This window comes from Mustela putorius, unplaced genomic scaffold (assembly GCF_011764305.1).
Source record: "Mustela putorius furo isolate JIRA1106 unplaced genomic scaffold, ASM1176430v1.1 tig00000682_pilon_pilon_pilon, whole genome shotgun sequence".
NCBI lineage: Eukaryota > Metazoa > Chordata > Mammalia > Carnivora > Mustelidae > Mustela > Mustela putorius.
This window is the reverse complement of record NW_025421443.1, coordinates 3,347,957-3,492,135: the sequence shown is the minus strand read 5'-3', so window position 1 is coordinate 3,492,135 and position 144,179 is coordinate 3,347,957. Positions and strand designations below refer to the sequence as shown.

The 144,179-nt window shown below is 36.1% G+C and overlaps 1 protein-coding gene and 1 non-coding gene across 2 annotated transcripts; both read right to left on the bottom strand.

Moving 5' to 3' along the window:
* Nucleotides 1–7,747: 7,747 nt before the first annotated feature.
* On the bottom strand, nucleotides 7,748–7,851 carry LOC123392899. The gene has a single exon (XR_006607595.1). It is a non-coding gene; the product is annotated as a U6 spliceosomal RNA (small nuclear RNA).
* A 62,569-nt stretch (nucleotides 7,852–70,420) lies between these two features.
* On the bottom strand, nucleotides 70,421–142,438 carry ADAM29 (ADAM metallopeptidase domain 29). The gene is given in 4 exon segments (XM_045083045.1): nucleotides 70,421–72,489; nucleotides 72,492–73,613; nucleotides 126,657–126,760; nucleotides 142,395–142,438. Coding segments are annotated over 2 exon segments (2,676 nt in total). The 5' UTR covers nucleotides 73,422–73,613; nucleotides 126,657–126,760; nucleotides 142,395–142,438; the 3' UTR covers nucleotides 70,421–70,743.
* Nucleotides 142,439–144,179: the final 1,741 nt, after the last annotated feature.

Sequence of the window (144,179 nt, the reverse complement as noted above, 5' to 3'; positions counted from 1 at the left end):
GCGAAAGCAATATTCATTCAATAGAAACTTTACACTGAAATTTGGTCTTTCCCTGGGCTAGCCATATGTGGTATATCATTTTCATGTGATGCTGTCTTATGGCAGTGAGCTGCAATTCCTTCTCAACCATGTGATTTCAGGGGTAAACAGCTGATATGCTTACAACCGTTCTGCACCCCTATAACCATTCTGTTTTTCAGTTTCAGTGCAGTATTCAGTAGATATTCAACACTTATCAAATAGTCTCTGTGGAAGATGATTTTTCCCAACTGCTGTCTAATCTAAGAGTTCTGGAAACATTTCAGATAGGCTTGGCTAAGTTACGGTGTTCTATCGGGGAGGTATATCGGTTACATTTCAATTCATGATATTTTTAACTTATGATGGATTTATTATTATGCAACCTCGTCAGTAAGATTTATGTGTAGTTAAAACTTCCAAAAGTCTAATAACAAATTTATTCTCTTAAATATTTTAACACTCAAAATTACATACATTATGACATAAAGGAAATGAAAAGTTCAGTTTATTTAAAGGATGAATTCTGTGAATAACCAATGATTTCCCATTTCCAGCTGGAAAGAAAAAAACAAAAAAGAAACACAAAACCAAACTAAACTATATTACACTTTCCTCTCTCCTTCCCTCTTTCTCACCCTCCGTCCCTCCCTCCTTCAGTCCTTACTTCAATTCCTTTCCTTTCTTTCTTCTTGTTGACACAAAATATAATTTTGGCTTTGTACATTTATATTCTGAAGAGTACTACTGATTTAACAAAGAAACGATGACTGTGTTTACTAACATGAAATACATGCTCTGGGATGACATAGAAAGGGAAGATAGAGCAACTGCTGCCACTCCCAGGACTAAGGGCAGTTCCCAGAAAGAGGAAGACAGAAGCAGAAAGCACAGGAAGCAGTAGGCACTTTCTGTAGTCATCGCATGTAAAGAGCTCTGGAGCATCCCCTATTGGAAAGAAGCCACCTGGCGAAGAAGAGGTATTATTTGCAAACTACTCATAAAGGCAACACGGAGCGAAATAAAAGTGCAACTTTAGAACTTGAGTCTATAGTTCAGTAACCATGTCATGGTTTTCTATAATTTCAACCCAATAAAGTACTTGAAAATGTGAAAGCCTCAGTACCCCTTTAAATATTTTTACATTTAACACTTTGATATGCATTCAATTGGATGAGTAGAGAAAAAGTCTGTCATAAAGCCAAATGAAATATAACAACTCAGATGTTTTATTAGAAATCTAGCTGGGCACAGGAAGAAATATGATAAGTCAGTTGATAAACTACTTCAAATGTTCTACTAAAGGCTGAGGTAATAGGAAATAATGCTGAGACAAGGAGCCCAATTACCTAAATACTAGCATGTTTAATTGGGCTGTTATCACATTTTCAGGACTCATATGGCACTTCCCTTCTTTTTTCCCATACTTTTGTTTCCTCTGTAAAAATGCCCAAGCATACCAGGAATACATGTCAGTTTATCCAGTGCAGGAGACACTATTGGTGCTCTATCCCAGCTTCCTTTAGTAGGCTGGTGCACCCCTTCCCCACCAGCTGGCTACCCCTCCTCACCTAAACTGACATGATGATAGGCTGCTACTGGTACCCAGCTATATTCTCTTGAGAATTGTCCCTGAATCAACTTGAATAAGCATCTGAGGCTGGATGGTTTTAAAATCTTTTTCTTCCTTCTCTCCAACACTTGCTCACCTACGTAGCCTGTAGCCTATGGCTGATTGATACTGAGCTGCTGAGCTGGGTGAACAAAAGGCCAATCCTCCAGCCTCAACATAAAATGTACTCAGCGATAAAACACATGTTCTAGAAATACCTGTGTGGATGAGCTCACACTGCATTCTAAAAAACCTCATTCTTCCTTAGAACTGTCTCCTTCCCTATCTTTTTTCCTCTTCTTCCTAAAAATTTTCTGTCAGAGCATGATCATTCTTAAATCCTTGAAGCTGATTCCCCATCGCAGGATATAATTCTAGGGAACATGACTAAGGTGCTAGGGATCCGGAAATCCACCAGAAGAATTTCCAATCAAAGTTCTTCCTTATTTTGAGGAGCGAGTGACAACCTGCATAGTCCAGAGGTTTCTGTTACTACTCTGGGACCATTTATCTTCCAGTTATCCTCAGAAGTTTAGAAGTTTAGGCTTTGCAATAAATAGCTTGTTGAAGTGTCCATGAAAATTGTAATTTCAGTGTCTGTTACCCTCTGAAGGGCTTGCCCTTCTCTTGAGCTTTCTAGTTATATAACCAAGGCTCTCACCCTAAATGAGACATTGCCAAAAGCTGGCAGATTGACTAAAATGTTTTGAACAAGAATGTTAAGGGATCAGCTAATTAAATGACTGTTACTATTTAGACAAGAAATAAATCAAATATGCTAATTAAAAAATAATAAAAGAACCCCTAACCACTGAAAACACACATACAGAATGTCTAGTTAGATAAGAAGAAAGCAACACTTCTGAGAACAAATTACTGCATCTGAGATGCAGGCATTAAGCTAAGCAGAAATAGAATTATTTTATTGCATTTTATTATTATTTTACTTTTTGTTTTGTTTTACTTTATTTTATTTTTCAGGAACAGAATTTTAAAAGGATGCCTGTCATCTTGAATTGATGGTAGAAGGCTAATCATTTTATAGCTGACTCAAAGAACATTAGCCATCTGAGTTGGACTTTAATTGAGGCAGAAAGTAATCTGTATGCAGATTTTCAGATAGATGGTTTTGGATATATTTTAAGTCTCTGCATGAGTACCTTTGATGAAAGGATTCCAAAGAACGACTGCAATTATGAGCTTCCATACCAATTAAGAGGTAATCCACAGAAGAAGAGCTCTGATCTAAAAACAATGAAGAGTTAGAGTCAAAAGTTCATAAATTCAGTTCCAGAAACAATCGTCAGGACCAAACCTCTTGCATTTTAAATCATACCAGCTGAAACTCATGTTGACCTGGCTATATGCATTTAATGCAAGATCTATAAATACAGAACAAAATAGCTGAGAAAATCCAAGAATGATTCTGAAAAATTGTGAATAAAGACATCTGGTGGACACCCCAAATAGCCTTCAACCCATTAAGTAGTAATGGGTTGCCTGAATCTTCAGCATAGTCATTTCCTTTTTTTTCCTTCCTTCCTCTCTTTCTTCCTTCCTCTTTCTTTCTTTCTTTCTTTCTTTCTTTTTTTTTTTCTTTCTTTCTTTCCTTCTTTCTCTCTTTCTTTCTTTCTTTCTTTCTTTCTCTCTTTCTTTCTTTCTTCTTTCTTTCTTTTCAAGATTTTATTTCTAAGTAACCTCTCTACCCAGGGAGGGGCTCAAACTCACAATCCTGAGATAAAGAGTCACATACTCTATGGACTGAGCCAACCAGGTGCCCCTCCTTTTAGATAGAGAAGAGAACAAAGAGAAAGACCTGAATACTGGTGCTTTGTATTTTACTCCTAGATAGACAGAAACTGTTGAAACAGCTAAATATTTATTGATGAAAGTTTCTAAAGAGCTTAGCTTTACAGTCTCTGAAAGCAAAATATCAGAAAGCAGAAGTAGGAATCATATAGGGCATGAAAATCTGTGGAGTATTACATCCAACTGGATGCAGTTCAGTAGTTGAATAGATGTAAATCATAGTCGAAGATACCCAGATAAAACTAACAGGAGGCTGTATTGAACTATATTGCTTAGTCTTATGCTGACTACAGAATGGATACTCAATAGATTTTCATTAACAACATACCTATTAAGGATATTTACAGCATAAATGGAAAAAATTGTGGGTAAAGTACTTTCCCTTGACTTATTTAGAAGATTTGGGAAAGATGGTCTTTCCTGTCCTGATAGTGCAATTAACTTTCATATTTGTACAAAATCAATTATTATATATGAAGCCCTTATAATTGATCTAAAGAGCAAACAGCTTAAACATTATTTGTACGTGTCTATCTCTAAGGGGTGTATGTGTGAAGAAAGGAGAAATATATTTATTGAACAAGGAAAGATAGATTAGTCTTCCATATTTCACATTACTGATTTGTAAAGCATTTAAAGATACAGAAAATTTTTTTTATCAATTTTTATTTGTTAAAAAGCTTTCCTTTTTTTTTAGAGGGAAGTGGAGCAGAAGGGGAGATTAGAGGGGGAATCTTAAGCAGGCACCATGAGAGCCCAACTTGAGGGTCATTCTCATGACCCCAAGATCATGATCTGAGCTGAAATCAAGAGTTGGATGCTTAACTTACTGAGCCACCCAAGGATCCCAATAAAAATTACATAAATTTTCAAATACAAAGGGAACTATTCAAATATATGTTAGAAAAATGGTCTTTTTAATAAGCAGGTGTAACAAGAAAATAATGACATCCTATACAAACCCACTAATTCATATATTTAACTGTGAAACCTACTGATAGTAGATGATCATCACAATATTTAGAAACAAACCACACCCTTCTGAGCAACCACACGGTTCAAAAACAAAACACACATGGAGGTTCCTCAAAATGTTGAAAATAGAACTACCCTATGACCCAGCAATAGCACTACTGGGTATTTACCCTAAAGATACAAACGTAGTGATCTGAAGGGGCATGTGCACCCAAATGTTTATAGCAGCAATGTCTACAATAGCCAAACTATGGAAAGAACCTAGATGTCCATCAACAGATGAATGGATAAAGAAGATGTGGTATATATATACACAATGAAATACTATGCAGCCATCAAAAGAAATGAAATCTTGCCATTTGTGATGACGTGGATGGAACTAGAGGGTATCATGCTTAGTGAAATAAGTCAAGCAGAGAAAGACAACTATCATATGATCTCCCTGATATGAGGAAGTGGAGATGCAACATGGGAGGTTAAGGGGGTAGGAGAAGAATAAATGAAACAAGATGGGATTGGGAGGGAGACAAACCACAAGTGACTCTTAATCTCACAAAACAAACTGAGGGTTGCTGGGGGGAGGGGGGTTGGGAGAAGAGGGGTGGGGTTATGGACATTGGGGAGGGTATGTGCTATGGTGGGTGCTGTGAAGTGTGTAAACCTGGCGATTCACAGACCTGTACCCCTGGGGATAAAAATATATTATACGTTTATAAAAAATTAAAAATAAGACTATGGACTTTGAAAAACAATCTGAGGGGTTTTAACTGGTGGGAGAGTGGGAGGTTGGGAGAACCAGGTGGTAGGTGTTAGGGCACAGACTGCATGGAGCACTGGGTGTGGTACAAAAACTATGAATACTGTTATGCTGAAAATTAAAACAAACAAACAAACAAACACAAAGGGGTATCAGAAAAGATTTTGAACTGGGTGAAGTTGAATTAAAAAACAAACCCATAAATTTATAAGTTTTATGAAATGCACCTAAATTAATGTTTAGTGGAAAATAGATTGTGTCAATAACCTATATTTTAAAAAAAGCAAAGGAAGAACAAGCTAAGCATAAACCAAGCTGAAGAAAGAAGATAGTTAAGATGAAAACATAATTCAATGAAGTAAAAGACAGAAAACATAGAAAAATCAATGAAATTAGAAGTTAGGAATTTGAACAGATTAACAAAAATGACAAACTTTAGCCAAATGATCAGAATAAGAGAGAAAAGATGGATGTAGGCTCATTTAGATAGACTGGAGGATAAATTAATTAATCCTTACATGAATGTTCAATTACTTTTCCAACAATATGCCCAGATAATTCTAGGGGACATAGATATGTCTTTCCTACAATTTTTGTTTGGACAACTGGCTAGCTATGTGCATGGGAAAAAAAAAAAAAAAAAACTGAAACTCTTACCTCATGCCATCTGACAACTAATTCAACATGAGATGGTAGGGGCACCTGGGTGGCTCAGTGGGTTAAGCCACTGCCTTCAGCTCAGGTCATGATCTCAGAGTCCTGGGATCAAGTCCTGCATCGGGCTCTCTACTCAGCAGGGAGCCTGCTTCCCTTTCTCTCTCTGCCTGCCTCTCTGCCTACTTGTGATCTGTCTCTGTCAAATAAAGAAATAAAATCTTTTTAAAAAATGAGATTGTAGAAATAAATGTAAGAAAATACACCTATTTTTAACTTCTAAGAGAAAACAGGGGAGAAATTCTGTGTGGCCTTCGTTTGGGCAAATGGTTTTAGATATGAAGTCAGAAATGTGTCTCACAGAAGGAAAAAAAATAGGGTTCATCAAAATGAAAAGGTATATGTTTTTAAAAGAAAACACAGACTACAAGAAAGTGTGCTAATCATGCATCTCTAAAAGAATGCATTCAAAATATATGAAGAATTCTTAAGACTCATTAATAAGAGAAAAATCCCACAACAGCAACAGAAAACTAGAAAATGCACCTAAAAATGTATTTTTTTTTACAATACATTTTTACAATGTATTTTACAAGACATTTTTACAATGTATTGAAGAAAGTATATGGATGACTCACAAGAAATTGGAAAGGTTCTTAGCATTGTTATTCATGAGGGGAATTCAGGTGAGAACCATAAAGAAGTATCACTCAATCCACTAGAAATGCTGTAATAAAAAAGAAAATATTTAGTGTGGTTAAGGATGTGAAGTACTGGAACTACCCCACATTACTTGTGGGAATGGAATGTGTTACAGACACTTAGAGAAATTAGTGTGATAATTTTCTTAAAAGTTACACGTAAATTTACCATAGGGATTAAGAAAAATAAAAACATGTTCACACAAAGACATGTACTTGAAATTCTTGGAGGAATTATAATACTAGCCAAAACCTGGAAACAAAGTATTGTTTATGAACCAGTGAATGATAACCAAAATATGGTACATCCGTACAGTGGAATGCATTTGAGAGCTTTTTGGGAGGAATATTCTAAAATCATATTGTACTCATAATTGCACAACTCCATAAACTTAACAAAAATAAAATATATGTAGACCTACAATGAGGGTATTTTATGATATGTAAGTTTGACTCGATAAGAAGTTAAAATTTATTTTTTAATCTATTTTTTTTTTTAAAGATTTTATTTATTTTACAGGTAGACACAGCGAGAGAGGAAACACAAGCAGGGAGAGTGGGAGATGGAGATGCAGGTTTCTCACTAAGCAGAGCAGGGAGCCAGGTGCCATGCAGGGCTTGATCCCAGGACCCTGGGATCATGACCTGAGCTGAAGGCAGCCGTTTAATGACTGAGCCACCCAGGTGCCCCCAAAAGCTAAATTTTAAAATACTTTAATAAAATAAATATTTCACTAGTGCCAGGGAATACTGAAATAGGGTATCTGGTGTAGATTTAGGATGCTAGTCCTCGGTTGGGTTTTACATTTTTTTTAATGGTCTGGCTCTGTCTTTTCAAGCACATCCCTCTTGTTTAAATATAATGCTAATGGAGACAAGAGGGTGATTTTTGTTGTTGTTGTTGTTGTTGCTAATGGCAAGTACTTTGGCAGTATTATTTTGTTAGTCCTTGGTGGATTTCTGTAGGAAAGGGCAGAAATGCAGCAATAGTTGCTTGTTAGAAGATACTTTCAAGAATTGATGAGTAAGTTCCAAATGTTCCCAGTATTTGTCTAATTATTTTTCTGGAAATTGTCCCAGTATATTAGATTTAAAAATTCAATTTTAAATGTTCATTTCTTAAGTCATTTGATTTCACTTCAGGGTAGCTGAAGTTTGGATATTGCCCTCGTACATCATTTAAATAGGAAGAAGCAGAAGAATCATCAACACTTTTATTTGTTTAATATGGAATGCTTCATGAATTTGTGTGTCATTCTTGCAAATGAGCCATGCTCATCTTCTCAATATTCTTCCAGTTTTAGCCATGTGTTGCTGAAGTGAACCTCAACTATCAACTTTTGAGATTATGTCTTTAATGCTTTGAGTAAATCAATTTACAGTGTTGATTTTAATTTACCGTTGTTGATTTAAAAGGGAAAATGAAATACTTGGAAAATATTTCAAAATAAAATACTTTTATGAAAATTCTTTTCCAATAATATTTAACTTTCCAGGTTTTGAAATTTCCAACTTAAGTTAACCAATTTTTAAAGATACCAAAAAAATTAATTTAATTACAAAGTTTTGAATTCATTAACTTACTGAGTATTGATGGAAATATATAAATACATATGTATTAATATGCAATATTAGTAATACGACATATATATAATTGACTGCCTACAATGTTTAGTTGATATCCAAGATATAAAAAAGAGAAAGGAAGTAAATAATGAGTGTAGAAATAAACTATGCCATCATTTAATGCACTGGATTTTTTTTTTTTAATATAAGTTTGAAATCTTAAGGTATAATCCGTAATCAAATACTAAATAAGAAAAATCCTCATATTACCTCACAACTATTATTGGTTGGATTAAAAACATTTTGAAGAGTGATATTTAAAAAAAATAAGCATATTTGGTGATGCCTTATTTAAATATATTGAAGCAAGGATGAAAAAAGTTACTTCTTAAAATAAAACTTGTATTTTTTCACACTACATTCATAATATAAGGCTTTATTTAGTAATAGTATTCTAAGATTTAGAAAGCTGTAATAAAAGAAGTAGTGATAACTCAGTTTAGTACTAATAGAGCAATATCCTGTTAAATGTAAAAGCTCTGTTCAGATCAGTAGGATTTATAACCTGTTTCATCTAGCAACAGCAACAAATTAGCCTCTTATGAGAATCTAACATATTACTTTGTTGTTACTTATCTTTCTCCATTTACTTCCAAATAATAAACATCCTTATTATAATTTCTGGAAAATGATTTCTGATTCAGATATGAAAAGTTGTAATTAATTACTCCAGTGATTTTATTTTGTTTTTTATAAATATTTAGAGATTTAGTTTTGATTTAAGAAATTTTATAAATTTGTAGAGATTTCCTAATTTTAGGTAGAGAAGAATAAAAGGAAAAACTCAAGTTTTAGTCAATATCTTTTGGCCTTTGCCTATGTTCTATTATAAATATAGCATATCTGAATACTGTGGACATGAGTTTGAGAGAAAAATTAATTGTGCTATCTGTATGAATCTGCATATACTTTATTATTAAATATCAAAATGTAGGTTTAGTAAATGGAATCAATTCCCTAATTTCCCTTTTTGTATTTTCACTGTTAGTGGATAAGAAAGCCACTGATTTCTATACATTGACTTTGTATCCTGCCACATTACTGAATTGCTGTATGAGTTCTAGTAGTTTGGAGGTGGAGTCTTTTGGGTTTTTCATATAAAGAATCATGTCATCTGCGAAGAGAGAGAATTTGACTTCTTCATTGCCAATTTGGATACCTTTTATTTCTCTTTGTTGTCTGATTGCTGTTGCTAGGACTTCTAATACTATGTTGAACAAGAGTGGTGAGAGTGGACATCCTTGTCTTGTTCCTGATCTCAACGGGAAGGCTGCCAGCTTTTTCCCATTGAGGATGAAATTTGCTGTGGGTCTTTCATAGATAGATTTGATGAAGTTCAGGAATGTTCCCTCTATCCCTATACTTTGAAGTGTTTTAATCAGGAACGGATGCTGGATTTTGTCAAATGTTTTTTCTGCATCAATTGAGAGGACCATGTGGTTCTTCTCTTTTCTCTTATTGATTTGTTCTATCACCTTGTTGAACCATCCTTGTAGCCCAGGGATGAATTCCACCTGGTTATGGTGGATAATCTTTTTAATGTACTGTTGGATCCTGTTTGCTAGGATCTTGTTGAGAATCTTAGCATCCATATTCATCAGTGATATTGTTCTGAAATTCTCCTTTTTGGTAGGGTCTTTGCCTGGTTTGGGGATCAGGGTAATGCTGGCTTCATAGAAAGAGTCTGGAAGTTTTCCTTCTGCTTCAATTCTTTGAAACAGCTTCAGGAGAATAGGTGTTATTTCTCCTGTGAATGTTTGATAGAATTCCCCTGGGAATTTGCCGGGTCCTGGGCTCTTGTTTTTTGGGAGATATTTGATCACTGCTTCAATCTCTCCCTATCAGTCTATTCAGGTTGTCAATTTCTTCCTGGTTCAGTTTCAGGAGTTTATAGTTTTCCAGGAATGCATCCATTTCATCTAGGTTATTTAGCATATTGGCATATATCTGTTCCCAAGAACCATAAGATACTTGGGAATAAACCTAACCAAAGACATAAAGGATCTGTACTCGACGAACTACAGAACACTCATGAAAGAAGTTGAAGAAGACACAAAAAGATGGAAGACCATTCCATGCTCTTGGATCAGAAGAATAAACATTCTTAAAATATCTATACTGCCTAGAGCAATCTATAATTTTAATACCATTCTGGTCAAAATTCCACTGGTATTTTTCAAAGACCTGGAGCAAATAATCCTAAAATTTGTATGGAATCAGAAGAGGCCCCAAATTGCTAAAGAAATGTTGAAAAACAAAAATAAAAATTGGCAGCATCACGTTACCTGATTTCAAGCTTTACTACAAAAGCTGTGATCACCAAGACAGCATGGTACTGGCATAAAAGCAGACACATAGACCAGTGGAACAGAACAGAGAGCCCAGATATGGTCCCTCAACTCTATGTCACATAATCTTTGACAAAACAGGAAAAAATATACAGTGGAAAAAAGACAATCTCTTCAATAAATGGTGCTGGGAAAACTGGACAGCTATATGTAGAAGAATGAAACTTGACCTTCTCTTACACTGTACACAAAGATAAACTCAAAATGGATAAAAGACATCAACATGAGACAGGAATCCATCAGAATCCTAGAGGAGAATATAGGCAGTAACCTCTTCGATATCAGCCACATTAACTTCTTTCAAGATATGTCTCCAAAGGCAAAGGAAACAAAAGTGAAGATGAACTTTTAGGACTTCATCAAGATCAAAAGCTTCTGCTCAGCAAAAAAAAAAAAAAAAAAAAAAAAGAGTCAACAAAACAAAGAGGCAACCCACGGAATGGGAGAAGACATTTGCAAATGACAGTATAGACAAAAGGTTGATATCCAGGATCTATAAAGAACTCCTCAAACTCAACATACACAAAACAGATAATCATATCAAAAAATGAGCAGAAGATACTTCTCCCCATCCACTTCTCCAATGAAGATATACAAATGGCTATCAGACACATGAAAATTTGTTCATTATCATTAGCCATCAGGGAGATTCAAATTAAAACCACATTGAGATACCACCTTACACCAGTTAGAATGGCCAAAATTAGCAAGACAGGAAACAACGTGGGTTGGAGAGGATGTGGAGAAACGGGAACCCTCTTACACTGTTGGTGGGAATGCAAGTTGGTACAGCCACTTTGAAGAACAGTGTGGAGATTCCTCAAGAAATTAAAAATAGAGCTTCCCTATGACCCTGCAATTGCACTATCTTTGGGGTATTTACCCCAAAGATACAGATGTAGTGAAAAGAAGGGCCATCTGTACCCCGGTGTTTATAGCAGCAATGGCCACAGTTGTCAAACTGTGGAAAGAACTTCTTCAACGGACAAATGGATAAGGAAGATGTGGTCCATATACACTATGGAGTATTATGCCTCCATCAGAAAGGATGAATACCCAATTTTTGTATCAACATGGACAGGACTGGAAGAGATTATGCTGAGTGAAATAAGTCAAGCAGAGAGAGTCAATTATCATATGGTTTTACTTATTTGTGGAGCATAACAAATAACATGGAGGACATGGGGAGATGGAGAGGAGAAGGGAGTTGAGGGAAATTGGAAGGGGAGATGAACCATGAGAGACTATGGACTCTGAAAAACAATCTGAGGGTTTTGAAGGGACAGGGGGTGGGAGGTTGGGGGAACCAGGTGGTGGGTATTATGGAGGGCATGTATTGCATGGAGCACTGGGCGTGGTGCATAAACAATGAATTCTGTTACACTAAAAAGAAATAAATTTAAAAAAATTTAAACAGAATCTTGAGCTGAAGCAAATAATATAAAAAAATTAGTATAAGAGATCAGCAGAAGTTTTCAGTAGGTGGTAGTAAAGATCAACACTCTGAAGGTTGATGAGTCGCACAAAATTAAAAAAAGGGGAAAGAAGAAAGAAAAATCAACCACGCTTCTCAGACATAAGTGACTCACTATGAAATAATGTCTTCATTTTTTAAAAAATTGCCAACAGACATCTGTTGAATATTATTTCTATTCACGTCCCTCTTTCTACTTTTTCTAGGATTCCAGTATTAGGATGTTAGAAATCTTTATGTATTGCATATATTTCTTAGGCTCTTATATTTGCTTTTATTCTGCATACAGTAGTGTTCAGATTTTTTCTCTGACCTTTCCGAGATGAGTAATTCCATAATTGGATATGTCCAAACTACTTTTCAAATCATCCACTGAGTTATATATCATGTATTGTACTTTTTAGTTCTATAATATCCACTTGAAATTTTTATGTAGATTCCAGTTTATTGAGGATATTCTATATTCATTCTTATATTCCATGTATTTTTCTTCCATTTTAAAAGTATTAATCATAGTTGTTTTTTCTTTTTCTTTTTTTTTCCCCACATGTTCTTGCTTCAGTATCTGGGCACTACTTATAGTTCCTCCCTCTTTTCTTTCCTTCCTTTTTTTCTTCTCCTAGTAATAAGTCATAAATTGTGATTCATGACAATTTTTATTGTGTGCAGGAATTGTGTATAAAACGACCATAGCAGCCTTATGTGACTCCTCCAGGGTTCTCTCTCATTCCTCTGTTAGAAGATAGTCTAATTGCAGATTATGCCAGGTCAGAAGTGATTGGTTCTTAGTAAATCTTGGGCTAATTCTCCTTCCCTCACATTGTTCAGGTTTGGGTTTGCTGGGCTTTCAACTGTGAGTTTATATGACTCTATTCTCCCTGCTCTGAAGTTTATAGGTGATTGGGCTGTTTCACTGAGAGGTTCTCAACCCAGCCTCCAACGTTTTGCCACATGCAACAACAAAATCAGATAAGTGTGTTATGGGGATTGAGAAAGTGTGCTTGAGATAAGCCTCCTTTCACTATGCCTTATGTTCAAAATATAACATGATTTGGGGGATCTAATGAAGCAATACTGACATGTAAATTAATCAAAAAATTTTCCAGATTTCCAAAGTCATTCCAGTTCCCCTAGTCCACATATAGGGAGAGGTCTGTCAAAGAATATATACAACTTATGGGTTCCTATTCCCTGTGTGGCAAAGTAGAGCTTAAAAAGGAAGGACATTTATAAATGAGAGACAGCAAATTTTGTATCTTGTTCTTCTTTCTGTGAGGGGATGCCACTATCTATACTCCTTCTAAAGCCTTGAGGTGTGTCTTTGCTTAGGAATAAAAAGAGATTAATTTCATAAAAAATTAACCATTGAAATTACTTAAATAATTAGAAACATGGTGTAAATTATATATTTTACTAATTTTTAAAAAGACTTTATTTATTTGACAGACAGAGAGTACAAGTAGGCAGAGAGGCAGGCAGAGAGAGAGAGAGAAGTAGGCTCCCTGCTAAGCAGAGACCCCAATGTGGGGCTTGATCCCAGGACCCTGGGGTTGTGACCTGAGCCAAAGGCAGAGACTTTAACCCCCTGAGCCACCCAGGTGCCCCTATTTTACTAATTTTTAATGGTTTATATTTATGATCCCCTATGATAAAAAATCATGAAGATTTTGTTGGTGCAGGTGGAGCTTGCTGTTTCCCTAGTAGAGATGGAGCAAGTGGAACATTCTGCTCTTTTTTCTCATCCTTTTCTTCATGTCTTAGAAAAAGCAAGGGTAATAAACCACATAAGAAGGAAAATGGAATTATCCCAAGTAGTACCATGTAAAACTTCTTTTGTATCTTGTTCTTCTTTCTGTGAGGGGATGCCACTATCTATACTCCTTCTAAAGCCTTCTACCACACAGGCAGCAGGGTTCCACTTATGCTTGCAATGGCAGTGATGTCTGTTGTTATGAACCCTGATCATATTGAAGAGCTGAGGTGAATAAGCTCTTGCAAGATGTGACATAGGGTTACACTTCCTTTGGATGCAAATCTCTGCACCACACACTCTACCATCTATCACTGCACCAATATCAGGTATCAGTATCCCAGCGTGTAGTCCATACCCCAGCAGGTGATGCCATTAAGGCGAGTAGAATGTACAGTAGAATGATTGCTCAGAAAGGCCCCCTAGGTGGCTCAGTCAGTGGAGCTTCTGACTCTTGATTTCAGCTCAGGTCATGATCTCAGGGTTCTGGGATTGAGCCCCACTTAGTGCTCCCTGCTCAGCAGGAGGTCTGCTTGTCTCCGTCACTCTCCATGTCTTTCCTCCGTTTTCTCTCTCTGAAATAAATGAATAATTCTTTTAAAAAATGATTACTTAGAAGAGGAATTTTTGTTATATTCTGACACTGAACATTCCCACACAGGATATCTGATATCTGGTATGTTACATTGTACAGATGTAGAACCATTTATACCACAGTTACTCCAATGGTCACCTTGAATGCTCATTAGTTATGGCAACTCTGATTTCTATGCTTGGCCTCTTTGCCAAGCATTCTCCTCACTGTTCATCATGAATATTGCATCTATTTTCATAGCAGTAGCTATTTCCTGTGCATTCCACCTTGTACACACACATCTTCTGGACACTGATAGATTTCCCATCACACCACTCAGGAAGGTCACGTTCATTTGCCTGTTCTCTACACAGGTCACCTGAAGGCATGCTCTTGAGATCTTTGCAACAAAGCCTCAAAGCACAAGTAGCTCCAGGACTCAGAGTGGCTTTGACTGACAGCATGGAACTTTCGTACACATGTTTAAGGAGCCAAGGTCACACTCTTCTCCCTCTTTATCCACACAGTTCCCACAGAATGTAAACTTAGAGATTCTGTCTGGTGTTATTAAAGTGTACAAACACTTTTTTTTCTATGGGGGGGCACCTGGGTGGATCAGTGGGTTAAAGCCTGGGCCTTCGGCTCAGGTCATGATCCCAGGGTCCTGGAATTGAGTCCTGCATCAGGCTCTTTGCTCAGCAGGGAGCATGTTTCCCCCTCTCTCTCTCTGCCTGCCTCTCTGCCTACTTGTAATCTCTGCCTCTCAAACAAATAAATAAAATCTTAAAAAAAATCAAATGGTTCACATTCAAGCCCTTTTTTCTGCCACAGTGTTCAATACTTAGCATAACTGTGGTTGCTGAGTTTAGTTGTTGTCATTCTCTGTGAAAACATTATGCATCTCTCATTCCCACATTTATGTGTCATCACCATGTAGCATACCCAGAGAATAACCCACTTCATGTGACACTGTAAATGCAAAATCATACATCTTTTCTTGTATAAAACTAATGACTCCATAATTCAGAGCATATTACATATTATTTCAATGTAGGTTATGTCAATGTCAATACCATAAGCTTTCTTTACAAAAGTAGGTGCAAGATTATGAGGCAAATGGGTGCCAAAGTCACCATTCTTCCATTTGCAAAATATGACTAGGACAGGTATAATGTTTTCAGTCAAAGTGGGTTTTGTCAGGAGGAGGAGGCAATGTGGGGAAAGAATAGGGGACCTTATTTCATCTGGTCTCTTGATTTTAGCTGGATATCTATCAAATCATTTTGAACACCCACAAATTCAGCTGAGATGTAAGGAAATATATCTGGAAATCTACAAACAGAAAATTGACTGCTTTTCGCAAGGTAGGGAGTTCAGAGTTGTGAATCTATGGGAAAATATGAGAAGATAAACCAAGGTGGGAGGGACCCTCCATAAACTGGCTACCGGAAAGTGATACATCACCAGAACACAATATTGGAACCCTTAGATATCTGCTCCAGTGAAAGACACCCCTTTCTGAAAGGTGCTCAGGGGTTGGAAAAGGCAGAATTCTAGGTGGGTCATTGTGGTATTAGGATCCCAGGAGACACAGAAAGAACAGGGTGCCTGAAATGTTGGTATGTCAAAGCAGTGGAGCAGAAAAATGCTTTATGATAAGCGAGCCCAGGAGGGACTCTCAGTTCTAGTCGCCATAAACCTCCAGCCAGTCTGGTAGGGAGAGCACTTTTTGTGGGAGCACTAGAAAACAAGGGGGCTGGTTACCATCCACTGGGAAGGACAAAACATCTCTGCCCATAATAAGCAGCAGCTCTCAGGGTGGCAGTGACCCCAGAAAGGACACTAAGGCAGCACCCAGCCATGCCTGAGAGCAGTAGAGCAGGGTGCAGTCACAAACTCACAAATGCTCACAGTCCCAAAAACACAAAGCACATAAAGGCGCAGATCTTGGGGACTCCCCTGGGGATAACTGTCTAGGGCATGAACCATAGGAGTCTGTGAAGGTTGGTGCTCACAGATGTGGAGATGCTTTGACCTGGAGAGTTTATTGAAGAGGAGGGAACCGCAGTCTTTTGGCTCTGGGCTGGAGATCCAGTCACAGCCATTTTTGCTTTGACCCTCTGAAGAAGCACAGAAAGCCACCATGGGGAAAAGACCACATAGAGGACCAGCTTACATTAAGCCCATACCCCTGACAAGGGGAGGTAAATGACAAGCATATAGATCCTGGGAGACTGTAAAACTCCAGCTCATAATAGTATAGTATATTGAGCTAGATGTGTTTCCTTAGGACTCATTTATTCTTCAGTCTAAAACTTTCCATTTCCTTTTCCTTTGTTTTTTTTTTTTTTTCCTTTTCAACCAGATACTTATTTTACCAGTTTGTGTTTTTAAGTCTCTTTTTAACTTTTTTTTTTACATCTACATTTTAAAGATACTTGCTTCACTCTAGACCTTTTTTCTCTATATTCAATTCTATTTTTCATATCAATATGAATTTTGCTCTCTTTACAATTTTGGGATGTAGTGTCTTCTAACACAGAGATCAAAATTTAATCAGGAGCAAGCATACCACTCTGTGTTGTTCATTCTGTGAAATTATAGTGTCTCACCACTCCCCCCCCCCATTTTTTATATATAGTTATGTTGCAATTGGCTACGTGTGCTTTTATATAATGGCTTCTGACCACTTCGGATTTTTTCCAGGGTGCATTTAGCTTGGGTTGTGGTCGATATTTTGGATTCAGTTCATTTACTTACCTATCCTTCCCTACGCAGAATGACTAGAAGGAAGAACTCACAACAAAGAAAAGAACCAGAGGCAATCTTCTCTGCCACAGAGCTAATCTATATGGATATAAGTAAGATATCAGAGATGGAATTCAGTATAGCAATTATAAAGTTGATAACTAGATTTGAAAAAAGCATAAATGACAATACACACAACTAGACTTGAAAAAAGCATAAATAAAAATACAGAAAATACAGAATCTCTAAGGGAGATCTAATCATGATGAACTTAAAAATATTATGAATGAGATGCAGTCTAAATTGCATGCTGTAACAGCAAGTGTCAATGAGGCAGAAGAGAGAATAAGTCCTCTAGAGGACAAGCTGATGGAAAGGAAGGAAATGGAGGAAAAGAGAGAAAGAAAACAAATATCCCATGAAGAAAGGCTTTGAGAATTTTACGATGCCTTGAAATGAACCAGCGTCCATATTATCAGGATCCAAGAGGGGGTGGAAAGAGGGAGAGAGCGAACTAGAAGGTATATTTGTGGAAATCATGGCTAAGAACTTCCCTAATCTGTCAAAGGAACAAGCATTCATGTCCAAGAGGTAGAAAGGACCCTTTCTGAAATCTCTTAAAATAGGTTGACACCCTGACATATAATAGTGAAGTTTGCAAATATTAGAGCCAAAGAAGTTATCCTGAGAGGAGCTAGGGAGAGGAGGTTCCTTATGTATGGAGGGAGGCACATCAGAATAACATCAAACCTATCCACAGAAACCTGAGAAGCCAGAAAAGGCTGTCAAGTAATATTCAGGAAACTAAATGAGAAGAACATGCAGCTGTGAATACTTTATCCAGCAAGGCTGTCATTCAGAATGGAAGGAGCGATAAGAAGCTTCCAGGAAAGACAGAAACTGAAAGAATATGTGACCTCCAAGCCATCCCTGCAAGAAATATTAATATTACAGAGGGATTCTGTAAGTGAGGAGAGACCCCAAGAGTAACATAGACCAGAAAGTTACAGAAACAATCTATAGCAATGGGAACCTTACAGTCAATACAATGTCACTAAATTTATATCTTTCAATAGTTACTTTGAATGTAAATTACTTTGAATGCTCCAGCAAAGAAACACAGGGTATCAGATTGGATAAAAAAGCAAAAGCCATCCATATGCTCTCTACAGGAGACTCATTTTAGACCTGAAGACACATCCAGACTGAAAGTGATGGAGTAGAGAACAATTTACCACACTAACAGATCTCAAAAAAAATCTAAGGCAGCAATTCTCATACCAGACAAATTAGATTTTAAACCAAAGATCGTAGTAACAGACGAAGAGGGACAGTTTATCATATTTAAAGTGTCTATCCAACAAAAACATCTAATAATTGCCAATATCTATGTCCCCAACTTGGGTGCAGCCAATTATATAAACCAATTAATAACCAAGGCAAAGAAACACATTGATGATAATACATTAATGGTAGGGAACTTTAACACCCCACTCACAGCAATGGACAGATCATCTAAGAAGAAGATAAAAAAAAAAAAAGAGCTTTAAATGACACACTGGATCAGATGGACTTCATTCCATCCTAAATCAACAGAATACTCATACTTCTTGAATGTACAGGGAACTTTCTCCAGAGTAGATCACATACTGTGTCACAAATCAGGTCTCAAACGATAACAAAAAACTTAAGATTATTCCCTCTATTTTTTCAGATGACAATGCTTTGAAGCTTGAACTCAATCACAAGTGGAAGTTTTGAAGCAACTCAAATACTTGGAGGTTAAAGAGCATCCTACTAAAGAATGAATGGGTCAACCAGGAAATTAAAGAAGAGCTTAAAAAGTTCATGGAAACAAATGCAAATGAAAACACCTCAGTTCAAAACCTCTGGAATAGAACAAAGGCAGTCCTAAGAGGGAAGTCCATAGCAATACAAGCCTTTCTCAAAAAATTAGAAAAGTCTCAAATATACAAGCTAACCTTACACCTAAAGGACTTGGAGGAATAACACCAAATAAAGCCTAAACCAAGCAGGGGAAAAGAAATAATAAAGATTAGAGCAGAAATCAATGAAATAGAAACCAGAAGAACAGTAGAACAGATCAAAGATGTACAGGCTGGTTCCTTGAAAGAATTAACAAGATCCATAAACCTCTGGCCGTATTTATCCAAAAGAAAAGAGAAAGAATCCAAATAAATGAGTGAAAAAGGAGAGATCACAACCAACACCAAAGAAATGAAAACAATTATAAGAACATAGTATGAGAAACAATATGTGAGCAAATTAGACATTCTGAAAGAAATGAATGCATTCTTAGCAATGTGCAAACTACCATACTGAACCAGGAAGAAATAGAAAAGCTGAACAGAATCATAACCATCAAGGAAATTGAAGCAGTCATCAAAAAAATCTCACAACAAACAAGAACCCAGGACCAGATAGCTTCCCAGGGGAATTCTACAAAACATTTATTTAAAAAAATTTTTTTTTAAAGATTTTGTTTATTTATTTGACAGACAGAGATCACAAGCAGGCAGAGAGGCAGGCAGAGAGTGAAAGAGGAGGACGCAGGCTCCCTGCTGGGCAGAGAGCCCGATGTGGGGCTTGATCCCAGGACTCTGAAACCATGACCTGAGCCGAAGGCAGAGGCTTTAACCCACTGAGCCACCCAGGTGCGCCCCTACCAAACATTTAAAAAAAAAATTAATTCCTATTCTCCTGAAACTGTTCCAAAAAAGTAGAAATGGAAGGAAAACTACCCTAACCAGACAAAGACCCCATAAAAAAGAAGAATAACAGACCAATATCCCTGATAAACATGGATGCAAAAAATTATCACCAAAATACTAGACAATGGGATCCAACAGTATATTAAAAGGATTATTCACCATGACAAAGTGGGATTTATTCCTGGACTGCAAAGTTGGTTTAACATCCACAAATCAATCAATGTGATAGAATACATTAATCAAAGAAAGAACAAGAACCATATGATACTGTCAATAGAGGCAGAAAAAGCATTTGACAAAGCACAGCATCTTTTTTTGATTAAAACCCTTCACAGTGCAGAGATTGAGAGTACATACCTCAATATCATCAAAGCCATCTATGAAAAAAAACATAACAAATATCATTCTCCATGGGGAAAAATGGACAGCTTTTTCCTGAATGTCAGAAACACAGCAGGGATGTCCACTATCTCCACTGCTAGTAAACATAGTACTAGAAGTCCTAGCCTCAGCAATCAGACAACAAAAAGAAATAAAAGCATCTGAATTGGCAAAGAAGAGCCAAATTCTCACTCTTTGCTGACTGACATGATACTTTATGTGGAAAACCCAAAGACTCCACCTCAAAACTGCTAGAATTCACACAGGAATTCAGTAGTGTCAGGATATAAAATCAATGCACAGAAATCAGTTGCATTTCTATACATCAACAATAAAACAGAAGAAAAAGAAATTAAGGAGTCAATCCCATTCATAATTGTACCCCAAACTATAAGATACATTGGAATAAATCTAACCAAAAGGCAAAGAATCTGTGCTCAGGAAAGTATATAATACTCATGAAAGAAATTGAGGAAAATGCAAAGAAATGGAAAAATGTTCCATGCTAATGGACTGGAAAAACAAATATTATGAAAATGTCCATGCCACCTAGAGCAATCTACACATTTAATACAATCCCTATCAAAATGCCATCAACTTTTTTCACAGAGCTAGAACAAATAATCCTAAAATTAGTATGGAATCAGAAAAGACCCCAAAGAGTTTGGGTTTCTTTTGACATCTATTTGAATGATAGATGTTTCTCATCTACTCACTTTCAATTTGCAGCTAACTTTAGGTCTGAAAGGAATCTCTTGTGGGCAGCATATATATGGGTCTTGTTTTTTTATACATTCCATCACCCTATATCTTTTGATTGGAAAATTTAGTCCATTTATGTTCAAAGTAATTACTGTTAGATATACATTTATTGTATTTTGTTACTTGTTTTGTGGTCATTTTTGTAGTTTCTCTGATTCCTTTTTCTCTCGCTCTTGTTCATGTTTTATTTTTATTTTTATTTTTTGGATCTCTTCAGTGATAGACTTGGATTCCTTTCTCTTTATTATTTGCCTGTTACTGATTTTTGATTTGTGGTTACCATTAGGTTTGTATATAACATTTTCTTCATGTGTAGTCTATACGAAGTTGATGGTCACTTAATTTTTAGCTCATTTTTTATTCCCCCTCTCCACCCCCAACACATGTTTTAGGTCTATAGTATCAATTTTACATTCTTTTTTGCTGTGAATTCCTTGACTGACAATTACAGAAATACTTATTATTATTATTTTTTTAATGTTTCCTACTTGTCATACCTTCGCTTTCAGTCTTTCTATTCCACTCAAAGAGTCCCCTTTAATATTTTTTGTAGGGTTCATTTAGTGGTCATGAACTTTGGTTTTTATTTGTCTGAGAAACTCTATCTTTTCTATTCTGAATAATAGTTCCTCTGGATAGAGTATTATTGGCTCCCTATTTTTCCCTTTTAGCACTTTGAATATATCAAGCCACTTTCTTCTGGGCTGCAACATTTCTGATGAAAAATCTGCTGTTAGCTTAATGGATTTCCCTTGTATGTAACTGTTTTCTTTTCTTTTGCTGCTTTTATTTATTTATTTATTTTCTATAGTGTTACTTCTTGCCATTTTCATTACTATGTGTCTTGGTGAAGATCTTTTTGAATTGATTTTATTAGGGGATCCCTGTGATATTCTGAATCTGGATATCTGTTTCCTTCCTCAAATTATGGAAGTTTTCTGCTGTTGTTTCTTCAAATAAATTTTCTACCCCATTTTTTCTCTCTTCTCCTTCTGGGATCCATATAATGCAAATTTTATTATGCCTGATAGAGTCACTGAGTTCCCTAAGCCTATCCTCATTTTTCACAATTCTTTTTTCTTTCACTTGCTCAGCTTGATTACTTTTTATTACTCTATCTTCTGTGTCATTAATTCATTCCTCTATCCTATTATTTAGTCCATCTAATATATTTTTAATTTCAATTATTTTGTTCTTCATCTATGATCGGTTCTTTTATTACCTCTGTGTTAAGGATCTCACTGATATCTTGCACTCTTTTTGTAAATCCATTGTGTATCTTTATAGTTATTCCTTTAATTCTCTGTCAGGCATATTATTGTTTCTCTTAGGTCTCTTGCTGTGATTTTGTCCTATTCTTTCATTTGGGATATATTCCTCTGTCTCCTCATTTTGCCTAACTCTCTGTTTCTCTGTGTTAAAAATTTCAGCTATGTCTGTTGCTCTTGAAAGTAGTGGGTGGGTGCATACTTTTAATAAGATGTCCCTGGCCCTCTTCCCAAAGGATGTACAGCTGTTGCCACCAAACCCAGGTTGGCTTGGGCCACTCCACTTAAAGCATGTGAGTGAGGGTGTGGTACCAAAAGTTGTGCATGCAGTCCCTCTCCCACTAGGCTGTACGGTAACTGGGGAGACCAGGCCATCCAGGGCCAGTCTATGAACTGTAGGCAAACAAGTCATGGTTGCCATTTTAACAAGGTACATGCATTCTTTCACAGGAGGTCAGGAGATGCAGTGTTGGCAAGGTTTGCATGGGTCTTCTGGGGAAAAGGACATGCAGGCCAGAACTGAAGCAGGCCTTCTGAAGGTGGGTGGGGGGTAGTGTAAGCAAGTAAGGTAGGCAGCTCCCTACAGGCAGCTGTGTGTTCATATTGGGAGATGGGGGGCATAAATGGCATCATCAGCCAACTTCTTTTTCCTGGAGAAGTCCATGAAAAAACAATGAGATTAGTAACTGTACCTTTTGTGTACCTTAGGCATTTTTCAAAATGCTCCTTCTAAACTGTATCTCCTTGGGCTGTTTGTTATGCCGTCTCGTAATGGTGGGGACTCAGCTTTTCATCAGACTTTGGGATCTCTCAGAGCCAAGCCCACTGATTTTTAAAGTTCCAGGCTTTAAGTCCAGTTGCTATAAGAACTCATGATTTTAGCCCCTTTGATTTTCAAAGCCAAATGCTGTGGGGATCTGTCTTATCTGTCCAGGTTCCTTGGTGTGATAATTTTTCTTATCCCTCCCCACACCCACAACTCCCTTTCTTCAGTGGCCAGGCCCAGGGGGTTAAGATCCCCACCATGTCTCTGCCCTTCCTGCTCTCCTCAATGTAGTCCCTTCTCTACATTTATCTGTGGAGTTTGTTCTGTTGTTTGTTCATAAGAAGCAACTCCTCATCTGCTAAAATATTATCCTAAGATTGCAGCAATTCAGTATCTCTTCATGGTCCATTTATAATTTTATTTTTATTTCTATTTCCACCACGTCTGTAATTACTTCCTCCACTGAAGTCTTGAACTCCTCAAAGTCATCACCAAGGGTTGATTAACTTCCTCCATAATCCTGTTAATGTTGATGTTTTGACCTTTTTCCATCATTATAAATGTTCTTAATGGTAATCAGATGTGAATCCTTTCCAGAAGATTTTCAATTTACTTTCTCTCAATCCATCACATGAATCACTATCTATGGTAGCTAGAAGTACATTATATGTATTTCTTAAATAATAAGACTTGAAAGTCAAAATTACTCTTTGGTTTATGGGCTGCAGCATGGGTGCTGAGTTAGCTGGCATAAAAACATTATTCTCCTTGTATATCCTCATCAGAGCTCTTGGATAATCAAGTGCTTTGTGAATGAGTGTTCTTATTTTGAAAGGAATCTTTTTTTCTGAGTAGTAAGTCTCAACAGTGGGCTTAAAATATTCAGTTAACGGTGTTGTAAAGGGATGTGCAGCCTCTAGACTTTGTTATTCCCATTATAGAGCACAGGTCAAGTAGATTTAGCACAATCCTTAAAAGACTTTTATGGTTTTCAGGATGACGAATGAATACTGGTTTCAACTTAGCTTCATGTCCCTTCTGCAGTTTTGAAACCAGGCATTGACTTGTTTCTGTGAAAGTCCTAGATGACATCTTTTTCCAATAGAAGACTGTTTGATATACATTTAAAATCTGTTGTTTAATGCAGTCACCTCCATTTACTATCCGAGCTTGAACTTCTGGATAACTTGCAGGTTCTACATTAGCACTTGCTGTTTCATCGTGTATTTTTATGTTATGGAGAAGACTTCTTTCCTTAAACTTCATGCAACCTCTGCTAGCTTCATACTTATTTTGCAGCTTCCTCACTTTTCTCAGCCTTCAAAGAATTGAAAAGAGTCTGGGCTTTGCTCTGGATTAGGCTTCGTCTTAAGGGAATATTGTGTCTAGTTTCATTTTTTATCCAGACCACTAAAACTGTCTCCACATCAGCAGTAAGACTCTTTCACTTTCCTTTTTTTTTTTTTTTTAAAGATTTTATTTATTTGACATAGAGAGAAGAGGTCACAAGTAGGCAGAGAGGCAGACAGAGAGAGAAGGAGAAGCAGGCTCCCCGTGAGCAGAGAGCCTGATGTGGGGCTCAATCTCAGAACCCTGAGATCATGACCTGAGCCAAAGACAGAGGCTTAACCCACTAAGCCACCCAGGAGCCCACTCTTTCACTTTCTTATTTGCATTCATTGGAATAGAACTTTTCATTTCCTTCAAGAACTTTTCTTTGCATTCACAGCTTGGCTAAATGTTTGGTCCAGAGGCCTATCTTTCAACATATTTTGGCTTTTGAATGGCTTCCTCACTAAGCTCTAACAATTATTTATAGTTTTTGATTTGAGTGAGAAATGTTGGACTCTTTCTCTTAGTTGAACATTTGTAAGCTATTATAAGATTTTAATTGTCCTTATTTCAGCATTGTTATATAGAGATGCCCAAGGAAAATGAGAAAGATGGGGGAATAGCTCATCAATGGAGCAGTCAGAAGACGTACAACATTTATTGATTAACTGTTTTACATAGCTACAAATTATGGTAATCCAAAACAAAAACAATAGTAAAAATCAAGGACCATTAATCAGGGATCACTATAATTAATATAATAATAATGAAAATTTTGAATTATTGCAAATAATGTGATACAGAAAAACAAAGTGAGCAATGCTGTTGAAAAAAAAATGATGCCAATAGATTTGCTTAACACAAGGTTGCCACAAAACTTTAATTTGCAAAAAAAAAAAAAAAAAGTAGTATCTGTGAAGAAGGAAAAAAAGGTAATAAAATGAGATGTGCTCTATTATATTCAAATTGCAGGAAAATAAAGACAAATAGAAAATCTTGAAAGAAGCTGGTATATAGAGACACCTTACAGAGGAATTAGGTTAAGAAGGACACCCAGTTTCTCTCCTAAAATAGTGTAAACAAAAAGATAGTGAAGTCAAATATTTAATATATTGAAAGAAAAAAATAAATGCTGTCAACCTAGAACTCAACACACAGCAGAATTATCCTTCAAAAATGAAAGAGAAATATCTTCTTACGAAAAAAGATATACAGATGGCAAATAAGCACATGAAAAGATGCTTTGTATCGTATGTCATCAGAGAAATACAAATTAAAATGACAATGAGATACTACTGCACATCTATTAGAATGGCCCAAATCCATACCACTAACAATACCAAATGCTGGTGAGGATGTGAAACAATAGGAACTCTCACTGAGTGTTGATAAAAATGCAAACTGATATAGCCACTTCGGAAGACATTTTGGCAATTTCTTACAAAACTTAACATACATTCATTCACCAAACAATTCAGGAATTACGCTCATTGATATTTACCCTAATATCTGAAAATTCATGTATGCAAAGTCTAACATATAGATATTTATAGCAGTTTCATTCATAATTGCCAAAACTCAGAAGCAATCAAGATGTCCTTCAGTAGGTGAATGGATAAATAAACTGCAGTAAATTCCAACAAAGGAATATTATTCATTGTTAAAGGAAATGAGCTATCAAGCCATGGAAAAAACATGGAGGGACCTTCAAGATTAATTACAAAGAAGCTAGTCTGAAAAGTCTATATACTTTAAAATTCCAACTATATGGCATTTTGGAAAACACAAAACCATAGAGTAAAAAATTTAGTGGTTGCCAGGTATTGTGGGGCAGGAAGAGATGAGCTGGCAGATCACAGAGGAATTTAAGCCCAGTAAAAGAAACTATTGTGTATGATACCATCATAGTGCATACATGTCATTTTATATCTTTCAAAACCCATATAAAGTATTACTCCAAGGGCAGATCCTAATGTCAACCTTGGACTTTGCATGATAATGCTGCGTCAATATAGCTTCATCAGTTGTAACAAATGTAGCACTCTGTTGGGGGGTGTTAATAATGGGGGAGGTTATGCATGTGTAGAGGCAGGGGCATAGGGGATATCTGTATAGTTTCCTCTTAATCTTGTTGTGAACCCCAAATTTCTTTTTTAAAAAATTCTATGAATTATAAAATACCATTTACAAAACACCAAAAAAAAGTATTTGTGCATAAATCTAACAAAATATGTGTAGGAATTATTTGCAGAAGTCTACAAAAAGTTGATGACATAAATCAGAGAATATATAAATATATGGAAATATATTTCACATTCACATATCAAAAGACCCAATATTATTAAGCTTTCAGTTTTTTTCAAAAATATGATCTATAGATTTAGTGCAATCCTCATCAAAATCACAGCAGGGTTTTTAGAAGAAAGGTACAAAATAAATCTAATATACAAAAAACAAAAGATCAAAAATAGCCAAAACAATCCAGAAAAGGAAAAACAAAGGTGCAGAGCTCACATTAGTTGATTTTAAGAGTTAGTATTTTAATTAAGACAGTGATTCTGACAAAGAAATAAATAGATAAAAAGACTCATTGAACAATGGAACATAATATAGAATTTAGAAGTAGACATACACAAATATTGTCAACTAAGTCTAGCAAAACCACAAAGACAAGTTGATGAAGGAAAATAATGCTGGACCAATTGGACATCCATATGCAATAATAATAATAATAATAATCCAGAGACTTCTACCTTATACCAAATCTCAAAATGGATCATATACCTATATGTAAAATAGAAAGCTGAAAAACTTCTAGGAGAAAATCTGTGGTTTTCCTGGGTTTGGTGATAAATATTTAGGTGCAACACACACACACAAAAAAAAAAACACAATGCATGAAAGAAAAATTGATAAATAAAGCTATTTAAATTAAAAACTGTTATCAAATGAAGACAATGTTAACAAAAGTTTAAGAGTGAGGGGGAAAAAACCACTTGTATATCATATACCTGATAAAAGATACACTGAATTTATACAAAGACCTCTTGCAATTCAACAACAAGAAAACAAACAACTAAAGATCTGAGAAGACACTACACCAAAAAAGAAATACACATTGCAAATAAGAATGGAAAAAGATGCACACATTAGTTGTATCGGGAATATGTGCATTAAATATACTTTAAATATAGTTTTAACATCTGACCACCAATTATCCTTCTAGATATTTAGCAAACTAAAAACATATGTCCACACAAAGTGTAAAGGCATGTTTATCACAGCTTTGGTCATAATTGCCAAAATTTAGAAGTATCAAGACTGTCTTTCAATAGGTGCCTGGTTAAGCAAACTATGACCATACATACAATGCAATCCTTCTCCGTGATAAAAGTAATAAACTATCAATCCATGCAACAATGATGAAACTTAAATTCATAATACTAAGAAATGGAAGTCTCAAAGGGAACACATCATATGGTAGTCTAGTCTAGTTTATGATATTTTGGTAAGTTGAAACCATGCAGATGGAAAACAGGAGTGGCTTAAGAACCCAACCTATGGCTTGGGTTGGGTGGGTGATATTAAAACATGAAAAATAAGGGATTTTTTTTTTAACACAATGAAACTATTCTGTATGATATTGTAATGGAGGATACATGATACTTGAATATATCTCACACTCATGGAACTTTAATGCATAAAGAATAAAATTTAAACAACTTTCAAAAATCAGTACTAAGTTATGGAATTCTGCAATGGGATACAGAGAGTAGCAAAAAATAATTGTATTACAAATATGACATAATTTCATTGAAGTGAGAAGGAAAAAAATGATGATAACTTAAATAACTTTTGAAAAAGGTAGAGAAATTGTAAGACAAACTCTGTGTGGTAAACTGTTTCTCATGAGGATAAATGTTATTAATTCTGTAACCGTTGCATATAGAGTGATACTGAGCAAATAAGTAAATAAACAGTGAATGCTGTGAGTGAAATCCCTCATCAAGAGGTAAAGACTAGAATAAACCACATGGTAGTAGAGTAGAATGAAACACATCAGCCCATCAGAATGAACTCATTTGTAGCTTAATATAGATTAAGTTAAAATATCTTTATATGTGTGGGTGTGGGGGAAGAATGAGTGCATTCTATAATATCTGAGTAAGGAAATGCTCATATAAAAAATGACTTTCCTATGACAAAGGGACACAGCAACTAACTGAAAATCTTTCAATGGCCAAAGCCAGAATAATTTGAGTGACAAAATGTAAAGCAAATATCCTTAAGTCCATACTGATATGGATAAATTACTGAAGAAATAAATAAAGGGGGAAGGACCAATCTCCTATACACAATAATTCTGAATTACTTATATAGATATTACCCCAAGGAGTTGGAACATGTCTCTTCACCCCACAACTGTAGTCTACATATAGTGATTACTTTTCAAAGGGTACAGTGCAGAAATAAGTTTAAAGGAAGTAACATCTATAGAAACCAAAGGCTAATAAAGCAAGATGACGAAGGTTAACATCATCACTGATAAGTCATGTTGATAGTAGATACTCTTAATAACATTGTGATGAAAATGAAAGTTTACCTCTGTGATCCTGCTCCTTAAAATATAATCCCAGTTGAATAGGAAAAAAAAAATCAGACTCAAACCCAAATTGACAGACTTTCTTTTTTTTGATTTTTAAATTTTTTAAATTATGTTAACCACTGCATAGGACATCATTAGTTTTTGAGGTAGTGTTCAGTGATTCATATAACACCTAGAGTTACATATAACACCCAGTGCTCATCACAACATGTGCCCTCCTTGATACCCATCACCCTATTACCCCCTCTCTCCACCCCCCTCCCCTCTGAAACCCTCAGTTTGTTTCTTAGAGTCCATAGTCTTAATGGTTCATCTCCCTCTCTGATTTCTTCCTCTCAGATTTCCCTCCCTTCCCCTATGCTCCTCCATCTATTGGTTATGTTCCACATATGAGTGAAACCATATGATAATTGCTATTATCTGTTTGATTTACTTCACTTAGCATAATCCCCTCCAGCTCCATGTATGTCAGTACAAATAGTGGGTATTCGTTCTTTCTGATGGCTGAGGAATATTCCATTGTATATATGGACCACATCTTTATTCATTCATCTGCTGAAGGGCATCTTGGCTCCTTCTACAGTTGGGCTATTGTGGACATTGCTGCTATAAACATTGGGGTGCATGTACAGATATTACGTCTGTATCTTTGGGGTAAATACCTAGTAGTACAATTGCTGGTTTGTAGGGTAACTATTTTTAACATCTTGAGGAATCTCCATACTGTTTTCCAGAGTGACTGTATCACCTCACATTCCTACCAACCATGTAAGATGGTTCCCTTTCTCCACATCCTCTTCAACACATGTTGTTTACTGTCTTGTTAATTTTGGCCATTCTAATTGGTGTAAACTGGTAGTTTATTGTGGTTTTGATTTGTATTTCTCCGATACCAAGTGATGTTGAGCATTTTCTTCATGTGCCTGTTAACCATTTGTACGTCTTCTTGGAGAAATGTCTGTTCGTGTCTTCTGCCCATTCTGTGACTGAGTTATTTATTTTTTGGGTGTTGAGTTTGAGAAGTTCTTTATATATCTTGGATACCAGTTTTTTATCTGTAATGTCATTTGCAAATATCTTCTCCCATTCAGTGGGCTGCCTCTTAGTTTTGTTGACTGTTTTCTTTGCTGTGCAGAAGATTTTATCTTGATGAAGCCCCAAAATTCATTTTTGCTTTTGTTTCACTTGCCCTTGGAGATGTGTCTTAAAAGAAGTTACTGTGGCCAATGTCAAAGAGGTTACTGATTATGTTTTCTTCTAGAATTTTGATTGATTCCTGTCTCACACTGAGGTTTTTCATCCATTTTGAGATTATCTTTGTGTATGGTTTAAGGGAATGGTCCAGTTTCATTCTTCTATATGTAGCTGTCCAATTTTCCCAACACCACTTATTGAAGAGATTTTTTCCATTGGATAATTTTTCCTGATTTGTCAAAGATAGTTGATCTGTCCCATTGGTATATGTGTCTGTTTCTGTGCCAATACCATGCTTTCTTGGTGATTACAGCTTTGTAATAGAGCTTGAAGTCAGGCAGCATGGTGCCCCAAGATTTTTCTTTTTCATCATTCCCTTGGCGATTTGAGGTCTTTTCTGGTTCCATACAAATTTTAGGATTATTTGTTCCAGCTCTTAGAAAAAGGGCAGTGGTATTTTAAGAGCACTGGTAATCAAAGTGTAAATTGCTCTGGGCAGCATAGACATTATAGCAATGTTTATTCTTCCAATCCATGAGCATGGAATGTTTTTCCATCTTTTTGTGTCTTCCTCAATTTCTTTCATAAGTGTTCTATAGTTTCTAGAGTATAGATCCTTTACCACTTTGGCTAGGCTTATTCCAAGGTATCTTATGGTTTTTGTTGCTATTGTGAATGGAATTGATTTCTTAATTTCTCTTTCTACAGTTACGTTGTTACTGTATAGAAAAGCAACTTATTTCTGTGCATTGATTTTGTATCATGCTACATTGCTGAATTGCTGTATGAGTTCTAGTAATTTAGGGACAGTCTTTTGGGTTTTCCACATAAAGTATCATGTCATCTGCAAAGAGGGAGGGTTTAACTTCTTTACCAGTTTAGATGCCTTTTATTTCTTTTTGTTGTCTGGTTGCTGAAGCTAGGACTTCTAGCACTATGTTGAACAATAGTGGTGAGAGTGGACATCCTAGTTGTGTTCCTGAACTTAAGAGAAAAACTCTCAGCTTTTCCCCATTGATAATGACATTCACTGTGGGTTTTTCATACATGGTTTTTATATTGAGAAATATTCTTTCTATTGCCATACTGTGAAGAGTTTGAATCAAGAACAGATATTGTATTTTGTCAAATGCTTTTTCTGCATCAGTTCAGAGGATTGTATGGCTCTTGTCTTTTCTTTTATTGATGTGCTCTATCACGTTGATTGATTTGCAAATGTTGCAAATTCTTACATCCCAGGAATAAAACACATTTGGTCATGGTGAATAATCCTTTTAATGTACTGTTGGATCCTATTAGCTAGGATATTGTTGAGTATTTTGGTATCCATGTTCATCAGGGATATTGGTCTGTAATTCTTCTTTTTGATAGGGTCTTTGCCTGGTTTTGAGACCAGGGTATTTCTGGCCTCATAGAAGGAATTTGGAAGTTTTCCTTTTAATTCTATTTTTTGGAACATCTTCAGTAGAATAGGAATTATTTCTTCTTTAAATGTTTGGTAGAATTCCCCTGTGAAGCCATCTGGCTCTGGACATTTGTTTTTGTAGAGGTTTCTGATTATTGCTTTAATTTTCTTACTGATTATTGGTCTATTCAGATTGTCTATTTCTTCCTGTTTCAGTCTTGATAGTTTGTAAGTTTCCAGGAAGACATCCATTTCTTCCAAGTTGCTTAATTTATTGGCATATAGTTGCTGGTAATAATTTCTAATAATTGTTTCTATTGCCTTGGTATTAGTCATGCTCTCTCCCCTTTCATTCATAATTTTATTAATGTGGGCCCTCTCACTCTCTCTCTCTTTTTGGATAAGTTTGGCCTGTGGTTTATCGATTGTATTAATTCAAAGAACAAGCTTCTAGTCTTATTGATCTGCTCTACAGTTTTTCTGGTTTCTATTTCACTGACCTATGTTCTAATCATTATTATTTCTCTTCTCCTGCTTGGTTTAGGTTTTATTTTCTGTTCTTTCTACAGGTCCTTTAGGTATAAGGTTAGGTTGTGCATTTGGGATTTTTCTAATTTTCTGAGAGAGCTTGGATGGCTATGTATTCCCCTCTCAGGACCATGTTTGCAGTATCCCATAGGTTTTGGACTGAAGTGTTTTTGTTTTCATTAGTTTCCATGAATTGTTTAAGTTCTTTAATTTCCCAGTTGACTCAATCATTTTTTTAGCAGGATTCTCTTTAACTTCCAAGTATTTGAGTTCCTTCCAAGTTTTTCCTTGTGATTGAGTTCCAGTTTCAAGGCACTGTGGTCTGATAACATGCAGGGAATAAACTCTGTCTTTTTGTATTAACTGAGACCAAATTTGTGACCCAGTATATGCTCTATTTGGGGGAAAGTTCCCTGTGCATTTGAGAAGAATGAGTATTCTGTTGTTTTAGCATGAAATGTTCTGTAAGTATCTCTGAAGTGCATCTGGTCCAATGTGTCTTTTTTTTTCTTTCTTTCTTTTTAAAGATTTATTTATTTATTTGACAGAGAGAGAGAGATCACCAGTAGGCAAAGAAGCAGGCAGAGGGAGAGAGAAGCAGACTCCCTGCTGAGCAGAGAGCCCGATGCGGGGCTTGATCCCAGGACTCTGAGATCATGACCTGAGCTGAAGGCAGAGGCTTCACTGAGCCATTCAGGTGCCCCCAATGTGTCTTTCAAAGCTCTTTTTTCTTTGTTGATCTTCTGTTTAGATGTTCTGTCCAGTGCTGAGAACGCAGTGTTAAAATTTCCTACCATTAATGTGTTATTGTCGATCTGATTCTTTATTTTGGTTAACAGCTGGCTTATGTAATTGGCTGCTTCCATGTTGGGGGCATAGATATTTACATGTGTTAGATTTTCTTTTTGGTAGACCCTTTAAGAATGATACAGCATTCCTCTGGAACTCTTATTACTGTCTTTGGTTTAAATTATAATTTTTTTGATATAAGAATTGCTACCCCAGCTTTCTTTTGATGTCTGTTAGCATGAAAAATGGTTCTCCATCCCCTTACTTTCAGTCTGGATGTGTCTTTAAGTTCAAAATGACTCTCTTGTAGACAACATATGGATGAGTCTTGCACTTGCATCCAATCTGCAATGCTGTGCCATTTCATGGGAGTATTTAAGGTGATTCACATTGAGGATTACTGTTGGAAGATATGCATTTATTGCTATCCTATTGTCTGTACAGTGTCTGTTCCTTTGGATTGTCTCTGTAAATTTCTAGTCTATATTACTCTTGTGGTCTTCTTTTATAGACTCTCCCTTAGTATTTCTTGCAGGGCTGGCTTGGTGATCACCTATTCTTTCAGTTTCTGTCAATCTTAGATGCTCTTTATTTCTCCATCTGTTCTGAATGACAGCCTTGATGGAAAAAGTATTCTTGACTGCATGTTCTTCTCATTTAGTACCCTGAATATGTCTTGCCAGTTATTTTTGGCTTGCCAGATCTCTTTAAACAAGGTCTGACATTATTCTGATGTCCTCTCTCTATACATAAGGAATATCTTCCTCCTAGCTGCCCTTTGAATGCCTTCTTTGGTTCTAAGATTTGCAAGTTTTACTATTACATGCCAGATCATTGGTCTGTTCTACTTGATCTTGGGAGGGGTTCTTTCTGCTTCCAGGACACAAATGCTTATTTCATTCCCCAGATTAAGGATCTTCTCAGCTATGATTTACTTAAATATACCTTCTAATCCTCTCTCTCTCCCCACCAGCTCAGGGATCCCAATAATTCTGACACTGGAACATTTCATGGCATTGTAAGTCTCTCTAAGTCTGTTTTCATGGATTTTAAGCTGATTGTCCCAGGCCTTCTTCTGTTCCTTCCTTTCTATCAATTTATCTTCTGAATCACTAATTCATTCTTCTGCCTCATTTACTCTAGCTGTTAGAGTATCCAGGTTAGACTACATTTCATTCATAACATTTTTACATTTGGCCTGATTGGCTTTCATTTCTGTCCTTAGAGGTTCTATATTGCCACTAATCATTTTATCAAGTCTAGCTATTGACTTCATAATTGCTACCCTGAAGTCTACAGGTAGGGGTTTCATTTTTTTCATGGGTGTATTTTGCTCTCTTTGTTAGAGAACACTACTTCCCAGCACTACAGGGAAAATAAAACTGGTGTATATATAAAGGTAATATTGAATAGGTAAAAAAGGACTTCACTGAAGCTTATATCTATATATAATATAGATATGTGAAAAAGTGTAAGTTAAACAGCTACTATGAAATATGTTATATTAAACATCTAGTTAAAATGAGAAATAGGTAAAAAGAAAAAGCAGGAAAGAAACATGAGAAAGAATAGGAAAAAAAAAGAAGTTATCTCTGAGAAACACACAAGCTGGAAGCAACAACCTGGAGCTCAATATACTATTTTCCCCTATTGGGGTTTTTTATGTAAAACTGTAAAACCCCAATAGGGGAAAATATGATTTTTGTACTCTTGTTCTTCCTATGGTTTTTGTCCTCTTGTTCTTCCAGCTTGTCTTCAAGGGGAGGGGGCTGCCAGGCTGTTTTTCAGGCAATCCTGCTTGGGCATCATTTCTTGTCCCCATCAGAGGACTGGACCTGTGGAAACCAGTATTTTGGACTTTTGTTCTCTGGCAGCTTTTGTGTCTCTGGAGGCTTTTCTTGCTTATTCAGAGGATCAGAACAAAGGAAAATGTCCACACACAGGCCTCTGCCCCAGGGCAGAGAAGTCATATTCTGCTCTTCTCTGAACCCTCCAGAACATGCAGTCTCCTTTTCTGCAAGTGCCATTGAAAACTGCTGCCTCCCATGGGTTGTGCATGCCCCCAGTGACCCTCTCAGCAGTCCATGCAGGCCCCTGCTTATCTCTAACCTCTGCACTTTTAAAACCTGGGTCCTCATGGCAGCTGAGGCTGGCCCCAGTGTTGTGCTCCTCATCAACTCTTGGATCAACTCTTATCAGGCCAATCCCACCCAGCCATTGCCCTCTGCAAGTTATCACTGGTATATACACTCCAGTGTAGGATGTTTTTGTGCTCAGGTGTTATATCACTTTCCAGGGGCCAGCTTATGGGGGGTGGGGAAATTGTCTCCCCCTTTTGTTGTTTTTCCAATATCGGCCTGGAGAATCACAACTCCCTATAAAGTTGCTCCCACCGGTGATGGTAAGAAAAGACGCTACAAGGCAAATGGATCCGAGAAATGAACTTTATTGCAAACACCCTCGGTTGGGGTTCTGCGACTCACAGAGAGAGAGAGGGGGATAGTGAGTCGGGGAAGTCACACTGGGAGGGAGTTGGTGGACGTCTTTTATTGGGTTGAGGTAGGGCATAGCCTTGCGCCCATTTGGTATATGGTGATCAGAAGGTATGGGGTGAGGGTGGTCTGTGATGGGCAGTTCTCAATTTGGAAGTCTCCTGATGATGACGTGGAGGCTGCAGTGAGGGCGGTGGGAAAGTCCACCATCTTGGAGAGGGTTGGCGGGAAGATCTGTCATTTTGGAGCCCCAGTTTCCCAGCCGGCCCATCCTTCTGACCTCTTTATATTTATATTGGTATCAGGGACGTCGACTTTGCTCTGGCTGCTTCCTGCTGGCAGTGGGACATCGTCGTAGAGGACATTGGATGTGGGCAGGTGGGAATAGGGCTGTAGGAGGAGTTGGTTGACTGATACCCTGGTCATTTCCTGCAGGCGCTCCTGTAGGCAACGTATAAGGCAGAGGGCAATAGAGATTAACAGGAGGAGTACACAGAGGGTCCCTGCCAAAGGGAGGAGCCAGGTTACCCAGGCTTGGGGGTTTAAGCCCCAACTAGTGTCATCAAGATGATGCCTTGCTTGCATCCGGTCCCTGAGTTCCTTGACTTTGAAGGTGTCTATGCCTGACTGGTTGACTAAGTAGCAGCACTCCTCGTTCAAGTAGAGGCATGTTCTCCATTTATCGGCAGTGAGGAGATCCAGGCCCATAGGTTTTGCAGGGTGACAGCCACTAAGCTGGTGACTTGAGTCTGTAGGGTGGTGAGGGAGTCTCCTATTCGTTCCATGTCCTCCTTGAGTGCCTGGGAGAGCTTATAATAGAAGTTAATGGAGGTTCCCAGCCCTGCTGCCCCAGTTGTTAGTCCTGCCCCTATTAAGAAGGGGAGGAAGGCATTCCTCCTCTTCCGGGAGGTAGGGAACAGCTGAGATGAGTTGTTGAGATGAATAGATGTTGGTGGTTGGAGACAGAAGGATGGGAGTACAATCCAAGGAATCATTGGCAGGCAGAGATAGATCCCTTTTGGGCAGAAGAGAAAGATTCCTGAGGGGGTGCAGTAGGGGAAAGTGGAGATGTTGTGGGTGGTGTGAGGTGTGGAGGAGGTGAGGTTCAGGATCGGTATGGAAGTGCCGATCGGTCTGATGTGGACCATCTTAGTGAAGGAACTGGGTATAGGCCAGGAGTCAGGAATCGGTATCCTGATGATGTTAGTGAGAGAGGAAAAAGGAAAACAGATCCAGCAGTCTTGCCCCCCCCCCCCACCGGAGACATTTTTTCAGAGGATGTAGCTGGAATTTAGGAGGGTTAGGGTGAGTGGTTTGATGGAGGGTGTCCCCCATAAGGAGTCAAGATTGATCCCTTTATATTCGGGTTGTGCTTGTACCTGATTTAGAAGTTGTTGTACTTTTTTGAGGGAGTTGTTGCCTGTGGCCTGGTCCTGGAAGCCACCCCCCGCTCCAAATCAGAGAGTCCTATTTGGGCCAAATAGGTCCAGCAGACTTTTCCAAATTTGGGGTTATTAGTACGGGGAGGGGGGCGGGAGATCTGAGAGAGTTCAGAGGTTCAAAAGGTCTTTCCCGGGGCATGGGTCAACATTCAGAAGGTTGGTGTTTTTCCCTGGTAGCAGGACTTGGGCATAGAGGTATAGGCTGAGAAATAGCGTGAGGTAGCTGAGCCCCTCATGCAGTCACATGACTCCGCCTGGATCTGGTGACTCAGGAGGAGTACGAGAAGGAGTCCTAGCCAAGTGGAGTGTGGTGCACACCATCTGGGAGGCCCACTTACTGTCAGTGGGGGCCCGTTTAAGGTTGTTGATGTGCACCCATGGCTGGTAGACCAGTAATTTTGCCATAGTTGGGGTGGTGAGGATGACAGTGCTGGGTCCCATCCACTGTGTCTATAAGGGTCCGGGGTTGCGACTCCTAAGGAGAACCTGGTCACCCGGGAGTAGTTTCTGGGGAGGAGTCTCATCATCCTCGGAGTCGTTCAGGGCCGGGGTGACTGAGTCAGCATGAGCTCTCAGGAGGGCCCGAAGGAGAGTGAGGTAAGGCAGATACAAGAGAAGGGGTGGAGGAACAGCCAGGAGATTGTGATCTATGAGGAAGGGACGACCGTAGAGGAGTTCGAATTGGCTTAGTCCCGAGAGTCCATGGGGGGCCGCCCTAAGCCTGGTGAGGGCTAGGGGCAAGAGGGTAGGCCAAGAAAGATGGGTTTCCAGGGCGGGTTTGGTGAGTTGGGCATTAAGTAGGCCGTTGGCCTTTTTTACTTTACCCGATGACTGAGGATGGTAAGGAGGAATGTGTCATCTCCAGGAGATGTTGAGACTTTCAGCCACTTGCTGGGCTATGCTGGATATGAAGGCTGGCCTGTTGTCCGACTGGAGGGTTCAGGGCAGTCCAAAATGGGGAATGATGTGTTCAATAAGGACCACAGCCACAACGTCTGCCATCTCGTGGGCCAAGGGATAGGCCTCTATCCAGCCTGTAAATGTGTCAGCCAGGGTTAGTAGGTAGCGGAGGGTTTTATGACGGGGCATGTGGGTGAAGTCCAGTTGCCAGTCTTCTCCCAGCTTGTGGCCCTGCAATTGGTGGTTAGGTCCTGGCCTGAGGATCCCACCTTGTGCACTGCCAGCTGAACAGACAGACAGTACATGCCCTGTGAATGGTTTCAATGACCTTGGACAGGGAAGGGTGATAGAAGAGAGTCTGTAAGAACTGAAACAACGCCTTGGGACCAATATGGAGCAACTGGTGAATTTCTGTGACCAAGGTGTGAGCCAGGTTTTCAGGTACGGCAATGCAATTTTGGATGTGGATCCACCCTTTGTCCCCAAGTGCTAGTTGCCCCCCAACTTTTGGAGTGCTAGCGTCTCCTCCTCAGTGTAACAAGGTTGGTGCGCAGTGTTGAGGAAGAGTACAGGGGCAGCAGTGGTGCTAAGGGATGTCTGCCTGGCCACCGTATCAGCCTTGCTGTTGCCTAGGGAGATCGGGTCAGGGGTAGTTTGGTGTCCCCGGCAGTGGACAATGGCGACCTTGGTGGGTAGGTGTAGGGCCTTGAGGAGCCTGGCGATGAGCAGCCCATTTAAGATAGCAGTGCCTTTGATAGTCAGGAATCCCCTTTCTTGCCAAATAACCAAGTGAGTGTGGGATATGAGGTAAGCATATTTGGAATCAATGTAAATAGTGACTTGCTGTCCCTTGGAGAGGTGGAGCACCAGGGTTAGAACTATTAGCTCCACCTTCTGGGAGGTAGTCCCAAGAGGAAGAGGGGCTGCTCCGACAACCACTTCAGAAATAACTATGGTGTAGGCGATGTGGCATTGGTCATCTAGGATCAGAAGGGAGCTGCCATCCAAACAGGATGCGGTCAGGGTTAGTCAGAGGCTGATTGGAGAGTCCAGGGTAAGAGGGGGTAAAGTCCTCCAAAAGTTGAGGACAAGAACGAGAAGGGTCAGAGGTAGGTGAGGGTGCAGGCAGTAAAGTCTCAGGGTTTAAGCGGGGGGGGGGGGGAGACAGACAAAGATATCTGAGGGTTTTCAACGAATAGCAAATGGAACAACTGCACCCAGGAGGGAGTCAACTGGCCAGAGACTGATGGCCAAGGAGGTCTGTGAGTTGGTGAGGGGAGTAGATTGTAAGAGGCTGTCCTAGGGTCAGTTTTAGGGACTCCTTAGTGAGGGAGGCCGTGGCAACAAGTGCCCTGAGACAGGGTTGCCAACCCCGGGTGGTGGGATCTAACTATTTGGACAGGTAGGCCACTGTCTTATATGTAGGCCCAGTGGGCTGGGCCAGAAGGCTGGTGGCCGACCCAGAATGTTCATCTGTGAAGAGATGGAACGGTTTAGTAGGGTCTGGGAGGGCCAGAACTGGCCCCTTGATGAGGCAGTCTTGGAGCTTTGAAAATCCATGCTGGATTGAGGTAGGATCAGTTAAGGGACCCTGGGGGGTTTCCTTGGCTACTTGGTATAAAGGCCGGGCTAGGATAGAGAAGTTCAAAATCCAGTGTCTAAAAAACCCCACAAATTCCAGGAAGGAGAGGATCTCATCTGCACCCTGGGGGGTTGCAGTTCTCAGAGGAGGCGAATATGGTCCCCAGTAAGGGATTTAGAGATAGGGGTCAGAGAGATCCCTAGATATGTGACTGATGGGGTACATAGCTGGGCCTTAGATGGGTTGACTCTATACCCCCTAGCTCCCAGGAAGTTTAGTAGGGTAGAGGTATCTTCCTGGGAGGTGAGGAGGGAAGGGCTACAGAGAAGCAGTTCATCTACATACTGCAGCAGGGTACTGGTCTCCAGGAGACATTCCTGGAGGTCGACCACCAGGACCTGGTCGAAAATGTGGAGGCTGTCTCAAAACCCTTGTGGTAGAACCGTCCAGGTAAGTTGCCCAGAAACATGGGTGTCAGGGTCTTCCCAGGTGAAGGGAACAGGAAATAGGAGTCAGGATGCAGGGGAATAGTAAAGAATGCATCCTTCAGGTCGAGTACAGTGAAATGGGAGGTGCCGGGAGGGATGTGAGACAGCAGGGTATAGGGGTTGGGACGTGGGGTGGAGTGGGACGATGGCTTCATTAATGAGCCGCAGGTCCTGTACCAGCCGATAAGCCCCTGATGGCTTTTGTACAGGCAGGATGGGGATATTGCAGGGGGAGTTGGTAGGAATGAGAAGGCCTTGTTGCTTTAAGCTTGGGCCAGATATTGGAACTCTTTTATGAAATTGTCCGGGTTGGCCGAGAAGGAACCCAGGCATTTCTCAATTTGGGAGAGGTCCTGTAGGGAGAAGGGCGCATGCACTCAGATGACCCCTTTGGCTCCAGCCACCTCCCTTAAGGGGCAGATTAAGCTGAACGGAGGATCTCGGCAGAAATGGGAGGGGAGGATGGGAAGTCCGGCAGAGACTGAGCCCGTGCTGGGGTGGAGGCTCGACTTCGGAAAAGGGGCTTGCGGGGGTGCTGGGGTCGCCGATTCCCTGGAGGGCTCAGAGGGTGCCGAAGGTTGAGGAGGGGGCTATAAGGAGGAGAAGAGGGTAAGGTGGGAGCTCGAGTGGGGGGTACAGAAAGGTCTTGGGGCGGTTCAGAGAGGACTGAAGAGGAGGGTCTGGTTCCACGGGTGCGGTAGGGGACATGCGTGGAGTGCGGGGAGGGGCGCGAGCAGGAGGACTTGAGAGGTCGAACACTGGGAGCACAAGGATGGCCAAGACCGTAGGGTCCAGAAAGCTTGGACATAGGGAATTTCGGACCATTTGCCCTGACGCCTGCGTAGATTGTTGAGATCTGTGAGCACCTGATAGTCAAATGTGCCCTTGGGAGGCCATTGCGATTGGTTGTCCAATTTGTATTGAGGCCAGGCAACGGTACAATAAAGTATAAGGCGTCGCCTGCGTAAGTCCTGGTCTAACTCCAATGTTGGGAGTTGGCCAGGAGGCAGCCCAGGGGCGTCTGGGGGTCGAATTTGGATTGGGAGGCTCCCATGGTCCCCTTCACCGACCAACTCAGATTACGGAGGAGAGCGTCCCTTCGTCCGTGCCCTGGGTCACCAGAGGGACAGCAGTTCCCGCGGAATGAGGACGTCTCCCGATTCCTTGGGACTGGCGGGGCCCCCAGGTGGCTGGAGGTCTGCTCAGATGCGGCCACAGCTAGGACAGGGCGACCTGGAAGTGGATCAGGGGCCAGGGAACACTCACCACAGCAGGCTCCGAAGTAAGCCTTCTTGAGGTGGGCGGCGGGAGGTTGGGGTCTGTATGTGAGCAGGAGGGAGCCTCTGTGCCGGGCAAGGGCTCAACCTCTCTCCCCGGTTCCAACTTCCCCGACTCACTATCCTCCCCTGCCTCCTTTCTGTGAGTCGCGGAACCTCACCCGAGGATGCTTGCAATAAAGTTCATCTCTAGGATCCATTTGCCTTGTACCCTCTTTTCTTACCATCGCCGCCGGGAGCAACTTTACACTCCCTAGTTCATATTTGTGACTGCGGATTTTCTGCTTGTAGGGATCCAGCTATATATCCTTACATCTCAGGCTGATTTCGTCGGTGTTCAGAATGGTTTAGTAGGCGTGGGGGTATAGCTCAGTAGTAGAGCATTTGACTGCAGAATGGTTTAGTAGGTATCCAGCTAAATTCAGGGGCTCAGTTGAAACGGAGTCCGCTATTCCTCTGCCATCTTGCCCCCTTCCCCCCAAGGGACTTTCTATAAGATACCAGAGACAATGTACCTCAAAAATATCAAGGTCATAAAAAATAAGGGAAGTCTCAGAGAGTCAGAGCCAAGGGGAGTCTAAGGAGATAGGACCCTAAATTGAAGGTGATATCTCTTATAGGAAGCTGGAACAGAAAAAATAGATAAAATTAGACTTTCTTTTAATATGGACTTTAATAAATAATATTGTATCAGCATTTTTAATTAGTTTTAAAGAATGTACCAAAGTAATGTAAATGATTAGCAATAGGATAAACTTAGCATAAGATTTGGTTTCCAGGAACTCTGAACTATCTTCGCAACATCTTTTGTATATGAAATTATTTTTGAATAATTTATTTAAATAAAGAAACAGAAAATAAAAACAAAGTTTACCTGATTACTGTCGCATAGAAGTAGGGAATCAGATCAGTTTTATTCTCAAGACTGCCTCGGGGGAAATAACTGGTAACTTTTGATTTATCACTTACTGCCATGCATGTTCAGAAATGACACTGCCTTTTAATCTTTCTTTTATATACCCTCCGTGTATGATTTTTGTAGTTTTTAAAAAATCTCTGTGATTATTTTAATTAATTAATTAATTAATGATTATTTTAAACTAGATTATAATTGTTTTTAAAAATTCAAACTCTACTGTATGCTTTTTTGAAATCATAACTATTATAGTTGTTATTAAATTTTAGGATTAAAGAGAAATAATGAAAGTCATGAGATTGATGCTTGCAAAAATAATTAAAATTTATTAATGAAGTTATTAAATCATATACCAATGTTGCATTATTAAAGGAAATACATGTATCATTTTTACAGACACTGAATCTATATGACAAAAAGTAAAATACATATTCACAATTATTTTTCATTCATTGTTATTAGTATAACAAACCAATGAAAAAGCTAGATTGATATTTAGGCAGCTGTTATATGAGGTAAGCATATTCAGAGGTCAAAGAGTGATATTATTTTTTTTCACATTTTGTTTGGTGGTCATGTGTTTGGTACAATTATTCCAAGTACAGTTGACCTTTGAACAACGTGGGAGTTAGGGACACTAACCTCTTGTGCAGTAGAAAATACACATATAACTTCTGTTTTTCCAAAAACTTAACTATTAATAGCCTACTGATGACTGAAAGTTTTACCCATAACATAACTAGTCAATTAGCACATATTTTGTATGTTATGTGTACTATATGCTGTATTCTCACAGAAAGAAAGCTAAAGAAAAGAGATAGTTATTGAGAAAACCTTAGGGGCACCTGGGTGGCTTAGTTCGTTAAGTGTCTGCCTTTGTCTCAGTTCATGAGACAGAGCTTCTGGGATGGAGCCCCACGTTAGCTACCCCCCACCAAGGAGCCTGCTTCTTCCTCTCTCCCTGCTTGTGTGTTCTCTCTTTTTTTCCTCTCTCAAATTAATAAGTAAAATCTTAAAAAAAAAAAAAAAGAAAAAGAAAATCTTTTTTTTTTTTAAGATTTTATTTATTTATTTGACAGAGAGAAATTACAAGTACACTGAGAGGCAGACAGAGAGAGAGAGAGAGAGAGAAGGAAGCAGGCTCCCTGCTGAGCAGAGAGCCCGATGCGGGACTCGATCCCAGGATCCTGAGATCATGACCTGAGCCGAAGGCAGCGGCTTAACCCACTGAGCCACCCAGGCTCCCCAGAAAAAGAAAATCTTAAGAAAGAAAATCATAAGTACTATATTTATCAAAAAAATCTCTAAGTGAACCCATGTAGTTCAAATCCATGTTGTCCAAAGGTCAGCTGTACTATATCCTCTTCTAACTTCTAATTTTCCCGATGAAATTCCCATTATATAACTACATTGCTAAGTTCTTGAATTTATTTATTTATTTAAAAGATTTTATTTATTTATTTGACAGAGAGAGAGAGAGATCACAAGTAGGCAGAAAGGCAGGCAGAGAGAGAGAGAGAGGAGGAAGCAGGCTTCCCGCTGAGCAGAAAGCCCAACCAGGGGCTCGATCCCAGGACCCTTGGGATCACGACCTAAGCCGAAGGCAGAGGCTTAACTCACTGAGTCACCCAGGCGCCCCAAGTTCTTGAATTTAATCATACTGATTAATAGTACAAAGAATCCCTTCTGTAAAATTATTGAATTTAGAACAAATAGGATTTATTAATTGCTGGAATAATTTGCAATGATTAATTCCCTTATTTAGACAAAACAAAAATGATTTTAAAATAATTAGAAAACTTTTATTTTATAAAGAGTTCCTTTCCCAAGTCAATCTTTATTTTATTTCAAAATATCAGTGGTATTTAATAAATGAATCCTGCTAACTAAAATCTTTTGTTCTTAATATTCAAAAGTTCTCCCCTCTGAACTCTCTAATACAATCTCTATTATATGTTTAAAATTAAATTCACTTTCATTCTATAAAAGGACTTTCCTAATTGATTTTTACCATTTTTCCTTAGTTCTTCCATTTGTTTCTTACATTTTTATTTTAATATTTAAAATGATATACTTTATACACACATATACAATGAAATAAATGAGGCAAAAATTCCTGCCTACCGTACTGTGATATATGTTTTTTATTGAAATCACATAAAAAAAAAGAAATCACATATTTAGGGTAAAATTTTGACTTTCATTTGTTTTTAAACTAAACAAAGGAAAGAGGTTAGAGCCATTAAGTTTGGCCTTGAAGCAAATAGGAGAAGGTTTTCAGGAGATTTTGATTAATACTTAAAAAAAAATCTAAAATATCAAGTGCATTGAATTATTGTTTTAATTTTGATTAAAGTGTAATATGCACTAAAGAATGACTGTATCACAAAGATATAGATCAAAGTATTTTCAGGGTGAAACATGCCTATTTAAGCAATATTGAGCTCCAGAAATTAGTACCACACCGAAGACATCCTTCATATTTCCTCTACTTTTTATCTCTCTTGAAGAGTAGGTCCTGTCTGATTTTTAAGAGCATAGAACAGTTTCACTTATTTTGTGACTCATATAAATGGAATCATACAATACGCATTCTCTTGTGGCTGGTTATTTCACTCACCGTTTTGTTTGTAAAATTCATCCGTATCTTTATATTTTATATCATTCTTTCTCATTCTTGTATATTAATTATCCCAGCATTTGTATATATAGCACAAGTTATTTATCCAGGCTACTGTTGATGTACTTTTGATAGGTTCTAGTTTTTTGACCACCATACTTAGCATTTCTATGACCATTTTATTATGTGTCATTCAATAAAAATACGGAGACATTTCCACTGGGCCTATAAACTTGGATTGAAATTGCTCAATCGGAGTGTGTACAATCAAGCTTAGTAAATACTTCAAAAGCAGGTTTCTAAGTGGAGACATGTTTACATATCTAACATCAATATATGAGCATTCCAATTAGTCCATATCTTTATTAAACCAAACTATATTTTGGAGAGGACCACTCCAAAATTTATTTTAGTCATATTGATGTAGGTAATATGGTATCAATTGAAGTTTTAATTTTCATTTCTTTAACTATAAAAGTTAAACACCTTTTCATGTCTATTGGCTATCAAGAAGTGGCTGAGTTATTTGCCCAGTATTGGCCAATATTGTATATTATGGATATAGACCCTTTATAATACATGTTTTGCAAATATATACTCTAAATATCCTAATGGCTTGTATTTTCATTGTTTTGATGAAAGTTTTTGATAAAGAGAATCTCTTAACTGCAAAGTGTGATTAAGTTTTTCTTTCAAATTTATAGATTTTCTTTTTATTTGAATAATCTTTGCCATTATGAAGATTATAAAGTTGATCTGTTTTTTTCCAATAAATTTAATTTACCTCTAGAATTTAATATGAAATTCATTTGGAGTATACAGTGTGAACAGAGAAAAATACACATCATTTTCATGTGGATATTCAATTGACCCAGAACAAGTTATTGAAAAGACTATTTGGTGTCTCCATTCTCTTTCTTCGACCATTGCCACATTCTCTTAATTTCTATAGTTTTATCATAGTTCAGGATATCTGGTAGTATAATCCTCTGTTTTCTTCTTCTTTACATTGCCATAGGAGTGAAAGTTTGGATTGATTGTGTCAGAAGCTCAGTGTACCCTATCACCAACACACCAACCATGCATCTAGAAAGTTTTTTTTTTTTAATAAATTATCTGGAATTAGCCTAGGGAAATATAATAACTGGAGAAAGATTTACCCATAAAACATACTAAATCTTACGAAGAACAGCAATAATTTGTGGCTTTTTAGCTACAATCCCCCACCCTTTTCTCTCAGATTTTGCTTTGTAAATTCTATCCTGAACGTGTGTGACCAAGATGATGGTGCCTACTTTAACTCTCAACTGAAAATATGGAACTCTGGTTTCATCCATACAAATGCAAGCTACTTATGAAGTATTGTGGAAGCTCTACTCTGGGTGGCCATGGCCCAGCCCAAACATCCAGCTCCCATTCATAGGTTGAGGTTTCTGCTCCAGGTAGGCAGACCTAGGATATAGAAGATGTGATTTTCCCTGTCTCAGATTGCTCATGCCAAAATTTCACGCCAGGACTAGCAAGTCGAGAAGACCAGAGTATACTAGGCCCTCTTGTAGAGTGTAAAAGTCACATCAGAAGAAGTAGGCCATTATCCCAAACATCCAAACATCAAGGAATACATGTACTATCCATACTATCCAGGGGAAATTTGGCAATGAGAATAGCTATTATTGAAGAGACTGACTTAATTTAGGACAAAATGTTTGTGAGTATGGACATTGTCAAAAACGATGGAGACCTGAGGCCACGCTGACCCCGCGTGGGCTGGGATTTCATCAAGATCAAAAGCTTTTGCACAGCAAAGGAAACAGTTAACAAAATCAAAAGACAACTGACAGAATGGGAGAAGATATTTGCAAACGACATATCAGATAAAGGACTAGTGTCCAGAATCTATAAAGAACTTAGCAAACTCAACACCCAAAGAACAAATAATCCAATCAAGAAATGGGCAGAGGACAAGAACAGACATTTCTGCAAAGAAGACATCCAGATGGCCAACAGACACATGAAAAAGTGCTCCATATCACTCGGCATCAGGGAAATACAAATCAAAACCACAATGAGATATCACCTCACACCAGTCAGAATGGCTAAAATCAACAAGTCAGGAAATGACAGATGCTGGCGAGGATGCGGAGAAAGGGGAACCCTCCTACACTGTTGGTGGGAATGCAAGCTGGTGCAGCCACTCTGGAAAACAGCATGGAGGTTCCTCAAAATGTTGAAAATAGAACTGCCCTATGACCCAGCAATTGCACTATTGGGTATTTACCCTAAAGATACAAATGTAGTGGTCCAAAGGGACACATGCACCCGAATGTTTATAGCAGCAATGTCCACAATAGCCAAACTATGGAAAGAACCTAGATGTCCATCAACAGATGAATGGATCAAGAAGATGTGGTATATATACACAATGGAATACTATGCAGCCATCAAAAGAAATGAAATCTTGCCATTTGCAACAACATGGATGGAACTAGAGCGTATCATGCTTAGCGAAATAAGTCAAGCAGAGAAAGACATATGATCTCCCTGATATGAGGAAGTGGTGATGCAACATGGAGGCTTAAGTGGGTAGAAGAAGAATAAATGAAACAAGATGGGATTGGGAGGGAGACAAACCATAAGTGACTCTTAATCTCACAAAACAAACTGAGGTTGCCGGGGGGAGGGGGTTTGGGAGAAGGGGGTGGGATTATGGACATTGGGGAGGGTATGTGATTTGGTGAGTGCTGTGAAGTGTGTAAGCCTGGTGATTCACAGACCTGTACCCCAGGGGATAAAAATATATGTTTATAAAAAATAAAAAATTAAAAAAAAAAAAAAACGATGGAGATTTGGGTAGCAAGAAATTAAGAGGGAGCTAATAGTTCAGTGAACTGGGTAGCTATAAGCAATGACAGACCAGCCAGAACTTTAGCATAAAGAACCAGAGAAAGAGATAGCAAACAGACTCACCTTGAGAGCACGTTCATCCTTAAGAGTCTAAAAGAGTGCATTTATGTAAGGCTTCACCTATTTAGTAGGAATCAGATAACGGTAGAATGGTAGATCTGAAGCCTTTTTAAAGCCACGTATGTTTCCATGGATGAGTGTGGCAATGTTTTCACCATCTGAGGAGCAACCAAGAAAAGAACTTTAGTGGTACTGGTCCCTAGAGGAATACAGGACAAAATCATAATTTCCCTGAATTGTGAAAGCAGTTTTCAAATCTCTCTCTCTCTCTCACACACACACACCCAATAGTGAGTGAAAATCTGAATCAAAGGTCTTGAATATAAGCTATTTTATTTTATTCATTATTATTATTATTAATTCCAGTATAATTAACATGCAGTGTTTTATTACTTTCAGGTATACAATATAGTGGTTCAACAATGCTATACAGTGCTCATTACAGTAAGTATACTCTTGGTCCCCTTCACTTATTTCACCCAACCCCCTCCCACCTCCCCTCTGGCAACCACCAGTTGTTTGTTCTCTATATTTAGGAGTCTGTTTTTCTAGTTTGTGTTTTTTTTTCCCCTTTTGTTCATTTGTTTTGTTTCTTAATATCCACATATGAATGAAATCATAGAAGACACACAAATAGGCAGCAAACACATGGAAACATGTTCAACATTACTAATCATCAGGGAAATGCAAATCAAACCCAAAATGAGATATCATCTCACACCTGTCAGAATAGTTAAATTAAAAACACAACACAGCATGTGTTGGTGAAGATGTGGAGAAAAAGTAACCCTTGTGCTTTGATGGTAGAAATGCAAACTGGTGTAACCACTGTGAAAATAGTATGGAGACTCCTCAAAAAAATTTAAAAGAGAATTTCCTTATTATCCAGTAATTTTGCTACTGGGTATTGTTCAAAGAAAACAAAAAACACTAGTTTAAAAAGATATATGCAGCCCTATTTTGTAATGCAACATTATTTACAGTAGCTAAGATGTCCATCTTAACCTAAGTTAGATGAATGGATAAAGAAGATGTGGCATATATATATATATATTCAGCAATAACAAAGAATGGCATTTTGCTATTTGCAACAACATGGATAGGTCTAGAGAGTTTAATGTTATGTGAAAAAAGTCAGCCAGAGAAAGGCACAAACTATTTTAACTTAATGGCTTATGCTGACTTAGATGCCATAATTAGCAAAGAATTCAAAACAACTATTATAAATCTGTTTCAAGAACTAAAAGAAACTACTTTTATGAATAGATAAAAATGTAATAAGAACTCATCAAACAGAGAATAGTGATTAAAGATAAGTATTATCAAAAAGAGCTACATGTAAATTCCAGAATTAAAAAGTCAATAAACCCAGTGAAAAATCCCTAGAAGAATGCAACAGTAGATTTGAGTTTGTACAAAAATTTAAGTGAACTTTAATATGTATCGATACAGGGTATATAATATGAACAAAAGAAATAATCAAAAATGAAGAAAAATAAATAATGCAACTAAAAAATGTAGGGCACCATGAAATGCCCCAACATACTATGGTGAGAGCTTCAGAAGCAGAAGAGAAAAAGAAAGTTGGGAAAAACAGATATTCAAAGTAATAATGATTGAAAACTCTCCAAATTTTAAGAAAAACATTAATCTACATATACAAGAAATTTAGTGAACACCACATTAGATAAACACAAAAGATCCATCTGTAGAAACATCATACTAAATGAAAAGTGTATAAAAAAGAGTATCAAAGTCATACTAAATGATAGTTAAAGATAATAGAGAAAATCTTGAAAATAACAAGAAAAAAATGATTTATCAGATATAAGGAAAGCGCAAGTTTGACAGCAGATTTCTCATCAGAAAAAAATAAAATTCAGAAGGCAGTGAAATGACATATTGAGCATGCTGACAGAAAATAAAAATCAAATAAAAATACTACATCCAGCTAAGATACCCCCTCAAAACCCAAGGATAAACAATGATGTCTCAGATTTAAAAACACCAGACAGCAATTCATTTCCACATGAAAAAAAAAAAAAAACAAACCCACAAAGAATACCACTAAAGGTAGTTATTTAGATAATAAAAGATGGTCTAGCTACATATTTTTTCCTCCTTTATATTTTGATTTAAAAATAATTTGCATAAAACATTAATTATAAAGTCCTATTTTTGAACCAATAACATAGAAATGTAATATTTATGACAATAACAAAAGAAAAAAGGAAGGTAGGACTGAAGCTGTATTAGAATGAGGATAGACATTATTTCAAATACACAGGAAAAAAAATGAAGAAATCCAGAAATGGAAATAATATTTATCAATCACCTTTGGCATGTGCACTAACATTTTTATGGCCACCAAACTAAAACTTAAGATGTGGAAGGATTTACTGGGTTTGGGCAACTGCCTTTGGCTCAGGTCATGATCCTGGAATTTCGGGATCAAGTCCTGCATCAGGCTCCCAGCTCCATGAGGAGCCCACTTCTCCCTCTAACCTTTTCAGCTCTCATGCTCTCTCTCACTCTCCCTCTCTCAAATAAATAAATAAAATCTTAAAAAAAAAAAAAAGGATTTACTGGGTTTATTTTCTGAACTTATAAATTTGTTCTCTTCTTCCTTATAGTATATATGAACTTGTTTGCTTTTCTTCCTCAGGTTATTTTGTTCACTTTTTTAAAATGGAAAATAAACATAAAAATATAAGAATCAACCAAAATGGCAGCAAGTTTGCTTTTTTTTCGGGGGTTGGTGGTGGGGAAAGACAGCTGTCAGCCCTAATTCCATTTCCTTTCTTGTCAGTTTAAATAATTACTTGACATTACAGCAGCATTGACATTTATTGTTTTAGATCCCCCTTGTGTTATAGGTCTGACAATCACTTTTCTAAAAAGGACAAATGGACCTACATCATATGAATGTAGATGTATTTTGAACCACATTCTGTGTCATCTTTCACTTCATCAGTATCAGATATGATCATCCCAAAATGGTAGTCTGTATCCCAGCATTGAAGTGAGTCTAATGAATAGTAGAATGTTCTCTTAAAAAGTGAATTCCTTTTTTTTTTTAAATTTCATTCTGAACTTTTTTATATAGGATATCTTAGTGAATACATTTTACCATATGTACAACCATGCATACCACAGTTACTAAAACAATAATTTTGGATATTTATTTCCTTGTTGCAACTTTGAGTTGTATTTTTTGTCCCTTGACCAAAAATCTCCCTATGTTGTTCATCATGGTTATTACATCTCTTTTCATAACAGTAGTCCAACCCATTCATGGGATCCTGTCCTGCAAAAACACTTCTTCTGGACACTGATAATATGTCCCACTGCACCACTCCGGAAAGTCACATCCTTTGTCTTTTCTACGATTTCATCTGATGGCATGAACTTGCAGTCTTTGCAACAAAACTCCAAAGCATAATCAGCCTCAGGACTCAGAGTCCAGTTTGGAAGAATTATCTTTAACACAGTGCTTTGAGGATCTGATCTCTCCTTAGAGAGATCTCTTCAATCTCCTTCCCTTCAACCACACCATTCCCACTGTGCTGTAGAAAGATGTCCCCTGGATTTTAAGAGTTGTACATACACCCTTTTTATCCAATGGTGTTATAAAATAAACATAACTGTATTTGCTGAATCTACTGGACTTTAACTTTGTTTGATACATTATACACACTTTTTACTCATATGTATGCGTTTTTTCAACATGCTTCATACCCAAATTATGACTGAGTTCATGAATTACAATGAATGCAAAATCTCTCAAATTGACCCCTCTGATTTTCAAACACACAATCAACTTGATGCTTATATATCCCTGCACACAAGTGATACTCAAAGTAACACCAAAATTTTTATTTATAAAAAGATGAGAAACATCAAGATGTAAGAGAGAATTAAAGCTTATTATCTTTGAAGTGCAAAAATCCTTCAGTAGCTACTCTTTGTCATCTGTTTACAGGGGGTTTTCTTAATTCTAGATCGCAACCCCCAATAAAACCACATCAGTTGCCAGTGAATCAAAATAAGAATCAGCTATACTGATTACAATGCAGATTTCCTCTTGTACCTTTGAAATATTACTTTCTGAATAAAAGAATCAATTGTGGTCCTCCACCACTGTCAGTTTAATAAAATACGTGTGGTTCTACCATCCCTCATAAGAACTGTCTCAGAGGGGAATTACCACCCTCATAAAACTTCAATTGTTGTTCTGCTTCTTCTGTTAAGGTATATTTTGGGGGTGGAAAATTTGTCTCCTTACTGTCAATCTTATACTCCAGATGTTTATATGTAGTAAAAAAGCCTTTTGGGCTTGATTTCAAAAGCAATATCATTTATCTATAACATTTCTCAAAAGTCACCAATACAGGAGCCAAGGGCAACCAAGGATTTCAGGTCCATCTTCACATAGCAACAATAGTAGCATTCATATTGGACCAAAGGCTGGGTATTGAGACAACCTTGGTCTGTGTAAGTGAGCATGGGGAGGTGTCTAGACAGCAAAATCTTCTTGACTTTCATATGCAGAATATGTTTCAGGCCCCCAAAACACAGACTATAAGAATGCCATCCTGGAGACTTCATGCCTCTACCATTTCCGATTATCTTCAAGGGAATTATGACTTCTGACTTCTGGAAGGCAGAGGAGGAGGACAACTTAGAACTTAGTTCTGTCTGACCCCTGGATAGATACCAAGTCATTCTGAACACCTGTGAACTCAACCAGAGATCTAAGAAAATAATTGATGCAATTCTACAAGTAGAAAAAAGAGGAAAGTTTCACTGAAAGTTACCACTTTCAGAAAGGTAGGAAGTGTGAAGAAGTGAATCTGAGGCAATATACTGGAAGATAAACTGTGGGAGGGAGGAAGCCTCCATAAGCCAGCTACCAGAAAGTGATGTAGTAGCAGAGCATAAAATTGGAACTTTGAGAATTCTGCTCTCATGAGGGACATCTCTGCCTAAACGGTATTCAGGTGGTGAAACAGGGTGGAATCCTAGGTGGGACAGTGTAGTCTCAGGATCCCTGCAGTCATGGAAAGAACAGGGGTGTCTGAGGGCAGCATAATTCCCAGGCATCAGAGTGGGGAAGCTGACTGCAATCAGCAAGACCAGGAGTGGGCTCTTAGCTTGGTGTTGCTATAAACCATAAACCGTGGCATGGTCAGGCAAATGCTCACCAAGCACAGGCCCAGCAATTGGCAGAACCATAGTGAGACTCCCCTTCCTCCATACCCTGGGGGAGTGTGTGAGTGCACACTGCAGGAGTCTGTACGACTTGAAGACTTGAAATGGGGTCATGTTTCTGAGATAGAAATACTCTGTCATAGGCTGGGTGAGCACGGAGTGTGGACAGAGATCAGCCAGAGAGGAGTGATAGACTGCTTTACCCTGAGGGCCCACTGAGGAGTGGGGGACATGAACCTTTGATTCTGGGGCTGGAGATTTTCATTCTCCTCCTCAAAAGCAGAATGGAAAGTCTTCACGGAACAAAAGCCACATAGAGCAATCTGGAGCCTGGACCCTGTCAAAAATGGTGTAGTTCTACTTGGGGTAAAGACACTTAAAATAACACAACAGGCCCCTCCCCTGAAGATCAGCAAGAACATCTTGCTAAGAACAAGTTTACACAGAACCATAATTTCCAGTGCTATGCAAAAATTTATATAGAATTCGTATTTGTTTTTCTCATGAATCTATAGTCTTTCAATTTTAATTTTTTTAATTTTTCAACCAATTTATTATTTTATCAATTCTTTTTTAAGACTTTTTAAATTTTCATTTTTACAGTTATATTCTATCCTTTCATTGTATTTGATCTTAGTTTTGTACATTTCTAAGTTTTTCTTTCTTTACAATTTGGATCCAGTTTTCTAGCAAGTAGACCAAAATAACACAGGATCCACTGTATTGCTCTGTTCTGTTCATGTGTCTGACTATAGTCTCTCTCTCTCTTTTTAAGAATTTTTACTTATTTATTTTGGTTTTAGGTCTCTTCTGGTTTGCTTAGTGTATATTTCTTTGGGGTTGTTGTTGTCATTTTAACATTTTGTTCTCTTGTTCATTTATTCTTCTGTGAACAGAATGAAAGATGGAAAAACTCCTCAAAAAGAAGAGCCAGTACTGACTGCCAGGGCCCTAATCAGTATGGATATAAGTAAGATGCTGGAGCTAGAGTTCAGGATAATGATTATAAAGATACTTCTCCCTTTCTGGAGAAATAAAAGAGCTAAACTCTAATCAAGTCAAAATTTAAAAGGCCATTAATGAGATGCAATAAAAAATGGAGGCTCTAACTTCTAGGGTAAATGAGGTAGAAGAGAGAATTAATGATATAGAAGACAAAATGATAGAGTATAAAGAAGCTGAAGAAAAGATAAACAGCTATTGGATCATGTGGAGAGAATTAGAGAGATAAGTGATACTATAAAGCCAAACAACACTAGAATACCTGAGATCCCAGAACAAAAGAAGAGAGGGGAGCAGAAGGTATAGTGGAGAACATTATAGCAGAGAAGTTCCCTATCTGGGAAAGGAAAGAAGCATTAAAATCCAGCATACACAGAGAACCCCACTCAAAATCAATAAAAACAGGTCAATACCTTGACATATAATAGTGAAGCTTGCAAATCTTAGAGAGAAAGAGAAAATTCTGAAAGCAGCTTGGGAAAAGAGGTCCATGATACACAAGAAAGGGGATATTAGACTGGCAGCACACCTACCCACAGAGACCTGGAAGGCCAGAAAGGACTAGAATGATGTATTCAGGGTGCAACAAGAGAGAAGTATGTGGCCAAGAATACTTTATCATCAAGGCTGTCATTCAAAGATAAAATGCTTCCAAGACAAACAGAACTAAAAGAATTTGTGATCACAAACTAGCCTTGTAAGAAAGCCAATCCGTTAAGTGAAGAGAGAGCCCCAAAGTAACATAGACCAGAGAGGAATAGAGACAATATACAGAAACACTGACTTCACAAGTAATACAATGGCACTAAATTCTTATCTTTCAGTAGTTACTCAGAAAGTAAATGGGCTGAATGCTCCAATCCAAAGACACAGAGTATCAAATCGGCTAAAAAGAGCAAGACCTATCCATATACTGCCTGCAAGAGACTCATTTTATACTCAAAACACCTCCAGATTCAAACTGAGGTGTAAGAAATCCATTTACCATGGGAATGGACGCACACACACACACACACACACATACAAAAACTGAGGTAACAATCCTCATTACAAAGAGAATGGTAATTAACTATAGGTTGATAATTATTAAACCTAGAGAATGGACATATATGGTTTCATTATACTGCTATACTGCTCTCTAAATATATAAATATCTGTGAACATTTCCACAACCAATATTTATAACAAAAAGATCTTGGGGAAAAAAATGAACATAAATGTTGGTTTTCTGGGGGGTATTTAAATTTGTATGTTGACTTGACATAAATATTCATAATTTTCCATTGAATTTCAAGTGATAAGTTATTTGGTCCCACTCCTCAAGAGATGTATATATGAGAAATAGTCATAAATTATATCACAAACTCTTTTATGGTAGGTCACATATACTACCCCGCAGCACAATTATTTCTTTACTGTTTTTTTCCCCCATGTTTTTCTCTCTAATTCTGTCAAACTGCAAAGCATTAATTGCAAGGTCTCAATTATTAGTATCCACTGTAATGCTTAGTTAGTTCAATTAACAATAAACAATGATAGAGTCTGAATGGGAAATATTTTGAGGTGAGAGATATTACCAAACTGTGTTTACAATTGATTTCATTCTTAAGAAAAATAAAGTATGAAGTCCTGTGGTCATATAAAATATAAAATAAATTAAATGTATTAGGAAATAGTTGAAGATTGAGGGACAAAAAGACGTGGCTTTAGTACTTAGGAGGAAATTAATAAATTCAAAAAGGAAAGAGAAAAACTGGGAAAGGTGAGATTATTTTTGTGAGACAAAAGCATTAAACTCTCTACATTTTTAAAGAGATCAACCTTCAAATATATTTACCTCAGATTTGTGAAAATGAAATACCTGTAGTAACTAGCATATTAGCTAGAATACTCTTTTGTTACATTCTTTCTTCATTAAAGAATTAATAAAACCACATAATGGTGCAGACAGTACTAAACACTTGGTGAAAGTAAATGAATTATGTAGGCCTAAATAAGTTAATGGCCAACAGCCAAATTTGGGTAGAGTAGTTGGGGTATGAATAGACCTGAAGGGCTTATAAAATTTCATTCCATATTTTACATATAATGTGCCTGTTTTATTTTTGTAGAGAGGATCCAATCTCTATTAGGTTATAAAAATATGAGATTATTTAAGGTAATGACAGTAAGCACCTCTGGTACAGTTAAAAAAAAAGAAACAGAGGAAAGAGAAGTCTGTTATGAGAGATCTAAAACACACTGATCAAATATCCCTTCTCATAGAAGGTAATATAAAAATGAAAATGTCTGATTCAGACCCTATAACCTCCTGAATGCTTTATTAATGTCTGCTTACTTTTTCTACCTTGATTCAGTATGCCTTGACCTCTTTTCTCTCTGGAATAATTGTCCTGTCTCTTTCATAAAAAGCACCACCAACTGCCTTTCTACTCACACTTCTTAATGAAGAACTATTTGTTCTTAATTCTACTTAATTCTACTAAAACTTATATCTCAACAATTTTGAAGACGTGCAGAGGGGAAGATTCTCATTGTCAGAATCCCCAAGTGCCAAACAGACTAAATATTTGGTCATAGTTTCCTTTGATTACCAAATTTGCTTCCAAAAGTCTAAACTTGGTAGCCATCTCATTAAATCACTATTTCCCTTTTTAATATACTTTTACGCCCCTAAGAATTTCATCTCTGATTTATAAATTTCTTTTCCACAATCTTATCCATATTCTATGTTTAGCAAGCAAGTGGACAACCTATATAACATTCAGGGTGTGGGGTTTTTTTTTGTTTTGTTTTGTTTTGTTTTGTTTTTACTTTTACAACGCACCTTCAACCTGCGGCCATGACCTGTATTGCATTATCATTCTTAACCGTCTTGGCTCTTCCATCTTAACAGACCACAATTCCTATTTTTATTTTTATTTTTTTAAAAGATTTTATTTATTTATTTGTCAGAGAGAGAGAGCGAGAGCGAGAGCGAGAGTGAGAGTGAGCACAGGCAGACAGAATGGCAGGCAGAGTCAGAGGGAGAAGCTGGTTCCCTGCCGAGCAAGGAGCCCGATGTGGGACTCGATCCCAGGACGCTAGGATCATAACCTGAGCCGAAGGCAGCTGCTTAACCAACTGAGCCACCCAGGCATCCCACAATTTTTATTTTTAATCTAAAATGATTCCTCAAATTCATAGAGGACTCAAATAACTTTTCTTTCTATTTTATTCCATTTTTTCAATAACACATTCTTTTCTCTTCCATTCTCATGTAGCCTTGTTCTGAACTCCATTAATCCAACCATTATTTGTCTTGCTTCTCAATCTAAAACGAATGGATTCCTCCACTATTACAACAAACTGTTATCACTAATGTGGAAAATGTCATACTCTGTTTAGGAGGATGCTTAAAAGAAAGAAACACAATCAGAATCAGAAGGAGATACCCTGACTTCCAGTCAAAAGATTGACATTATGAATAGATGTTGATTTCAAACATTCTTATTTAGTATTATGTCTTTTGTTGTCCACAAGTTTAACTTTCTGAATTTCTTCATTAATGCACAGAGCACTTCACTGAAATTCTACGCTATTCTTATTTTCACACGGTGTTAGTGTTGACTTTCAATCGTGGTTGTTTAAATGTTTAAACCAAGGATTCCTCATTACCCTTATTTAATACAGAATTAAATATTTATATTAAACTTTGCTATCAGGTTGCAGATAGGAAGAAAGGACTTGTTTCAAGCTAAATATTATCCTCACTATTAAGGTGAAAAGAACACATAGTTTATGTAAGTACTGTCCAGGTACTTAACCAACTGAGCCACCCAGGCATCCCACAATTTTTATTTTTAATCTAAAATGATTCCTCAAATTCATAGAGGACTCAAATAACTATTCTTTCTATTTTATTCCATTTTTTCAATAACACATTCTTTTCTCTTCTATTCTCATGTAGCCTTGTTCTGAACTCCATTAATCCAACCATTATGTCTTGCTTCTCAATCTAAAACGAATGGATTCCTCCACTATTACAACAAACTGTTATCACTAATGTGGATAGGCATGACACAAAATATCAAGAAAAATAGAAAATAACTCAAGATCACAATATGAAGCCTCTGAGGATACACATCTCTAAATTGTAAGTAAAATCCAATTTGTTCTTTATGTTTTTATGATATGCATTTGTTCCATACTTGCTAAAGAGTCCTCAATATCATTGTGATAGAAAAGGATTACTAACAAATAATATGGTATTGTTGAAAAGAAATGAAACCTATATAAAACTTTGTCAGAATTTATTCCTTACACCTCAATTTGGGATCAGATAACAAGAGGAGAATAGATGTCAAAGAACCTTTGAGTCAGACTCTGTCCTCATTAATTATTGTATTTGATGATTCCAGAAGCCAAAGTTTCTGATAGTGTGTTTTCCTTTATAAGTGTAATATTTTCAACTAATAGTTTATTGACTTCAGATTACACAGTCAGACTTCCTATGCAATTTGTATGAATGGCTTTTCCTTCCTAGTTTCTTCAAATTCATCAATATCTGTACCCTCATTACAACCTCCCTCTTATTCTCATTCATAGCCTAAATCACTGTTTTCTAAACCAAAACAACTTCCTAAAACACATTTTTGTGGATCTCAATGAAATAAAGTACAACAGGCTATATTAATGAAACAATGATATGAAACAATGAATCCTAAACAAGATACGAACACTCCGCTAGAAAGAACCCTATTATATGTGTATATGTGCATGTGTGTGTGGTTTGTGCATATAGTCATGCATGCACAAACAGTGGGTGCTTCTCTCCTTTACAGCTAAACTTCTTAAATGAGTTACTGATAGAAAAATTAGTGAGGTTTTCATGATCCTTTCTAAGTATAGCTCTTAGCTTACAGTTTCTATCACCACTGCTATGTACACAAAATTTTATTAGAGATCTCACATGACAAAGGGAAATATAAATATCTTACCTTGTACCTCTCATTTGATTAAGATCAAGATTTAGCTTCCTAGCAACAATACTTTCTCAGTTTCACACACCATGGCAGCTGCCTAAAGTCCCTCCCAGCTGTGGCTTCACCACCCTCATCCAAGCTTTACTTCTATGCAATACGAATAAATCCAACTAGCTTTCTTACCTTCATCTTACTAATATGCTTATTTAAGCATTTCAGTTTCAGTATTTTCACTCATACTGTTCTCCTATTCCCAGATTGTTTCCTTAACAATGAATCATATTATAGAACACTTTAGGATTTAGAAGGAAAGTTTGCCCCCAGTGTCAAAACCTCTGTAAAGAAAACAGACATCAATAATCATCTCTACATCTCTTTACTATCCAATATCTCAGAGACTTTAAGTATCTATACACACAAATATGCTTCACTTCTAAGGGAGAACTGTTGAATTGTCAGCAAGAAAAAACAAAAAAAATCAGATGAAAAGAGAGATGAACAAAAAAAGTAATGCAGGAGTAAATTTAATCAGTAAATGGACTAGCTAGCAGTTTAAAATGCTAATCTTGGAAGTCTGTGTTTAGCAGTTTGGTTGGGATAAATCACAGAAACAAACTTAGCTATAATATTTGAGAGTTCAGCTTTAGGGAAAGGGGGGGATTTTCTCTGATATTGTTTGCCAGTATGATCAGACAGTGTCTTTCCTTTACACTTCCATCTCAATAAGTATAGATCTGTTCCTTTTCCCTACTTGGACTTTCTCATTTTTCCATAGCTTTGGTCACAACCCATTCACAGAGGACAAAATTGGACCATGAAGGTTTTAATCTCTTTGGCTTAATTTAATGGCTCTATAGGAACATACAATTTCCTAGATATTCGGTGAGTAGGAGTGATACATGCTGAGAATATCAATATACATTGTGCAAAAAATTTGGCTCTATCCAATTTTTTATATAATCTATACTTAATCAGATGGGTAAGACTAAGGGTTAATTTGACTAACTTTATTTAATATCATGGTTTTCTTTTTATAATTGATTGTTTATTTCATCTTGTTCGCAAACCTGTAACCAAGTATAAGAGAAGTATTAGTTATTTTTTGTTTTGGTGACCAATAAATAGTTGAGAAATGTTCACTTATTTAAGATTTTTAAAAAATATTTTATTTTAGGGAGTGTGTGTGAACAGGGGAAGGGACAAAAAGGGAGAGAGAAGAAGGGAATCCCAAGCAGACTCAACACTGAGCATGGAGCCATGGTGGGGCTGGAACTCACAACCCTGAGATCATGACCTTAGCCAACACCAAGAGGTGGATGCTCAACCAACTGAGCCACCCTGGTACCCCAAGCCTATTTAACCATTGATTTAATATGTGTCTCTTAAGTATTTATAATTTGTTTCATTTTGGTGGGGGACAGTCACAGAAATCATGTATCATATATTTTGATCTAGGAACTTTGGACCAGAGTAAAACCTCAATTCAGAGAGATAAAATCTAGTGTCTTGGGTCATTCTTGTTAAGTAATTATGTTTGGCTCTTAATAAAATGTGAGTTAATGAAAGAGTTATGTAAGTACTTAAAATGACCACATGTCCATATACAGGACACATTTTTATGTGATAAACACAAGAAGCCCTTTTGACTAATTAAGGAGTATATTGGAGGAGTTTTATACTGAGGAGGAGATAAAAATGTTTGCCTATGGCCACAGTAAGAATAATTACCTATATTTAATAGGTCTGATTATGGAGGAAAAAAATCAATCTGGAGGAAGTTGAATAAATCATGTAATCATTTTTTATGGTTTCCTAAAAAAAATTTGGGGCTCTAATTTCCATAATTAATTTCTTGTCTATTTATAGTCTGATGTCTTCGGGTTTCTTTGAAGACCATGGAAATTATTAGTCCTCAGATAATTTTAGGGAGATATATATATATATCTACCACCTCTTCTTATCCATCCATCCATCCATCCACTGATGGACACTTAAGTTGTTTACATGTTTAACTTATTGTAATTAATGCTGCAATGAATATGGGAATGCAAATATCTCTTTGACATAGTGTTTTTGTTTCCTTTAGATAAATATAAGTGTGCCTTAGAAATATTCTGGGTTCAGTTTCAAACCATCACTGTAAAGAATATATCACAGTAAATTAAGTCAAATGAATTTTTTGATTTCCTGGTACCTATGTCTACAATATCCTATAACCTATTTAAGGTCTGCAGTAGCATCATGTCTAAAGAAAATAATGTATATACCTTACTTTGAAAATACTATATTGCTAAAAAACACTAAGCATCATATGATCTTTCAGTAAGCAGAAATTTTTTTTGTTGGCAAGCATGTTTAATGTAATATTCTAAGTCCTTTGTTATTCACCAGAATTAGATTCCATCTTAACAAACCAATTTCTTTGCTCATCCATAAGAAGCCACTCCTCATCTCTTAATGTTTTATCATGAGATTACAGAAATTTGAATATTACAGTAATGAAAAAGTTTGAAATATTGTGAACTTTTCCACAAATGTGACATAGAGACATGAAGTGAACATATTCTGTTGGAAAATTGGTGCCTATATTCTTGCTTGACTCAGGGTTGTCACAGCTTTGAATTTGTAAAACACACAATATCTACAAAGTGCAATAAAGCAATGTGCACCAAAACAAGTCATACCTATACTCAGAAGTGGAATTGCTAGATGAGATAGTAGTTGTATATTAATTTTTTAAAGAACTTTATGCTGTTTTCTATGGTAACTGCATCTATTTACATTCCCACTAATAGTCAGGAGCGTTGCCCTTCATACACATTCTTTTTTTTTTTTTTTAATTTTTTATTTTTTATAAACATATATTTTTATCCCCAGGGGTACAGGTCTGTGAATCACCAGGTTTACACACTTCACAGCACTCACCAAATCACATACCCTCCCCAATGTCCATAATCCCACCCCCTTCTCCCAAACCCCCTCCCCCCGGCCACCCTCAGTTTGTTTTGTGAGATTAAGAGTCACTTATGGTTTGTCTCCCTCCCAATCCCATCTTGTTTCATTTATTCTTCTTCTACCCACTTAAGCCTCCATGTTGCATCACCACTTCCTCATATCAGGGAGATCATATGATAGTTGTCTTTCTCTGCTTGACTTATTTCGCTAAGCATGATACGCTCTAGTTCCATCCATGTTGTTGCAAATGGCAAGATTTCATTTCTTTTGATGGCTGCATGGTATTCCATTGTGTATATATACCACATCTTCTTGATCCATTCATCTGTTGATGGACATCTAGGTTCTTCATACACATTCTTGCCAACAATTTCTTTTCTTTCTGATAATAGTCATTCTAACAGATAGAATTTGATACTCATTATGGTTTTGATTTGCATTTCCCTGATGATTAGTGATATTGAGCATATTTTCATGTGCCTGTTAGCCATCTGTATGTTTTATTTGGAAAAATACTCGCTCTGCTTAATTTTTAAATGATTATTAATTTTTGTAATTGTTTGAGTTCTTTATATATTTTGGATTTTACTCCTTATCAAATACATGATTTACAAATATATTCTCTCTTTTGATACCTTTCTTTTTTTTATTTTACTGCAAGGAAGCTTCTTAGTTAATTTTATCCCATTTGTTTAATTTGCTTTTGTTGCCTTTGCTTTTGTGGTCCACCCCCCCCCCCCCAAAATCACTGCCAAGATCAATGTCAAAAAGCCTACCTTCATGTTTTTTTCTAAAAATTTTATGGTTACAAGTCTTACATTCCAGTCTTCAATCTATTTTGAGTTTATTTTTATGTATGGCATAAAATAGTTATCCAGTTTCATTCTTTTGCATGTGACTATCCCACTTTTTCCAGCATCATTCATTGACAAGATTATCCTTTCTCCATTGTATATTCTTGGCTATTTGTCATAGATTAATTGACCATTTATCTATGGATTTACTTCTGTGTTATTTTGTCCTATTGATCTGTGTATGTTTTAATGATAATATCATACTGTCTTTCTTACTATAGTTTTGTAATAATATTTTGGAAATCAGGAAATGTGATGCCTCCACATTTGTTCTTTTTCAAGATTGTTTTGGATATTTGTAGTCCTTTGTGGTTCTATACAAATTTTAGGAATGTTTGTTTCTGTGAAAAGTGTCATTCAAATTTTGATAAATGTTGTGTTGATTCTGTGGATTGCTTTGGATAGTATGTTAATTTTTTTAAGATTTTATTTATTTATTTGACAGACAGAGATAACAAGTAGGCAGAGAGGCAGATAGAGAGAGAGAGAAGGAAGCAGGCTCCCCACTGAGCAGAGAGACTGATGCGGGACTCGATCCCAGGACCCTGGGATCATGACCTGAGCCAAACGCAGAGGCTTTAACCCATTGACCCACCCAGGTGCCCCGATAATTTGTTAATTTTAACAATATTCTTCCAATCTATGAGTACAAAATATCTTTCAATTTATTTGTGTCTTCTTCAATTTCTTTCATTGGTATTCCATAGTTTTCCATATACAGGTCTTTCACCTTCTTGGTTAAATTTATTTCTAAGTAAAGTTATTTTTATATGGCTCATTTAAAATGTTTCTTCAGGGGCGCCTGGGTGGCTCAGTGGGTTAAGCCGCTGCCTTCGGCTCAGGTCATGATCTCAGGGTCCTGGGATCGAGTCCCACATCGGGCTCTCTGCTCAGCAGGGAGCCTGCTTCCCTCTCTCTCTCTCTCTCTGCCTGCCTCTCCGTCTACTTGTGATTTTTCTCTGTCAAATAAATAAATAAAATCTTTAAAAAAATTAAAAATAAAAAAATAAAATAAAATGTTTCTTCAGATAGCTATTATTTCATTGAAGAAAAGCTATTTTTGCATGTTGATTTTGTGTTCTGTAATTTTACTAGCTTATTAGTTTTAATAGTTTTTTAATAAATTTCTTAAAATTTTCTGCAGATAATGTTATGATATATGCAAATAGAGACAATTTTACTTGTCCTTTTTAAAATTTGAATGCCTTTATTTCTTTTTCTTGGTAAATTGTTCTGACTAGTATTTCCAGTACTTTGTTGAAGAGAAATAGTGAGAGTGGGCATTCTTGTCTATTCCTCATGATTGAGGAAGAACTTTCAGCTTTTCCCCTTTGACTAGGATATTAGCCGTGGGCTTGCCATACTGTTATGTTCCTTTTAAATCCACTTTTTGAGAGCTTTCATCATGAATGGATGTTGAATTTTATCAGGTTTAATAATTTGCATATATTGAACCATCCTTGCATTCCACGATAATCTCATTTGATCATGGCAATGCCTTTTAATGTGCTATTGAATTCAGTTTGGTGGTATTTTGTTGAGAATTTTTATATTTATGTTCATCAGAGATACTAGCGTGTAATTTGCTTTTTTGTATGTGTATGTGATGTCCTTAAATATGATATACCACATTAAAAAAATAACGGAAAAAATCTTATAATCATCTCAATAGATGCAAACTTTTTTTTTTTCAATTCAGATTCCTTCACAAAATGAGTTGTGTGCTGGGCTATAGCTTTAATTAGATTGAGTTCACATGCAGTTAGCTCAACTACTAATCTCTTGCAAAGGACTGAATTTATCAACTGATCTCATTGGTGTTTGATTTAGAGGCGGATGGGTTCTGGTTTTAAAACTTTCTTGTTTACTTTGCATTCAACTTCAGCAGAGCCTAGGAATTCAAGCACTGTGGGAATGTGAACTCTCTCCACTTATCAAAAGTATTTTTCGGCTGCTGATTTCTTAGCAATTTTGGAAGTAGGATGTAGGTCTAAGTCACACATATTTCTGTAACTGGAGTCCTTGTAAACCCGAATCTGTTCCCCTAGCTTGTAGCACTGGCAAAGTCTCAATTGGTTTCTTTCCGTTTTTTTTTTTTTTTTTTTAGATATCATTGACATATAACATTAGTATAAGATGTACAACATAATGATTTGATATGTATATATTGCAAAATGTTGTTTGATACTGATATAAATAAAACTATTTTTTTTATTTCATTTCTTTATCCTTTGTTGCTGATAGCTAGAAATTGAGCATGGAAACTGACCTTTTAATTAACAACCTTCCTCTATTAATTTAATAATTCTAATACTTTGTATTAGAATATAATTTCTAGGTATAATTTCTTCCATTCACATCATTTTATCATTTTACTTATATTTTTCATATTATTCTGTCTAGCACATCCAATAAGAAATGACAAGGAGGTGCCATTTCTGTTTCCTCATCAGTGTCATTAGAAAGTCTTACCTAATTCCATTACATATGATGTTTCCTATAGGTATTTTTTGGTATTTTTTTTTTTTTAGAGAAACTTGATTATATTTTTATATAATTTATATAATTTTGTATTTAGAAAACCCCCCTTGGAACCTGCTTCTCCTTCTCCCTTTGCCCCAGCACCCACTTGACCTTTCTCTAATAAACAAATAAAATCTTAAAAAATACATTAGATCAACTCTTAGAAAATAAATTGCTTTGCCAATTTTGCCCAGTCATGTTTGAGAATTAAGATACCTGAAGACTCATAGAGTTTTGAGCTATTCTTTTTTTCCCTTTAAAGTCCTTATAACATTAATGGCATATGTTTCTTATGTTTTTGTAATTGACTGAAAAGTTATCTGGGACTGGCCAATTCTTTGAACACCAGTTCAATCTTTTTCATATTTATTTCTAATGTTGACTTGGTAATTAAGATTGTTCAGTAAATTTATTTATTTATCCAATTCATCAAGTATATTGGCAAAATATTTCCTAAGCTTTCATTATATATGCTCTTTTGTGAAATCCCCTTTTCATTCCTGCTCATGGTAACCTGTATTTTCTCTATTTTCTTCATTAGTCAAATGAAGGTTTCACAATATTTTAATTCTATGAATCAAATTTTATCTTTGCTAATTTTTTCCATTGTGCATCTGTTTTAATTGGCTTTTTTTCTCCTAGTTTTATTATAACTTTATAACTACCTTAGATATAAAGTGATGCTATTTTTCTAGCTGTCTGACATGGAAAGTTAATTCAGTGCATCTTCAGTCTTTTCCTTTTTTTTTTTTTTTTGACATAGGCATATAAGACTACATTTTCTTTAAGACACTGCCTTAGTTGAATACTATGTAACTTAATATATTGTAGTTATTAGTATTTCAGTTCAAAAAATTTCTTTTTATTTTTATTCCTCCTTGGCATATAGATTATTAAAAATATATTCTTATATATATATATATTCTTTTATTTCTGGCTGTGATATATTATGATTTATAATAAAAATAAATATTTGGCCTTCATTATTTTTGGCAGAGCTCCTAAACCCTTAAAATTTCCTATGTGAGGAGACCATTATATAAAAATATAATCAAGTTTCTCTATCCAGTCCCAAATAACTTTGTCTTTTGGCTATGTTAATGAGGCTACTTTTGGAAATCACATGAGGATGGTGGCTGGCTGCCAATGTAGCCAACAATGTGATTAGAGAGTTAGAACTTTCGGTCTCACCCTGTCCCCCACCACCATTTCTGTGGAGGAAAGAAAAGCTGGAGATTGAATTCAGTTGTCAATGGCCAATGATTTAATTATGTAGGTAATGAAGGCTCCATAAAACTCCAGGACAAGGTTTGGATTGCTTCTGGGTTGGTGAATACATGGTGAGGCACAGAGAGTTGTGTGCCTGAAGAGGACATTAAAGCCCCTTTCCCCTTCCCACATACCTTGCCCTTTGCATCTCCTCCATCTAGCTTTTCCTGTATTATATCATTTTATAATAAAACCAAAATCTAGTAAGTAAAATGTTTCTTTGTAAGCTACTCTAACAAATTAATCAAGCCCAAGGAGGTGCTCATTAGAACCTCCAAACTATAGCTGGTCTGTCAGAAGTACAGATAACAAATTGGGGAACAAACAGTCTTATAGGCCCGAGCCCTTAATCTGTGTGATCTGGTGCTATCTCCCAGTAGACAGTGTTAGAATTGAGTGGAGCTGTAGAATAGCTAGCTGGTATAAGAGAATTGGTTGTGATGTAGAGTACCACCACTGTACAGGAGAATTGGTTGCAAAATCTTAGTTGGTAATCAGATGTAGACCAGTGCCAGGATTGTACCAGGCAACTGGAGTTTTTCTAGTTATCTTTAATGAGATTGACTTCTATGTTAAATATATAAGGTTTAGAGAAACTGCTCTTCTTGATTAAAACAATACGAAACTTGTTGGGGCTTTCCTTCTGGACCCTCTATAATAGTCTATATGCAGATGAATCAAATTTAGCCACTTTTGAGTTTAGTATTCTTTTTTTTTTTTAAAGATTTTATTTATTTATTTGACAGAGAGAGATGACAAGCAGGCAGAGAGGCAGGCAGAGAGAGACGAGGAAGCAGGCTCCCTGCTGAGCAGAGAGCCTGATTTGGGGCTCAATCCCAGGACCCTGGGATCATGACCTGAGCCAAAGACAGTGGCTTAACCCACTGAGCCACCCAGGCGTCCCTCCTTTTCTTTATATATATAAGGGATCTAGTTTATTATTTATGTATTGAAAATGTTATCCTGCAGATTTACTGTCTGTGTTTACTATCACTATAGGGATAGAGGGAGAATTGGGTTAAATTCTCCCCCTTGGTGATTGTGGATTGTCTATCTCCATAATATTCCTTATATATTTGAAGTTATATTAGTGGATGCTTACATATTTAGGATGTCCTATCTCCCAAAGATTTTTTTTTTATCATTACAAAATATTCCTCCTATTTCTAGCAACACTTTGGACCTCAGAGTCTTCATTATTGGACAATAGGAATTAACACTAAATTAATTTTGTTAATATTGCATAAAATTATTTCTCAAATTTTTACATCTTCTAGGTCTTTATTTTTAAATTGTTTTTAAAAAAGAGTATTCTACTAGATTTTATACTTCTAGATTTTTACATCATGAAATATGTCAGTCTTTTACTTATTTAATGTGATTTATTTTAAATAGGTCTTATATTTACCATAGTTATTTTTCCCATTTTCACATATCTGCATTGTTTCCCTCACATGCCTATATCTACAGTAATCAAATACCATTTATTATGCTTTTTTCTTCAATTTCTTTTATTTCATAATCTTATCATTTTCATAGTTACCTTCAAAGTGGTGGTATGCACATTCAATGTCACGTAGCACAATCCATATCATTAATTTACCTCTTCCCAGTACTGCTAGCTGCTTAGACCTGTTAACTTAATTTGCATGCCTCCCAGCTTTTGTGATAAATATGCTTGCATTTTGTTCTGTAGATATTTATAATCCATGAGATAGTATTGTTTCATATATTAATTTATTTTATCCACATAGTGGTTTTTTGTGTATTTTATACTCCCCTGCACATTCATGCTTCTTCCTGGTATCATGTTTTTATTGACTGAAAAGAAACATATTTCTTTGTGTGGTAACTGCTGGCAATGATTTGTTTACCAAAAGAAAGTTTTGTTCTTCTTTATTCCTGAAGGTTGTTTTTAAAATCTAAAGAATTCTAATTTGGCAATTATATTTATAAAATAAATATCTTATTTGATTATCTTCTGCATTCAGACTTTTTGTTGAGGTCAGCCAACTACTTAATTGTTATTCCTTTTAAGATATGGTATTATATATCTGGCTGCTTTTAAGATGTTTCAGTGTCTCATTTTCAAGTTTGACTATGATATTTTTAGGTGTGTGTTTGTGTTTTTATACTGGTTGAAATTCACTGAGTTACTCAAAATAATGAGATGATGTGTTTCCATGTTTCTGAGGAATTCTCTGACTTATATTATTTCTATTCTATTATCTTTCTCCTCCTCAACTGGAGATTCTAATGATTTTAGGTTTATTGATATGTTTTACATGTTAGTTATCTTAATCTTTAATATTTTTGCCATGTGTGTAACTGATTTTTTTCAATGACTATTCTTCCAGTTAACTGATAGTTAATTGAACAATGAAATCTATAATTCGAAGTGCTCAACAAATTCCTAAATTTAGATATTTTATTTTTCCAACTCTAGACTATGTATTTGATAACCTTGAATAGATTCTAATTTTCTGGTGAGATGAATCTATCTTCTTTCACATAGTTAATTTGTTTTTCTTTCAGTTTCTTTAAAATAGTAATCATGGTGGGTTTTTGGTCATTATCATCTTTTCCACCCTCTGGATCATCTTTTAGTTAGATGACTTCTAGCTTCTCTTTTATTGCTTTTGTTGTTGTTTTCCCTTTATTATTGGCCATAATGACTTTCTCTTCATATATGTGATTTTTTAAAAAAAAATTTATTTATTTACTTGAGAGAGTGAGAGCATGAGAGGGGAGAGGGTCAGAGGGAGAAGCAGACTCCCTGCTGGACAGGGACCCTGATTCAAGACTGGATCCTTGAGACTCCAGGATCATGACCTGAGCCAAGGGCAGTCACTTAACCAACTGGGCCACCTATGTGCCCCAGTGTGATAATTTTTATTGTCTACTACATGTTATATATAAAGAACCATAGGAGTACAGGATAGAGTTAACTTTGACTTCATAAGTGCAACAGATTATAGATACTTCCTTTAAAGGCTTCAACCTGTCTCCCTAGCCTCCCACAGAGGACTTAAAATCAGCAGATGTGATGTAGAGAAACTGATTTTGAATTTGATGTCTGTTAAGTGTAAAATCTATCAACCTGTTCTCTTTTACACACTAGAGTTTTCAGATTTCTCTTCAACAGAGGTCTTCTAACAGGAATGGCCAATTGATCTTTACTTTTTATTCAGACTAATCACATTACTGGGAACAGACACTTGTTTGAGGAGAAAAAGTATTGACATTTCTCATTGTTTTCCTTTCTTTGTAGTTTTTAAGTCTTTTAACCTTCATTTCCTTCACAGTTCTCTAATACTTTAAAAATTAAAAAATGTGTTTGGTATTATACAATTGTTTTTATAGTTGTTTTCGGGGTGGGGGCAAAAAAAAAAAAAACTCTTATCTCCCAATACCTACCTAGAATTGAAAGCATTCTCTTTATCTCATTTCATAACCTAAGAAACCCCCAAATTTGAGAGACAACTGTTATTATCATCTTATCCTGTCTTTTTTTGGTTGGAAAATTGCAATAAACAATTTAAGTAATTTAATCAAGGTGGTAAAGGTCAGTGGTAAAGAAAATCTCAAACAAAATTTTCTGATACTTCCTCACTTTCATTTCCCTCATTATACCAAGATTAGTACCGTCACAGTCAAGAATTGGTCAGAAAAAGTAAAACCGCATCAATGATTTTAGAGGGACAGAATTGGGTAAACATATATGGAAGAACAGAACAAGTTAAGGGAGACATTGTCCTACTAACTGACAAGTGGCCATGAAATATTAACTAATTTCATTCAAAGAATTGAGGAGCAAAGGGAAAAGCTTAGAGGTTATTTAAATCTAAAAGACTGTAGGGCTAACTGCATGGATCTGACACTCAGAACTCTGAGGGTAGGTTCTGCTGAGCTGGTAAAGATTTTGGATATTAGTATATACTCTGAGGATGACACACCAGACAGCTATGCTGGTATCTCTCAGGCTGACAATGAAGTTGAACTGGAGAAAATTAAAATATATTTAAATATATATATACACAAACAAATGTTTTAGTAAAATATATATATATAATACATATTACATATAATAATATATTATATACGATAGTATACATATATATATATGAACTAAGTATAGCTGCTGGTGTAAAACCTTATTGAGGTGATATTGACACATGGAAAACAAATAAGATTCCCAGATTTCCAAACTCTCACTCATTCTCCCTGTTGCAGATCTCTATGGGAAGTGGCCTGGTACAGCAGGAATGTGGCCCAAGCAATGCAGTGTATAAAATAGGAAGGGAATTTGAAGCTGAGAAGCAATAACTTAAAAAACTGTACACAATCCATGTGCCATGTTTTCTCCCAGAAAATATTTTTTAAAAACCCAAATTTTAGGAAAAATTAGTCTTCTAATTTCTTAATATAATGAAGAGTAAGAAATATTCCAGGGATTCCCTTTTTTTAATGCATGATTATTTAGGTGCACTTTTCACGCTTGATGACTTTTGTTTCCCACTTTGACTCTGGCGAACTGATATGCTGGATTGACTCTGAACATTTTGCTGTGGTTTTGCAGTCTGACTCGGAGACTTTGGAGCCTTTTGAGGTGTCTTTTCAGTCCCACTTGGAGCCTTTTGCGCTGGCTTTGCAGCCCCACTCGGAGACTTTTGCACTGGCGTTGCACCCCCACTCGGAGCCTTTTGCGCTGGCTTTGCAGCCCCACTTGGAGCCTTTTGAGGTGGCTTTGCACCCCCACTCGGAGCCTTTTGCACTGGCGTTGCACCCCCACTTGGAGCCTTTTGCGCTGGCTTTGCAGCCCCACTCGGAGCCTTTTGCGCTGGCTTTGCAGCCCCACTCGGCGCCTTTTGCGCTGGCTTTGCAGCCCCACTCGGAGCCTTTTGCGCTGGTGTTTCAGTACCACTCGGAGCCTTTTGCTCTGGCTTTGCAGCCCCACTCGGAACCTTTTGCTCTGGCTTTGCAGGTTGAGTTGGAACTTTTTCCTCTTTCTTTTTTCTTTTCAGACAAAAGTAAAGAAGACAACATAATAAGAGAAACAACCAAAAAAGCGAGAACCATAACACATAACTTTTGTTAAACTTTTCTCTCTTAGGGGGTGGGCCACTATCAACGCTACCTCCATTGCCCCTTACTAGGCAGTTGGGTGGGTCCCACATATAGTTGCAGTGGCAGTGATGTCTGTTGTTGCAAATGCCCCTCATGTTGCAGAACTCAGGTGAGCAATTACTATCCAAGTGAGATATATGGACACACTGCCTGTCAATGCAGAGGTGTTCTTCACCACACTTTGTGCCATCTTGTACTTCACCAATATCAGGTTTGGGCATCCCAAAGTGGTAGTCGAGACCCCAGCAGGTGACCTCATTAAAGCGATACTGATGCACAGTAGAATGATCCCTCAAAAGGGGAATTTCTCTCACATTCGTACACTGAAGTCTCCCACACAGGATGTCTGAGATATTACATTTTACATATGAAGACTGGTGGGTACCACAGTTACCAAAGCGGTCACCAAGAGTGTTTATATTTTTGTAGCAATTTTGACTTGCACTCTTTGCCTCCGGGCCAAAAATCTGCTTACACAGTTCATTGCGGTCATTACATCTCCTCTCATAGCAATAGGCACTTTTATTACAAGGAATTCCATCCTTCAAATACACATCATCTGGGCACTGAGGGGATGATCCATCACACCACTCTGGAAGGTCACATTCATTGGCCTCTCTTCTACACATTTCTCCAGATAGTAATAACTGGCAATCTTTGCAACAAAGTCCGTGAGCACAAGCAGACCCATAAGTCATAGTGCAGTTTGATAGACAACAGGCATCTTTTGCACAATTCTGTAAAGGTCCACAGTCACACTCCTCTTCTTCTTCAACAATACCATCCCCACAACGCTTCTTTGAAAATATATCCTTTGTGTATATCTCGTAGAGCATACATTTTGCTTCATGTATAGTATATAACCAAAAATAAGAAAGACTACAATTGCTAAATGTTGTTATTGGTGGGTTTGAAGTATGCATTATACATCTAAAGTGTCCACATGTACAAAAATGACCATCATGAAACATACCCAAATTATGGCCAATATGATGAGCTACTGCAATTCCAACCAAGCTCACAGATCTGTTTAACATAGTAACAATTGCACAACTCTGGAGTGGTTGAAATTAAGTGATGTATGATGTATAACATAACCTAAACCACTCATTCCTCCTACTGGTTTATGCATAAAAAGATGTGCAGTATCATGTGGCAGGCGGGGAGCAAGGTTACCATTTTTCCAAGTGCAAAAATATCTCAGAGATCTACTTGTATCATTAACGTCAATGTAGTTTTTTTCAGTCCAGAACTCCATACCAAACAATAACAATCTAATACCCAATATCTCATAAATAGAATCTGCTATATTTATGATAGTATATAGATCTTCAGTATACTTTGAAATATTCTTTTTTATATGAAGATATAGAGTATGGTCCACCACCACTACTAGTTCAACAATAAAAAAATGGCGCCACCAGCTCCCATAACCACTTTGCTTCTGAGTGAAATTATTAATCTCTTGAGACTCCAGTTGGGGTACAATTTCCTCTAGTACAAAGTCAGAGTTCATTTCTGAAAACTCAGACTCCTCACTCTCCATTTTATATATCAAATGTTCAAATTTAGTAGAAAAAGTCATGGGCTTAATTTCATAAGCACTGTCATTTATCTGTAACAATCCTCGGAAGCCACCAAAACAGGAACTGAGGGCAACCAGGGATTCTGGGTCCCCTTCCACATAACCGTGATAGTAGCAGTCATGGTGAACAAAGGGTTGGTCCTCAAGGAGAGCACCTTGATCTGTGTAGGTGAACACTGGGAGGTGCCTGGACAGCAAATACTTCTTGACCTTTATGTGGACAATGTGTTTCCTGCCCCCAAAATGCAGGCTGTAAGAGAGCCAGTCTGAAGGCTTCACGCCTCTGCCTGTGCCAAGTATCTTCAAAGGAATCACCACTTCTGGGCGACTATTGTATTGGGAGTGGTCAGCCTCAGTGTGTCCACAAAAGGACAGAAACACCCCAAGCCAGTACAGCAGAAGCATGATCCTCATGTCCAGCAGAGCTTTAATCATAGTCATTATAAAATCACCACTATGTAAACACTAGTCCAGAGAAGAAGGCAGGCAAAACTGATAGTCATAGATGCTCTGGCTTCTTAGCCTGAGCTGGTCAGTGTGCAGGGCTAATTATTGAGGATCTATCTTCTGGCAGAGTTGAACCATTAGAATATCAGCCTTGTAAGTAAAGCATGTAGATGAAAGTGGTTATGCCTGGTGGAGAAAAAGAGAGAGGCACAAAATAAAAGTAGTTAGTGTTTTGATCAAGGAATGACTCAGGAAACTTCCTAGATTTGTTCTTACATATTGACAGAGCAGAGAGAGGCTGAGGGTATGTAAAAGAATGAAAACTGGCCATAGATTTATAGTTAGTAAACCTAGTGCTTTTGACCAGAACACACACTGTCTTGATAATAACAATAATTCAGTGTGTGAACACACTGTGAAAGGAAAATAAGGTTGGAAATGATGATGGGAAAACAAGGATTTATTGTGTTACTCTATAAATATGCATATCATGAACATTTCCAAAATAAGTTGTTAAAACAAAAGGGTCTTGAAGGTAAAATGATCATATATTGCTGAGATTGTTTCAATTTACACATGTTAAGTTAGCATAAGTAATAATACCTCTTCTTTTTTTCAAACTCAAGTGATAAATTACTTATTACATAAGATACTTTTTTTTTTTTTAAGCACTCTGATGTTATTCTGTCATCTCCTTTATGGTGCTTACCATACACCACCCAAGAGCAAAAATGTTTATCTCAATTTCTTTTTTTCTTCCTTACCTTATTCTCCTTACTTGGATTTTCAGACTGGAAATACTCAAGAGCATTATTGTGTCTTTCACAAATGTTAATATCTTCTATAATATCTATCTTAATTCTTTATATAACAAAAATGATTGACTTGACTTTTATTGTTCCTTGGAGTGTTACTCAAAAGTGTTTATTACATTTTCAATGCAGAACATTGTTTGAAAATTGTGGCCAATTAAGTTTCTCAAACAAGATCCTATAAACTCAGTTTCCTTGCATATTGCCTCTAAATTCAACTAAGTACCCCAAAAATAATTCAATGATAAAAAATAAACAACCTCTGAAAGCTAAAAATCAAAGGGCAGATTGGCTAGAGACCTCAAGGCTTGAGGAATGATAGCCAAGTGAATTCACTGAGTTTTCCTTTAATTCCTCATATATAGACCAAACTGGGTACTGGGGAGGTCTTTAACATAGAACCCCAAGCATAGACCAAAAAAATCAAGAACAGCTTGCTCTTTCTGAATGAATGACAGAGAATGAAACACACACACACACACACACACACACACACACACAATAAAAAGTCCAAAAGGTGTTTCAGCACCTGCTCTTGAGCCAAGACACATGTGTGATTCAGAGTGGCAACTTCAAAGACTTATAGGTCAACGCAAAACATAGTCCATAGTCAGTGCACTGGTGGACTGTTTAATCCCCCTACTTTGAGAGTATAATAGCCCTGAAAGGCAAGCCTAATCCTCATCAATATCCAGGTAACTAGTTAACTGATCTGCCTTCAGAGGCAGCAACAAAATCCCAAGAATCTGACCCAATTTCAGCTCAGAAATGAAAGCAGGAAATAGGAGTCTCCGTTATAAAGCTTGGTATCTCCCACCTCTCCACCAAGAGACATAAAGAGACAGAAATCCTGGCTTCTGTTCCTCCTGTCTCCAGGTCTAAGCATGGCTCAATGACACCAGGTAGTCCACAAAAGGCATCAGACTAGATCAAGGAGAAAAAAAGGATCACTGTACTCCTACAGGTCATGGCTAATTATTTAGTCAAAAGAGAGACAAAGACTGGAAAAGAATGAAGAAAATAAACAACTTGTATAACACCAGCAAGAAGACCAAGATATATGTGGTGGAAGTACCCAAATAAGAAGAGAAAGGACCAGAAAACTCATTCAAAGAAATAATGGCTAAAACTCTCCCAAAGCTAAGGAATGAAATGGGCATCCAGATGCACAAAGCCCAAAATATCTCAAATAAGAAGAACCAAAGGAATCCATCCCAAGACTTACTATAATTAAATTACAAAAGGTCAACACAAAAAATTTTGAAAGTGGCAAGAGAGAGCAATATGCCACGTTCAAAAGAATCACCATAGGACTATGCATGAAATTTTGAACAGAAGTTTTGCAGGTCTGGAGGCAGTGAAATGATGTAGTCAAAATGTTTAAAGGAAAAAAAAAAAACCTGTCAGCGAAGAATACTATACTTGAGAGAATAGTCTTTTAAAATAAAGGAGACATAAAGATACACCCAGACAAACAAAAGTTAAGGGAGTTTATCACTATTAAAACTGCCTTATGAGAGATGCTAAAATGACTTTTTCATGTTGGAAAGAAAAGGATGCTAAATAGCAACATGAGAGGGTAAAGAAGTGAAAGACAAAAATATATATGCATTCATATCCATATATAATATATATATTAATATATATACATATATTCATAAATATACATATATATGAATATGATATTACTCTGTAGTGAGTAAAACACTTTTAACTCTAGTATAAAAGAGATAAAAGTATTCAAAATAATTATAACTCTAAACCATGTCAAAAGATACACCATAGGAATAGATGTAAACTGTGGCAATAAGATAAAATGCAAGCTGAAGGAAAGATAAAGTATAGAATTTTGGTATGTGATTGAGCTTAAGTTATTATCAGCTTAACATAGGCCACCTTAACTATAAGATATGTTATATAAGCCCCAGGGTAACCCCCCTCAACATACACATTATAGAAATTACAGACAAATAAAGAGAAAGGAACCAATGACCATAAATATGCAAACAGAAAATCAACAAAACACAATGGAAGATGAGAGGAAAAGACCAAAAAAAAAAAAAAAAAAAAAAAGAAAAGAAAAGAAAGATTAATAGAAAAGTAACAAAATATCAATATTAAATTGGTTCTTATTGATAACTTAAAATTAAACTCCTCATCAGAAGACACAAAGTGACTGAATGGATTTATTTATTTATTCATGACTGAATGGATTTAAAAAATAAGGCTCAATGGCAACCTCATTGACCTCAGCTGCAGCAACTTCTTAGAAACATCACCAAAGGCAGGGGAAGCAAGGGCAAAAATGAACTATTGGGACTTCATCATGATCAAAAGCTTTGCTTAGCAGAGGAAACAGTTAACAAAACCAAAAGACAACCGACAGAATAGGAAAAGATATGTACAAATGACATAACAGATAAAGGGCTAGTATCCAAATTCTACAAAGAACTTAGCAAACTCAACACCCAAAGAACAAATAATCGAATCAAGAAATGGGCAGAAGACATGAACAGACATTTCCACAAAGAAGACATCCAAATGGCCAACAGACACATGAAAAATTGCTCAACATCAGCCAGCATCAGGGAAATACAAATCAAAACCGCAGTGAGATACCACCTTACACCAGTCAAAATGGCTAAAATTAACAAGTAAGGAAATGACAGGTGTTGGTGAGAATGTGGAGAATGGGGAGCCCTCCTACACTGTTGGTGGGAATGCAAGCTGGTGCAGCCACTCTGTAAAACACTATGGAGTTTCTTGGAAATTGAAAATACAGCTACCCATAATCCAGCAATTGCACTACTGGGTATTTACCCTAAAGATACAAATGTAGTGATCCGAAGGGGCGCGTGCACTCCAATATTTATAGCAGCAATGTCTATAACAGCCACACTATGGAAGGAGCCTAAATGTCCATCAACAGAAGAATGGTTAAAGAAGATGTGGTATATTTATACAATCGAATATTAGGCAACCATTGAAAAACCCCAAAATCTTGCCATTTGCAATGATGTGGATGGAGCTAGAGGGTATTATGCTAAGTGAAATAAGTGAAAGAAAGACAATTATCACATGATCTCACTGATATGATGAACTTGAGAAATGAGACAGAGGATCAAAGGGGAAGGGAGGGAAAAATGAATGAAACCACAGAGGGAGACAAACCAAACTCTTAATCTCAGGAAATAAAATGAGGGTTGCTAGAGGGGAAGGATAGGGTGGCAGGGTGATGGACATTAGGGAGGGTATGTGCTATATTGAGTTCTGTGAATTGTGTAAGACTGATGAATCACAGACATGTACCTCTGAAACAAATAATAAATTATATGTTAATAAAAATATAAGGCTCAATATATGCTGAGTAGAAAAAAAAACTCATTTTAAATTAAAAAAATAAAACACAAACTAAAAGTAAACATGGATAAAGATATTCTATGTAAATGGTCACCAAAAGAGAGAGAAAATGACTACACTTGTATCTGATAGAAGAGAATCTAAGTCAAAACTGACATTAGAAATGCATACACACACACACACACACACACACACACACACACATATATATATGCATCTAAAGTAAATATTCACAGAACAGAAGGGGAAAATAGTGTTATAATAATAGTAGGACACTTCAATACCCCACTTTCAATACTTACAGAACCTCTAGACTACATATCAACAAGGACATAAAGGACTTAAATAGCACCACTAACCACCACTAACCAAATCTATCTAAGAGACATATACAGAATATTCTATCCAATAGCAGCAGGATACACATTATTCTCAAGTATCCATGGATATTTCTCCGAAATAGATTACACATTTGGTCACCAAAAAAAAACCTTAACAAATTACACTAAGGTATATTTTGTAATCACAATGGAATAAAACTAGACATCAAAAGCAGAAGGAAAAGCAGAAAATTCACAAGTGGGTTGAAAAATTAAAACATATTCTGAAACAGCATGGGTCAATAATGAAATAAGAAAATAAACTAGAAAATACCTTGAGACAAATAAAAATGAAAACACACATACTAAATGTTATGGGATGCAGGAAAAGTTGCAATAGAAGTAAAGTTCATAGTGATAGATACCTCAAGAAATAAGGAAAACCTCAAATAACTTAATTATGTACCTCAAGGAACTAGGAAAAGAACAGACAAAACTGAAAGCTTATAGAAGGAGGGAAATAACAAAAGTCAGAGCAGAAATAAATGAATTAATTATAGACTTAAAAGACTATAGAAAAGATCACTGAACTAAGAGATTGTTCTCTGAAAAAAATAGGCAAAGTTGATAATCCTTAAGTTTGACCCAACAAGAAAAAAAGAAACAGGGTTCAAATAAATAAAATAAAAAATGAAAAAGATGTTACAACTGATACTACAGAAATATGAAGGATCATAGGGACTACTATATACAATTATGCACCATGATCAAGAGGGATTCGTCCCTGGGATACAAGGGTTGTTAGCATATAAAAATCAATTACAGTGATACACCAAATTTAAATAATTAAGGATAAAGTCACGATCATCTGAAAAGACCCAGAATAGATATTTGACAAAATTCACCATACTTTCATGATAAAAACTCTCAAAAAACTAGGAATAGAGGGTAATTACCTCAGCATAATAAAGGCTATAAAGAAAGTCCCAGAGCCAACATTATATGCAATTTGGAAAAAAGGAAAGATTTTCCTCTAAGATTGGGAGAAAAGCAAGGATGCCCATTCTCACTATCCCTGTTCAACATACTATTGGAAGTCCCAGCCAGAGTAATTAGGCTAGGAAAAATAAATAAATAAATAAAAGGCATCCAAATTGTGAAGGAAGGGATAAAATTGTCTTCTCTTTGCAGCCAACATGATCCTATATACAGAAAACCCTAAAAATTCTAAGAAAAAAGCTGTTAAAAATAATATAGGAATTCATTAAAGGTGTAGAACACAAAGTTAACATGAAAATCAGTTGCATTACCATGCACTGACAATAAATAATCTGAAAGGAAATTAGGGAAACAATCTCATTTATAGTTGCACAAAAGGAATAAAATACTTAGGGATAAATTTCAACAGATGAAAGACTTGTACACTGAAAACTATAAAATATACGTACCAATAGTAAATCATGATTTGAAAGAGAAATGACAAATGATGCCAATATTGAGATAAATCATATGCTAAAATTATCTGACCAGAATTTTAAAGCAGTCATTATAAAAAGAGCTTCAATAAACAGTTACAAATATCTGGAAACAAACAAAAACATTGAAAAATCTCAGCAGAGAAGTCACAATAATAAAAAAAGAACAACTGAACATCCATAAGTAAATAAAATAAACCTCAACTAAAACATATCTTAAACAAACAAAGATCTCAAAATTAATCAAACACTTAAATGTTAAATGAAAAACTATAAAACTTTAAGAACAAAATGTAAGCCAAATTCTTCAGGGTGCCTGCCTGGGTGGCTCAGTCAGTTAAGCATCTGACTCTTAATTTTGGCTTAGGTCATGATCTTGGGATCAAATAAGGAAGTAGTAAGTAAGTAAGTAAATAAATAAATAATAAATACAATTCTAGGCCAAAAATTCAGTTAAGGATGAAAAGAGACATTACACACTAGAAGAAAATATTTTTAAATTACATATCTGAAAAAGAAATTGTATTTATAATATATAAAGAATTCTTAAAGTCAATATTGTAAAATAAGCAATCTGATTACAAAATGATTAAAAGGCATAAATAAACGTTTTTTCAAAGAGGATATACAGATGTATAATAAGAACATAAAAATATCACCAACATAATTAGCTGGAAGAAAAATATTAATTCAAACCTACATGAGCTATCATTATACACCTATTAGAATGGCTAACATAAGAAATTCATCTGGACTATTCTGTGATTTCTAGATCCCTCTTTCACAAAAACCAACAATAATATTATTTCTAGTCACACTTTTTTCCTGGAGAATTCCTGGTACATAATGCTTTTATTAAAACTTGGCTCTCAACAGTTTGAAGCTCTCTATCTAGAAGCTTCCCATTTTTAAATCCCCATACACAATATGGTTCAGAGGTTAGAGCATTATTGCTTGCGTTGTTGATGATAATTCCAAACCCCTAATTCAGGAATGATTTGACTAATTGCTTTTGACTTTTATTTCTTGCTCTTCAGTAAACCTTCCAAACCAATCCTACACAAATCTCAATTTGTTTTCTCATCTAAACTTATTTCTCAAAATCATAAAAACTTTAACTGAATTCCTTTTTTAAAATTTCATACTGTAATTTTTTCAGTAAGTTACTGGCTTTTACTCCTCTCCCTAAGTAGCCTCATTCCAGACTTCATCAATTCAACCGACTGAATTGGCCAAAATCCTCAACCTGAACTCAACTGATGCTCACACCTGCTTTACCTTACAACAAACTAGCTACTACTGATGGATCCAAAGAAACAACGACAATAACACAGAGAACATGACATCTAGGTGAAGCTTAAAAGTGTCAGACAAACTGAGAACTGGAGTGTCTGAACTCATGACATATTTCAAACCTTCTGTTCTTTCAATGCATGTATGTAGTTCTGTTGTACAGTGCCTTCATAACTCCCTGACTTCCAACACTTCCTCATGGTGTCTGTGATTGAAGACCTACATTCTGTTTACTATGGTTGACTTTCAAATTAGTTTATATCACTAAAACAAGGGTTCTTGATTTTACTCCTGTTTAATAAAGAATTTGATGGGGTGCCTGGGTTAAGTGGGTTATCAGTGGGTTAAGCCTCTGCCTTCGGCTTAGGTTGTGATCCCAGAGTCCTGGGATCAAGCCCCGCATCAGTCTCTCTGCTCAGCAGGGAGCCTGTTTCCCTTCTTCTCTCTCTGCTTGCCTCTCTACCTACTTGTGATCTCTGTCAAATAAATAAATAAAATCTTAAAAAAAAAGAATTTGATATTCATGTTTATATTTCCTATATGGATTCATATTAATGGGGAAAGGTACTTCCAGGCTGAACATTTTCTTGGTCATTGAGATTTCAAGAGAGCTGGAATCACCTGAAAGCATTTATAGTTCTAATATGAAGATAGCTTATTTCACAAAATGCCTGGAGAAAGGGACATCACTAGATGAGATTTCTGAGATAAACATGTTTGCATGAGTAAAACCCTAATATTTTTATTTGTTTTCTGTGTCTTTCCTTTATTTAATTTGCTTGAGATACATGTATATATACATATATGTATATATACATATATATTCACTACACGCTATGGAATATAATTTTCATGAAAGAAAAATTCTGGAAGATATTTCATTATTGATAAAGAACCTAAGCCATGTAAATCTTCATTAAGTTTATTCCTTAGAATTCAGGCTGGAAAAAGATAGTAAGAAGAGCTGGCTGAGGTTATCCACAGGAACAGTAGTTATTTATGACTCCTCTAATCTTGGAAGCTAGATGTGGAGCAGAAGAGAGGTTTTCTCTGGGTATGTATCACACCCTCTTGGTGTCTTTCCATTAAACCTTCTATTCTAGTAGTCTAGGTCAGCAGTATTCAGCTCACTGATCTTTTTCTACTTCTCTGACTTCAGTCAAACCGCCCAAGTGGAACAAATTTGAACATGAGCATTTAATTTTCTTTAACTTAAATAAATGACTGTGTGATAATATTTTGTTACCAGAATATTAGACAGAAGACTAAAGTAACAAAACACTCACAACTATTATGAGAAAAAAAAAATTGGATCTGTTTTTTATTCTAGGCCAGATTAAAGAGTATAATGACCAGTTTAGTCAATGTTATTAAACAAATGGCCTTGTTTTTTTTTTCTAATGCATTTTAATATTAATTTTTCTAAGCCTTTACCCAGGTAGAATACATGAGTCTTTGTGTTAATTTTGTTTTTATTGAACAGCAAATAGTTTAGAACAGTTCTATTGTTTAGTGTTGGTTTAAACTTATCCAATAGATAAGTTTCTACTTATCTATTGGATATCTAAATTTTAAGTTGTTTTACCTATTTGAAGAGAAAATATGTATTATGTATTTTAATTTAGGAACTTTGAAAATATTTGTACATACCAATTGAATTTTATATATTGGGTCCATATTTAACCAATATGAAACAAAACCAAAAGAATGGTGTTTTAATTATTTTTAAAGAATTTATTTATTTATATGACACACACACACACACACAGAGAGAGAGAGAGAGAGAGAACCCAAGCAGGGGGAGTGGGAGGAGGAGAAGCAGGTTTCCTACGGAGCAGGGAGCCCAATGAAGGGCTCCATCCCAGGACCCTGGGATCATTACCTGAGCCAAAGGCAGATGCTTAATGACTAAGCCACCCAGGCACCTCTAAAATGGAGTTTTAAAATGAAATATCAAACCAAATGAAATAAAATAGTTTTTGCTAGGGTAAAGAAACCCTCAAATTTTGTATTTGTTGATTTATCTATGGTACTAAGAGGAATTTGTTGTTGTTGTTGGATTCTATTTCTCAGTAAGCTCTGAAGCAAGGTTGTCAGGTAAGAGAGAACAATGGAAAGAATGTGGTAAGTTCAAAGAAGCTATGAAACTTTTATTAGATACCACATTGGTGATTGTCTCTTACACCATAACCTCTCTTATATAGCAAGATTTGCATAAATCTCATTTAAGTAATTAAGTGTAAGCTTATTTAGAGTTATAACCTTATCTCTCAAACTAACATATTACTTGAAGTAAAAGACCATGATTTTTATTTATTTTGATTCATGTATCCTTTTCCCAGAACTATTATCCCACGCAAAATATCTTACAAAAACAACTGCCTATAGATATGAATGTACTGAGCTGGACTGAGTCATACCTAACATTTACATGTCTATTTATCTTGTTAATTACTTAATTAGTTGTAATGAATTAAGAAGTTCAAGTTATAAAGCACAGTTTTATTATAATTGATTAATAGATTCTATGTCCTGGACAAGAAATGACTGTCAAAAAGTCTGAAAACTGCCTATCTTCCCAAGAAAATCATAGTATAAAGCCTAAAGGCTTATCTCAAAGGAAGAATAAAAGATGGAGAGGTTGCCTTGATACTCTGTGGTTCTTTAATTCTGATCTGAGGGAGTCAGTATATGTATATAGTACCTGTGTAGTATATATAATGTATACTATATAGATAAGTATAAGAACATATAGGTCTAATATATAAGAAAACTGGTACAATTATAGAACTTTTCTTAGAGATAGGGCAATAGTTTCTAAATTTCTTTTCTTTAAAGATTTTATTTATTCATTTGACAGAGAGAGAGAGAGAGAGAGAGCTAGAGAGCACAAGTGAGGGAGGAGAAGCAGGCTCCCTGCCAAGCAGGGAGCCCCACGCTAGAACCTGGAACCTGGGACCATGACCTGAGCTGAAAGCAAATGCTCGGCTGACTGAGCCACCCAGTTGCCCCTATGACAATAGTTTCTATGCATCAATTGGAGCACCCAGAATTAGGGGAGCAGAAGATATCTTCTCTGACACTTGATGATTTTCAACTAAAGACCAAATGACTATCACTGTCCTAGTTACTAAATACATAAATACAACAAAAATATAATTCTTTTCAAAAAGGTGTATAATACTTTGTTGGGATTCAAGTATGTATGATTCTGCCAGGTCTGCCATGTTAAAGAGCTACACACTGGATAGCTTAAACCACTGAAATTTATTTTCTCACAGTTCTGGAGGCTAAAATTCTGAGATCAAGGTGTTGGCAGAATTGATTCTGCTAAGGGACATGAGAGAAGGTTCTGGACCATTTCTTTCCCAAGCCACTGTTAAGCTTTCTTTTCCCTAAATCTTCAGATTATGTTCACTCTGTAAACGTCTGTGTCAAATTTCCCCCCGGCTTTTTTTTTTTTTTAAATAAGATTGTTTATTTATTTATTTATTTGAGAGAAAGAGAGAGATCATGAGCAGGAGGGAAGTGCAGAGGAAGAAGCAGACTCCACGTTGAACAGGAAGCCCAGCATGGGACTCAATCTCAGAACCCTGATATCATGACTGGAGCTGAAGGCAGATGCTTAACTGACTGAATCACCAAGGTGTCCCTAAATTTCCCCTTCTTAGAAGAATACCACTCATACTGGATTAAAGTACACCTTAATGATCTCTTTTTAACTTAATTATCTCTTTAAAGGATTTCCAAATGCAGTCACATTGTAAGGTACTTGGGGTTTGGACCTCAATATGTGATTTTTTTTTTAATGGTGCAATTCTTCCTTTAATTGTGTACATAATTATGCTAAGAACAAGAATGTAAATTCTGAAACAAAAGAGAGAATAAATGGATTGAATTTATATATGCAAAATAACAAGTTATTTGTTATCATTTAGTTATATATGTGTGTTTATATGCATATATATATATATATAAACTTTTTTACTTGTATACATATAGCATAAATTGATTTATACCATATAAAGCACTTCTTTTTTTTCAACAACATTGTTATTTTCTTTCTGGTATACAGATCTGGAGTAATTTCAAATGAAATTGAAATGATAATTGAAAAATTATCAAAAGAGTATAGATAAAAGTGGGGCACATGGGTGGTTCAGTCAGTTAAGCATCTGCCTTTGGCGCAGGTCATGATCCCAGGGTCTTGGGATAGAGTCCTACTGAGGCTCCCTGCTCATCAAGGAGTCTGCTTCCCCTCTCCCTCTGCCCTTTCCTGCTCCCTGCTGGTCCTCTTTGTCTCTTGCTCACTCAATCTCTCTCTCTCTCAAATAAATAAATAAAAAGTTTCTTTAAAAAATGTGGATTAAAGTAAATTTTGTAAAAAATTATAATTCATTGATTATGCAATGAAAACTTGAGAAATATAGAGAAAAATGAGAAAGCACAAACTTAGAACTTCTCCCCATGTTACTTTCAGGGAAAAAAGTGTACTTAATATATAGAAGCAATTTAACATAATGCAACATAGTACAGTCAAGCAAAAAAGGGAAATTAAAGGCATCTAGTTTGAAAAGGATTAAGTAAAACTGTACAAATGGTGTGATCCTGCACATCAAAAGTACTAAGAAACATATTAAAAACTTAAAATAAGTACAGAAAGGCCATGGGATACAAGATCAATAGTAAAGAAAATCAAATACATTTCTATGTACAATCAATGAACAGTCAAAAATTTATATTAAGAACATGCTTCAAGCAATAGTAGCCTAAAAATCATAATACTTAGAAAGAAATTTAACAAAAACAGCAAAACAAAATAAAGTGCAAGATTTGTACACTGAAAAATACAAAGCTTTCCTGAGGGAAATGGAAGAAGACTTAAAGAAATAGACATTCTATATTCAGGGGCTGGAAGATTCATTATTATTAAGATGGAAATCATTCTCAATTAATGTTTAATTTGAATTCAGTTGAGAAGTAGAATTTTGACATCCTATATGGAAGTTGTTTTTTTATTTTGCTTTTAGTTGTGTGGTTTTCTTTAAAATATAATACAATGGTAGTGGGGCATCTGAGTGGGTCAGTCAGTTGAGCATCTGCCTTCCCCTCCGGTTATGATGTCGGGTCCTGGGGTGAAGCTGGGCTCCCTGCTCAACCAGGAGTCTGGCTCTCTCTCTCCTCCTGCCCCTACCCCTGCTCATTTTCTCTCTCTTTCAGATAAATAAAATCTTTAAACGAATTAAAAAAAAAGAATAAAATATACAATGATAGTAAAAAAGACAATGATGATGATGTTGAAAGAGATAAAGATGCTAAAGATAATTTTTGTAATTTAAGTGCTAGAAAATAAGGAGGGTAATTTTTCCAGTGACAAGTCTTTTCACGTGATGGGAAAGTCTTTGTGGCCATTGAATTTTCCAGGGTGCAGCTACTTTCCGCGCCCCTCCTTTTTTCCCCAGAATTATCCCTTGTATCCCAAAATACCAATAGCAACAGTGAGGGAGAAGAACCTTTGAGCTTCAAATTAGGAAATGAGTTTCATAAAATTCAAGGAACTAGTAAGTTATTTGTAATTATGAGGTATAAGAAGTCTCACATATTTCCCCCCGAGGCATGAGAAATTTACAATGCACGTTTATTTAATGATTCATTACAAGGAAGTGATCACAATGTCATAGTGGGTCTACTGCTGCTAATATATTTCTTTTTATCACTACAAAGGTCAATTTTGAAAGTTTATGTATTTTATTTTTTTCAAAGCTATTTATATATTCTGCTTTAAGTTTCCTTCTTGTATGGACTCATGACTTAAACTGATATAAAACTAAACATACAGGGGCGCCTGGGTGGCTCGGTGGGTTAAGCCGCTGCCTTCGGCTTGGGTCGTGATCTCAGGGTCCTGGGATCGAGTTCCGAATCGGGCTCTCTGCTCGGCAGGAAGTCTGCTTCCTCCTCTCTCTCTCTCTGCCTGCCTCTCTGCCTACTTGTGATCTCTCTCTGTCAAATAAATAAATAAAATCTTAAAAAAAAAAAAACTAAACATAGGTAATCAGTGTAAATAAAGCAAATCTAAAGTATAATAACAACTCACATTAGTTCTATTGCTTATCTTATGACTCTAATGCACTTGGGAACATTTCATGCTCATTACTGAAAATGAGAAGAATTCTATAACAATCTAGAATTTTAAAAACTAATTTGACTTGTACAGAAATATTTAAATTATTCCTATTTATTATCATTACATTAAATATATTCCATATTTAAAGCAGACATGCCAAAGGAAAAAAATACCTAAACTATTTTATTTTTTTTTAAAGATTTTATTTATTTATTTGACAGAGAGAGATCACAAGTAGGCAGAGACTCAGGCAGAGAGAGAGAGAGAGGAGGAAGCAGGCTCCCTGCTGAGCAGAGAGTCCGATGCGGGACTCGATCCCAGGACCCTGAGATCACGACCCGAGCCGAAGGCAGCGGCTTAACCCACTGAGCCACCCAGGCGCCCGACCTAAACTATTTTAGAATAAGAAATAAAACAATAATTAGAGAAACAATTATCACTGGGTTTCAAATAAATTATATGCCCCAACCAGTTTTGTTTTGATTCACTTATCATGAAGTATTTTGATTCAAAGTATTATGACACCCCTGAAAAGTCAAATCACATTTAAAAAAAATCTTGTCCATTCTATAAAGACATCACTAGATTCATCTTTCACTAGAACATTTCTCCCTCCAAGTGTCATTGTGACATTCTTCTATTAAGAATGATAGAGGGCACCTGGGTGGCTCAGTGGGTTAAGTGCCTGCCTTCAGCTCAGGTCATGATCTCAGGGTACTGGGATGGGCCCAGGCTCCCTGCTCAGCAGGGGTCAGCTTCTCCTTCTGTCCTTCTCCCAAACTTGCTCCTGCTCTCTCTCAAATAAATAAGTAGAACCTTTAAAAATATATGCAAATCATAACAGACTCAATCTCAGGAAACAGAGGTTTGCTAGGGGGTAGGGGGGAGAGGAATAAGTTGACTGGGTTATGGACTTTGGGGAGGGTATGTGCTATGGTGAGTGCTATGAATTATGTAAAACTGATGATTTACAGGGGGGCCTGGGTGGCTCAGCGGGTTAAAGCCTCTGCCTTTGGCTTGGGTCATGGTTCCAGGATCCTGGGATCAATTTTTTTTTTTTTTTTTTTTGTGGGCACCTGCTCAGCCCTACCACCTGCCACTCAATGCCGGTGTCTGGTCTACCGAGAGACCCTGATTCATGCCCACTGTTCTATCTGATGCTCTTAGGGGGTGCTTGGGGCAGCTTAGCTCCTGACATCTACCCTGGCACTACCTGGATGAAACCTCAAAACTAGGCTGAACAAGTCCATTGCTGCTGAATGTAAAAAGTGGCTTTGAGCTTCCTGGAAGCTGGGCAAGATGGGGAACAAGGTTTTAGGTTCTATAACTTCGCACTTAGAATCAGTTTATACTTCAGCTTACTGCCCCTTTCTACTCTCCCTTTTTCTCCATTCTCCCCTCTGTCACCCCCACAGACACTGGGGGTTATTTCCCCCACGGACACTGGGAAATATATATATATATATGTATACACACACACTATATATATATATAGTGTGTGTGTGTTATTAATGTACTAATATATATAATATATATATATATATATAGTGTGTGTGTTATTAATGTATTATTTCCTTCAGGGGTACAGGTCTGTATAGGTCTGTGAATCATCAGTCTTTTTTTTTAAAGGATTTTATTTATTTATTTGACAGACAGAGATCACAAGTAGACAGAGAGGCAGGCAGAGAGAGAAGAAAGGAAGCAGGCTCCCCACTGAGCAGAGAGCCCGATGTGGGATATATATATATATATATATATATATATTTTAGATGCCTGGTTGATACAGTCTGACTTTAGCATCTGACTCTTGGTTTCACCTCTGGTCCTGAGATCCAGCTCTGAGTGGGCCTGCCTGTTCAGCACGGGGTCTGCTTGGGATTCTCTCTCCCTCTGCCTTTCCTGTTCATGCTTTCTCTTTCTCTCTCAAATAAATAAATCTTTGGGGGGAAAATGATATGGGGTGCTTTGGTGGTTAATTAAGAGTCTGAGTTCTGCTCAGATCTTGATCTCGGGGTCTGGGGATGGAGCCCCAAGTCTGGCTCCTGATTCAGTGGGAGATCTGCTTATCCCTTTCCCTCTGACCCTCCCCCTCCTTATGTTTTCTGTTTCTCTCTCAAATAAATAAGTAAAATCTTTAAAACAAAAAGAATGATATAGTGCTCAATATGTTTTCCTCTCTATAAATTGGTTATTGCATTTTAGATTATATTTTTAGTAGAAAATTTTATAGGCAAATCCTCTGTATGGTAGATGAAAGGGTGGAAAAATAAACTTTAAAATAACAGAATTAAAAATTCAGTAAGAAGTGTAAACATTTTTTCATACATACTGATTACTTAATTTCATATGTAAAGTTTCTATTTGAAGTTATCAGCTTTTGCTGTCTCTGGATATGGTGTTGTAAAATAGAAATACATACAGTACAAAACAAGTTAGTGTTAATAATTAAGTCAGTCATCAATCATTGGTAACATGACATGAAAAATTATTGGAACATTCTACAGCTGGAAAAGCAGGAGCTGTTGCCACCTGAATCCATTGATACATTTTAGTATCTCAAAAAAGTGAGACAACCAGTGTGTGTGTGTGTGTGTGTGTGTGTGTATTTCATGATATAATATGAAGTACACAGGACTATCTATGAAGTACTTTTGCTAAAAGACTGGGCCTGGCTGTAATCAAACCTTTGGAGTAAATTTCATTTTACATGGAAAAACAGATGAACAGGAAAAATTTCAAATGTACCTGAAAATATGAACAATACATGCAGAATGTGGTATATTCCCTGGGACAACTATATTGGTTTCTCAATAAATTAATGGCATTAACAACAGCAGCACTAGAAATGGGGATGGGAGACAGAACTAAAATACAAGAAACTTAAGAGATACAATCTAATACAAATGTAATACATGGACCTTCATGGATTCTGATTCACATAAACAGATGGTTTATTTTTTTGTGACATCAGAAAATCTTGCATGTTAGTTCATATCAAGGAAACACTTGATAATTTTCTTTGAAATAATACCGGTTTTGCTGTTGTATAAGAATATATACTTTTTCAGAGACTCAGTTGTAAAATGATATGTGGAGTTTTTTTAGATGCTTTATAGCAAACAAATGTGTATATAAATCACATATAACAAAATCATGATAATTTGGGAAATACATACATTGTACTTATATCATTGTTTCAAATATATTTTGAAAACTATAATAATCTTGTTAGGTATGATATTTTCAAGACAGAAACAAAATGAAAAACTTGTTTGGAGAAAAATAACAAATACCAGTTTAACATGATTTGACCTTATTTTTTTTTCCTCTTCAACTATTTTTTGGGATTTAATTAACAGACCATCAGATGGAGGTGGGATGCAATATGTTATTTATTGATTAAATACCAGATACTATTTTTCCCATAAACTATTTCTGTTTAAAAATTAAAGGAAATTAAAGGAATATGTTATAAATTGAAATTTGGCTTTTCAAAATTAAGATGCCGATATTCTAACCCTTGGTAACTTAGAATGTGACTATATTTAAAAATTTGTCTTTTAAAGAGTTAATTAAGAGTCTGTATTTTGGATTGTCTCTCTCTCTCTCTCTCTTTTTTTTTTCCTTTGTTCAATTGTTTGGCTTCTAAATTCCGCATATGAGTGAAATCAAATGGTATTTGTCTTTCCCTGACTCTAGAGGGGAGGTGGATGGGAAGATGAATGAAACAGAAAGGGATTGAGATTACACTTATCTTGATGAGCACTGGGTAATATATGGAATTATTAAATCACTATATTGTAACCTGAAACTAATATAACGCTATATGTTACCTATAATGGAATTAAATTTTTAAAAAAACTTTGAAAGAGTTAATTAAGTTAAAATTAGGCCCTTAGTGTGAGTCCTAATAAAATATGACTGCTGTGCTTATAAAAAGAAAACAAAATAAGGCATACAGAAAAGCAGGAATGTACACACATAAAATTCCATGTGAGGACACAGTCAAAAGGCAGCCATCAGCAAGTGGAGAAGAAAGCATATGTTCAAACAAAGGAAGAAAGGAAGAAAAATGTTCACAGTCAAATAGGTCTATCGTTTGGTCCTGCAGAATCTAGAACATCCTGCAGCCTTCCTTTATTTTTTTCTTTTCTCAATTCCCTTCAGTTCAACTCGTAATTTTTCTGCTTCTATAATCTCCTAATCTGTTTATCAAGTGATAACCCAGCCACGTTCCTAGTGTTTTCTGAAAATGCTATCTCAATATTTTTGCAATATGTACAGACTGAGGAGTTTTGAAATATTTCAATTCCAGTTTCTTTTTGCTCAACAATCTCTTCTTTCCTTAATAATCTATTTTCTTTTATTTTACTATAGGCCTTCAAGAGAAACCAAGTCACTACTTCAATGCTTAGAAATGCTTAAACTCTAGAATATCTAATTTCATCCCTTGCAAATTTCACCTTCCACAAAACACCAAAGCACACAGATAATCCAGCTGAGTTCTTCGCTACTTTATAACAAAATTGCCATTCCTACAGTTTTTAATAACATGTTTCTACTTCTTTCTGAGACCTCACTAGAAGGGCCTTTAACATTTACAACTATATTTCTAATCAACACACTGCACATGATTATTTATAAATTCTCAAAGGGGTTGGAAACTTTTTCTTTAATGCTATTTATTTATTTATTTACTTATTTTGAGTTCTCACCAGTATCTCTCTTAATGTCCATATTTCTAGCAGGGATTTCAAAATTCTTCCAGACTTTTAATCATTACCCAGCACCAAAGCTACTTCCACATTTTTGGGTAGATTTTAATCACCCCTAACTCCTCAGTACCAAAATCTGTCTTAGCTCAGGCTGTTATAGCAAAATACCATAGCCTGGGTAAGTCAAATAGGAGAAACAATTTCTTACAATTCAGAGACTAGGAAGTTCAGGATCAAAGTGCCGACATGATCAACATGGTCAGAACTTTCTTCCTGGTTTGCAGAGGACCATGTTCTCACTGTATGTTTACAGGTCCCACCCTCAAGAACTCATCCAAACCTAATTACCTCCCAAGGCCTTATCTCCATGTATCATCACATTTGGCATTAGGGTTTCAACATATGAATTGGAAGGTCAAAATTCAGTTCAGAGGAACAGCCTTATGAATGGTTATTATCGTGATTCAACGTACTTGAGTGAGTCTCAAGTACTTGAGTGAGTCTCACTCTAGAGGAAGGGAAATCCCAATGACCTATGATGACATAAGATTGAAAATTAATTCAAAATGGATCAGGTTTTATCTCAATGACCCTGATGTATAATACAAACATATCCTTTTAAAAATTTGGACTTTAAAACCTTGCAATCCTGTAGATTTTCCCTTTCAAAGCTATTAAGTCAATGTTGTCTATAAACACAGAATGTGCAAATGATAGATGGATATATAAATAAAATAGAAAGTAACAATTATTTTTGTAAATAAAAATAAACCTTAATAAAGTACACTTTCATGTTTAATACATTAAGGTGACTCTTTTATCTAGAAATAATTAATTATTAATCAAAACCCTTAGTTTTTAAAGCTTTATAATCAACAAAACTTTTTTCTCTTCAAAACTATGTATTTTCTAGTAGTTATTGCCAAATATGAATTTGAATATCCCTGATTACTATATTACCTTTGAATGTATGAGTGAAAGACATAACAGCCACTCCATTTAATAAATAACAATTTTTATAAAGTTATTCTCTAAAAAACATCAACTATTTTCATTTAAAAAACCTCTATTTCATAGACTCTGAAAACAATATTTCCAGCAATATCTTCTGTTGTCATTTGAAACCCTGTATTATCAATTGCAAAATAATGATAATAATTAGTTTCCCTGTTCATTTCAAAACTCATTTTTCCTCCTATACAGTTCTTTCTATAGAATTATATGAATAGTGTTAATATTTACATGCCACTAGCCACCTAATTAATTATCTAGATTATTAGCCTAAAGAAAAGCAGCAACCATATCTTGCTACAATCAGCCTGATAGCCACAAAATTAAAAAATGTCTGGCAGAGATTGATGTTATTTATGCCTGGACTGAATTATATTCTCCAAAATTTTGTTTAATTAATAATGAAGTATTAAAATTAGAAGGAAAAAAAAAGCCCTTAAGTTTATCTAAATGTGAGGGGTAAGCTCAAAGAGAAAGTACAGCTGCTTAAACTTCTAATTAAATTGTTACACAAATGAAGTGGGGGGGGGGAGAAAGCTACACTAGGAAACTGGAAAGCTTCCAGAAAAATAAAAACAAAACAAAACAAAAAACTCATGGTAAACCACAGAGAAAAAAATTTGATAGTAAACACACGAAAGAAAATGAGAAAGGAATCAACATTTCATTGAAAGAAAAAGACACACAAGAAAATGGGCTTTATTCTGCAATGAAAGGACATAGAGTGGCTGAGTGGATATAAATCAAAACCCTTGATGTCTGCAGGAACCTTCAAACCTAAAGACCTTCACAAACTAATCACCAAGACAGCATGGTACTAGCACAAAAACAGACACATAGACCAGTGCAACAGAGTAAAGAACCCAGATATGGGCCTCAACTTTATGGTCAACTAATCCTCAACAAAGCAGGAAAAAATATACAGTGTAAAGAAGACAGTCTCTTGAGGGAGGAGTCAAGATGGCGGAGAAGTAGCAAGCTGAGACTGATTCAGCTAGCCGGAGATCAGCTAGATAGCTTATCTAAAGATTGCAAACACCTGAAAATCCATCGGCAGATCGAAGAGAAGAACAGCAATTCTGGAAACAGAAAAACAACCACTTTCTGAAAGGTAGGACCGGCGGAGAAGTGAATCCAAAGCGACGGGAATATAGACCCCGGGGGGAGGGGCCAGCTCCCGGCAAGGGGCGGAGCAACCGCGCACAAAATCAGGACTTTTAAAAGTCTGTTCCGCTGAGGGACATCGCTCCAGAGGCTAAACCAGGGCGAAGCCCACGCGGGGTCAGCGTGGCCTCAGGTCCCGCAGGGTCACAGAAGGATTGGGGGTGTCTGAGTGTTGCAGAGCTTGCGGGTATTGGAACGGGAAAGCCGGCTACAGAGACAGAACCGACAGTAAGCTCGCAGCTCACGGTTACCTTGAACCGGTCGCAGGCTCGGTGAGCACGGAGCGCGGCCGGAGGTCAGGCAGACGGGAGTAACTGGGCGCTGTTCTCTGAGGGCGCACTGAGGAGTGGGGCCCTGGGCTCTCGGCTCCTCCGGGCCGGAGACCAGGAGGCCGCCATTTGTATTCACGTCCTCCAGAACTCTACGGAAAGCGCTCAGGGAACAAAAGCTCCTGAAAACAAACCCGAGCGGATTACTCACCCCGGCCCCGGGTAAGGGCGGTGTAATTCCGCCGGGGGCAAAGACACTTGAGAATCACTACACCAGGCCCCTCCCCCATAAGATCAAAAAGAAATCCAGCCGAGACCAAATTCACCTACCAAGGAGTGCGGTTTCAATACCAAGGAGAGCAGCAGAATTCCAGAGGAGGAGAAAGCCAAGCAAGGAACTCATGGCTTTTTCCCTGTGATTTTTTTTAGTCTTGCAGTTAATTTAATTTTTTTCTTTTTCATTTTTTGTTTTTTTTTTTTTCTTCTCGCCTTCGGGTAAAATTTTTTTTTTAAACTGTTACCTTTTTCTTTATTAACGATTTTTTACTAGTTTATCTAATATATATATTTTTTCTTTTTTACATTTTTCTTAGGTGTTTTCTTTTTTTAATTCTTTTCTTTTTGTTTTCTTTTTTCTTTTTTTTTTCTTTCTTCCTTTTAGAAACTCTTTTTATCCCCTTTCTCCCCACTCACGATTTTGGATCTCTTCTAATTTGGTTAAAGCATATTTTCCTGGGGTTGTTGCCACACTTTTAGTATTTTACTTTCCCCTTCATTTACTCTTATCTGGACAAAATGACAAGACGGAAAAGTTCAACACAAAAAAAGAACAAGAGGCAGTACCAAAGGCTAGGGACCTAATCAATACAGACATCGGTAATGTCAGATCTAGAGTTCAGAATGACAATTCTCAAGGTTCTAGCCGGGCTTGAAAAAGGCATGGAAGATATTAGAGAAACCCTCTCGAGAGATATAAAAGCCCTTTCTGGAGAAATAAAAGAACTAAAATCTAAACAAGTTGAAATCAAAAAAGCTATTAATGAGGTGCAATCAAAAATGGAGGCTCTCACTGCTAGGATAAATGAGGCAGAAGAAAGAATTAGTGATGTAGAACACCAAATGACAGAGAATAAAGCAGCTGAGCAAAAGAGGGACAAACAGCTACTGGACCACGAGGGGAGAATTTGAGAGATAAGTGACACCATAAGACGAAACAACATTAGAATAATTGGGATTCCAGAAGAAGAAGAAAGAGAGAGGGGAGCAGAAGGTATACTGGAGAGAATTATTGGGGAGAATTTCCCCAATATGGCAAAGGGAACGAGCATCAAAATTCAGGAGGTTCAGAGGACGCCCCTCAAAATCAATAAGAATAGGCCCACACCCCGTCACCTAATAGTAAAATTGACAAGTCTCAGTGACAAAGAGAAAATCCTGAAATAAGCCCGGGAAAAGAAGTCTGTAACATACAATGGTAAAAATATTAGATTGGCAGCTGACTTATCCACAGAGACCTGGCAGGCCAGAAAGAGCTGGCATGATATTTTCAGAGCACTAAACGAGAAAAACATGCAGCCAAGAATACTATATCCAGCTAGGCTATCATTGAAAATAGAAGGAGAGATTAAAAGCTTCAAGGACAAACAAAAACTGAAAGAATTTGCAAACACCAAACCAGCTCTACAGGAAATATTGAAAGGGGTCCTCTAAGCAAAGAGAGAGCCTACAAGTGGTAGATCAGAAAGGAACAGAGACCATATACAGTAACAGTCACCTTACAGGCAATACAATGGCACTAGATTCATATCTCTCAATAGTTACCCTGAATGTTAATGGGCTAAATAGCCCTGTCAAAAGACACAGGGTATCAAGAATGGATAAAAAAACAAAACCCATCTATATGTTGCCTCCAAGAAACTCATTTTAAGCCCGAAGACACCTCCAGATTTAAAGTGAGGGGGTGGAAAAGAATTTACCATGCTAATGGACATCAGAAGAAAGCAGGAGTGGCAATCCTTATATCAGATCAATTAGATTTTAAGTCAAAGACTATCATAAGAGAAGAGGAAGGACACTATATCATACTCAAAGGGTCTGTCCAACAAGAAGATTTAACAATTTTAAATATCTATGCCCCCAACGTGGGAGCAGCCAACTATATAAACCAATTAATGACAAAATCAAAGAAACACATCAACAATAGTACAATAATAGTAGGGGACTTTAACACTCCCCTCACTGAAATGGACAGGTCATCCAAGCAAAAGATCAGCAAGGAAATAAAGGCCTTAAATGACACACTGGACCAGATGGACATCACAGATATATTCAGAACATTTCATCCCAAAGCAACAGAATACACATTCTTCTCTAGTGCACATGGAACATTCTCCAGAATAGATCACATCCTCGGTCCTAAATCAGGACTCAACCGGTTTCAAAAGATTGGCATCATTCCCTGCATATTTTCAGACCACAATGCTCTAAAGCTAGAACTCAACCACAAAAGGAAGTTTGGAAAGAACCCAAATACATGGAAACTAAACAGCATCCTTCTAAAGAATGAATGGGTCAACCGGGAAATTAAAGAAGAATTGAAAAAAATCATAGAAACAAATGATAATGAAAATACAACGATTCAAAATCTGTGGGACACAACAAAGGCAGTCCTGAGAGGAAAATATATAGCGGTACAAGCCTTTCTCAAGAAACAAGAAAGGTCTCAGGTACACAACCTAACCCTACACGTAAAGGAGCTGGAGAAAGAACAAGAAAGAAACCCTAAGCCCAGCAGGAGAAGAGAAATCATAAAGATCAGAGCAGAAATCAATGAATTAGAAACCAAAAAAAAAAAAAAAAAAACAATAGAACAAATCAACGAAACTAGGAGCTGGTTCTTTGAAAGAATTAATAAAATTGATAAACCCCTGGCCCGACTTATCAAAAAGAAAAGAGAAAGGACCCAAATAAATAAAATCATGAATGAAAGAGGAGAGATCACAACTAACACAAAGGAATACAAAATATTATAAGAACATACTATGAGCAACTCTACGCCAATAAATTTGACAATCTGGAAGAAATGGATGCATTCTTAGAAACATATAAACTACCACAACTGAACCAGGAAGAAATAGAAAGCCTGAACAGACCCATAACCAGTAAGGAGATTGAAACAGTTATTAAAAATCTCCAAACAAACAAAAGCCCATGGCCGGACGGCTTCCCAGGGGAATTCTACATTTAAAGAAGAACTAATTCCTATTCTCCTGACTGTTCCAAAAAATAGAAATGGAAGGAAAACTTCCAAACTTATTTTATGAGGCCAGCATCACCTTGATCCCGAAACCAGACAAGGATCCCACCAAAAAAGAGAGCTATAGACCAATATCAGAGATGTACACAGATGCGAAAATACTCAACAAAATACTAGCCAATAGCATTCAACAGTACATTAAAAAGATTATTCACCACGACTAAGTGGGATTTATTCCAGGGCTGCAAGGTTGGTTCAACATCTGCAAATCAGTCAATGTGATACAACACATCAATAAAAGAAACAACAAGAACCATATGATACTCTCAATAGATGCTGAAAAAGCATTTGACAAAGTACAGCATCCCTTCCTGATCAAAACTCTTCAAAGTGTAGGGATAGAGGGCACATACCTCAATATCATCAAAGCCATCTATGAAAAACCCACCGCAAATATCATTCTCAATGGAGAAAAACTGAAAGCTTTTCCGCTAAGGTCAGGAACACGGCAGGGATGTCCATTATCACCACTGCTATTCAACATAGTACTAGAGGTCCTAGCCTCAGCAATCAGACAACAAAAGGAAATTAAAGGCATCCAAATCGGCAAAGAAGAAGTCAAATTATCACTCTTCGCAGATGATATGATACTATATGTGGAAAACCCAAAAGACTCCACTCCAAAACTGCTAGAACTTATACAGGAATTCAGTAAAGTGTCAGGATATAAAATCAATGCACAGAAATCAGTTGCATTTCTCTACACCAACAGCAAGACAGAAGAAAGAGAAATTAAGGAGTCACTCCCATTTACAATTGCACCCAAAACCATAAGATACCTAGGAATAAACCTAACCAAAGAGACACAGAATCTATACTCAGAAAACTATAAAGTACTCATGAAAGAAATTGAGGAAGACACAAATAAATGGAAAAATGTTCCATGCTCCTGGATTGGAAGAATAAATATTGTGAAAATGTCTATGCTACCTAAAGCAATTTACACATTTAATGGAATTCCTATCAAAGTACCATCCATCTTTTTCAAAGAAATGGAACAAATAATTCTAAAATTTATATGGAACCAGAAAAGACCTCGAATAGCCAAAGGGATATTGAAAAAGTAAGCCAACGTTGGTGGCATCACAATTCCGGACTTCAAGCTCTATTACAAAGCTGTCATCATCAAGACAGCATGGTACTGGCACAAAAACAGACACATAGATCAATGGAACAGAATAGAGAGCCCAGAAATCGACCCTCAACTCTACAGTCAACTAATCTTCGACAAAGCAGGAAAGAATGTCCAATGGAAAAAAGACAGCCTCTTCAATAAATGGTGCTGGAAATTTGGACAGCCACATGCAGAAAAATGAAATTGGACCATTTCCTTACACCACACACAAAAATAGACTCAAAATGGATGAAGGACCTCAATGTGTGAAAGGAATCCATCAAAACCCTTGAGGAGAACACAGGTAGCAACCTCTTCGACCTCTGCCGCAGCAACATCTTCCTAGAAACAACGCAAAAGGCAAGGGAAGCAAGGGAAAAAAATGAACTATTGGGATTTCATCAAGATCAAAAGCTTTTGCACGGCAAAGGAAACAGTTAACAAAATCAAAAGACAACGACAGAATGGGAGAAGATATTTGCAAATGACATATCAGATAAAGGACTAGTGTCCAGAATCTATAAAGAACTTAGCAAACTCAACACCCAAAGAACAAATAATCCAATCAAGAAATGGGCAGAGGACATGAACAGACATTTCTGCAAAGAAGACATCCTGATGGCCAACAGACACATGAAAAAGTGCTCCATATCACTCGGCATCAGGGAAATACAAATCAAAACCACAATGAGATATCACCTCACACCAGTCAGAATGGCTAAAATCAACAAGTCAGGAAATGACAGATGCTGGTGAGGATGCGGAAAAAGGGAAACCCTCCTCCACTGTTGGTGGGAATGCAAGCTGGTGCAGCCACTCTGGAAAACAGCATGGAGGTTCCTCAAAAAGTTGAAAATAGAGCTACCTATGACCCAGCAATTGCACTATTGGGTATTTACCCCAAAGATACAAATGTAGTGATCCAAAGGGGCACATGCACCCGAATGTTTATAGCAGCAATGTCCACAATAGCCAAACTATGGAAAGAACCTAGATGTCCATCAACAGATGAATGGATCAAGAAGATGTGGTATATATACACAATGGAATACTATGAAGCCATCAAAAGAAATGAAATCTTGCCATTTGCAACAACATGGATGGAACTAGAGCGTATCATGCTTAACGAAATAAGTCAAGCAGAGAAAGACAACTATCATATGATCTCCCTGATATGAGGAAGTGGTGATGCAACATGGGGGCTTAAGTGGGTAGGAGAAGAATAAATGAAACGAGATGGGATTGGGAGGGAGACAAACCATAAGTGACTCTTAATCTCACAAAACAAACTGAGGTTTGCTGGGGGGAGGGGGTTTGGGAGAAGGGGGTTGGATTATGGACATTGGGGAGGGTATGTGCTTTGGTGAGTGCTGTGAAGTGTGTAAACCTGGTGATTCACAGACCTGTACCCCTGGGGATAAAAATATATTATATAAAAAATAAAAAATTAATTAAAAAAAATAAAAAAGAAAAGAAGACAGTCTCTTCAATAAATGTTGCTGGGAAAATTGGACAGTTATGTGTAGAAAAATGAAACTCAACCATTCTCTTACAGCATACACAAAGATAAAATTGAAATGGGTAAAAGACCTCAATGTGAGATTCTGAAGGAATCCTAGAATCCTAGAGGAGAATATAGGCACTAACTTCTTCGATATTGGCCACAGCAACTTCTTTCAAGATATGTTTCCAAAGGCAAAGGAAACAAAACCTAAAATGAACTTTTGGGACTTCATCAAGATCAAAAGCTTCTGCACAGCAAATGAAACAGTCAACAAAACAAAAAGGCCACCCATGGAATGAAAGAAGATATTCGCAAATGACAGTACAGACAAAAGCCTGATATCTAAGATCTATAACAAACTCCTCAAACTCGGCACACACAAAACAGCTAATCATGTCAAAAAAATGGGCAGAAGACATGAACAGACACTTCTCCAATGAAGACATACAAATGGCTAACAGACACATGAAAAAATGTTCATCATCACTAGTCATCAGGGAGATTAAAATCAAAACCACATTAAGATACCACCTCACACCAGTTGAATGGCCAAAATTAACAAGACAGTAAACAACATGTTCTGGAGAGGATGTGGAGAAAGGGGAACCTTCTTACACTGTTGATGGGAATGCAAGTTGGTATAGCCACTTTGGAAAACAGTGTGGAGATTCCTTAAGAAATTAAAAATAGAGCTTCCCTATGACCCTGCAACTGTACTACTGGGTATTTACTCCAAAGACACATATGTATTGAAAAGAAGGGCCATCTTTACCCCAACATTCATAGCAACAATGGTCACAGTCACCAAACTGTGGAAAGAATAGAGATGCCCTTTAGCAGATGAATGGATAAGGAAGATATAGTCTATATATACTATGGAGTATTATGCCTCTATCAGAAAGGATGAATACCCAACTTTTGTAATCAGCATGGATGGGACTTGAAGAGATTATGCTGAGTGAAATAAGTCAAGCAGAAAGAGTCAATTATCATATGGTCTTGCTTATTTGTGGAGCATAAGGAATAACATGGAGGACATGAAGAGATGGGAGAGGAGAAGTAAGATTGGGGGAAATTGGTGGGGGAGACGAACCACGAGAGACTGTGGAATCTGAGAAATAGACTGAGGGGTTGGAGGGGAGGGGGATGGGAGTTTGGGTAAGCCTGGTGGTGGGTATTACAGAGGGCAGATATTGAATGGAGCACTGGTTGTGATGCATAAACAGTGAATTCTGGAACACTGAAAAGAAATTTAAAAAAATAAATAAAAATTTAAAAAAAGACCTTCACAAACTGAAAGTGAAAAAATAGGAAAAAAGATACACTGCAAATGTAAATCAAAAGAAAGCTAAAGTCCTCACTCATTTTCACACACCCCTTTCCCATTAATATATGTATGGAATTGGAGAAATTTATCTGTGGGCACATTTTTTTTTTAATTTGGGCCTTATATGTCACAGTAAATAAAATCTCTCTTTAGAGATTTGGAATAAATATTTATGAGGATATTAAACAAGGCCACAAGTAAATATATCTTAATGAAATCAAGTTGATTACTAAATGCAATGTATTTCTTTGTTGAAGAGGCAACAATGAAATGTAGCTGCAGAGAACTGGTAAGGGAAAGATGTGTGCTTCAATTTGAATGACAGAATGACTTTTGAAGAATGACACACTGAATATCAGTAGGCAGGGGATGGAAGAAGGTATATGGGTGAGAGGAATGACTTCAAGTACAAAGAGGATGCTGAAGAGAATGCTGAGGCTATTCTAAAAGTTAAAATGTGATATTACATGGTGGACTTAAGGAGCAAGAAAAAAATCTAAAGTAGCAAAAGTTAGTCTTCAGCACATTAGAAAGAACCTACTGTTTCTAAATAGAGGATTTCATTGTCAAGTGCATTTTAAGGGGCTCTGTTAGGTAGAGGGCCTAATTTCAATTACTGAGTTATGAAAATTAGGGTGACAGTTACTGTGGTATTTCTCTGCATTGTATGGGAGTTCCCAGATGTGGGGTGACTCAATTGGTGGAAGCCACTTGCCTCCCCACCACCAATAAAGGCATCACCGAAGACAGAACAAAGGAGATGGATGTTTATTGAATACACCACAAGGAGGCAGGTAGGACAGTGAAGGTGAGACTGTCTGCCAAGAGATAGTGGTAAGGGCCACAGTTATATGGAGTGAGGAATATGGGAACATATAGAGTTTTCCTTTTTTGGTAACTGTGCCTTGTTATAAGTAGTCCATTGGTTAGTTAGGGCCAAGGTTATTTAGGGCGGGTCGCTTAATGATCCTATGGGCTTTCAGCTTGGTGGTCTCTGTGGGCCCTTCCATTGCTCAAGCCTGTCGCCTGAAAGCGGCCTCTACAGTTATATCTTGAGAACCCAGTGAAGTGGGAGTCACATCCCTGCGGCACTGTTGAATGAGGATCAAGCCATCATGGCTCAGGAAACCATCCCCATTGCTCTGTTGGCCAGAAGTGCCAACCGTGAAACTGGTGTGGAAGCCCTTGAGCTTGAGGATTCTGGACATGCGGTTGGAAGATCTCAGAATGGACTTTGGGGTCATTCTTCCCGTGTTTCAAAGTGTAGCATATGTTTGCAGCCAAACAGCTTATGATCTGTTAATGTGGGGTCTGAAAAGCCCACAACCTTTCTTAAAACCTTTTGTTTTCTCTCCGCCCTCTTCAGTTTAAATTGGTAGTGTTCCTGCTAAGGTAATTATGTCCAATTCCAAAACAGATTCCACATTTTAAGGTATTTTTTATAGCAACTTTTCACTTCCAAGTACTAGTTTTTCTCCAGGTCAGTCTGGGGTGTTGTATGACAAGAACACCATAGACTGGCTAGCTTACACGACATTTATTTCTCCCACAGTTATGGAGGTTGGGAGGTCTGAGATGAAGGATCTGACAGATTTGATTCCTGCTTAAAGTCTGCTTCCTGGTTTGCAGACAGTTTCCTTCACATTGTATTACAGGGTATTAGTGTTCACATGGTGGAGAGAGAGAAAACATTTTTTTCTTCATTGCCTTATATATAGGGGCTCTAATCCCATCCCCTTATAGGGGCTCCACCCTCATGACCCTCAAGACCTCATCTAGCTCTATCTCCTAAAGTCTCCACATCCAAATACTGGCACACTGAGGATTAGGGCTTCAATTTTTGAATTTGGGGGAAATGCAGATATTCAGTCTATATGATTCTTGGTGATTTTAAGTAAAAATTAAAATGAAATCAATAGTACATGTAAAACATAAAGCGAGGTGCTTAGCACTTAGTAAGCATTCCAGTATTACCCAGAGTGTGAATTATAACAGGGAATGGGCAAATATAAAGAGTCTAATTAACTATGTGTATTCTAGAAGGACATATGTATCTTAAGGAAATTTATTAAGACTATGCAATAAAGTGCACACTAATGATTTTTTATTTGATAGTATGAATATGCTTTTCAAAAATATTGCTAATTATTTTTATTCTTACTCATATCATTTCTGTGTCTCATGCACAAATTTTTTGCAATATATTTTTCTTTAGGATATATACCTTAGCCAGCTATTGGGTTTTTTGAAAGATTTTATTTGGTTATTTTAGAGAGAGAGCATACATGGTAGATTGGGGGTAGTTGCAGAGGGAGAAGCAGACTCTCTGTGAGCAGACAGTCTGACATGGGACTTGATGCCAGGACCCAGGGATCATGACTTGAGCTAAAGGCACCCCAGTTAACTACCAGTTTTTAATAGAAATTTTAATAGACAAATATTTTAAGACACAATGTCAATTCTGTTTGTCATTACTTTTAGAGGAAAGATATTTCATAGCAGCCTTCATAACCTCCTTCAATTCAGAACACTCTTTTACATGTAAGTAGCTGTGTATATTGAAGTATTCCAACATTTTATAATGCAGAGAGACTTTCATTTTTGGACAAGTTACAGATTCTCCCTATCATTTAGTTTGGATATTGGACTAAAGGCTTTCTAATTTTCACACTACTTCAGTATATCTACTTTTATATGTAAGAAATATATAGTCTTTGTTGTCAAGAAACTCACACTTTGCTTGAAGAAATTAACTTTGAAGAGTTTAAATAACATTAGGGCTTTAAAAAATAAACTAACAATCATGATGCAGTATGATCAGGGCCATGGTGGCTTCAGATTTTCCATATAAGAGAAGCTTAGGTTGGGAAAGGGTGGTTGTGGGGAGTTAGGACACTTGTTTTAAGCTGGATTTCCCCAGTCATTTTGATGATTTTACTTAGAGTATATATTTTTGAAATATTTCACAATGCTGAGAGAATTTATTAAAACTTACTGACTGCCCCTCCATCAACAAGCCACGATTTAAATTTAGCATTAACAAGGAAATGTGCCATCATGAAAATAATCTTGATCAGAAAAGGCTTTAGGGATGACTTCAGAGGATATAAACATGACTTGAGTATTGCAGGATAATAGAAGAATCACAAGAAAGACCGTGGTGACTTTATACACAGAATAATATTTGGCACATAGAATGCCATCCCTAACACATCGATTGGATTGATGGGAGAGGAAAAAATAAAAGGAGGGTTGCTCCATGCAGAGATACCATGGTGTAGAAAGTCGAGATATTTGAGAGAATCTGCCACATATGGGCATCCTATCTTCAGTTTTTACTTTATTGCTCTGTGTGTAAGGATTTGGAGAGGAATAGAAAGCCAAAATGTGCCTTGTATTTGTTATAAAGTTTATATTTTTTATGTATCGTATTACATAATTTTTTTATTTTATTTATTATTATTATTATTTTTATTTGACAGATTACAAGCAGGCAGAGAGGCAGGCAGAAAGAGAGGTGGAAACAGGCTCCCCACTGAGCAGAGAGCCCGATGCGGGGCTCAATCCCAGGACCCCGGGATCATGACCTGAGCCGAAGGCAGAGGCTTTAACCCACTGAACCACCCAGGTGCCCCATAAAGTTTTTATTTTTAAAGTGATGAGGAAAACCCGAGGGATTCTAAGGAGGTGGGTTATATCGCCATTTTACACTTACAATGTGTGACTCTAGCTGTAGTGAGGAATAAATTGGGGATACTGAAACCTGAAGCAGAAATTCTGTCAAAGGGTATTACAATGCTTTGGGAGGTGAATGAAAGGCAAAAAACAAGTGATACAGTGGAAATGGGAGCATGGTCCATACAATTTTTAGGGCTAGCTCAATATGAAAACACAAGGTGTATATGTATGTATGTATATGTATATATTACAGAAATGTGTATGATACCTTTTAGTATTTCTTACTAATGGGTTGTTGGGCAAATTCTGTGGCCATTTACTATAATAGAATATTAAGAGAGAGGTACAGGTTTGGTGAGAAAATACATTTAATTTTGAGCTTAATAGAAGTATCTATAGAAAACTCAAGTGGAGAACAATTATGTTAAAAATAAAGTTCTCAAATTCAGAAATGTGTCCTATTTGAAGACCAAAAAATTGGGCATCACCAATATATAGATGAGAAGGTATGGGGTTGAGACAATATATAAAATGATAGGAAAAGAGACTCAGGGTAGAAATATAAGGAATGACAATATCTAATATAGAAGTATCACAAAGAATGCGTGTAAGAGTCACTTAGGGTTATAGTTTGAAATTCAAAGTGAAAATTTGGTATTTTAAGCTGCATTTTGTCAAGGAGGAAAAGTTATGTAATGGCAGATAGGAAGAACATGACAGCTGAGTGACGTGATATAATAAAGATGGGTCATTAAATATTTCAATTTCCTCTTCGTGTAAATCTCATTAACTAAAATGTTTTTGCTATATGTTTAAAAGATATACTAACAGTAAGCAATCTTTCAAAACTGTAATTTAATAAGAGATAGGGCTAATATTTTGTCCTTAAAATGATGTATATGTCTGAGTTATGTTTTCAGGTGTTTTTTTTTTCCTTTACATAATGTCATAGCCAAGAGTTTCCAGTTAAGAATCATTTCTTTTTTTTTTTTTAATATTTATTTATTTATTTATTTGAGAGAGATAAAGTGAGACAGAGCATGAGCGAGGAGAAGGTCAGAGAGAGAAGCAGATTCCCCGAAAAATAACTGAGACTAAACGTATACTCAGCAAAATCTCGTCTAGCAAAATTAGCCTTCTTGATGCAAATTATTTATTTTGAATTGTAACAAATTTAATACTGAACATAGTTTGCAGATTCTTTTTTTATATAATTTTTTAAAAGATTTTATTTATTTATTTGACAGAGAGAAATCACAAGTAGATGGAGAGGCAGGCGGAGAGAGAGAGAGAGAGGGAAGCAGGCTCCCTGCCGAGCAGAGAGCCCGATGCAGGACTCAATCCCATGACCCTGAGATCATGACCTGAGCCGAAGGCAGCGGCTTAACCCACTGAGCCACCCAGGCGCCCCTGCAGACTCTTTACAAGATTAATCAAGTAAATTTTTTTTGAAGCATACAAAAATTTATTTAACTGAAACAAAAATGTTTCAAATGTTTCAAATGTTTTCAAAATGTTTTGGTTTATCATATATTAGAGATATATGTTAATTACTTATTGAGTACTTAATATGTGCCAGACATCATTTTATGTCTTTAACTTTATATTCCTTTATTTTAAGTACTTTAACTATATGAAGTAATGTTAATCCACCTTTATTTGGGAGGAAACTAGAATTTGGACAGAATAAATAGCCTGAGGTCACACAGTTATAAACCAGGATAGCCAAGAAGAAAGATCTTATTAACTATTTTATACACACACACACACACACACACACACACACACACGTGAATATAAATATATCCAATTCCCAGATCAAAATATGTGGTATTTTTAACAACCTGAAGGCTTCCCCATTCTTCCTCCCAGTGAATATCTAATGCTTCCAGAGATGGTCATAATTTGAACCTCTATTACTATAGATAGGTTTTACCTAAACTTGAAATGCTTATGAATGGAATTATAGAATATGTACTTGTTTTGTTCTGGTTTCATTCACTCTTTATCATGTCTGTGAGATTCATTTATGATATTTTAGATGTAGTTCATTCTTTTTGTTGTTGTATATTATTACACTGTGCAAATATTAGAGTTTATCTACCCTAGTAGTAAGAAAAAAAAACATTTTTCAAGTTTGGGGCAATTTTATTTTACTATTTTATTTTATTTTATTTTATTTTATTTTATTGTTTTAGAGAGAGAGAGTGAAAGTGTGTGAGTGAGGTAGGGAGGGGTGGAGGGAGAGAAAGAGAGAATCTTAAGTAGGCTCCACACTCAGGGCAGAGCCCTGTGCCAGGCTTGCTCTCACAACCCTGACATCTTGACTTGAGCCAAAATCAAGAGTTGGATGCTTTGCTGACTGAGCCATCCAGGTACCCTGGGATATTTTTAAATAAAGTTGCTGTAAGCACTTTAGAGTTGGTTTTGGCTAATAAAATCAATCCTTGAACTATTGAATGCAACAAATAATAAATTTTTTTTAGAATTAACATAGGATTCTATACTAATTAGAATTATTTAAAAAGTTTTCTTCCGAGGGAGGAGTCAAGATGGCAGAGAAGTAGCAGGCTGAGACTACTTTAGCTAGCCGGAGATCAGCTAGATAGCTTATCTAAAGATTGCAAACACCTGAAAATCCATCGGCAGATCAAAGAGAAGAAGAACAGCAATTCTGGAAACAGAAAAGCAACCATTTTCTGAAATGTAGGACCGGCGGAGAAGTGAATCCAAAGCGACAGGAAGATAGACCCCGGGGGGAGGGGCCGGCTCCCAGCAAGCGGCAGAGCAACGGCGCACAAAACCAGGACTTTTAAAAGCTGAGGGACATGGCTCCAGAGGCTAAACCGGGGCGAAACCCACGCGGGGTCAGCGACACCTCAGGTCCCGCAGGATCACAGAAGGATCGGGGGTGTCTGAGTGTCGCAGAGCTTGCAGGTATTGGAACGGGAAAGCTGGCTACAGAGACAGAGCCGACAGTAAGCTTGCAGCTCGGTGTTACCTTGAACCGGTCGCAGGCTCGGGGGGGCTTGGAGCCTGGCCAGAGGTCAGGCAGATGGGAGTAACTCGGCGTTGTTCTCTGAGAGCGCACTGAGGAGTGGGGCCCTGGGCTCCAGGCTCCTCTGGGCCGGAGACCAGGAGGCCGCCATTTGTATTCCCGTCTTCTGGAACACTACGGAAAGCGCTCAGGGAACAAAAGCTCCTGAAAACAAACCCGAGCGGATTACCCATCCCGGCCCCTGGTAACGGGGGTGCAATTCCGCCTGGGGCAAAGACACATGAGAATCACTACACCAGGCCCCTACCCCAGAAGATCAACAAGAAATCCAGCCAAGACCAAGTTCACCTACCAAGGAGTGCGGTTTCAATACCAAGGAGAGCAGCAGAATTCCAGAGGAGGAGAAAGCCAAGCAAGGAACTCATGGCTTTTTCCCTGTGATTTATTTTAGTCTTGCAGTTAATTTAATTTTTTTCTTTTTCATTTTTTGTTTTTTTTCTTCTCGCCTTCGGGTAAATTTTTTTTTAAACTGTTACCTTTTTCTTTATTAATGATTTTTTACTAGTTTATCTAATTTATATATTTTTTCTTTTTTACATTTTTCTTAGGTGTTTTCTTTTTTTAATTCTTTTCTTTTTTTTTTCTTTTTTCTTTTTTTTTCTTTCTTCCTTTTAGAACCTCTTTTTATCCCCTTTCTCCCCACTCACGATTTTGGATCTCTTCTAATTTGGTTAAAGCATATTTTCCTGGGGTTGTTGCCACCCTTTTAGTATTTTACTTTCCCCTTCATTTACTCTTATCTGGACAAAATGACAAGACGGAAAAATTCAACACAAAAAAAAAGAACAAGAGGCAGTACCAAAGGCTAGGGACCTAATCAATACAGACATCGGTAATGTCAGATCTAGAGTTCAGAATGACAATTCTCAAGGTTCTAGCCAGGCTTGAAAAAGGCATGGAAGATATTAGAGAAACCCTCTCGAGAGATATAAAAGCCCTTTCTGGAGAAATAAAAGAACTAAAATCTAAACAAGTTGAAATCAAAAAAGCTATTAATGAGGTGCAATCAAAAATGGAGGCTCTCACTGCTAGGATAAATGAGGCAGAAGAAAGAATTAGTGATATAGAACACCAAATGACAGAGAATAAAGAAGCTGAGCAAAAGTGGGACAAAAAGCTACTGGACCACAAGGGGAGAATTTGAGAGATAAGTGACACCATAAGACGAAACAACATTAGAATAATTGGGATTCCAGAAGAAGAAGAAAGAGAGAGGGGAGCAGAAGGTATACTGGAGAGAATTATTGTGGAGAATTTCCCCAATATGGCAAAGGGAACGAGCATCAAAATTCAGGAGGTTCAGAGGACGCCCCTCAAAATCAATAAGAATAGGCCCACACCCCGTCACCTAATAGTAAAATTGACAAGTCTCAGTGACAAAGAGAAAATCCTGAAAGCAGCCCGGGAAAAGAAGTCTGTAACATACAATGGTAAAAATATTAGATTGGCAGCTGACTTATCCACAGAGACCTGGCAGGCCAGAAAGAGCTGTCATGATATTTTCAGAGCACTAAACGAGAAAAACATGCAGCTAAGAATACTATATCCAGCTAGGCTATCATTGAAAATAGAAGGAGAGATTAAAAGCTTCAAGGACAAACAAAAACTGAAAGAATTTGCAAACACCAAACCAGCTCTACAGGAAATATTGAAAGGGGTCCTCTAAGCAAAGAGAGAGCCTACAAGTGGTAGATCAGAAAGGAACAGAGACCATATACAGTAACAGTCACCTTACAGGCAATACAATGGCACTAGATTCATATCTCTCAATAGTTACCCTGAATGTTAATGGGCTAAATAGCCCTGTCAAAAGACACAGGGTATCAAGAATGGATAAAAAAACAAAACCCATCTATATGTTGCCTCCAAGAAACTCATTTTAAGCCCGAAGACACCTCCAGATTTAAAGTGAGGGGGTGGAAAAGAATTTACCATGCTAATGGACATCAGAAGAAAGCAGGAGTGGCAATCCTTATATCAGATCAATTAGATTTTAAGTCAAAGACTATCATAAGAGATGAGGAAGGACACTATATCATACTCAAAGGGTCTGTCCAACAAGAAGATTTAACAATTTTAAATATCTATGCCCCCAACGTGGGAGCAGCCAACTATATAAACCAATTAATGACAAAATCAAAGAAACACATCAACAATAGTACAATAATAGTAGGGGACTTTAACACTCCCCTCACTGAAATGGACAGGTCATCCAAGCAAAAGATCAGCAAGGAAATAAAGGCCTTAAATGACACACTGGACCAGATGGACATCACAGATATATTCAGAACATTTCATCCCAAAGCAACAGAATACACATTCTTCTCTAGTGCACATGGAACATTCTCCAGAATAGATCACATCCTCGGTCCTAAATCAGGACTCAACCGGTTTCAAAAGATTGGCATCATTCCCTGCATATTTTCAGACCACAATGCTCTAAAGCTAAAACTCAACCACAAAAGGAAGTTTGGAAAGAACCCAAATACATGGAGACTAAACAGCATCCTTCTAAAGAATGAATGGGTCAACCGGGAAATTAAAGAAGAATTGAAAAAAATCATGGAAACAAATGATAATGAAAATACAACGGTTCAAAATCTGTGGGACACAACAAAGGCAGTCCTGAGAGGAAAATATATAGTGGTACAAGCCTTTCTCAAGAAACAAGAAAGGTCTCAGGTACACAACCTAACCCCACACGTAAAGGAGCTGGAGAAAGAACAAGAAAGAAACCCTAAGCCCAGCAGGAGAAGAGAAATCATAAAGATTAGAGCAGAAATCAATGAATTAGAAACCAAAAAAAACAATAGAACAAATCAACGAAACTAGGAGCTGGTTCTTTGAAAGAATTAATAAAATTGATAAACCCCTGGCCCGACTTATCAAAAAGAAAAGAGAAAGGACCCAAATAAATAAAATCATGAATGAAAGAGGAGAGATCACAACTAACACCAAAGGAATACAAACTATTATAAGAACATACTATGAGCAACTCTACGCCAATAAATTTGACAATCTGGAAGAAATGGATGCATTCTTAGAAACATATAAACTACCACAACTGAACCAGGAAGAAATAGAAAGCCTGAACAGACCCATAACCAGTAAGGAGATTGAAACAGTCATTAAAAATCTCCAAACAAACAAAAGCCCATGGCCGGACGGCTTCCCAGGGGAATTCTACCAAACATTTAAAGAAGAACTAATTCCTATTCTCCTGAAACTGTTCCAAAAAATAGAAATGGAAGGAAAACTTCCAAACTCATTTTATAAGGCCAGCATCACCTTGATCCCGAAACCAGACAAGGATCCCACCAAAAAAGAGAGCTATAGACCAATATCAGAGATGTACACAGATGCGAAAATACTCAACAAAATACTAGCCAATAGGATTCAACAGTACATTAAAAGGATTATTCACCACGACCAAGTGGGATTTATTCCAGGGCTGCAAGGTTGTTTCAAGATCCGCAAATCAGTCAATGTAATACAACACATCAATAAAAGAAAGAACAAGAACCATATGATACTCTCAATAGATGCTGAAAAAGCATTTGACAAAGTACAGCATCCCTTCCTGATCAAAACTCTTCAAAGTGTAGGGATAGAGGGCACATACCTCAATATCATCAAAGCCATCTATGAAAAACCCACCGCAAATATCATTCTCAATGGAGAAAAACTGAAAGCTTTTCCGCTAAGGTCAGGAACACGGCAGGGATGTCCATTATCACCACTGCTATTCAACATAGTACTAGAGGTCCTAGCCTCAGCAATCAGACAACAAAAGGAAATTAAAGGCATCCAAATCGGCAAAGAAGAAGTCAAATTATCACTCTTCGCAGATGATATGATACTATATGTGGAAAACCCAAAAGACTCCACTCCAAAACTGCTAGAACTTATACAGGAATTCAGTAAAGTGTCAGGATATAAAATCAATGCACAGAAATCAGTTGCATTTCTCTACACCAACAGCAAGACAGAAGAAAGAGATATTAAGGAGTCAATCCCATTTACAATTGCATCCAAAACCATAAGATACCTAGGAATAAACCTAACCAAAGAGACACAGAATCTATACTCAGAAAACTATAAAGTACTCATGAAAGAAATTGAGGAAGACACAAAGAAATGGAAAAATGTTCCATGCTCCTGGATTGGAAGAATAAATATTGTGAAAATGTCTCTGCTACCTAAAGCAATCTACACATTTAATGCAATTCCTATCAAAGTACCATCCATCTTTTTCAAAGAAATGGAACAAATAATTCTAAAATTTATATGGAACCAGAAACGACCTCGAATAGCCAAAGGGATATTGAAAAGAAAGCCAATGTTGGTGGCATCACAATTCCGGACTTCAAGCTCTATTACAAAGCTGTCATTATCAAGACAGCATGGTACTGGCACAAAAACAGACACATAGATCAATGGAACAGAATAGAGAGCCCAGAAATCGACCCTCAACTCTACAGTCAACTAATCTTCGACAAAGCAGGAAAGAATGTCCAATGGAAAAAAGACAGCCTCTTCAATAAGTGGTGCTGGGAAAATTGGACAGCCACATGCAGAAAAATGAAATTGGACCATTTCCTTACACCACACACAAAAATAGACTCAAAATGGATGAAGGACCTCAATGTGCGAAAGGAATCCATCAAAATCCTTGAGGACAACACAGACAGCAACCTCTTCCGCAGCAACATCTTCCTAGGAACAACGCCAAAGGCAAGGGAAGCAAGGGCAAAAATGAACTATTGGGATTTCATCAAGATCAAAATCTTTTGCACAGCAAAGGAAACAGTTAACAAAATCAAAAGACAACTGACAGAATGGGAGAAGATATTTGCAAATGACATATCAGATAAAGGACTAGTGTCCAGAATCTATAAAGAACTTAGCAAACTCAACACCCAAAGAACAAAAAATCCAATCAAGAAATGGGCAGAGGACAAGAACAGACATTTCTGCAAAGAAGACATCCAGATGGCCAACAGACACATGAAAAAGTGCTCCATATCACTCGGCATCAGGGAAATACAAATCAAAACCACAATGAGATATCACCTCACACCAGTCAGAATGGCTAAAATCAACAAGTCAGGAAATGACAGATGCTGGCGAGGATGCGGAAAAAGGGAAACCCTCCTCCACTGTTGGTGGGAATGCAAGCTGGTGCAGCCACTCTGGAAAACAGCATGGAGGTTCCTCAAAATGTTGAAAATAGAACTGCCCTATGACCCAGCAATTGCACTATTGTGTATTTACCCTAGAGATACAAACGTAGTGATCCAAAGGGGCACATGCACCCGAATGTTTTTAGCAGCAATGTTCACAATAGCCAAACTATGGAAAGAACCTAGATGTCCATCAACAGATGAATGGATCAAGAAGATGTGGTATATATACATAATGGAATACTATGCAGCCACCAAAAGAAATGAAATTTTGCCATTTGTGACAACATGGATGGAACTAGAGCGTATTATCCTTAGCGAAATAAGTCAAGCAGAGAAAGAGAACTATCATATGATCTCCCTGATATGAGGAAGTGGTGATGCAACATGGGGGCTTAAGTGGGTAGGAGAAGAATCAATGAAACAAGATGGGATTGGGAGGGAGACAAACCATAAGTGACTCTTAATCTCACAAAACAAACTGAGGGTTGCTGGGGGGAGGGGGTTTGGGAGAAGGGGGTCGGATATGGACATTGGGGAGGGTATGTGGTTTGGTGAGTGCTGTGAAGTGTGTAAACCTGGTGATTCACAGACCCGTACCCCTGGGGATAAAAATATATGTTTATAAAAAATAAAAAATTGAAAAGTTTTCTTCCATTCCTGAATTTATACCACATCTTTATCCTTTCATAGACAATGAGCATTTGGGCTTTCCTTAACTTGGCTATCATAGATAATACTGCTATAAACATTATCATGCATGTACTTCTTCAAATTGGTATTTTTGTATTTGTATTTTAGGGTTAAATACTTAGTAGTAAGATTGCTGAGTCTAAGTGTAGTTCTATTTTTAACACTTTTTCAAGAATAGCTGTACCAGTTTGCACTTCCGCCAATGGTGTAAGAGGGTTCCCCTTTCTCTACAACCTCACCTCACCAACACCTGTTGTTTCTTGTGTTGTTAATTTTAACCATTTGACAGGTGTGAGGTGATATCTCATTGTAATTTTGATTTGTATTTCCTGGATGATCATTGTTGAACATCTCATGTGTCTGTTGGCCATCTTGATTTCTTCTTTGGGGAAATGTCTATTCTTGCCTTCTGCCCATTTTTTAATTGGATTACTTGTTTGGGGATGTTGAATTTTATAAATTCTTTACATATTTTAGATACTAACCCTTTATCGGATATGTCATTTGTAAATAATTTCTTCCATTCCAAAGGTTGCCTTTTAGTTTTGTTGATTATTTTCTTTGCTGTGCAGAAGATCTGTATTTTGTTGAAGTCCCAGTCATTTGTTTTGGTCTTTGATTTCCTTGCTGCAGGAAACCTATCTAGTAAGAAGTTGGTATGGCCTATGTCAAAGAAGTTACTGCTTATCTTCTTTTCTAGGATTTTAATGATTTCCCATCTCACATTTTGGTTTTTGATCTATTTTTAATTATTTTTCTGTATGGTAAAAGAAAGTGGTACAGTTTCATTCTTTTGATACCTGCAAACTCTTTTGGTCCTCCCCACTACTGCTGTTTTAAACAGTCTCACATGTCTGTATTTACTGGCATTTTATTTGCATTTGGGAAGGTTTCAGTTTCCCCCTTTGAATTACCATATTTAGGTTGTTCATGTATATATGTGTGTGTATGTGTATTCTGACGACCACACCAAATTTTGAACTTCTTAAAAGTAGGGAAGAAATAAGCATGGGACTTTAGATTCAATCAGTCATTTCAGCAGAAACCAGGAATAGATAGAAAGCTATCCAGGAAGATCTGTGGAGAGCCTTTGTGTCTAGTGGTGTGGATTCCCTTAACATTCACCAAAAAAGCCAGTAAGATTTTTAAAATGTTATACCGGCAGGAACACTATTCTCTTGGTCTAAATGGAAGAGTGATGAAATGAAATGAAGAAAAATTGTTATTCTGTGGATTCTGGGAATCCACAACAGGTATCAGGCTTCCCAGAGAGTGAGAGCACTGCTGTAGAAGTGACAATAGGATAAAGCCACCTCATCGGTATCATAGTTTTTTTTTTTTTTCCAGAATTCTCTCAGTTATTCATCTATTTGTCCTGCTATGGCCATCTAGCAGTCCCAGGTGTGCTATACAAAGCAAATGATAATTGCACATGCTATTGAATACATAAATACAAATGATATATAACTCCTCACATCAACTTGTGAAATATAAATTTAAACAAATAAGCTATTACACAGAGTCTTTTCTGGGAGAGAAGGTATTCACACTTTGGAAAGTTACATGGAATTTCTGTTAAGTAATCAGAAAAGATCATTCCTAAGGGAGAAGTAACAAAATGCTCAAAAGGTGAGAGATGTGGGCACCTGAGTGGCTCAGTCAGTTAAGCGTCTGCCTTCTGCTCAGGTCATGATCTCAGGACCCTGGGATCAATCCCTACTTCAGGCTCTCTGCTCATCAGGGAGGCTGCTTCTCCCTCTCACTCTCCCTCTGTGGGTTCTTTTACTCTCTCTCAAATAAATAAATGAAATCTTAAAAAAACAAAAGTCAAGAGATGTAAAATAAGAAGTATGTGTGGAGAAGGATGTTATTTTGCATCAACACGTTTTGAGGCAGAGAATGGTAGGAGATGCAGTCTGTGATAGAGGTAGGAGTTGTGAAAAGCTATCTATTCAAGCAAAATAACCACCATAAAGACATCTTTGGCAGCTATATGTAAACATTTTGGGGTAGCATGCATTTTTAACAAATTTAACAAACTCAAAAAGCACATACTGCAAAATATACGTGTGTGTGATATATAAATCTAGGAGGACACTTGATAATTTATGAATTCTGTTTATAGTATTGTTGTGCAGTGAATGTTTGTGTCTCCCAAAATTCACGTGTTGAAATTCTAACTTCTAATGTGATGGTATGAGTAGGTTGGGCCTTGGTGAAGCCCTTATAAACGGGATTATTGCCATTATAAAAGGTCCCAGAGCACTTTTTCTCTTTCTCTTTTTTCTTTCCCACTATGTGAAGTCACAGTAAAAGAATGAACCTTCTTATGAACCAGAAAGTGGGTCCCACCAAATACTAACTCCTCTAACATGTTTGATCTTGCACTTCTCAAAAAACAAAACTGCGATAAATGTTTTTGTTTAAGCCAACCAGTCTATGATATTCTGTTATAACAACCTAAATGAACTAAGACAGAATTGTTACCGAGAAATGGGAGCTGCTTCTGTGACAAATATCTACAATTGCGGAAACAACTTTGGAAGTGGGTAAAGATTAGAAGGATCAAGTAGCTCTTATAGCCAATAGGTCTTGAATCCACACAGGACTATAACAAACAAAGAAGCAGTTTTTAAGCTGGTGGATGTATATTCCCAAGCACTGAGCTCAGAGAAGAGGAAGGAGACAAAAACGCACATCTCCTAGTTTCTTCCTTCCTTCCTTTCTCCTTCCTTCCTTTTTCTGTTCTTTTTCCTTCCTCCTCCTCCTTCTTCTCTCCTTCTTCTTCTTTCTTCTCCTCCTCCTCCCTCTCCTCCCTCTCTTCCTCCTTTCTCCTCCTTCTGCTTCTTCCTCCTCTTCTTCTTCCTTTCCTATAGTGTCCTGGCCTAGTTTTGGTTTCTCTTTCTGGAAGAAACATGATGCATACTTTTCATCTATGCCTGAGGTTTTGGCTTCTAATCAGGTTACATGTGAGAGCTTACTGGAATCCTCTTAGGAACATGGAAGAGCTGATGGCCTTATCCAAACCAAGTCTCCAGCTCCTCTCTAGAAGAAGCTTTTTAAAAAACATTTAGCACACCAACTGTTAGGGCTGCCAAACAAGAACCTGGTTCCTGAATCACCTAGCTCTGGGAGCTAATGAAGGTTGACATTTATGTCTCCTAGGACTATACATATTAAAGAGACAGCTCTGTATGAGTACACAAGCATTTCCAGTGACTATCCTTATATTCAGATTTCCTGTTTCTTTATGATTCAGTCTTGGTATATTGCATGTGTCTAAAAATTTTTCCCGTTCTAAGTTGCCCATCTTGCTAGTGTATAATTGCTAGTGTAGTCTCACGATGTTTTGTGTTTCTGTGGTATCAACTGTAGCATTGCCTGTCTCATTTCTGATTTTATTTATATCTTCTCCTTTTTCTTAGTCTACTAAAGACTTCTCAATATTACCTTTTAATAATTCCAACTCATTCTTTGCTGTCTTTTTCTATCTATAGGTCTGTTAAAATTTTCTTTATACATTTAGGTGGATGCATAAATATTTACAAATATTATACTCTCCTGGATTGAGGAAAAGTTTCTCTGTAGGCTAAGTAGTCTTGTTCATTTATGACTAGGGAGCAAAGTGGACATGAGTCTGAAGCACTATTCCTGAGATCAAATTTTAGCACTTATGCTTACTAGATATGTGATTAAATGATCATACATTTGGTTTCTTTCTTTTTTTTTGTAAAATGGAAATGAAATAAAATAATAATACATACTCCCTACTAAGGTTTTTATGCTTAAAGTAAGATAACTCAGTTTAAATACTTAGGGCAATGCCTACCATACTCTATGTATTTAATAAATAATGGTTATTATTATTTTTAAATAAAACAAATGATTTCTCATATCCCCAGGTTATTCTTCAACAACAAAATATGCTTTCTTTACACTGAACAGGAAAAAATTTTTCTAAATAAATGGATCTGGAGAGAAGTTGAATGGAGTGTTTGTTTGAAACAGTGTTTCTTTGTGTGATTCCATATCTGTAGAAACATATGGATGGTAACTTTGCTCTCACTCATCTTTCAGCAAGCAAGAAAAAAAGAAAATACACATCATGGATTTTTAGATTTTTTTCCAAAGTCTTTTAAAGTAATTTTTGTCATCAATTTTTATCTAATATTTTATCTTCCGTCTGGTTCAATTCTCAGTTTTTTAAGAGCACAAGGTTTTACATAGGAAATTGGATAACCACTTCCTTTTTACTTTGATATGGATACATTTCCTGAATCCTTAATTTTGGCATTAGTATAAGAAGTATGAAAACTCTTTCAGGATTAATAATGTAAAACAAATTCTGTCAGAGAACGTTTGTATTAAATAGCGTAAAAGGGAAAACTGCATTCCCCTAGCACATTGTAAGATGTCTCCTTTCATCCTATTTTTAACAAAAGAGTCATTTAATTAATTCTATATTTGTTAGCATTCAAGGCATGAATATATGAAAAGGGCAAGGTTGCCATGATAGTTCAATACTTTTTAAAAAATATATCAACTGTTTCTTGAAACAGTTTTAGATTTACAGAAAAAAATTGCAAATACATTGCAAAGAGTTCCCATATACTCCCATGCCCATTTTTCCCCCTATAAATAACATCTTATATGGTGCATTTTCACAATTAATGAACCAATATTGACACATATTAGCTGAAGCTTATATTTTATATGAATTTAAAAATTTCTATCTAATGTCTATTTTTAGTTCCAAGATTCCACCCAAGATACCATATTATAATAAGCCACCATGCTTTCTTAGGCTTTTTTGTCTGTGGCATTGTTTTTGATGACAAAAATTCTCTTGTGGAGTTCTGGCAGGTGTTTTGTAGAGTATCCCTGAATTGAAGTTTATCTGATTTTTTTTCATAATTAGACTGAAACTATACATTTTTGTAAGGAAAGATATAATATTTCTCATGACATCATATCAAGGGTATCGACTTTTTTTTTTTTTTTGGCTTAAACAACAGAAATTTATTTTCTCTTATGCTACATTAGTCACCATTCAGTAAATCATTAGTTTTTGATGTAATGGTTCCATGATTCATTGTTTGCATATAATATCCAGTGCTCCATGCAATCCATGCCCTTCTTAATATCCATCACTGGGCTAAACCATCTCCCCAGTCCTCTCCCCTCTAAAACCCTGTTTGTTTCCCAGAATCCATAGTCTCTCATGGTTCATCTCCCCCTCTCATTTCTCCTCCTTCATTTTTCCCTTCCTTCTCCTAATGCCCTGGAGGGTATTCATTATGTTCCACAAATAAGTGAAACCATATGATAATTGACTTAATATGTTTGACTTATTTCACTTAGCATAATCTCCTCCAGTACCAGCCATGTTGATGCAAAAGTTGGGTATTCATCCTTTCTGATGGCTGAGTAATATTCCCTTGTGTATAAGGACCACATCTTCTTTATCCATTCATCTGTTGTAGAGCTTCTTGTCTCTTTCCACAGTTTGGCTATTGTGGACGTTGCTGTTATGAACATTGGGGTGCATATGGCCATTCCTTTCACTATATCTGTATCTTTGGGGTAAATACCCAGTAGTGCAATTGCTGGGTCATAGGGTAGCTCCATTTTTAATTTTTGGGGGGACCTCTACACTGTTTTCCAAAGTGGCTGTACCAACTTGCATTCCCACTAATAGTGTAAGAAGGTTCCCCTTTCTCCACAACCTCTTTAACACTTGTTTCTTGCCTTGTCAATTTTTGCCATTCTAACTGGTCTAAGGAGGTATCTCAGTGTGGTTTTGGTTTGAATTTCCCTGATGGCTAATGATAATGAACACTTTTTTGTGTGTCTGTTAGCCATTTGTAGTCTTCTTTTGAGAAGTGTCTGTTCATATCTTCTGCCCATTTTTGCCTTGATTATTGAAGACTTTTTTCCACCAGATATTTTTTCCTGCTTTGTTGAAGATTATTTGATCATTGAGTTGAGGGTCCATATCTGGGCTCTTCATTCTGTTCCATTGGTCTATGTGTCAGTTTTTGTGCCAGTACCATGCTGTCTTGGTGATCACAATTTTGTAATATAGCTTGAAATCAGGTAATGTGATTCCCCCAGCTTTGTTTTTCTTTTTCAACATTTCCTTGGCAATTCTCAGTCTTTTCTGGTTCCATACAAATTTTAGGATTGTTTGTTCCAGCACTTTGAAAAATGCCATTGTTATTTTGATTGTAGTGGTGTTGAAAGTATAGATTGCTCTGGATAGCATAGACATTTTAACAACGTATATTTTTCCAATTCATGAGCATGGACTATTTTTCCATTTTTTTGTGTCTTTGATTTTTTTCATGAGTGTTCCATAGTTACTAGACTATAGATCCTTTACCTCTTCTGTTAAGTTTATTCCAAGGCATCTTGCAGCATTTGGTGCTATTGTAAATGGAATTAATTCTCTAATTTCTCTTTCTACAATTACATTGTTAGTGTATAAGAAAGCAACTGATTTCTGTGCATTGATTTTGTATCCTGCTACATTACTGAATTGCTTAAGAGTTCTAGTAATTTGAGAGTGGAGTCTTTTGAGTTTTCCACATTAAATATCATGTCATCTGTAAGGAGAGAGTTTGACTACTTCTTTGCCAATTTGAATAGCTTTTATTTCTTTTTGCTGTCTGCTGTTGCTAGGATTTCTATTACTATGTTGAACAATAATGGTGGGAGCGAGCATCCTTATCATGTTCCTGATCTTAAGGGAAAGGTTTTCAGGCTTTGCCCTTTGAGAATGTATTTGCTGTGGGTTTTTCATAGATGGATTTTATAAAGGGGTACCTACTATAACATGATTTATCATAATTAATGTTGACCTTGATCAAATGGTTTGGTAGTATCTGTCCAGTTTCTCCACTGTAAAGTTACTCCTTCAGAGTTTGTATTCTTCTGCATATAGATTCTGTACATGTTTTATTATATTTAAACCTAATTTTTTTGGAGCTAATGGGAAGTTTTTTTTTTAAACCCTCCAAATATTTGAGAATTTCTCAACTTTTTAAAAATTTTTCTTAATTTCCTATGTAATTCTATAATGACCTAAGAATATTTTGTATGTTTTATATTCTTTTAAATTTATTAGATTGTTTATGACCCAGAACATTCCATATGAGGTTGAATGAATGTGTATTTTGCTCCTGTTGGTTGGAGTATTCTAAAAATTTCAGCTAGATGCAGTATATTGAGAGTACTGTTCAAGTCAGCTATATCCTTTCTGATATTGTGCCTATTGGATCTATCATTTACTACAAAAAGGAGTTAAACTCTCCAATTATAGTAGTAGATTGTCTGTTTCCCCTTTCATTTCTCTTAGTTCTTGTTTTCTATATTTTGACACTCTATTGTGAGATACATGCATATAAAACACTGTTCGGTCTCCTAAGAGTTTTTGTCATTAACTATTTTTATCCCTGATAAATTTCCTTTCCCTGAATTCTGCTTAGTCAATACTCTGACAATTTTATCTTTTAGTTGATGTGTTTAATATATAATTGATATAGTTGGATTAATATCTTTAATATTTGTGACTTTTGTACTCATTGCATTTGTCCTTTGTTGTCTTTCTTTTCTACTCCTATTTTTCTGACTTCTCTGGTTTTAAGTATTTTATGACTTCATTTTTGTTCTCTTTTAGCATATCACTTATACTTCTTTGACAATGTTTTTTAGGTTTTGCTTTATAATTTACACTATACATTTATAACTAACCTACCTAAACAGACCATTTTATATACAGTGCAGGTATAGTAGTTTTCTCAAATTTCTCTTCCCTGTGACTATGCCGCCATTTATCTCACATATATACGTGGTATAACTACCCAATATATTGTTATTGTTTTAACTACTAAATGGTTAATATCTAGATTACTTACAAATAAGAAAGCTAAGGTATTTTACTTTACCTTAATCCTTTCCAACACTCTTCTTTGATTTTGTATATCTGAGCTTCTGATCTGTATAGTTTTTTTTCTCCTCCCTAAACTTTTTTTTTTTTTTTTAACATTTATTACACTGCAGGTTTGCTGATGATAAATTTCCTCATGGGAAACTTTGTGTTTGAAGAGTAATTTCTCTGGATATAGAATGCTTGCTTGGTGAATTTTTCTTTCCAACAGTTTAAATATTTCACTCCACTTTATTATTGCTTTCATGGACTCCAGTTTTTAAGAAGTCCACTGCTATTCTGATCCCTGTTTCTCAAAAGGTAAGGTGTTTTTCCTGGGCTTCTTTCAAGTTTTTCTCTCATTCTTGATTTTCCATAGTTTTAATATGACAAGCCTAGGTGTCGGCTTTTGGTATTTATCTTGGATGGTGTTAGTTGGCTCTGTGTTTTTATGCTTTCACTGATTTTTGACAATTCTCAGCCATTATTACTTTAAATATTTCTCACGTCCCTTTTTCCTGTTTCTTTTTCTGGTATTCTTATCATATGTATGTTATGATTTTTGTAATTGTTCCACAGTTAATTATTTTTCATTCTTCTTTTCTCTTTTCTCTTAGGTTTTTCAGCTTGGGAAAATTCTAGTGGCACATCTTTCACCTCACTGCTTATTTCCTTGGCTACGACCAGTCTGTTGATGGGTCCATTAAAGGAATTCTTCATTTTTTAAAGTATTTTGTTGTGTTTGTTGTGTTTATTGTTACTAACATCCTAAGACTACTTTATTGGAGGTTTTTTTTTTTTTTCCCAAGATTTCATTTCTTTGACAGAGAGAGCACAGGCAGGGGTAGTGACAGGCAGAGGGAGAGGGAGAAACAGGCTTCCCATTGAGCAGGGGACCCAATATGAAACTGCATCCCTTAATTGTGGGGTTATGACTTGAGCCAAAAACAGACACTTAACCAACTGAGCCATCCGGGCATGCCTACTTTCTTAGAGTTTTTATCTCTTTGTTTACATTGCCCACCTGTTTTTGCAGGTCATCTGCTTTTCTTTTTTCTTTTTTTTTTTTTTAAAGATTTTATTTATTTACTTGACAGAGATCACAAGCAGGCAGAGAGGCAGGCAGAGAGAGAGGGAGGAAGCAGACTCCCCACTGAGCAGAGAGCCTGATGCGGGGCTCAATCCCAGGACCCTGAGATCATGACCTGAGCTGAAGGCAGCGGCCTAACCCACTGAGCCACCCAGGCTCCCCACGTCATCTGCTTTTCTAATGAAGACCTTAACATATTATTTATACTTAAATTCTCTGTTTGATCATTCCAAAATGTATGTCATCTCTGAATCTGGTTGTGATGTGTGCTTTGTATCTTTACACTATTTTTTTTTTCTGCCTTCAGCTCTAGTTGTAACTTTTTTCTTGAAAGTTGGACATGATGTATCAGATAAGAGGAAAAAAGCTAAATAAGTCTTTGGTTTAAGGTTTTGTTACTTTGCCTTAGAATTGGGCTATGTCTAATGTTTGCTTTAGCTGTAGGTATCAGAGATGTCAAATTTTTTAGCTTTATTTATTTTTATTTTTTTATTTTTTGGCCTCCCCTGTTGCCTTAGGCTTTCTTAATGACTATTAGAAAGAGTCTGCACCTTTTAGCTCTTATAGGTATAATCTACTGCTAATACACTGGAACCCTATTAATGTGGTATTATGATATGAGAGAAAGGGAGCATTCTATAACCTTTTGGTTAAATTTTAACTTTTTAGTGGATTTTTTGTCCACGGTCTGTGGTCTTCACAAGTGTTTTGCAGTTCTCCTTAAATGAGACAGGAAAGCTACAGGTGGTACAATTGGGTAAGTGCCCTACTCCGAAGTGAAATAAAGCTCTGACCAAATAGTTTTTTTTCAAAAGTAAACATTTGTTTTGAAGAATGTTCTGGGACTATTTTAAAATGCTGTCTTTGCCCTACCCCATTCTGGACTTATGAGGATGTCTCTCTTGGCTTCACCATTTGAATTTGGTAGGGTTCCTGGAAGTAAAACCCACAAAAGGGTAAAGGGCTTCATTAGGTAACATCTATTCCAAGGAGTTTTTTGCTCTAATGCTAGCCTACACTCAAAATTACTCTTAAAATGTTCCTACCAGTTTATTGCTTCATTAACTTCTGCTCCAAGTAAACAGACCCCAAGTGTGACTCTCTATATTTTCCTGTCTCTAGATATCAGATAATAATTTGTTCTGTGGCTTCAACTCTCTGATGGGTCCCATATAAGTCACTGATTTCAGTTTACCTTTTTAAAATTTTTCTTGTTGAAAATTGTATGTGACAACTTTTAGGTTCTTAAAATGTTAAAGGTAAAATCAGAAGTCAGCCATGATATTTTTAGGACTTTGGCTAATCATGATTGTATCTGTAGGGATATTTCAACTAATTAGTTAAAGCTGTCAACAGACTTAAAAGGAAACACTGTGTTTTATTTACATTGTGATTATTAATATTTCCTGGTGACAGTTACATTTCAGTTTTTATTTGAAGTTTAAATATGATTTGAATTTTTCTTCATATTTTGAAATACTTAAGGAATTTTGAAACATATTCACTTCTACCAAACCAAGACCCTAGTGGTTAAAAAGAATAATCATGGACTAATTTAACAGTTGGAAAATTAATAGAATTACTCCATTTTGATCTGATATTCAAATTAATCATTACCATAACTGTTTGAGTCTGGCTATCTATGGACTTATTTATTTTTATTTTTGTTGTGTATTTAGAACTCCATGTGAAAATTGAAATCTTTTTATTGAAAACTTCCCTTGACTTCTATACTCTTGTAGCTTAGAAGCTATTGTAAAATTTGACCACCGGTGAGCATGAATGCAAAAAATACACATAGGAATTATTTCCATATTTTCTACTGTAACAGTTAATAATATGTGTTCCACTATTTAATAAAGGTTTTTAAAATGCTCGACACATATAAAATATCCACAAAAATATATTAGTATCACATAATTTATAATATACAATACCATGTACTATTTTTTTGTCAAATAACAGAATCAAGCTCTGTGCATGTCCAAATCAGATGTAAATCTAAATTTAAAGCTCCATTATATTTAAATATTTGCTTTGTTTACCTTAAAATTATAACTAAAGTTATTTTATTTTTTATTTTTAAGATTTTATTTATTTGCCAGAGAGAGAGAGCTCAAGCAGGGAGAGTGGCAGGTAGAAGCAGACTCCCCACTGAGCAGGGATCCTGAGTGGGCTGGATTCCAGGATCCTGGGATCATGACCTGAGCCAAAGGCAAACACTTAACTGAGTGAGCTACCCAGGTGTCCATAACTAAGGTTATTTAGATATCAGCCATGTATATCTGATAAATGGTTCTGATTATTACATTCATAAAATGAAGTACAAAATATGATGTGAATGTTATTTATACAGCTACATACAAAATGTCATTCTATCTCTGCCAGGTATAAAATTGTCTACAATTTTACATGCACTCTCTACAGAACTTATATTTTCTATTTGAAAATTAAGTATAATTAAGAAAATTGATAAATATTTTTATATAATCTCTAATTATAATATTCAGGTTTTACATATATATATTTTTTCTGGATCATATGGTAGTTCTATTTTTAATTTTTTAAAAACTTTTTATAAACATATAATGTATTTTTATCCCCAGGGGTACAGGTCTGTGAATCACTAGGTTTACACACTTCACAGCGCTCACCATAGCACATACCCTCCCCAATGTCCATAACCCCACCTCCCTCTCCCAAACCCCTTCCCCCCAGCAACCCTCAGTTTGTTTTGTGAAATTGAGAGTCACTTATGGTTTGTCTCCCTCCCATTCCCATCTTGTTTCATTTATTCCTCTACTACCCCCTTCCCCCCGTGTTGCATTTCCACTTCCTCACATCAGGGAGATCATATGATAGTTGTCTTTCTCTGATTGACTTATTTCGCTAAGCATGATACCCTCTAGTTCCATCCAATACATATATTTTAAGAAAAAAATTATTATCCTTGGTAAGAGTTTGAGGGAGGAATATAAACAATCAACTAATTTTAAAATATATAAATTTGTTGTTATAAAAGAAATTTTTTCCTTTAGATGTTTTAATTTCATCATTCACCATTTCAGTTTAGATCATAGACTCTACATAAATGTTGTAACAGAGAAACATATTTCTTCAATTATATTTTCAAAAACCTCTCCATTCATCAGCTTATTTGAACACTACTATAGTTGTCAGTATTTTGATATATTCAACATATCAGCAGGAAAATACAATATTGAAATTTTCACATTGTTTTTCTGTATAATTTGATTAAAATTTGCCCTATAAGAAATAAATCACGGTATAGATTTTTAGTTTGTAGAAATGACCAATGTGCTTTATCATTTTATTTCTTTAAATACAGAATGCTTGAGAACTTTAGAATGTGACTAACAAAACCAAAAAAAAAAAAAATTCCAACTGAGAGTATGATTTTCAATATATAGAAAAGACATTTACAATATTGCATTAAATTATATAATAAACTTCATTTTTATCTGAAGTATATAAATGATTTCATGTTCTAAAACTTACATAGAGAAAGTGTGTCGCTATTAAAAACAGATCTTACATTAATAGTAGTTTTATAAGATATGGGAAAAAATATATTGGTTGACCTGAGAGTAGATTAGATTCTACCAAAATTGTACTAAGTTGGAAAATAAAATTGGCTGAAACCTAGATATAAACAATGGATGTAAAGCACAGCACTTTCTAAGTAACTCCCATGATTTATATTGGTAATTAGTTGGAGGACTAGAAAAACAAAAGTGGGGAAGAAAAATTTGGAAGATATTTAATAAAATGTTACCTCATGGTTATGTTGATAACTTCTTTTCTTGAAAGTTTATCAAGACAGTTCAAATGGATGTCATAGAGAAGAATGGGAGGAGAGATGAGGAAGATTTCCCCACTCTATGAGAAACAAATAACATTTGGTATGAAATGAGATATGTATAGTATGTAAACAATTGAATGTTTTGAGGTAACCATTATGTGATATTTTTTCTCCCAAATCCAGCATATACAAAAAGAGAATAGGAATATATGCTGTGTATAAAGGAAAATATATACCTTACCAGGCTGGCAGATACATGTGAAGGTTTTGTGAAAGAAATACTATTATGTAATTTATTTCCATAGAAATTAGTTTTATAGGGGCGCCAGGATGGCTCAGTGGATTAAGCCACTGCCTTCAGCTCAGGTCATGATCTCAGGGTCCTGGGCTCGAGCCCTGCATTGGGCTCTCTGCTCAGTGGGGAGCCTGCTTCTCTCTCTCTCTCTGCCTGCCTCTCTGCCTACTTGTTCTCTCTCTCTATTTCTCTCTCTGTCAAATAAATAAATAAATCTTAAAAAAAAAAGAAATGAGTTTTACAAAAATAACATTTAAGAGAAAGAGTAATTTCACAATTTCTGTGCTTTTGCTCAGAGCATTAGCCACATATACACATATCACAGTGGTGTGAAACAAATAATATTTTGTATACTGCACCTCAAAATCCTCTGCTCTACATTTCAGAAGATCAGATACAGATGATCTGCTTTCAAAGACTATTCCTCTTCTTACTCTATAGAAACTATCTACTACCTTTACCTAATCTTTTACCTTTCTTCCTCATTAGTACCTTTTATCTATTATTTTCAGTCTCATACCTTTATTGTTTTTTTCTTATCTACTGCCTTTATGTATGCATTTTTCATTATTTGAAAAACACAGAGATTTCCTTTTTTATTTTTAAGATTTATTTTACTTATTTGAGAAAAAGAGCATAAGTCATGGGGAAGGATCAGAGGAAAGGTTCTCAAAAAGACCTCACTGAGCAGGGAACCCCATAGGGGGGCGCAATCTCATAACCCCAAGATCTGACCTGAGCTGAAATCAAGTGTGGGAGGCTTTAATGACTGAGCAACCTAGGTGCCCCCATAGCACAACATCTTTACTGGAAAAACACAGATATTCCTTTCAACTTCTTTCCATCTTGGATAATATTCTCTAAAGAAGTATTTTCCTAAAAACAAAACAAACAAAAAAAACCCTCTCTGTCAGGTAAATAAATAAAAATCTTAAAAAAAGTATTTTCCTACATAGTCAAAATAGCATTAAATCTAACAAAATCAATTATTGTTTTTAACACCATCTAATATCTAGTGCATATTTAAATTCCCACTTGTGTTCAAATGTCCTTTAGAACAAGTTTGTCGAAACAGTCTATCAAAAGTAGTCTTTGTGGGCGCCTGGGTGGCTCAGTGGGTTGGCTCAGGTCATGATCTCAAGGTCCTGGGATCGAGGCCCGCATCGGGCTCTCTGCTCGGCAGGGAGCCTGCTTCCCTCTCTCTCTCTCTGCCTGCCTCTCCATCTACTTGTGATTTCTCTCTGTCAAATAAATAAATAAAATCTTAAAAAAAAAAAAAAGTAGTCTTTGTGAAAGGGTCTTAGAACCAAACGAAAGTTTGGTTTATCACAAATAATTCTTTTAATAGTTTTTGGACTTATTAATAGCCCTTCTTGAAACAATATTTCATGACATGTGGCAAAATAGTTTTTTTTTTTAATTTTTCCATTTCTTTTTACTTTTTCCATACAACATAAGCATGTCCTACAGCATTAAATACTCTTGGGAAACAAATACGTTCATGGCTTCCTAATAGTCCATTGTATGAGGGTGTCATAACTTCCAATTTCCCATTGTTGTATACTTAGTATTATTCTAATTTTCTTAATTTTTCATTATTGTAAATTATGTTTTTATTAATGCACATGTCTATATTTATGTTTGAATTTTGTCTATTCTGATAATGATCTTCATAAGAGTTGTGCTTTCTGTAGCTTTCAAGATAGAAGGTGATTATTTAGTCAGTGCAGGTTTATAATATATGACTATTCAGAGAAAAGTTTATACATGTATCTCTGATACCTGTGAATACTTCTTTATTTCTATCACATCAACTAATTTTTATTCCTTCTAACTAAGGCTACTATGAAAATATATCAGGATATTTATGGGCTAACTTGTTCTCTCCAATTAGTAAAACACTTCATTTCTAAAATTCAGAATTTTCTCTTTAATGCCAGAAAATAATGTCCTAAATGCCTACTTCATGCTGACTTAAATTCACCACTTTTATAAGGAGAAAGAGTGCTTAAAGCACTTAACAAAAAATAACAAAGCTCTACAACTTCTTTTTTTTTGTTTGTTTAAGATTTATTTATTTCATAGGAGGGTGGGAGAGGCAGAGGGGGAGGGAAGAAGACTCTCCACTGAGTGAAGAGCCTAATATAGGGCTCAGTCTCCCAACCTGGAGATCACAACCTGAGCCAAAAACAAGAGTCAGATGTTCTTCCAATTGAGCCATCCAGGATCCCCAAAACTCTACAAGTTCTAAGCCAACTTGAATCCCCAAAGAATAATTTTTTAAAGATTCATTTATTTATTTGAAAGAAAGAGAGGACACCTGAATAGAGGGAGGGTCAGAGGGAGAGAGAGAATCTTAAGTAGACTCCATGTTAAGCATGGAGTCTTGATCTCAGAACCCTGAGTTAAAACCAAGGGTTGGATATTAACCAACTGAGCTATCTAGGTGCCTCTAAAATATTTTTTTTAAAGTATCAAATAGAGTCACAGATCTGAAGAATACAATAACTGAGTTGAAAAACTGAGTTGAAAAACTAGAGGGGTTCAACAACACACTGGATGAAACAGAAGAAAGGATCCATGAACCCAGAGCCATTTCAGTGAAATTCATCCAATCACAGAAGAAATAGAAAGAGAAAGAAAAGCAAAATAAAGAAAGAAAAAAAAAAGAAAGAAAGAAAGAAAAGAAAAGAAGAGAAAAAAAGTGAAGTTAGATTATTTGCATTATAGGGGTGTCCAAAGAAAAGAAAGAAAAAGGGGAAAAACCTTATTTGAAGAAATAATGGCTGAAAAATTCCCTAAGCTGGAGAAGGAAACAGACATCCACCAAGAAAGCCCAAATTACCCCAAATAAGATGAACCCAAAGAGATATACACCAAGACATATTTTATTTAAAATGTCAAAAGTTAAAGACAGGGAGATAATCTTAAACCAGTTGGGGAAAAACACCTTTTTATGTGCACGGGAAACCCTGTAAGGCTTACTTCAGCAGAAATTTTACAGGTCAGAAGGAGTAGCACAATATATCGAAAGTACTGAGAGGAAAAAACTTCCAGCCAAGATATTCTACCTGGAAAAGCTATCATTTAGAATTGAAGGGAAGATAAAGAACTTTTCAGACAAAGTTAAAAGAGTTCATCACCATTGATGTTAAATAAAATTCTTTAGGCTAAAAAATAAAAGGTGTTAACTAGTAACAGGAAAACATTTGAAATTATAAATCTCACTGATAAAGGTAAATATATAGTAAGGTAAAAATTAATCACTTAAAAAGCTAGTATTGAGGTTAAAAGACTAAACTAGTACAAATAACTATAACTACAATGGTTAATTAAGGGATACACAAGATAGAAAGTATAAAACATGATGCCGAAAACCAAAAAATGTTAGAGAGAGTAAAAATGTAGAGCTTTAGAATTCATTCAAACTTAAATTAATCAATTTTAAATGGACTATAATAAATGTTATATATAATCCTCATGATAGTGATGAAGCAAAACCTATAGTAGTTACACAAAAGGTAAACTGTAAGCATACCACTATGGCCATTAAAACACAAAGGAAGAGAACAAGAGAAGAAGAAGAAATGAAGAACTACAATATAGCCAAAAAACAATGAACTAAAAGGCAACAATTACTTTAATGTATATGGACTAAATTCTCCAATAAAAAGACAAAGAGCAGATGAATGGCTGGAAGAAAAAAGCAAGCATATCTATAGACAGGTAGATATAGATACATAGATTATATAGATATAGATAGATATCCTACAGAAAACTTACTTCAGTTGTAAGGAAACACATGGACTGAAAATGAAGGGATGGAAAAATATATTCTATCCAAATGAAACAACAACAAAAAAATCTGACAAAGCTATAGTTAGATAAAATGAACTTTAAAAAATAATCTGTACAAAGAGATGAAGAAGGACATTACATACTCATACAGCAGTCAATCCAACAAAAGGTCATAACATTTGTAAATATTTACGCTTTCCTTCAACATATAAGCATCTAAATATGTGAATATTAACAGGACTAAAAAAGGAAAAAGATAGCAATACAATGGTAGAATGGAACTTTAATACTCCACTTATATCAATGGAAAGATCTTCCAGACAGATATGCAATAAGGAAACATTACCCTTAATAACATGTTGGACCAGATGGACTTAACAGATATTTATAGAGCATTCCATCCAAAAGCAACTAAATGCACATTCTTCTCAAGTAGACATGTAACATTCTCCAGGATACATCATAGGTTAGGTCAAAGAACAAGTCTTAATAATAAATTTAAGAATACTGAAATTATATTAAGTACCATTTCTGACCATAAGGGAATGATACTAGAAATCAGTTAAAAGAAAGCTTTAAAATCCAAAAATACCTAAAAATCAAATCAAAAGAGAAATAGAAAAATACCTTGAGATAAATGAAAATGAAAACACACCAAAACTTATAAAATGCATCAAAATCAGTTCTAAAAGGTATGTTCATAGTGGTAAATGCCTACATCAAGAAACAAGAAAAAAAGTCACAAATTAACAATTTAACTTTACATCTAAAGGAACTAGGAAAAGAACAAATGAAGTTAAAAGTTAGTAGAAGGAAGGGATTAAAAAAGATTAGAGCATAAATATATAAAATAGAGACTAAAAATACAATAGATGAGATTAATTAAACTAAAAATTGGTTTTCTAAAATTTTTATTTAAATTCCAGTGTAGATAACATACAGTGTTAGATTAATTTCAGGTGTACAATATAGTGATTTAGCAACTCCATATATTACTCTGTGCTCACCATGACAAGTGTACTCCTTAATCCCCATTGCCTATTATACATTACCCCCACCCACCTCCTCTCTGGTAATCATCAGTTTGATCTCTATAGCTAGGAGATATACTTCTGTTTCATAGTTTGTCTCTCTATGTCTCTTTCTTTTTCCCTTTGCCTATTTTTGTTTGTTTGTTTCTTAAATTTCACATATGAGTGAAATTATATGGCATTTGTCTTTCCTTCATTTGTTTTGCTTAGCATTATGCCGTCTATCTCCAACCATGTCATCGCAAAGGGCAAGGTTTCATTCTTTTTTATGGTTGAATAATAGTTCATTATGTATATATACAATATCTTATTTATCCATTTATCTATAGAACACTTGGGTTGCATCCATAATTTTGCTATCGTAAATAATGTTTGAATAAACAGGAAGGCATTATCCCTTGAATCAGTGGTTCTGTATTTTAAGGTAAATTAGTGCAATTGCTGAATCATAGGGTAACTCTATTCTTAAATTTTTGAGGAACTTATATACTGTTTTCCACAGTGGCTGCACCAGTTTAAATTCCCACCAACAGTGTAAGAGAATTTATTTTTCTCCACACTCTTGCCAACACTTGTTGTTTTTCATGTTTTTGATTTTAGCCATTCTGACAGATGTGAGTTTTATGGTTCATTATAGTTTTAATTTACATTTCCATGATAATGAGTGATGCTGAGCATCTTTTTATATGTCTGTTGGCCAACAGGATGTCTTTACTGAAGAAATGTCTGATCATTTCTTCTGCACAGGTTTTAAGAAATTGAAGATGATACAAAGAAATGAAAAGACATCCCATGCTCATGCATAGAGAGAACAAACATTGTTAAAATATCTATACTACCAAAGCAATCTATAGATTTAATGCAATCCTTATCAAAATACCAAGAGCATTTTTCACAGAACTAGAACAACAACAACAACAACAAAAATCTTAAAATGTACGTGGAACCACAAAGAGCTCAAATAGCCAAGTGATTTTGAAAAAGAAAGGCAAAACTGGAGGTATCACAATTCCAGACTTTAAGTCATATTATGAAGCTATAGTAATCAAAACTATATGGTACTGGTACACAAACAAGTATATCAATAAAATAGAAAATCCAGAAATAAACCCACAATTATGTACTCAGTTAATCTTTGACATATCCAAAAGACAGTCTCTTCAAAATGGCACTGAGAAAACTGAGCAGCTACATACAAGAGAATGAAACTGAACCACTTTCTTACATCATCCACAGAAATAAATTCAAAATGGATTAAAGATATAAATGTGAGGTCTGGAACCATAAAAATCCTAGAAAAGAGCACAGGCAGTAATTTCTCTGACATTGGCCATAGCAACATTTTTTCTAGATATGTCCCCTGAGGCAAGGGAAATAAAAGCAAAAATAAACTATTGGGACTACATCAAAATAAAAAACTTCTGCACAATGAAGGAAGCAGCAAAATTAAAAGGCAACCTACTGAATGAATGAGAAAAGATGTCTGTAAATGACATATCTGATAAAGGTTAATATCCAAAATATGTAAAGAATTTGTACAATTTAACACCCCAGAAGCAAATAATCCAACTAAAAGCTGTTTTTTTTTAAGTGTATAAACAATACTGACAGAGTCAGAGAGTTTAAAGAGCTAGACTCACCAGGAAAGAGAGAGGAGATTTAAATAAATAAACTCAAGAATCAGAGAGTTGCCTCTATAAGTGATACCACAGCAATGCAGAGGATTATAAGAAACAATATAATAACTATTTGTCAACATATATGAGTACCTGGAAGAAAAACATAAATTTTTAGAAACATACAATCTACCAAGACTGAGTCACGAAGAAACATAAAATCTGAACATACCAGTTATTAGTAAGGAGATTGAAGCAGTAATCAAAAACCTCCCTAGAAACAAAGGACCAGGACTAGATGACTTTACTACCAATTTATACCAGTAAATTCTACCAAACATTTACAGAAAGATTAGTACTAATCCTTCTCAGCTCTTTAAGAAAAAAATAAAATAATGAAAAAGAAGAAGAGGAGGAGGAAAGAATTGCAAACCCACTTATGAGGCCATAATCAGAGAAGAATGGCACACACAAAAAATTATAGGCCAATATCCCTGATGAATACATATATAATAATGTTCAACAAAATATTAACAAATCCAATTCTATAATACATTAAAAGGATCATATACAATGATTAAGTGGACTTTATTCCAGGGATGCAGAACAATAAATAATGAAATAACGTGAATGCCATATTAATAAAATGAAGAATAAAAGTTATGATTTTCTTAATAGATGCAGAAAAAAACACTTAACAAAACTCAACATCTATTCATGATAAAAACTCTTAAAAAACTATATATCAAGTGTATCTCAAAGCATAAAGTCTATATATCACAAGCCATCATCTAATATTATACTCAATAGTGAAAGATGAAAGCTTTTTTTCTAAGATCAGGAATGAGAGTGCCCATTTTTGCCACTTTTATTTAACATGGTATTGGAATTCATAGCCAGCACAATTAATTAAAAAAAGGAAATAAATGTAACCAAATTGGAGAGAAAAAAGTAAAACTGTCACTATTTGCAGATGACATGGCACTATATATAGAAAATTCTAAAGGCTCCACCAAAAAACTGTTATAAATAATGAATAAATTCAGTATTGTTGCATAACACAAAATCCATATACATAAATGTGTTGTCTCTATACACTAATAACTATCAGAAAGGCATATTAAGAAAATACTTCCTTTCACAATTTTATCAAAAAGTTAAAATACTTAGCAATAAATGTAACCAAGGAGGAGAAAGACCTGTACATTGAAAACTGTAAGACATTTGATAAAAGAATTTGAAGACAAATGAATAGAAAGATACGCCATTGTCATGGATTGGAAGTACTAATGTCATTAAAATGTCCATACTACCCAAAGCAATCTACAGATTTAATACAATCCATATCAAAATTCCCATGGCATTTTTCACAAAAATAGAACAAACCATATTAAAATCCGTATGCCCACAAAAGACCCCAAACAGTCAAAACAATCTTGAAAAAGAAGACTAAAGCTAGAGGCATCACACTCCTTGATTTCAAACTATACCACAAATCCACAGAATCAAAACAGAATGGAACTGGCATAAAAATAGACACATAAAGGGGTCTGTGGGTGGCTCAGTTGGTTCAGCATCTGCCTTCAGCTCATGTGTTCATTTCCGGGCCTTGGGATTGAGCCCTGCATATCTCTATCTCTCTCTCTCTCAGATAAATAAATAAAATCTTAAACAAAATAGGCACATGTATCAATTGAACAGAACAGAATTGAGAAATAAATCCATGAATATATGGGCAATTAATTTATAACAAAATAGTCAAGAATATACAACGAGAAAGGGGCAGTTTCTTCAACAAATGATGTCAGGAGAACTGGGCAGTCGCATGAAAAAGAATGAAACTATACCTCTATCTTAAACATACACAAATAATTAATTCAAGATGGGTTAATGATTTGGATGTATGTTTCAAAATCATAAAACTCCCAGAGAAAAACATTGGCACTGACATCAGTATTGGTTGTGATTTTTTTTGGATCTAACTCCAAAAGTAAAGGCAACAAAAGCAAAACTAAATAAATGGGACTAAATAAAACTAAAAATGTTCTGCACAGAGAAAGAAAACATCAATAAAATGAAAAGGAAACCTGTGAAATAGGAAAAATCTATGTATAAATTATATATTTGATAAGGAGTTAATATGTAAAATATATAAAGAATTCCTATAACTCAATCACAAAAAACAATCAGATCAAAAAATATTTCAAAGAAGACATATGGATGCATGGCCAACAGGTACATGAAGAGGTGCTCAACATCACTAATTATGAGGGCAATGCAAATCAAACTCACAATGATATATTACCTCATGCCTATTATAGTGGCTATTATCAAAATTACAAGAAATAAAAAGTTATTGGCAAGGACGTGGAGAAAAGGGAACCGGTAGGCACTGTGGGTAGAAATGTAAACTGGGGAAACCACTATAGGAAAAAAATGTGAATTTCCTAAAAAAAAAAAATTGAAAATAGAATTTCCTTATGATCTAGCAATTCCACTTCTGGGTTTTTATCTAAAAAGAGCAAAACACTAACTTAAAAAGATGTGTTCACTTTTATGCTCATTGTAGCATTATTTACAATAACCAAGGTATGGAAAAACCTAAGTGTCCATCAATGGATGAATGGATAAAGAAAAAAAATATATATATAAAATTATTTTCAACAATATGGATAGACCTTGACAGCATTACGCTGAGTAAAATGAGTCAGACAGAAATAAAGACTGTATTATCTCACTTGTATATGGAATATAAAAAAATGGCAAGAACAAAAGTTTAAAAATCAAAAACCAAGCTCATAGTTACACACAACAAATGGTAGTTGCCATAGTTGAAGGGTGGGTGAAATGAAGTGGGTCAAAAGATGCAAACCTTCAGTTACAAATCAGTAAGTCATGAGGATGTAATGTACAGCATGATCACTATACTTTATAATACTGTACTACATATTTGAAAGTTGCTAAGAAAGTAGATCTTAAAAATTCTCATCACACACACACACATTTAAAACTATGTATGGCAACAGATGTTAACTAGATTTATTGTGGTTATTCTTTTGTAATAACAAATCATTATGTAGTACACCTGAAACTAACATAAAGTTATATGCCATTATACCCCAATTTTTAAAAATGAAGAAATTTTGCCACATTTGAAAACATAAGAATAAGAAATTGGAAATATTTGAGTATGGCAATAACAAAATGTGTGTGCTGAGCATAAAGAGAGTTGGTACTGGTGAATGAGGCAAAGATACACTTAGGAATGGCCCTGGTTGTTCTATGGCCCACATTAGTTGCTAATAAATAAATATTAAAAGCACTACAGCTAATAAATAAATAAATAAATAAATAAATAAATAAATCACAGCTACTCCTGCAAGAAAATGCATGTAATTATTATATAAATAGAAATTTCTATAACTCTCCTTTCTGATGTCATTCAGTATGTATCTTTTAGCACTCCGTGGAAAAGCACTACTTAACATTTTTATCTTTTGTTATATGAAATGTGAAAAGGATATATTATAGTTAAGTGTATTATCTTATAACACTATGTAAAGTGAATTTTAAGAACTATTAATCATTTCTCTTTAAAGTGGCTTCTGGGTGCTAAAAATCCTGTGTGAAATGATCTCATTATCAAATATGCATTTTTTACTCATATTTTGACCTTCATCTTCACATTTCCATTTTAAACAATGCTATACTTTAAACTTTATAATCATCCCTATTGTGAAAAAGATGTTTCCTTCCAAAGCACTCTCATGCATAAAGTTTGTATTCATAGAAAATACTTAATTTCTGCATTTTATTCACTTATACTATTGGAAGTTATCTAAATATTAAGACCAATTTATTAAATTGGTTATCAAACAAAATTTTTATAATATAATTATTTTGTATACTTTTTGAAGATGAAGGAAAAGCATTTTATTTCACATGTATATGTGGAAAGACAGAGATTGCTTTGATTTTTATGTAATTTACATGTATCTTTTAAAATTGACAACTATTTTTTCTTTTTTAAAAAATTTTATTTATTTATTCATGAAAGACAGAGAGAGAGAGAGAGAGAGAGAGACGGAGACAGATGCAGAGGGAAAAGAAGGCTTTCTGCACAGCAGAGAGCTGGTTGTAGAACTCAATCCCAGAACACTAGGATCATGACCCCAGCCAAAGTCAGCTGCTTAACCAACTGACCCACCCAAGCACATGACTAAATATTTTCTTGAAACATTATCAAGTATCTCTGCAAATATATTTGGATATCTAAATCATAATTATATTTTAATTATCTTTAAAGTAAAAAAAAAAGTAACTCAAGGATACATGCTCATTTTTAAACAATTCAGACTTCTATAGAATAAGAAATGAAAACTCCTTTTTCATCCTTAATCTCATGCTTCTTTCCAAAAGTAACAACTATTAACAGGTGGGTGTGTATCTTTTCAGTTATTGTCTCATAGATTTATATTTGTAGAGTACTTATTTTGTGTGTTCTCATACCTTTCAAAGATTAAATATTGATCTTAAGTTAACAAGGAGTATAAGTTAGAATATGTAACACTCAAACATAGAATTTGTATTTCACCAATTATGCAGTGATACATATCTTTATTTTATTCTCATATCCTGGGAGTAACATTCATTTTAATGTGAGAATGAATGTTCTCCTCTACGTATCTGTAATGTAAACACAAAGTTTAGGTCTCAATGTCTTTTTATAATTGAAGAGAATGTTACATATTAATCTGTATGGATATTTTTATCTATTTTCTGAGAGCAATCTATAGATATGCATTCTATATATACATAATTATATACTGCTCTTATTATGGAACCTCTGTTCCATACCTCTCATTTAATGGCCCATTAAAACATCTTTGCTTAAGTCAATAACACTTTTGGATACTCTATTTTATTTCCAAAGGACCATGTTAAGTATATATACTGTATACCCCAGAAGTTATTTTTGTGAAAACTAGCAGCATGGTTTACACTTTTTAGAACATTTCTTTTTAGGCTCACTGTTAGACTCTAAGAATATAGACATGGATTACTGTGTTATTTGTAATTGCTTATGTCTGACTTGTCCAAGCTGACAAAGTTATCTATTGCCCTCCTCACTTTTAACTTAATACATGATAAAACACTGTGTTGTTGTTGATTTTGTTGGAGTGTAAGGGCAATAATGATTGTCTTCTGTGGAAAAAAAAATTGTTATCCTTTGTAAAGCAGTGACTCTCACATTACTAGGGCTAACAGTCCCCTGTTAAACTTGTTTAAACACACAAAATGATTGGCACTACCACAGGAAATGTTAGCTTTTTCAACAATGGTTCTTTAAATACTGATCTACTATTACTCTTGAGTGGTTACAAGAGCACTTTGGCAAATACATTCTTGGAGCAGGATCTAAGGTATTGCTGAATTTCTTGCTTATGAGCAAACAATTGTGTCATCATCAGTATGCAACTAAACACCTTTTTTTCTAATCCAGAGTCTGCAGAACCAATATGGGAGTTTTAGCCAAAATATTCAATTAAATGATTCCTTGTTCCCCAGTAATAGTAATAGTAAATACAGTAAATGGTAATATTAATAGTAATATATAAAGTTACAGAGAAACTTGTAGGGAATGCAAGCACAATAGTCTTTTCTTAAAACCACATACATTCACCCTCAAAAAATGAACATTATATCTAAAATGACTCTATTCTGAATTAATTGCTTCCTGTTCAATTAAGCGATATTTTTGGCCAAGAGTTGTTGACATTGTCTTGTTCCCCCTGAATAGTCTTTGAATTATGATATGTAGAATCCACCCTATTTCAGACTTTTTTATTAAAAAATGAAGAGGCTTGAGCTGAGAGCAAAAAAATCCACAATTCCCTTTGGATGGTTAAGATTTAGGTCCTAAGATTAAGGTCTAGTTTATCTCATTCATTAAGATTTGTTTATTTATTTGAGAGAGAGAGAGAGAATCTCAAGCAGACTGTACACCAAATGAGGAGCCTGACCAGGGGCTCTCACGATCTTGAGATCATGACCTAAGCCAAATCCAAGAGTCCAATGCTTAAACAATTTAGTCAACCAGCTGCCCTAGTTTATCCCATTCTTGCATTCACTTAACTCTTCTTCTGAGAATTAAAAGTGATGGGCCAAAATGGATAACAAGAGATGTCCCCAGCTACTAACCTTAATGTAGAAATCCACTTAACAAGAAAGCACATACCAGTCCAGGTTTTGGATAATAGCCAGCAAGCCTTTGTATTGCCAGTTGAATAGCAGTTATTAGGGACCACCCAATGATCTGGTTTGGGTCCAAATTTCTGCATAGTTTTATCAAATAATATTATACATTTTTGGCACCATCATTAAAAGATAATGAAGTTGTTTCTTCACTAATGTTGAGTACACTGTCCAATTTGTCCTAAATGTGCAGGTAATGACATATAAAGTCTTTTTAAGATTTCATTTGAGGTCACAGGCAGCCACTTTTAAGTGTGAAAGGGATTATTGCCATGTAATAAATGCCGTTTTCTAACTCTGGAACAAAAGGATGGCATTGTATAATATTTCATAATATTCTCCTTGAATTTCTGCAAAGACATGGTGGTTTTTTTTGTTTTGTTTTGTTTTGTTTTTTTTGTTTTGTTTTTTTTGTGAGAAGTGGTATTTTGTTTAGGTATAATGTTTGACATATTGATCAACCAGGGCATTTCCTTTTGCTTTGATATATTTTTGAATTCCTTGTTCTATCTTGAAAATAGCCAACTTATTAAAAACCATTAAAGGAGCACCTGGGTGGCTCAGTGGGTTAAAGCCTCTGCCGTTGGCTCAGGTCGTGATCCTGGGGTCCTGGGATCCAGTTCCGCATCAGGCTCTCTGCTCAGCAGGGAGCCTGCTTCCTCCTCTCTCTCTGCCTGCCTCTCTGCCTACTTGTGATCTCTGTCAAATAAATAAATAAAATCTTTTTTAAAATAAAAACCAACATTAGAGCTATTAAATGCCCATCTGCCAACCATTCTAAATTAGGGTTTCTTCTTAGGTTAAGCATTTCTATATTTTATAAAGTTTTCTGAAATAATAGACTATCCCAAAAGGATTTCATTCATATATATATATATATATATATATATATATATATATATATATATATCCCTTCTTTTCACTTAAACAGGAAGTTTTTGGGACCACAACAAATTCAATTATCTGGACATACTTTTGCCCTCTAGGAAGGAGTCATATTCTAGGGTGAGTTGAGATCTGTTACAATGTATCCTGCCTGATGTTTTTCTGATTTTATTCTTAAAATATAATCAACAAACCAACATGATTAAACCAAGATTTCTAGGAATGTTGTAATAAACTTATTAAGGGGTCTTTTAATAAATCTATTAGACATTTAAGAAACAGTGTTTAGAGTCATGGGTTTCCATTCTATGGGAGAAGAAAAGTAGGATTTATTTTTTTAAGTTTATTTTTTGTAGACTAATTTCTTTAAATTTTATTTTAATTTTTATTGTGTTATATTAGCCACCATACAATACACCATTAGTTTTTGATGTAGTGTTCCAAGATTCATTGTTTGTGTATAACACCCAGTACTCCAAGCAATACGTGCCCTCCCTAATACCACCTATCAAGCTTACCCATTCCCCACCCACTTCCCTCTAAAACCCTCAGTTTGTTTCTCAGTCCACAGTCTCTCATGGTTCATCTTCCCCTCTGACTTCCCCCACTTCACTTTCCCTTTCCTTTTCCTAATGCCTTCCATGTTATTCCTTAAGCTTCTCAAGTAAGTGAAACCATATGATAATCGACTTACTCGGCTTATTTCACTCAGCATAATCTCCCAACTTTTGAAAAGTAGAATTTAAAGCTGCCAGTGGATAGCCCCAGCTTTTAAAAGCTGAGTACCTTAATGCTATAACCACAAGGAACTAAATTCTATCAATAACCTAATAAGCCTGGAGAAGGACCTCAAACTCTGGAACAGAACTACAATGTGGCTAATGCCTTGATTTCAGTTTTCAATGCCCTTAGCAAAGGGCCCATCTAAGCCTCTTCTGGACTCCAGACCCGCAGACATGGTGATATAATAGGTGTATGCTGTTTTAAGTACCTAAGTTTGTGCTAGTTTGTTGTGCAGCAATAGGAAATTAATACATTTGGAACCCATAACCTTCTAGTGAGCCTTAGGAATCATTTTTGTGATCTCTTAGTTAGTAACCTGGGAAATTTCTGAAGTGTTACAATTTTTTCAGGAGTGAAACATACCCTTCCTTGGAATAAATCATGTTCCAAAAAATAATCTTTAACAAAATTTTTACTTCTCTTCAGAAAGTGTATAGCCTATTAGAGATAAAACATTAAGTAGATAGAATCAGTTCCAGAGTCTGATTGTATTTTAGAGTACAACAAAAGATGACCAATATATGAGATAAAAACAAAATATGGGAAAGTATAAGACTCTTGAAGTTCTGATTGAGGACTTAAATTTTCCCAGGAGGAAGCAAAGAAATGGCTCTTTGGGTAAAAAAAAACAGTAAACAGATTTACAGCTGTGAAATACACAGCTTTGTGTTACACTTGGATTTGGTACTACAGATAAATAGGAAATGATTATTATATTTATGTGCTGAGATTCTGAACAAATCTATATCTTGGCTCTTTGGATTTTTTTAGCCTAAAGAATAAAATCATTATAAGGAAAAGCACAGGGATTAGTGACTCATTTATCTATTAGATTTTTATCATTTTGATTTTGGTACCCTTTTGGTTATGGTTTCAGACTATGATGCAAATCTTGGTGGCCGTTTGGAGGGTTCAATCTGAAATTGATAGATTCAGTCCAAATAATATTAGAAAAGTAACACCATTTGTGCCCAGAAGTGTGATTACTTCTTAGACCTTCAATGTCTACTAAGAATACAGATAAATCATTGTTTAAATTATCTATGACCTGATTTTGAGAGTCCTCAGAAATGTCGAGTAGGCCATCAGAAGAGCATCTGTTTTACAGTAAATCCCCCACACCACCCCATTTATTTAGTGGATGTGATGTCACAAAGGAGGAAAGAATGTTGCTCAATTAAAGGTCTGATGGTAACAGTTGGACTGGGACATAGAAAGTGTTTGATGACTGCTCAAGGTCCCTGGCCCATGATAGTCATTGACTCCCAGGGAGAGGTTTAATAAACGTGTCAGGATATATGGCAGACATCATAAGGGCATATCAATCAAAAACTTGCAAGATTTTTCCTTTAATATTTAGAGAAATTAGACTTTATGATATAGCAGGGTATTGGTCACTTGCTTCCCCCTTGGAGAAACTTCATTCATTGCGCACTTTATTCTTTTCCCTATTGTTTCTTAGTTAAGAGAATACAATTATTTATCTAATAACTTTTCTGTTCAGAGTATATAAAATTGGGGAATTAAGAAGAGTCTATAAGAAATATTTTGTAGGGATAGTCTTTTGCCTTTATTAAGCAGGATTTAATAGTTTCACTGTCAGTTCTAGCTATATTCTTTTTCTATATGAAATTTCACATTTATTCTCCACTCGGTGCTGCTCACCAGAATGGGTCTCTCCCTTACATCTTTCTCCAGTAAATTCTACTTTTATTTTTAATCAGATCATGTCATTATAGTGGTCAGGAGCTAGAGAGGTAGGGTCACTCTCTGAAGTTCTGGTTAAGCTGCAGTCCTAGTTAGGTACTTGGAACATGTCTTTGCAAATATCCCTTCCCCTCCTCTAGAGGTAATGTTGGGCTGAGTATGCAGTCTACCCTTCTTTGAAACAAGGGTGTGGGGGATGGAGTTAAAGTTTTGTTCTCTCACAACTACACTGGGTTCTCATCTATCTGTACCCTCAGGCCTTGCTTATTAGGGCTCTGTTTCCATATATAGTTGATGACACTGGGTGGAAAATTAGCCAGTGGATGTTGTTTCACTCTCCAGATTGCACCATTGGACAAGTTTTCTTAAGAAAAAAGAATCAAATATGTATCTCTAATCTTCTCTGTAAATACCTGGTGGGGTTCATGAAAGAAAAGCTTGTAAAGGAGTGTGAACATAGTTGTCTCTTATGGCTTCCAGCTTTCATACTCTCCCATACTCAGAGTTCAGCAATCAGCCAAAATCTGGTTGATTCTTCTCACCAGCTTATGCACCATTCAATATTTTCTGTCTCAAGTAAGCAAATTCTTGGGTCTTGTTTCTCCCTGAGAGTGCTTCTGACATTCCTGATTTTACTTTAATATTTTCCCATTGCAACTTTCATGATTTAATTGGAGAATCATGAACTTGCAGCTTTTTAAGTTTTTTTCTTATTGTAAAGGCAGGGGTACTATCTAATTCTCCACATCTCTGAAATAACATCAGAACCCAGTAGCTATTTTTTTTTTAAGATTTTATTTATTTGCCAGACAGAGATCACAAGTAGGCAGAGAGGCAGGCAGAGAGAGAGAAGACTTGATCCCAGGATCCTGGGGTCATGACCTGAGCCAAAGGCAAAGGCTTTAACCCACTGAGCCACCCAGATGCTCCAGTAGCTATTTTTTTAATGCAGTTTTCCAACTATTTTGGCTGAAGTAAATTTAAAGAGTTTTCCAATACTATGTCTGAAACACAGCCACTTTCTCTCGAAAGTCAGTTGACCATTAGCTGCATAGAATAGTTGGGAGATTATAATAAATCATAGAGTAAATTAGAAAATAATTTTAAATGCTAATTTCCTATTTCC